Source organism: Prosopis cineraria, unplaced genomic scaffold (genome assembly GCF_029017545.1).
Source record: "Prosopis cineraria cultivar Desert tree isolate PC_DT_omini unplaced genomic scaffold, ASM2901754v1 PC2, whole genome shotgun sequence".
Lineage (NCBI taxonomy): Eukaryota > Viridiplantae > Streptophyta > Magnoliopsida > Fabales > Fabaceae > Prosopis > Prosopis cineraria.
Window position 1 is genome coordinate 46926957 of NW_026555333.1, and position 137745 is coordinate 47064701.

The following is a 137745-nucleotide window of genomic DNA, read 5'->3' on the forward strand; positions in this document are numbered from 1 at the left end:
TAGAAAAGAAATGAGCACTACATTAAGCCTATTTAGTCAATTTTCTAACAAACAACAGACTACAAGAAAGGTAAGGGACATGAAGAACAAAATCCAAATGCAGAAATTGAGAAATAATAATACCACCCTTTCTAGCAGTAAGAGATGAGGTAATATTGGCCATATCAATTTTCTCACAACCACTACATGAAAAATATAAGGTAAATACTGTAAAGTCTATAATCATATGATCTAAGGATTTGAAATCAACAATCCACTGAACTACCAGGAGGAAAGCCGACTAGGTTGCCGTGAGGTGGCACGGCCAGTCCACCACTCGCAGCAGTGGGCTCGGGGGGGTGTGACTGTTACACATGTATGTACAATATGATATTCACAAATTTTCAACACAATATTTATGAAAACACAACACATCTGGTAGACGTAGTTTGACTTAAAGTGAAATGTACAAGTAAGCAAAGGATAAACAATATAATATTCATAAATGCACAATAAAATGTCCATCAATTCTCAACATAGTTAACATATGTAAACCTAGAACGTTTATACAACATAAAATTCATAATGAATAGAATACTTTCATTGAAATAACAAACTTTAAATTAATATCTACGAAATGTGTTGTGCATTCATTAACATTATATTGAGGATTCACGGACATCGTGATGTGCATATACATGAACATTCTATTGAGATAAGAGTAAATGCATCTTTTTGCCCACAACAAAATTTGCAAGAAAGGCCATCAAGCTTGCAATGTATTTTCAAATTCTATTAGGCTTAAGTGCTAATTTTTGTGTCATGGAGCCCTAGGTGAGATTCTCCCAAATATTAATGCGAAAAATTACTCCCTCCATTAGGAAGGATAAAGGGAGCATGCAAGATTCTTTCCCATGTGACGAACTAGATTTTTTCTAGAGTCAGGAAACAAGTGAGCTACAAACTCATATGAGCCTCGCCCTTATGGGCTCGATTCTTATGATTTCAAGCCCACAACCTGATTACATCAAAATTGATCATCTTCTAGAACCTGACCCTTATTTATAGGACTCATGGTTGAGCCTAAAACCTCAATTTTATTACTATTTTTTTGAATTTTTAAAAATTAAAATTTTTTAATTATAATATTTCATAGTTTTTGGAATATAAATTATATTATTTAAAAGTTTAAAATAAATAATATAAATTCTAATTTTTAAAGTATAAATATATATTCTAAAATTTAAATTCAATTTAAAAATTAAAAATATTCTATTTTAGGACAAAATAAAAATGAGCCTAAATTGGCCGTTTGAGCTCAAGCTCATTTTTCAGGACCTACTTTGCTTGCTTGCAATAGAGTGATAATAGAAGCTCATTACATATAACATCCTAAAAATTTAACCCTAATTAACTAAGTTAAGTTAGGGTAATTTAGTAAAGTATTATAGTGTGTGGACAGAGGGGTCTAACAAATATTTTGGATTGTGATTTTAGCTTTAGATTTAGGTCCAAAGAGAAGCTTAGTCACTCAAACCTCAAAAAGGGAGAAAATTAGAAGAGCACGAGACTATGCCATATACCGCAACATGTAACACATTTGCCATAGTGCATAACTGGTAGTTTATGAAGGAGAAGCCTCTCTGTGCCATGCACTGTAGTACATGGTCACAATTCTGCAGTAATAAAAGCTATATTAGATGAAAAAAATAAAAGAGAAATAAAGAGAAAATAAGGTAGAACATTAAGCTCTACCAGGGCATGAGGATTTCGAAGGTTGAAGAGAATTTTAAAGCTTATGATCATTAAATGTAAGTATCCTAAACCCCATACTTCTATCCTCTTCCATTTTCTTAAGATTTTGAGCTAGGATTTGTATTGAAATGATGATTTTCTGTCCATAACAACTATGGGTCCGGACTCTAAACCCATTAACTTAAATAGAGTTAATAGAAGTTTTTTAGATTATTTAAACTTAGCATTTATGCTTTACTTATTTTTGGTGTGTGGATGCCATTAATATCTAAAAATAAGCACTTGATGAGATAGTTGAGGTTGGTAAATGCCATTAATGGTAGTATAGAAGCTTAATAAAGTTATTGTGAGTTAAATGTAGCTAATTTATCCAATGGGTATGTTTAAAAGTGAGAGATTGTGATTTTTGTGGGTTGGAAGTGTTGAGCAAGAGTGATGGGATTGATCTTAATGAGGATATTAATTATTGTTGATGTAATTAATTGTAGATTAATTACAATTTAGTACCATCCAAGCTTTGAAGAAGCTTTTTCAAAGCTTTAGAAGTGTGTTATTAAGGAATAAACCTTTGATCTCTTAAAGATTTGAGGTAACTTGAGAAAATTTAGTTTATACATTTGCTTGTTGATTGGTTATTGTAACATCTCAAAAAATTTAACTTCTGACAATCAAGTAATTAAGCGTCATTAATAGCATTTATGTGGTGTGTGGTCAAAGGAAGCTAATAAGTATTTTTAGTTGAAATTTTATGTATAATTTGGATCCAAAGTGAAATTAGGGTCACTTAAGGATCAAAAAGTGGAGAAAAACAAGTAAAAAAGCCTTTGTACCACATGCCATGGTATGTGTGTGGTGCGTCGTGGCACACAAAACTAAAAGGCGAGAGACTATCTTCTTTATATCATATGCCACAGTGTGTAGGGATAAGCGCCATGGCACACAATACAAATTCTGCAAGGATAAGTCATGAATTGATGCAAAAAATAGAAGGGAAAGAAAAAAAATGAAGGAACTCATCTTTGCTCTACTAAAGCATGATCCAGGGGGGATTTGAGAAGGTTTGAAGCTTCAAATCACCTAAGGTAAAATTCCTAAACTTTTCTTCTCACTTGCTCAAAGATTTAAGTCAAGGTTTGAATGAGGATGATGATTTTCGATCCATATAGGTTATAAGTCCAAACCTATTGACTCAAATAAAGTTAATAGGAGTTGTTTAGAATATTTAAACCTAGTATTGATGATTTTATTGGTTGTTAGATGGTGAGTTCCATGAATGTCCAAAAATGAACATTAAATCTATAGTTATGATGGTTGTTGAGGTATTAATGGCAATGTGGGTATCTAATGAAACTATATAATGCTAAAGATAGTTAATAAATCTAATAGTTAGGCCCAAAATTATACAAAGTGGGCATTAGGTAATCTAAAAGTGGATGATGAGAGTTGATATGTGTGTGATTGGAAATGTTGATGAGTTAAAAAATTAATAATTGTAGATTGAGCTCTTGGATACGAAGTTGACTTGAGAATTCAAGCTTGGAAGCTATAATATTGAGGGGTAAACTTTTGACTCTCAAAGGTTTAAGTTAACCAGGGTAATCCTACTTTAGGTAAGAATATGTTAATTGTTATATGATTAAATTATGTGTTTAGTTTGTGAATTATGACTTATGATGAGTATAACATACAATGAAATCTTGTGTTTACATGATTGCTTGATGTGTATTAAGTATGCAAAATTGATTGCAAAATGAGTTTTACAATGGCCAATGTGATGTTCGAAATAAAATTCACTTTATAATGTGTTTAGAAGGAGTAGCTAGTGATGAATATGATAAAGATAAGTATAAGAGGTTATGAATTATGTGTTTATGTGATATGAGTGGAAATTAGACTTGATGCTCACCTAGGTAGCGCATAGTCATGAGCCCAATACATTTATTTATGATAATGAATAAATGAGAATATGAAAATGAGTGAGCATCGCACATGGCATGATTAGTAGGTGAGAGTTTGCCTAGAGATTGGGAGTAGTTAAAATCTATATGGTATTTAGGCTTCCTTCTAGTGCATGAGGGTATAGCCTTATCCCATAATTTATTGAGGGATTATCCTATAATTTGTCAAGGAACTAAAACCTAGCTATCTCTATCAGTTTATCAAGAAAAATTAGCCTAGAGAATATGACACCCTAGAGATTCGAGAGTGGGGGAAGCTAGGGTTTGAAAGTGAGTCATGTGATCTTTAGTCAGATAACACCTCACAATTGGTGATCTTAGGTAGTCTAATCATACAAACAGAGCCTTATTTAGTGTTATAGCCCACAATTTCAGTCGGAGGAAATAAAGAGGGTATAAAGTTGCTTGATCATTGCCTATGTAAGTACATGATGTGTCACATGTTTGAGTTGTGGCAAGTCATATTGATATATTAGGTCATGGTCACATGTATGAGTGTCTTGTGATAATATATTTTGCAAAAGATGAAAATAAGCTAAATGTGTAATGATAAGTTATGATTTGTATGCAAGCATGTTTTAAGAACTTGGTTTCATATACATGTGCTTTATTATAATTGATATATAACTACATATGGTAAGTTTTACCTTGGTTATTAAGTGGCTAGACTTACCCTTCTTTCTTAATATTTTATAGGCTCTAGTTCTGGTATAAAAAGGGAGAAAGCTTAAGAGGCATAGGAATTAGTTTATTCCTATTGTATGCCTCTAGTTTATACTGATTTTGTATAATAGAATATTGTTGCCAATTCTAGGTTGCATTTCTAGTTACGCTTGCATTATATGGTTATTTCAATATCAGGAAGGTACTTTAGGCCCTGACAAATTGTGTGTGATAAGTTATATATATTGATAGGGCCAAAATACTAGTGCAAGTATAGAAATAATATTTTATTATGATTGGCTTTGATGCAATGTAAGGCAAATTACCTCCCCCTTTTATTTTTTATGAAAAAGGGGTTAATGAGTGATTTTGTTTTATATTGGTATTTGAGTGTGTATGATGTGTTATTTTGATCATCTTAGGTCTAATAGACATGGTCCAGGTGTTGAGAAAGGCTTTTGGCACTTGTTTTGGGTTTTGGACACTCATTATTGTGAAAAGTTATGAAAAGTGATAAAAATGAGTTTGACTATCCAACTCCTTGGTGTGACTTGTTTTGAGGGTAAAACTCGTGTCATTAACTAGTTTATGAAAATAACTTTTTATAGACACTTAAATCATGTCATTCGAATGTCAGATAGAGAATTGGGACATGTCGAAAGTTTCCCAATTCTATTGTCAAACGATAACAAAATCTGCTATCATTAATGTGCAACACGCCATGGCGCATTGGTGCTTAAGCCGTGGTGCGTGGCACAGAGAGCAACACACTTTTTCATAGTGTGCACAACCTAGGACGCATTGCACTGTTTTGCAGCAAGTGAATTGTTTTTCAACTATTTTTAATTTCTTTCAATTCTATGAGGTATCCCATAGTTCCACAACTTGTTTTTACTCTAAATGATGAGTCAATGAATGATTTGAACATATTTAACTTAAGAATACTTGGGATCTCTTATTTTAAAATGATAACTTGGTAATCTCCTACATGAGTTAATCCTTTCATTATAATGAGTTTGAGTGGTTAATTGTGATTAGTAGTGAAGGTTATTTTATTTATAGACATGTGTAAATTGATTTGAAGATGTTTATATGTTTTTGAACATATTAAAGGATGAAATTATGGCATGGAATAAATGTTCAAGTGTTTATTGTAAGAAAAATGATTTTGATGGTGTGAGATTATGTTTGATACTTTGTTAGAATATGATGGGGAGTGTATAAGTATAAATATGCTATGTATATGTCTTGAATTGATTTGATGAGCTCGATTGTTCATGCTATGAATTTAATACTTGATAAATACATTGTAAAGAACTCCAAGTAATAGGGAAGCTTTTGACCGATTTTTCCATTATGGTGTTAACTAAATTACCCAACACATCGTGATCCATTACTTTTATTTATTTTTACTTTTTATTTTTTTAATAGTCATCATTTTCTACTATCAAATGCTATCAAGCTGAGTTGAGCTCTATACATGGCTCTTAAGACATCTTTGACAATAATGAATAGTGAAGGCTATAATGAATAGTAATGGCTGCCTTTAGCTTATGACACTCTTTAAAATTTCAATTGCCTCTCTTTTTCAAAATCAAGTGCAACTACTCTTCTCTTCAGTGCTTCTTCTAGATTTTGATGCTCTTTAAAATTTCCCTTCCCTCTCATTTTCAAGATCAAGCACAATTGCTCTTCTCTTCAGTGCTTCATCTAGCTTTTTATGCTCTTCAAAATTTTTGTTCCCTTTTATTCTCAAGATCAACTGTAACTGCTCTTTTCTTCATAGCATTCTTATCATAAAGTTCTCCAAGTTAGATAATTTTTATTTTTTTCTTATTGCACAATCCCTCGTGGGCCTTGGTAACAGTTAATTCTTTTCTTCCTTTTATCACTTCACTATCACTTCATTTTGTGCTCTTCATTAACCTTGCTCATTGCCTTTCTTTCATTTAGTTTATTGGTAGAATTAATATTTGACATAATATAACCATGTTCATTGCCTTTCTCTCATTTAATGGTTTTACCTAATTTAACATAATATGCTTTTTACCTTATTAAATGTTATTCATTATCATTCCACTCTGCTCTTATAAATTCATTTATCCTCTTCATATACATTTGTTTGTTAGCTGCTTCATTTCATTGCTGTCTCTCAATATAGGTGTCCTTTTTGCAAGTAGACTTAGCAAACTGCATCTATTGGATGAATGCTGGGAGATGCATGTGCAAGTTGATCATGTCTTTACTGTAATAAAGCTTAACATATGCAGAAAAAACAAGGAGTACTCGAAAAAGATTCTATCTTTAGACTTCATCAGGCTTGATCGATGTATAACTTTAGTTCTTTTTGTTTTCTAACTTATTACTATGGTTCTTCTTGATGATGAAACACTTGAACTTATGCTTTTCCTTCTTGCTCTGTTGTGCTTGGATTTTGTAGGGGGAATGAATGCTTGCTTCTGTCCAAAACTATGACTTACTGAAGCATTTCTTTTAACATATTCACGAGGGAACTTGCTATTTAATTAGAGGTTTCAAAGTTCGTCTTAAGGGTCATGGAATACATGATCACTGTAGGATCATGTTTAGACCTCAAACTATTGCAAAGGAATAGGGTGTAGCCATGACTGCCAGTGGATTTCATTTCATTGACACCAACTCCCTCAAACAGTCTGCTATCTTTCATTAAATTGTGATAGGTTTATTAGTTCTCATGAATTGGTTTCTTGTTTAGTGGTTTTTTGTTCATAAGGACTGTTATTTGTTTTATCATAAATGTTTATGGTATTTTGAAAAGTATTGAGTGGCTAAGTTTGATAAAAGTTCTTGATATGGATATTGTCTAGCTTTTTCTTGTGGTTGAGGATGACAGGTCCATAAATTCTTCAAAAAAAATTTTCATTATTAAGTTGTGCCGCACATCTTTACTGTTATTTAGAATTGTAGTATGCATGTCTTCATGACATTATCCTATCTTAGCAAAAAAATCTATTTGTTGTGTCCTTGGAGGTGATTGTGCCAAGAAGACATGGAATTCATACAAGAAAAATTGCAAGCAAAACCCTATCACGCTAATCATTTAATATGGTTAGCTTAATATAACTGAAGGTTTTCAATGCCAAAAATATTTCGTTCATATTTTTTTGTTCATTTTCTCCATCATCATCTACAATGATAATAAGTTTGACACCAAAGTGCAATACATGCAAAAAGCTTTCTAGTATAACTGAGGTTCTTCAAGCATAAAGATCTCAATTAATGTCTCTATCATGTAAGCATGATGGCTATTAGGAATTATTCCCTAGCAACTCAGGTGTTTTAGAATCCTACCATGCCTCACGTCCAATAGATTGCTCTTTCTCTAGTCTCACCTTCAAATTAATCTTGTCCTTGTCATGCTCTTACTGCTTCTTAGGTTTATCTATGGTGGTTTTGGCCTGAGCCAATGGTCTTTTATTTTCTTTTTTTGTTTTTTGGACATCCTTCTTCACAACAATGTTTTGGGTTAGTAAAAAAAATCTATAGATTGAGGCCATGCTTGTCTGTCAATAGATGTTTCCCCTTTAACAAATATCTTTAGACAAATATCTTTATAATATGTGTAATAAAGCAAACAAGTATGTATATTAGTTTATGCAATGAAGCAAATTAGTATGCATGATGAAGCAAATTCTCTAACTTCCTGGATATAGTGCTAACTTATTTCACACTTCCATGTTGCTACCAGCACCAGTAAAACATGCTAAAATGAATGGTAGCTATTGTTAACCAACAACATCAAACAAAATGATATATTGATATAAAAGATGGCCATTAATAATCTATTATTGCCTAACACATAAATCAAAAAAATATAATGCAATGTGAAATACAAAGAATGACTTTTCCCATGTTATTATTAATTAATAATGTACATGAGGTTTAAACTATTTTATGTCAAAATCAAGCATTTAACATAAGTTTAAATTACTTTTTTGAGCTGCTTTTTTGATACTATATTAAATTTTTTTATTGCATTTTTGTTGAACACAAATTTATATTGCCAAAAACATAAAACCAAAAAAATTAACTATGCAATGTGAGCAAACACAGAGAATGACTCTTGCTATGGTATTAATTAATAAAATAAATGAGATTTAAATTATTTTGTGTTACACTTTTTATGTCAAAATTAAGTATTTAACATAAGAATTTTAAATTACTTTTTTGAACTTGTTTTTTGATGGCATATTAAGTTTTTATCTTTTTTATTCAATAAAAACACTTTTTCTAACATAATATTAAATTTTGTTATTGCACTTTTACTGAACACAAGTTTATATTTCCTCAAGCATTATTTTAACTGTCATTAATTAATCACATAAATGAGGTTTAAACTATTTTATATTACACTTTCTATGTCAAATTGAAGTGTTTAACATAAGAGGTTTAAATTACTTTTTTGAATTGGTTTTTTGACAGTATATTAAGATTTTATCTTTTTCATTCAATTAAAACACTTTCTTTAACAGCATATTAAATTTCTTATTGCACTTTTACTAAACACAAGTTCATATTTCCTCAAGTATTATTTTAACCACTCAACACAACATCAAAAGCATCTTGAGTTGGCTACCACAATTGACTGCTTTTTTACTCTTATTGTTAAAGAGAATAGTGCTTGCATTAATGATACATATAGTGAACAACCAAAATAGGTAATAAATAACACTTAGTGTAGGTTACAAGAGTCTAAGATAGTGTAGGTTATTGGATTAGCACAATTCACTGATTCTTTACTCTTATTGTTGTAGATAAAGGTGCTTCCATTAATGATACATATAGTGAAGAACCAAAATAGGTAATAAGTAACATTTAGTATAGGTAATAGGAATCTAAGATAGTATAGGTTATTGAATTAGCACAATTGACTAATTCTTTACTCTTATTAAGATATAAATAAAGGTGCTTCCATTAATGATACATATAGTAAAGCACCAAAATAGGTAATAAGTAACACTTAGTGTAAGTAATGAGAGTCTAACACTATTAGCCTCTTACAGTGATGTCCTTGTATAACCAAGTTAAGAGGGAAACCACCATTTAATATCTTTCTCATCAATTTATTATCTCATGTATAGTGTCATCATTGCTGTAGAGAACCACCATTTTTAATCAAATTAATATATTCCCCTAGTATTAGATGCTACTGCTCCTATCAATGTACTTTTTTTTTTCTATTTCCAACAAATACATCATATGCCTTATTGTGTTTCTTCTTGATACAAATTTTTCCTCATTTCCAAAATTCTTGTACAATACATAAACTTATTATATTACATTACAGACGAATGAGTACTTTCAAATCTATAGGGTGCATGGTCAAAACATTTTTCTAGTTTAAATTCATAATTAATTAACATTAATAGTTAAACCTTTTTAAGCTACTATGGTTTCTATGCTCCTCTTCCCATCAAAATGATTACATTACCATTTGCTTTCTCTTTTGTCTTCTCCTTCATTATTTACATGTCCTACTCCCATTCTTGCATGGTTAATCTAGGTTTTCTTTCCTTAACAATATTACTCCAGGCATCTATGGACAAACAATTTGTATGTTATTCGACTATTTGTTCACACATATCCTCATCCACTTTATCTTTGGCATTGGTTCTTTAACAGACTCTAATTACTAGACTTCATTCTCATTGACCACCAAGTGTATGCTCTTTATCAACAACTTTACATTTACATGCTTATAGGCCACTATTAAACTATTTATTAATCATGATCATAATTTAAGGGACACGCATGCAAGCAGTTGTTACACAAGAGTGACTGATTCTACATCTATTGCTTAAATTTAAAAAAGGAAAATGCTATATTATTACCAACTTTAGTGTTGCATGTTAGGAAGACGAGGTCTATTGTCAATATCAAATTCATGTGACACCAACTACTATAGCACAAGAATGTCTGTCTGTTCTGCATCAATTCTCCTTCAAGTTGATTAACATAGAATATCTTAATAAGAGCTTTACACTTGAGAGGTAGAACTTTGGTTTGCTCATGGTACCTTCCTAAATTGCTTTTTACATATTCAACACTTCATTATTTCATTTTTTTTCTCTTACTCACTCTTGAATATTGTTATCCTTTAGTAGATATTTATAAACGACTAATTGCACTTAATTCCTTAGACTTGATGTAGAGAGCATTAAAGTTCACTTACTAGCTCATTCTCACTATTCAAGATTCACATTAATCGTTATTATACTTTTGATATCATGCACGTACATTCCTTCATTTGAATCTTAATCTCACATTTCTTGCAAATTTCAAAAAATCAATTGTTATCTCTATGGTCAGAGTGCGCTTGCTGCAGCATATGAATTTAAGTATCATGTCATAAAGAATCCTCTAATGTTAGTAGTGATCTATGCTATAGAGTTACTTTGTGGAGGTTATATCTCTAAAGATCCTTTAATAGTTTTTCTTTTCTTCCATGTCCATTTGACTGTTTTTATTGCTTATGATAGTTGAAGTAGTTGCAATTAGCTTTTCTACTATAACAAAAGTCATATTTGATGCTCAAATACTGATGTTGAATTGCTACACAATAGATTGAATCAAAGCTACAATAGCCATAGAATAAAGATAGTGCTTACAAGACCATGTCAAATAATATTTTATTTCTTTTTAGTAAAGATAGTTTAATTCTACATATAACTTTTTAGCACTTTGATAGTTAACTAGATATAGTAGTCTATTTGTAAAAGTGTCCATTATAAATTAATCTTATGTTTTCTTGTTGAGTATTTTGAATTGCCAAATATCCATGAATTTTGCCTTTACAAATATCTGGCATTAATTAATTGTAATATATCTATAAATTGTGCCTCTACAAATATCTCACATTATCTTGTCATGATTTCAAGTTCTAAATAGACATATTTTCATTTCAAATTACTGTACTTCTTCCACTAACTATCATAAATCACTTGTGGTAGTAAATTGCAATCATTATCTTCTCCTAAACAATTCATTAAATTTTTCAATCCAACCAATTTACATTTAACAATGAAACCATCCAATAGTTTAAGTTACTCTTTCGCATGCCAAATGAAAACATAATTTCCAAAATGCCCCCACTAACTTGACATAATTGCTTATGAAATTTAGACATTCTATTCAATTCATTACAAATGAATCTTCCAAGTTTAGTTAACTTATAGCTCTTTCACTTTTATTTGCCTTGGCAGCAAAATAGTTTTGTCTCTCGTCGATAGGAAAAAACTTTTCTTTAATATAACAAATTCAACCATTTTTATCAGTTAAACTTACATCAGTAGATTTCAAGGCAACTCTTCATGCCAATATGGTGTCATTCCACTTCACACAGTTCATAAACCTTAAACCAAGTCAGTCATTTCCAATATCTACATTCATTTTCTTTCAAGCTAATTATTTTTGAAATCCAAAACTTCTATTGAATTTGATTTTCACAACAAAAAAGCTAAATATCTCATTTACATAAAAACATAAATCTAAATATCTCTTAGAATATTTCCTTACATATAACTCTTTCAAAATACATCACCTAACTACTATAGGAGATTTCCTCAATTACTACTTGTTTAATCAACTTGCAATCTTTCAACCACAGTGCACAGCCGAAATTATCAATCTTGGCTTGTTGTTCTTTATGTACAATGCTCTTGTACTCTAACCAAGAACTCTATCTTTAACACATATCTCACTCCAACTTGATTTTATATTATACTTGCGAACTTCATTCTCTAAATTTTCAATGAAATTAATTTCTACCACCAAAATCTTCCTCTTTCATTTCTAAAATTCTAGTTTCATGCCATAACTTCTAGTCTAACAATTCAATCTTTTATGTTTTTCTCATTCAACAATTCAATCTCTTTCTCTCTATATCTAATGTATCATCATTAATTATCAATATATACACTTCCTTTTAACATCATGCATTCGTTAAGGCTATTTGAAGTTATCTTCAACACATATACTCTATTGATCAATTTTTTCCCACCAAACTTACATCTCTTGAATTCAATCATTATCTTAAAAATATTTAGCTTCATTACTAACTTTGCCATTTATACAGGATAGCTGATAAGGAGTAAGAATTGCTAAGGAATATTAATGATACAAAAGAAGCTTCATCAATCATTGTCACGGTGATTAGAAAATTTCTCCAATTACATAAATATCTTCCCCATCATCTTGCTTCTATAATCTTCTCACTCACTTACTATATGTTTAACTCAAATTCTCACCAAATTTAAGGTTAACTCAAAGTAATTAATGAGTTTGTTAAATCCACAATTGGGTTTATAAAGATGGGATCCTAAGTTTTTAAGATTCAAATCATCTCAAAAGGTCATACAAATGACAAATCAGAGCTTTATAACTATGCAGAAGTATGGGATCATTAAAAAGCTCTATGCATTTTCTTAATATCAAGGAACAGTTAAATTCTATAGAATTAGAGGCATGCATTGCTGCTTGTGAGCCTTTATGTCGTGTGCCGCAATTCATTGAACAATGCATTAAAGAAAATTGCATGTTTCGTGATAGCAATGTTCTGCTGTCAAATTGATAGCTTTTAGGGCAACTTTTGACATGTCCCATTTCTCTGTTCATTGTTTGATTGACATGATCTAGGTGTCTGCAAAAAGCTTTTTGCAAGCTCTAGATAATGGCTTTAGTTTCACACTCAAATTATTTCCCATTCAAGAATTGGACGCTCATTTTAAAACTAACACTTTTTCATCAATTTTCATAAAACTAAGTGTCCAAACCACATGCCAAAAGCCAAAAGCCATAGACATCACCTAGACCACATACAATAGATTAAAATAGACCTATGCAACGCACTACCACATTCATAATGCTAATAAATCACTTTGTTAATGCTCAACCTTTAATCTCAAAAATAAATAAGGGAGCTCAATGCTCACAATTCATTACATACTCTATAAAATCACATGTTATACTCAACTCTTACTTATATTAATATTTTCGCCCTACTCTAAATATCAAAAATCACATGCATACACACTAGGGCTGAAAATACACTTTATAATTCACAAGATACATAATACAAGTAAGTTTCAAAAGGATTAGTCTTAATTGGCAATATCATTCATCATATACATATAAATACTCAAAATAAAGAAGGCCTACTAATAGAATGATAATCCTATGGCTTTAGCTATTTTCCTCTGCCTTGTCCTCTTAAGTTATTTTATGTAATATTGAAGATAGTGGGGGTGAGTACAACCACTCAGTAATCAAAGTCCAACTAACTTATACTAATGTATGTCAATTAATTTAAATGCAAGTGACAAAGGTAATCAAAATTAAATTATAAAACATGTTAGGGAACTTAATTTCACAGTCCCATTCATAATGATACATACCCATGAGATATTAATCATATTAATGTCATTTTATAAAAAAATGACCATCACATGTTTTATTTCATTAGGGTCACAATACAAATAACCATGTGTCCTTTTCATTATATGTATGATCTCACCTTCCTTATATCCTCCTTATTCCTCTTACACAAAATTGTGATCTATATACACATTAGGTTTGTCTATACACTGAGACTACCCTAGCCAAAATACTTGTGAGAGCTTACCTAACCAAGGCTTCCCATCTCACTTATGGGTCACAACTTCCCCCCTCACTATGAGGTGTCATCCTCCCTAGACTAGCTTCCTTGTTGAATAAGTGGATAGCTAGTTATGTTCGAGTATTGAACCAGTGGGACAGTCTCTCATTGAACAAGTAGGACAATGTATAAAATGAATCCAAGCTAACCATCAAGATCAAATGGGAGCCTTACCACGTGGATTTAAATATATACTCCTCTTCTTAGGCGAACTCCCGCCTCTCACGATCATACAAAGCATATTAATGTAATAACTCACAGCATACAAGTTTTCACACTCAACATGCTCAATCATTTCATTATATTCTCACTACACATATTCTCAATTATTCATATAACTCCACATTAACACAATCATTGAACTTTCTAAACACACAATTATAGAACTCCATTTATATATAATCATTGAACTTCATATATCACAAACTCATTGAACTTTATTATCAAACTACATCATTGAACTCTAAAGGAAACATGTTAATGAACTCATCTATTAAATATTCACATTATTATACTCTATAACATAAACATTCATAAATCATAGAACTTTTCACTTTTCAAATCATTGAACTTCATTTATTAACCACCTCATAGTGGGTTTTCAAGCAAATCATGCCACACTTACATTTCATCCAAGTTCACACATTTAAATTTATTAAATACTAATCAATAAACTAATTAACACACAAAAGTACAAAGTAGAATTCCCTTGGTTACCTCAAACTTTAAGAAGTTAAAAGTTTCACCCCTCAAATACTCACTTCCAAAGCTTCCAAGAAGCTTGAATAATGTTAAAAGATTACTCTACAAATATCAATAATATAATTCATCAATATCCATTTTTGGGCTAATTTTCACTATTAACTTAAACACTTTTTTGCTTCTAAGATTCATTCTCTAGTCATATAAAAATACTCGTAGGGTTTCTGAGCTTCCCTTAACTCACATTAACTTTACTGAACTCTTAGAAAGCCATTAATAGAGCCACATTGCCCCAACCATTGTATTTATGGTGGAATTTTATATATTAAATGCTCCCCAACCACCAACCATCATAAAACTATAAATACTAGGTTTCATTAGCTTAATATACTCTCATTAACTCTATTTAAATCAATGGATTCAAACTTATAGCCTATACGAATCAAAAATCATCATTTGCAACCAAACCTTAACTTCTAATATCAAGAAAATATAAGAAGGTAGGAATATTTAGACTTAAAAACCTTACTTCAAATGTTTTCTAGCTCCAATATACTCTCAATGTTCGAATTCCTCAAGCCCTAACATTGTTCTTTTCATTTCTTTCATCTCTCCTCTGTTTCTCTCTTCTGCTATATCAATTTTCACGTTCTTATTTCTGCAAAAAAGTGGCCACACGTCATGGCTCATGGCACAGAGAAGTCTTCCCCAAGCATATCAGCATACATGCACTGTGGTAGCTCATCCTCAAGCCATAGCCCGTGGCACAAAACCTTGCCCTTCTGATTTTCTTTCTCTTTTCATTCTTGGGTGACCCAAATTTCTTTAAACCTGCATTTAAGTCTGAAATTACAATCAAACACACCTATTAGACTTATTTGGCCACACACCTCACTAATTCTCTTAATTACTCTCATTCAGGCTTAATTAATCAAGTTTAAAATTTGAGGATGTTTCAGCTTCCATTACCTTTGTTCTTATAGATGAAGAGGTTACAATCACAACTAATACTTTTACTTGGTCATTCTTCTATCTTTCTTGCTTTTTGTCCAATTTGTTTATTTATTTATTTATTTTCCTCTTGAATATTTCTTTGTCATAGGGCACCAAGATCCATGCTGAAGTTCCAAAAAAATAGTTGCATGACCAATATAAATGAGAGCTATCAAATGGAGATATCATGTTCATTGAGAATTTCACAATCCTTCTAAACAAATGGCCTTTCAGACCAACATTCCATCCTTGGAGACTTCAATTCCATACTAATGCAAACATAAGACCTTATAGTGCTGACCTTCTAGACAACACTTTCAATTTCGTTACATTTTCCAAGCTACAAGAGGATTTTCAAAATAAAAAACTCAAAATTGATGTTGTTGTTGGTTTGCATATTTCAATTAATAGTTTCCATACTTTCTTACATTAAATTTCACTTGACACAATTTTTCTAATGTAATTTTTCTAGATGTCATTGGATTTCTAAAATCATTTGGCGAACTCACTAAATGTAACACTAATAATGGACCACAAAGTCAATTGACCTATACTTTGGCAGATGAATAATATGTTGTTTCTTTTCCCTAGAGGAATAATTTATTAAAAATCATTACATTAATAGCTTCTTTCAATTACTTTATTCCATCTTTGTTTAAGGATGTTTCGCTTAATTTCCTTCTATGGGGAGAAACTGCTGCATAAACATGTTGGGCAAAGCAAGATGATATTAATCCCCTAATAATTATGTTGATGCAATTTGCAAGGGTCAATATTAAAAAAAAGTTTTATGTAGATTAATTATGCCATTGGTACATCGATTAAATCTCTATTTTGTCTCTGTATTAATACAATTATTTAAACCATGGTAACTCCATGTCTACAAAACCAATAGAATACTCTTTCTTTATCATACTTACTTAGAAATAATGACCTTACCAAGAAACCTCCAGATATCTAATTCATACACAGCAACCAAGATAACATTTAATCTAGATACCCTAGAAGCAAAAGAATTACTTCAAAGGTATTTCATTTCTTGATCTTAATCTTGTCTACTTAATATGCAAAATATAGAATACTAACTCTAACTTCAATTTTCCCATAATGAATAGCTTGTAATAGTCATCAAGTGCAATGTCACATACTTTCACTTAGACAATTCAATAAGAACCAGTCAATCTTCTACTCCTCTATTCTTAATGTAAAAGACAAATTTCCAATTTCACATATTACAATTCTCAAGAAGGTGAAATGACTGAAATGTTTGATTTATGATAAAAACAACTAATTTTCATTCAAACATATCGAAAAAAAATTAATATCTTCTAAGAAATCGAGTTCCTTATCAAGTACACTATAAAGAAGCTTGAAACAGCAAATGGATGGACATATGATGGTTGTGACAAATGCACAAGAAAACCATAAGATAAGAATGACAAGAAATATTATACTCTATGTAAGGATTACATAACAAATATTGTTCCAAAAGAAAGTTATTACTTCTATCCATTGTGTCTATACATTCATTCTCATAGCACAACGTTACCATCTCCATATTGCCTAATCCGTATTTCTTATTCTAGATTTCAAGTCCACTATTTAGCTTGTGATAGCACGGGAAGCGTCTCTGTTATATTTTTTGACAAGCATGCAATTGAGTTGTCCAAAACAACAACAACAGTAGAAAAGGAAAAACTTAAAGAGGTGAAAAATATGTACTTACATTATTTACTTCTCTCACCTATCACTGAATCTTAGCACCTTAATTCATTATTTACTTCTATTCTATGTATGAAGGATAAAAGACTCCATTCATTTCCAAGACAACTTAACAAAATCATTAAGAGGGATGTGTTGCTAAAAGTAAGGCTAACAAAATACAACATCGACCATCCTAGCACAAGCCTAAGTGTCTCACAATATACAGATGATGAGGACTTACTATCCAAGTTCTCATGGATAGTGGAACCAGTTTTTCACCATTCATTATATATATATATATATATATTATATAATATTTATACTCACCATTCAACTATTGAACATTCACTTAACTTTATTGTTAAATGCAGGATTTTGCCATGGACAACATTCCAAAACAAGAGGTGCAATTAAATAAATGCCTAAGAAAATTATGCTCCTACTTTCTTCCTTTTTATCTACTTGAAAACTAGTTGTGCATATAAACTTCAAAATCTTTTACTCTTTCTTCATGACAAAATCAATGACAAATACCAATAGGTTACTTTCTTACAGGTTTCAAAGAATGAACCACTATAGCTAACACCAGTTGGATCTATAGCTTTTGATAATATTCCTCTAGCACAAGAGACAGAAGATAATGATAACATGCCCATTGCAACATTATTCACTATACCAACAACAAAAGAAAAAAAAGACATGTCTACAGAAAGGAAATCCAAGAATCTAATGATCCAGGAATTGGAGACATGGCAACACTATCTTTCTCTATTACAAAGCCTAGGAAAATGATCAAAAAAACATAATAAATCAGGTTTTCATAATGCACTAACTACAGATTGTCTATTCCAAATGCTTTAACAATTTCCATATTAAGTTCACTTTTTCATTTATGTGTTTTATACAATGATCTCAATCATCAATTCACTGTTAAAAATCTGACTTTTATGTAATCAACTATTCAGGTTTGCATTTTGTGAATTAGAATTCTATAATTTCTACTGTAATCAATTCTCTACATCAATTTATAGCTCTTTCCTCTTGATCCTTTAAATTTCAATCTTCAAACCTCTTTTGTTCTATTTCAATATTTATGTCCATCCTTTACAATATTTGACAATATATCAACCTTGATAGCAAAAGGTAAACATTAAGACTATAAAGACAATAAACAGAAACCATAAGTACATTACATGTATAGCAACAATAAACTATATACTTATAAAAAACATAAAGAATACTCAAACATTCAATATATCTAACTCATGTCTTTTACATAAAAAAACACAAAGAAAACTCAATTGTCACTAATAAATGAATAATAGTACATTACTATTATTCTTGTACCTTATTTTTTATTGCACATCTACCAACATATAACACTTCTTTTTAACAACTTCATGAAATCATTTGTCAACAATTCAAAAAAAAAATATTTAGTCTCTTGTATTAAAGCTATTGTCCTGTAGTAAAAAAAAAATTCACCTCAGCTTCTATTACAAGTTTCTACCACTAAAATATATAACTTTACTTCATTTTTTTCCATTAAAAATCACAATACAAAACTTGATAAACATAGAGCTCACAATAACATTTTTACTTCAGTGTCTCCACTATGCTCCAGTATTTAGCTCACTCTTTGTAATCAATAATGCTCATCTTATAGCTTCCACCATCATACAAATTCCACTGCATCAAATCTTCTACTCTGATGTATTTATCTCTACCTACTGTTACCATCAAGAAATATTTAACAATTACCCTCTGGATTTATTTAGCTTAATTTTATTACTTCTTTTTTTTAACTCTCTTTTCTTCCCACAACTATTGCCACAACTAATTTATATATCTTTGTGACATACTACACAACAAGCATCTTCTGTTGTCAAACTTCTCAAGTCTTACACCACTCAAAATACATTGTCCAGGTAATCTGCTAAGTAAACTTGACAATTATCTACATTTAACAAACATTTTTATTATGTAATATTTCATACTAAGAAAAACAATAAACATATCCTTTGTTATTCATTCACAGTAAACTCATCTAATGGTTACAAGAGTTAATAGCAAAAGGTTTTACATGCTGGAAAATGGTTGCCACCAATAAATTATTGGATCAACTCCTAGCTCACAACCTCTGTAAGATATCACCAATATTCAAGGTATAATAGCCTTATGTAAGACTTTCTATGCATATCATACTAATTTCACATTAACAATTTTCGATACAAAGGAAGAGATCAAGCATTGAAAAATCTATGCCCAAGACTCAAAAGTGCTTGATTCCTTAATCTAAAGCAATAAGGAACAAGGCAGAATAAAGTATAAGGTTGAATCATAAATATTTATCTACCTTCACAACCACTGCACTAATCATTTTAACAATTATAATCAGTATTACTCTTGGAAATCATTACCATTTGGTCTTCCATAATTGCAGAACTAAAGAAATAAGAGCAACAGAATAGTTCAACTCTTCAAGCTACAACAACCAAGAAATGAACTCAACTTCAAAATCAAGTATCTCATGTATTTAACAAACAAAACAACATTAAGTATGATCAACATTTCAATTCAAGTTCTACACAAGGTAACAATCAAATGTCATTCAAAACTGAGCATGACATCTTAAGAAATATTTTATTACTCTTTCACTACACATCCAATAAATATCTTTGTTTCTCACATAGATTTAATTTATCTTGTGAATTCTGCACACATCCATCATCAATTAAGTCAAGATAAACAAATGCCTATTGAAACCAATAACTTTAATGAATAATTACAAGCTACTACAATGATAGGTTCTTTATCAACTTGGCATATTTGCATTTTTACATGTCTCTGGCTATGTTCCAATTAAATTACTACACGTATACATTTATAAAATAGCCAAACATTTCAACTACTTCACCATGTCAGCATCAACAAACTAACAAATATTTTCACTTACTGATCATAACATATATATCTTCTTTAGGATACATTGACCATGGAGATCTAGCATACAAATGCATCAACTGTGGATCTTTTTTATGGCTCACTAAATGTTTGGCATAAATTGGAACATCTTTAAAGCCTATCTTCTTAATTTGTTGTTGCCATGGGAAAATTAAGATGCCATAATTAAAGCCTCCACCACAAATTCTTTCCACCCTTTTCTTCAATAGAAAAATAGAGCATTCTTCAAACTTCCTCTCCAACATTAAAGCATATATATGTTCTCATTCACATTAATGAGAGGAAAAATACATCATGCTATTAACTTAGGCAAAGGACCATATGCATTTGTCTTGTATAGACAAAACTACTATAGAATAGGCACTTTGCTCCCTTTGGAAGGCTCAAAACCTGTTTACTCTCAACTCTATATATATAACATAGAGAGTAAGATTACCAACCGCATCACAACCCGTGAGGTAAATTATTGAAAGCATTAGTTTCTTCATTCTATAATACATATGTACTCATATATTGTAATTGTGAAACCTTATCATCATTGCAGCAAACATGAGAAAGGATATACACTAAGTCTTGAACTAGTTCAACTAATCAAAAGCTGCCTTGATGAACATAACCCTTATATACAAGAGTACAAGCTAGCATCTGAACTATTAAGGATAGAACAACACACCAAACAAAGGCTATGATTGATCAATAATAAATCCAATGATCATCAAACATATAACATGCCTTCAACTTCAGAAGTAGTAGTACTAATTCTTGGTGATTTTGATAACTCTTACAACAAAAGGGACATCATTATTAGAAAATCATGTGGTACACTTTAAAGAATAGATAAGCTCTACTACTCATATTTACCTCTCCAATATCTTCTTCTATTCCCATTTGGCTTTAGTGATATAACTCAAATATGAACCACTAGACCTCCAACAACAAGAACAATGACAAAAGAAAACAGTGACAATTAAAGAATATCTAGCCTATAGATTAATGACAAGAATAAGTGAAATTTTCACAATCCTTTATGCCAAGCGTCTTTTCCAATAATTTGTAGTTGATGGATTTATTATGATGGAATCCTAAAAAATTGACAACATAAGAACACACCAAGAAGAACTGTGAGTAGATTTATATCAAGGTTTATTAAATGCATTATTCAGAGGAGAAACAAATGCATCATCAACTGGAAAGTGAGTTATTCTACCTTCATCATTCACTGGTGGTGCTAGATATATGATTCAAAACTATCAAGTTGCAATGACTATTTACTGAAAGGTAGGGTATCCTGACCTTTTCATTACTTTCACTTATAATCTAGCATGGCCAGAAATTTAAAGGTTCTATTTTGAGTAATCTTTACATCCATCAAATTGACTTGACATTTTTGCATGAATTTTCAAAATCAAACTTAAAGCTCTACTAAAAGTTATCAAGGAAGAGAAAATTTTTGGCACAATAAAGGCTGATAAAACTTCAAACACTCAATTTTGTTTTCTTGCCTTAGCATTCTTTTACCATTCATCACAAACTATTTACATCTCTATTATATAACATTACAAAGATATACATAATTGAATTCCAAAAAAGAGGTTTGCTACATGCACACATTGTTTGTTCTTAGACCAGTATGATAAAATTCAAATAGAAGATCAACTTGATAAACTCATCTCTGCTGAAATCCTAGATAAAGATCAATAACCTTTTCTATATGACTTGGTGTCTTCCTTTATGATACATGGTATATGCGGCCATAGCAAACCCAAATCACTATGTATGAAGGAAAGTAAGTGTATTAAATTCTTCCCTAAAAATATTCAAAGAAGAGTATTATTAATGATAATGGATTTCCTACCTATTGAAGAAGAAATGATAGTAGAACTATTGAAAAGAAAGGAATTCCACTTAATTATCGTTATGTCATCCCACACAATACAAGATTACTTCAACTCTTCTAAGCACAAATTAATACTGAAAAGACTAATCAGTCCACATCAATCAAGTACCTATTCAAGTACATAAGTAAAGACACTAATCGAGTGATTGTAGGAATATACAATAATAACCAATCTGCAAATCCTGGAGCAACCTTTGATCAAATAAAGCATTATTATGACTTCAGATACATTTCTTCATGTGAAGCAACTTGGTAAATATTTGGATTTGAGATTCATCACCGATATTCATCTATTGAAAGGCTAAATTTCTAGCTACCTAATCAATAAACAGTGCTTTACAAAGGGAATCAAAAAGCTAAGATAGTTCTCAACGAGCCTTGCATCAAAGAATCACAATTCTTGGCATGGATTAAGTTGAACAAGATAGATCTAAATGCACAAACCTTGACATATCTTGAATTCCCACATCACTATGTCTTTGACAAAAATAAGGAATTGATGGAAAGAAAGTGGGGCCTTACTATTAATAGAATGACTCATGTAGCTCCTTCCTCAGGAGAAACCTATGAGTCCTTCTAACTAAAGTTAAAGGTCCAACTTCATTCAAGACTATTAGAACGATTGAAAATATTCAATATCCTACCTTCAAAGTTACTTGCTATTTAATGGCCTTACTCGATGATGACACAGAATATATTGATGCCATTAAAGAGGCTACATAATGGGCATCAGGAATATACCTCAAGAAATTTTCTATCAGTGTGCTCTTATGTCATTATCTATTAGATCCTAACCAAGTGTGGCAAAAAATGCTCATCTCTTATCTGAAGATATGTACCATATCTCCCACAACAATCAAGAAGTCACAGGTTAGACCAATATCAATTCATACTTTTCAACTAATACATTCTTATTCATTGTCATTTTCTTTTGCAATCTACTTTTCAATAAAATCATTCCACCTTATTGTAGCACTACAAAACATATTGCTCAATCTATTATTTAATGTAGATCTTTTCTTCAGTGATAAAGAAAAATATAAAGCTATACTCAATGAGATTCATCAAATCTTACAAGCAAATTACAAGACTTTAGCTGACTATCCATCACTTCCATAATGTGCAACCTATAGACAAATTGACATAAAAAACCAATACATATTACAAGACCTAAATGTTAATAGAGAGACCTTACATACTCAAAGTTAATAATTGGTTCTTTCATTGACGGTAGAGAAAAAGATTATCTTCAAAAGCATCCTTTCTTCTATGTCAAATTTATTAGGTGGAGTATTCTTTGTTTACTGGTATAGAGGAACAGGGAAAACATTCTTATGGCATGCACTTGCCTCAACACTTCGTTCCTAAGATAGTATTATACTTGTTGTAACATCAAGTGCCATTGTAGCAACTTTTTTGCCTAATGATTGAATTGCATATTCACGTTTTACAACCCCTATCGACATAACTGAGGATTCAACTTGCAACATAAAGCAAAGTTCTCCACTAGCAAACCCACTCAAAGATAGAAGTTTGATTATATAGGATGAAGCATCTATGATCAAGTGACATTGCATTGAAGCCTTTAACAAACTTTAAGAGACATTATGCACATTGATCATCCATTCAGTAAAAAATGTATTGTCTTTGGGGAGACTTTAAACAAATCTTACTAGTAATACCTAAAGGTGGTCGAGTAGACATTGTTAACGCATCTATCAACTCATCATACTTAAGGGATCATTACATTATCTTTTGCCTGACAAAAAGCATGCTATTGTCCTCACAAACTAACTTTTCCAATCAATTAGAAATAAAGACATTTGTAATTTGGCTTCTTGATGTAGGTGATAGATAGTTATGACTTTCAAATTATGGTATTGCAGAAATTAATATACTAGAAGATCTTTAATTACAAATTATACAAACCCGATGCAAGTAATTATAGACTGCACTTACCCTTAATTTATTCAACCTCCATCACTCAACATACTTTGATGACAGAGAAATTCTCACTTCAATAATGGACTTTGTGAATGAGGTAAACAACTACATGTGTTCTTCATTACCAGGAGAAGTAGTGAGTTATTTTAGCGCTGATACTATCTCGAAGTCTGCACAAAGCACTGACTCAATAAATGACTTGTATACAATTGAGTTCTTGAACACCATCAATAGTTCTAGCCTACCTCCCTACAAATTGACTTCAAAAGTTCGAACCCATGTCATGTTGGTCAGAAACATAAACCAACCATCAGGCTTATGTAATGGAATAAGACTTAGAATTATATTCCTCGGCAAGCATGTGCTTAAAGCAATCACACTTAATGGATCAAATAAAAGCCAAGAAATTTTATTACATCACACTAACATGAACCTTTTAAGACAACATTACCTTTCATCATGTAAAGACAACAATTCCCAATCATATTATCCTTTACAATGACAATTAACAAAAGTCAAGGACAATCTTTGCTTAATGTTGGTCTTTTACCTACCTAAACTTGTTTTCTTTCATGGCTAGCTCTATGTTGCATTGTCAAAAGTCAAAGCAAGAAGTGGACTGCGCATCTTAATTCATGATTCCAATCAACAAGCAAAGACTACTACAACAAATGTCATCTATAAGGAAATATTCCAAAACTTGAGTTCTACTCTTTCTACCTGAAAGCAACCATTTGACAAGTTGTATGCAAAATTATTTGTCATCAATCATAGACAAAAAATTGTAAGAATACTCTCTATCGCTCAACTACTTGCACATTATATAGTAACTTAGAGTTCTGTTCTTGTCATTACAATGCATTAGTTTTTAGCATTTAAACTTATGCCACTCAAACTTATATTAAATAAGAAACAGAGAAAAAATAACTATAAAAAATTTTTTTAATATTAACTAAATATTAATGACCTTTCATATATAACATTTTAAATCTCAACTAAATTAAATTAAACATGAAATTTATACTAATATATATTACAAAATATTTATGATTGTTTCCTTAGTGATCTATCTTATATCATTGAGCAATCAAAGCATTTTACAGTTCCGTTAACCACAGTATGTTTATTTCTTTGATATATCTGCTTAAAAAGAAAAGGGTTAATGAGCAAATAGGACCCTGAATTATTACTCGAAAATTGTCCTAGACCTAAAACACTTAAAATATGTAAAATAAACCTTAAACTTTTAAATTCATAGCAAAATAAACCTAACTGTTAACTTTTTAACACCGTTACTGTCAATACAGGTACTTTTCAAGGTTTATTTTCTACAAATTTAACCTTGATTGTTATAGTACTTGCATGGACAGTCATGGTGTTAAAAAATTAACGATTAGAGTTTATTTTGCTATGAATTTAAAAGTTTAGAGTTTATTTTTCATATTTTAAGAGTTCAGGGTCCAAGACGATTTTCAAACAAGAATTCAGGGTCCTATTTGCTTATTAACCCAAAAGAAAAACAAAGATTTTCCCTAACATATAGTTGCTCAAACCATTATTTACAAATATTTTCTCATATCAAGAATTTACTTATACACTAACGGATTGTTTAGTTGTTATTCTCTTTAATTTATCTTCTCAAAAACAGAATTTGCAATGTTGGTTATGTTACACTTAAAGTTGCATGGGTTTTAATTACCACATTTCACTAATTTCAAATTACTTTCTTCCTTACTTGAATTTTTATCTTGGTACATTTTGTTGTAAACCTTAATTTCTTCTCCAAAAACGATTTCATTAAAAACAGTAACAATGTATACCCAAATGATCTAAAAAAAACAAAAAGCTAATCTCTTTTAAAATTTAATTTTAAAAATACTTATTAAAATAAATTAAACATAACATTTATAAAAATATAAAACTAATAATGTGTTCAAATACTCAAATTTTTCTTCAATATTCCAAAATAATAATAATCTCACTTTCATTTTTTATTAACTACATTTTATCTATTTCATTTTCTATAGTATACAAAGTCTTGCAGATAATGTTTTTTAAACACTCATGCAAATAGTCTTTTTTAATTATTCTTTCTTGACTGTATAACTAATTTCTTTTCCAACATTTCAATTAAATATATTATACTGGAACTACGAAAAACTCTCTCACTCTACCTCCCATGCTACATTCCTATCCTTTGTTTTTGTTATCACTTAACAACTCTACTCTTCATTAATTAACTAACATACCTCAATATTAATAACAATAGCATCACCTTCTATTAAATAACCTCACCAACTCAACTGCCCATCCTCTCCTTATTAATAATGCTTCCTCTGGTCGATCAAAATACTTCCTTTCTTACTCTTGTAGTTTTGTATCAACTGCTCTTGCCTCCACCCATAAACAACAACATCACCTGTCGTTTGAGTGACCTTCATCCTTTAGACACCCCATGGAACATTTGCATCAAAGTAGATAGATCTGAAGTTCCTGTCTATCAAGCTAACAATGGCTGGTCGAGAAACATGATTTCCATCGACCTTATTGTCTTCGATAGTCATGTGCCAAGCAATACATTCTTCTGCATGTTAATAAAAAACTTTTACCATGAAACTAAACAAGCGTCTATATAGGGAGATCATATGCTTTAACAATTCTTGGACATCAAATAATGCACAGGTTCTTCTACCAACTTGAAGAAGGTAGAACTTACTACATACAAGGAGTCTCCATACGCAATAATGGTGAAGGCATTCATCCCAACTATCACATCCTATTTCATCCAACAACAATGATCATGATTGATCCCATCGCCATGAATGAGCATCCATTCCACTTCAAGGGCATAAAAAACCTGATGCAAACTTGGGTCTATGACTAGATTGCAATAGTTACACAATATGCAATGTCCTTTGAACTACACTATTGTCTTCTTAAAATTTTAGCAAACCCAATATCTTATTGCCTTCACAAATGTCAGCGGCATTTTGATGAGCATCGCAAGGCCCTCTTTGACAAAAGTTCTCGAGCTAGATATCATTCAGCTAGAGTTTACCATGAAAGATGAACAGTGGAGATTTCTTCGACTTTTTACACCTACAATATAAAGTCTCTAATAATATTTTATCTCACTCAAGTTTATTCTGCCATTAAACCAATATATTATGCTTTTTAAGACACCGTCCACTGCATTACTTGCTTCAAGGAGAAAATGCAAAAATTGCTTGGGAAGACTACAAAACAACAAACAAAATACCTCCATTTCAGTGTGTCATTCAGTATGCTTGGCTACAAATGCCTTAGGGTAATAAATCTCTCATGCATTCTACTTTCTTAAATACAGAGCACCAATTGACACTAACGACCATGTTCTTCTCAAGAAATTAAGATCCTGACAAACTTCTCCCCAGCCACTCGTGTATTTTGGGACACTCAAGACATAGCTGAAGTCCACCCAATCATCACTGATCTCCTTGCTTCTTGACAAATCAATTCCATTTGTAGCACATAAAACTTCCATTTTAATCTACAGTTCCTTTTTGTAGTGCAAGGTCACTATTTCAAAACTTATGCTCAATATATTTTATGTAGACTGTCTAATCTGTAGCATTTATGACCTTGCCAACTATCAGTAAAAATTGCCTACTTATGCTCTCTGTCTTTTCCTTGGAGTCTTATCTTTGTTGTTCCTCACATGCAGAAAGTATTTCACGTCCTCTCAAATTTGCTGTCTCGCCACCAATGCATGGCATATTTTAAAATACCCACGTCGACAGTTTTAAATTAAATAACATACTTAAGACTTGTAAATACAACCTAAGAGTGCCTGCTTAGACTTTGCTCTCCAACTCTATATCACCTTCAGTCCAACTCTAATAAGTGTTACGGTCTCTACAAGATAAATTAATAAAGTGGTTGCCTCTCTAAACAAAATAAATAACATAGATGCAGTCGTACATCTTGACAATTATAACTTGCAAATATTATATCAACTGTCTGAAATAAGAAAAAAAATTGGGGCTCCCAATTATAACTCTCCAATCGTAAAAAATTTGACAATACTTTGTCATTGTCAGTTTGCCTATGTATGTATAAATTGCATAATTTAATCTCACATTTTTAATTCACAACCCAAAGAAATAAAATGACAAGCGAAATAAGTGTACAACAAAGAAAAAGAGAGGTCTCCTTAATTAACCATGACTAAGTTACTTCAAGAAATTAATATTTCTTCCATATACTTCTCAAAATTGATTAAACATTGTCCTCCAAATTTTTTTATCATACCACTCTAAAATCAAATGTTCAAAATACACAAAAATATACTGTTCCAATAAATAAACCTCCGCTCATAACAAATACCGCAATACTTTGTGTTTGTCTGTTTGCCTATACACGTTGGGAAAATTAATCATCATAAATAAAATTAGGAGAAAATTAATCGTTGGGAAAAAAGATGATTGGGTTCAATTAATTAAACAACATTAAGTTACTACACAAAATTATCTCATTACACATATAACATATTTAATAATAACACAAAGTTTCAAAAAACCAACGCATCACAACGCTTGAAGTATAATTACTACTTCTACATATTACTCAATATTCAAATCAATCAACAAATCACTACTTCAACAAATCTTGATTCACTTGCAATTCAATTTTCACTATGCTACACGTTACGCAAAACTGAAGAAAAAAACCTAAAAAAAAAAAAAACTACAACAAAAAACTATTTTCGTAGCCTTTTATAGAACACATTTACAAAAAATTAAAACCAAAAATTAAACAAATTATGCTTCAAACTCCAAATCCTTCCAAACAGACGTCTTCATTTTATCCAATCTTGACATCTTCCTGTTCAAGCTCTACAATCAACTGCACACCTAATGAACTTCAAAAATTAAACAAACTATGCTTAAAATTCTAAATACTTCGAAACAGACGTCTTCGTTTTTTCTAACCTTCACATCTTCCTGTTCGAACTCGACAATCAACTGCACGGATAATTAGCTTCTAAATCATACACACACACATAATATCAAACAAACTAACCTTAATTGGTCATCTCACGAAATATAAATTAAATAACATCAACAACCTTTTCCTTCCAAAACCAATCACTTAATCATTCACACCAACTCTTCATTCTCCCAATCCATAACAGTTATATCATTCAACCATTATCAAATTAAAATCAAACTTTGACATAAAACCATACGTCAAAATAACTTCCCGTGCGTTTGGGCATATGTTCTAGTTCTTCCTTGTCACGTGCAGACAGCTTTCCTTTTTATTTTATTTTTTCCAAAGCTTTAAATCTCTATCTTGCTTCCACGTGTAGCCTTAGGATATAAAAAAATAGCCAAGTACTCATCTTTAATAGAATGACCAGTGTCCAAAACTGTACACATCATCATCAATTACTCCCATATTTTCTCCCTTTCCCATGTGATGTGTGTGTGTGTGTATACATATACCTATAAACCAGAGAACTAGGAATTACAAAAATATGAACTAAATACCTGCTATCTAGGTGTTAAGTTATTTATTTTTATATTATCACTACTATCTATTATGCATTATATATATATTTATATAATTTTTATTTTTTATAATTTTATTTTTTATATATTATTTCTATAGAATAAAAATGTGATTATTTTTGGAAAGTGTTACAATAGCCATAGGGACATTTTGATCAATTGAACACATTATTTTATAAATAAAATATTAGATTTTCTCTTTAAATTTGACTTAATTCTCGAGTATAAGTTCTTTTCTAACGAGATTTTTCAGCAATTGTCCCGAAAATATATCCATACAAGGATGCAACAAAACCACAGGCCCACAAACATTTAAAGCATCTGATTAAGATTGCTGTGGATGAACAGTAATCACCGCTGGTGTTTACAAAGGATTAAGAATAAGAACTAGGGATAAAAATTAAGAAATATTAGTTTTCATTTGTAAACTATGCAAAGATTAATTTTGGCTCCCACTTTCTTGTAATGTTTCATTTTGGCCCCGTGTGACAATTTATAGATTTGTTGTACAGCCTCTATCTCATATTATAAAGTAAATTTAAACTATTTTCTTAATATTAAAAAAGAATTGAAGTGATGGGACTGAAATGTGCAAGTGAATAAATTTAAAGTTATAATAAATGAATAGTATTTTTTAAATTTTTATTTTTATTTTAAAAATAAATTTATAAAGCATTATTATTGAATGTTATTAATATATGTCATTTTATTTTAAATTATTTTATAATTTGAAATTGATGAAGTGTTTTGTTATCATATTATAAACTGTGGATAATTCTAAATTTCTAACAAATGTGGAAAAATGACATCTCATGGTCTAATCAGAAATGGATATATTGGTCAACCAAAGGAATAAATCTTCCAGTTTTCGAGGATGACTTCCCATTCTCCACTCTGCACCACGCAAATGAAACATCTTCAACGCTAAGATCAGACATTTTCTGCATATTAACAGTCCATTTTCTTCTCTCCTAGACACCTTGCGCTCTCCCATAAACCCCACCCATCTCAGGGGAAAAAATAACCACCACCACCAACAACAACAACAAACATTCAATTCAAATAGCTGAAAAAAAACCTTGGAGATCGAAGTGAAATTTGAACAATGCACCATGGCTTGCAAGCTAAGGAAGGCCATAGGGGCAATGAAGGACCAAACCAGTATTGGCTTAGCCAAGGTAAGCAGTGCCGCAAATCTTGAGGTTAACATTCTTAAAGCCACCAGGCATGATGAAATTCCGATGGGAAATCGGCATGTGAATGAAATTGTTCTTCTCGTATCTTCCAACAAAGTTTTTGCTGCAGCTTGTGCCCAGTCCATTGGCAAACGAATCGGCAGAACTCGCAATTGGGTTGTTGCCCTAAAATCCCTCATGCTTGTTCTTAGAATCTTTCAAGACGGTGATCCGTATTTCCCCAGAGAAATTTTCCACGCCATGAAACGAGGTGCTAAAATTCTTAATCTCTCTAATTTCAAGGATGATTCCACTCCAAATTCTTGGGACTACACTTCCTTTATTAGAACGTTTGCTCTGTACCTTGATGAACGCTTAGATTGCTTTCTCACAGGAAAGCTTCAGCGTCGATTCACGTATTATCGTGAAGCAATCCAAAAGAAGAGCTTGAAACATAGTAATCTGTCTAATGAATCGGGGATTAAAGGCATGAAACCCACACTAGTGCTTGATAGAATTACTCATTGGCAGAAATTGTTGGATAGAGCAATTGGGTCACGTCCAACCGGGGCAGCAAAGAATAACAGTTTGATTAAGATTTCTTTATATGCTATTCTGCAAGAGAGTTTTGATCTGTACAGGGACATTTCTGATGGGCTTTCTGTGATCTTTGATAACTTCTTTCAGCTACCATATGAGGCATGTGCTATTGCCTACAAAGCTTGTGTCAAATCCTCTAAACAATTTGATGAGCTATCTGGATTCTATGCTTTGTGTGCGAGCCTTGGAATTGGGAAGACATCTGAGTACCCAAGTGTGCAAAAGGTGTCTAATGAGCTTATGGAGACATTGCAAGAGTTCATGAAAGATAGGGCTTCATTTTCTGCAAATAATGGTCAACCACTATCCCCAATTTGTGATTCCAAACGCAATCTTCTTCCAACTCTGCCAAAGGATACTAGTTCAGTTTCAGGCCAAGATGAATCTAATGAGCAATTTGAGGCACCTTTAAAGTTTTCGGAACGTGGATCTGAATATGGCTCTCAATGTGCATCATTGGAGGACCTCGTGATTTTTACTACTGATGCTGACTTGAGCCTGGGCAAGTCATTGCCAATTGATCAAACAAGTTCATGTTTTGACTTGGTGATTTTTGATGATTTCCAACAAGTAGAGAAATGTGATAGTCAAGCAAATGATCAGGATCAACAAAATAGAACTTTGAGTTCAAACCACGGTTCCATAGATTGTTGGGATTTGGTGCTGGCTGAGATAACATCTACACCCAAGCAAGTAGAGCAATATGATAGTCAAACAAGATATCAGGAACAGAAAATCACAACCTTGAGTCCAAACAATAATGGTTCCACAGATTGTTGTGATTTAGTGCTAGCTGAGATAGCATCTACACCCAAGCAAGTAGAGAAGCATGATAGTCAAACAACAGACCAGGAACAGAAAAATACAACTTTGAAGTCAATCAATGGTTCCATAGATTGTTGGGGTTTAGTTCTAGCTGAGATAGCATCTACACCCAAGCAAGTAAAGCAGCACGATAGTCAAACAAGAGATCAGGAACAACAAAACCTTGATTTGAATAATAGCTCCAAAGATTGCTGGGATTTAGTGTTTGCTAAGATAGGAACTACACCAGAACACACATCAACTAATAAATTGTCAAATGGCATAGGCTCACTAATCCTTGATTCATTATTTGATCAGCCTTCCTCAGTACCTCAAGCCCAATACAACCCATTCCTAGAAAATACAAGCATTGTTCCTTCCAGCCCTGAAAATTATAAAGTTGGTTTTGCTAATTTTTTTGATCTGGCACCAACATTTCGGGGAAATGTAACAATGGTTAGTGCTCACAATCCTCTTGAGGTAGCAATAGCACCCACCTCCACTGGTCAGAGCTATAATTCCCAGACTAGTTTGGCTCAGACTGTTGGTGACCTCAATGGGATGACACCACCGCCAACCTCTACTCCTCAAGTTACTTTTGGGACCAAGATGGTTGCAGAACCAACCTTTCATGCTCAAAGTTTGAATACAGTCACTGAAGCCTTAAGCACACAAAATGTTGATATGGCACTGACAGAACCAACCCTTGCTCCTCAGAATGCCAACAAGAACATGGTCTCTTCAACCTTTTGGGCTCTGGATCTTGATGATACACAGTCAGAAGCACCAGTGTGTTGTTTAAAGAACTCTAGTGAGACAACGAACACAAAAATCAGTACCAGAGACGAACCCTTTGAGGCGTGGATTGATGCAATTACTAATAATTAGCGAACCTCTAGTGAGTTAAAACAAGAGCAAAGTTTGTTGAAGCAGGAAAATAAAATTATCGTTTCTCTTGTAAGTTGAAATTTCAACATTTAGTTTTCATGGCAAAAAAGGCTAATTATTTCTAAGAGCCAATAATGAGAGTTTTCAAGAGAAATAATTGATGCACTGTTTCCCTTTTTTTTTAACCACTAACATTCTGCTTGTTAAATAATGTCTTTCTAGTATAATGAAAAGAATTAATCCCCAATAACTTAGTAAATTAATATCCAAATTTTTATTTAAAAAAATGCTCATATTTAGTATTTGATTGTACTTTGAATAAAATTTCTGCTTGTATACAAACACACACAAACATAAAATACCTTCCATAAAAAGATACATGTGCACAAACAAACAAAAAATGTTTAAATTATTTATATTCCATGCATATTATTAGAAAAATTAACCATTTGGTTTCTTAACTCAATTAAAATTCATTCTATGAACTTTGACTTATTGCAATTAAATTTTGTAATTTTAATTCAATTAAAACTCAATTATTAAATTTTCACTGAGTGCAACTCAATCTCTATAATTTTAATCTTTTAATATGTTAGTCCTACATTTTTTTTTAAAAAAATATAAGGATTAAAATTATTTATTGAACCATAACTAACGTTTTAAATGGTTAAATGATTTGCATTAAGTTAAATTTAGAACTTGAGTTTTTTTTTTTTGGTACAAAAGGGGCTAAATTGAGTCTTGGTCAAAACTATAAAAACTCAATTACACCAAGTCAAAATTTAAGAGTAGAATTTTATTTCAATTAAAATTATAAATGCCAAAGGATTAATTTTTCCTATATCATATATTATTATATAATAATATAAATTAAAAATAAATTACGTTTTTTATTGAAAGACAATAATAAAAGTACACAAGATCACACAGGCTAGAACTAATAAGATAAGATTCCGAAAAATAAATTACGTTATTCATGAATAATTGACCCGAAAAATGGTATTTATGGGTCGAGGATGAAGGAGAAATAAGCATGGATAGGAATATTGGAATATGGACCTCCATTGTCCACCCAAAACCAAAAAATGAACAGTTGGTTGGTCCGACAGTCCTAAACCCCCCAAAACCCTGTTTCGATCTCCGCCTCAGTTCAGAACCATAGCTGCTGAGTGCCTCAACCGAATCGCAAGATGGTGCATAAACCTTGGAAGATCATACCAAGACCCCTGCTTGAAACCATTTTAAACAACCACGTTCAACACCCTCGCGTCCCTCAGCCTCTCATTCTTCACGGACCCAGAGGCGTTGGGAAAACCACTCTAATACTCGAACGTACATTCCCATCAGCCTTCTCTCGTGGTTCAGTTCTCAATTCACTTTCTCTTACAGTTTTTAGTTTCCAGGTTTGCTTGGCGATTGGAACAAAGGCCCCCACCTCACTGGGTATGTAGATTTTGCTGAAACCATCAAAGATCACCACCCGCAATACAATCAGTCATTTCCATGGACTTCTTGGTCGAATTGCCCTCCACCCACTTTGTCAGATTGCCGGCAGAAGCTTGAACACGTCCTGGAATCCATGGCAGAAAAAGGGATCATGCTTGGAACCATCACCTCCCGGCAAATATTCACCACTCTAAACAAATGGCATGGTTTAAATACAGCACTCAAGCGTATATTGCAGAGCAGTATTGCTTCAAAATCTGCTGTTTCAAACAAGGTTTCGCTCTCCAGATTGTGGGATCACGCAGTTTTTGCGGTATCTGCTGGATATAATGCCAATGAGATTGATCGGATTTTGGGGTTGGGTGAGAAGGGGCGTAGCCTGTCTGTTGAGGAGGCTTCGTATTTCAAGGAGGCAATTGTGGCACTGAAACTGGCAAAGGAGGTTATTAAGGTTCAACAAGGTTGGAGAGCTAATGCCATTGCTCATCTGAACAGGACAGGTGGGTTTTCAAGGTCTTTGGCACATTGTTGTACTGACTGGCCCTGTTTATTGTTGGAGTTGTTGTCACAAGCTGCTGAAATTGATCATTTTCAGGTAGTTATGTTATGTCCGCGCGCGCGCGTGTGTGTGTGTCTAGATGCATATATATGTTACTTGTAATAACTGAATAAACATATATATATATACATATCATGCTAGTATCATGCCACCTGTGGTTTAGTTTTTGGCTTTGAAATGATTCCAAAGCAATGTTTGTGGGAATGCATTCTCCTCTATGGTGTGTAGAATAAATTTGAGTAAGTTTTTAGAAGTGAATTGGATGTTCAAATTGCTGATGCTTTCAAATTACTTGCAGCCAAAGTTGGTTATTAACAATGTTGAAGTTTTGAAACATGCAACTCTAAATGGTGAGTTGTCAGTTAGCGGATCACTGTATCATGATAGTTTGATATGGAGAATAATTGCTTTGGGTGTAAACGTACGTAGTTTACCTGTGATCTTGGTGACATCTGATAGGTATGTTCCATTAGCTTCACTTTTACTCACCCTTTACCTTTAATGATATTTACGATCTGAAACTCTTATTTAAATTTGACAGGAATAAGCACCAAAGTTTTATTTTTTTTTTAATGCATATTTGTTGTACGTGAAATGGTTCCAAATTTAAGAGCATCTGTTTTTCTTACATGGTTTTACGTTTTCCTTTTCTGGGCCAGTAAGGACTTATGACTTGGGTTTGTTTATGTGGATTTTTGAACACTCATTTCCCTTATATATATATATATATATATAAACTCATTTTCCCTATTCCACGCCCAAGACTTAGAAGTTGGGATTCTTGTTCATTTTCTGGATGCTCACTTATTTTAGGAGCATAATTTGAGTACTGGCGTGCTGCATTTTTTTTTTTTTTTTTTTTGAGTAATGATCATGTGATATGGATAAATTAGAAGCATCAGACGAGTGAACTACCAGATGGCTGACAATACAGATAACATGAAAAGATAGAATCTTTGTCCCAAAAAAAAAAAACATGATAAGATAGAATCATTAAGAGCATTTTATAGTTAAAAATTCATTATTTGTATACCAAATATGTGTTCTATGTTGATAATAACCGGTCATTTGTGTTTCCTTTTGCGCTGTAGTATATTAAAAATTAATTTGTAGGCTTAAGAGTTGAATTTTTTGCATTGATATCTGTCAATTTCCAAGCAATTAACTTTCAACATCGTTGGCCTGTGGTCTTTGTATACCCACTCTTTCCCTGATTTTTTTTTGGTTTCTTGTCAACTTCTCAACCATCTTTATAACAGAGGTTCGTGCCTATGTTTAGTTGATTTTTCTCATGTCTTTTCTCCCTTGTGCAAAATGTTTTTATTATAATGTAGCATTTTAACTTGTTGGAATATTTTATACGCGTATGGTCATTCCAGTCTGTTCAAGAATTCTAATACCTTCTTGTTTGATTCAGCTACTATTCATACAAAGCTTTCTTGGATTTTGGATTTATTGACATATTCATCTCCCGTGAGGTACTTCAATCAAAATCATTTACTTTTTTTTCTCTTTCACACATCACATACTAACAGTTCTATGTGGACGTGGGGTTGCAGATGCAAGAATGTAATGTACTTGAACTCAAAAAAAGCCAAAGTAATCAATTTGTATTTTTCTGTCTCCCTTCTTGGAGTCAATAAATGAGACTGAATAATTCAATGCTTCAAGCTTCCCAATTTTAAGAAAACTCAAATTACATCTTAATGTGTTTACATCTTGGAAAACAAAATCATTGTTGTGAGAAATGCTATTGTTTGTATGTGTATCTATGGAGGTGCATTCAGCCATTCACTTTCTTCAGCTAAGTTCTAATTAATTTCCTAAGGTTGCTTCTGCAATATAGTTATGAAGTGAGTATATTTTTTATGCTCATTTTAATGAGATATGAAGAATTGTCTATAACAGTTTAAGATTTCATTTGATCACAGACCCTGTCCATTTGGTTTGTGCATTACTTTATGTCACTCATTCAATTAACTGGCAGACCTTTGGATGGACTCCACAAGAAGCTAAAATGCACATGGTTGCTGATTATTTCAGTCACTCTGAAGTAAGGAGGCCGTGCTATCTTGCTGTAACTTTTCAGTTTCTTTGCCTTTTATTTTAGTTCCAGGAATATATTTGTATGAATTAACCAGTATTTTTTTAATTGCAGTGGACCATTATCATTGAGTTACTTGGTCCAAGCCCTCGACACCTATTTGAACTTTATGTTCTCAAACAAAGCAATTATTACCAGAAGTAAGAATTATTTGATCCTACTCCCAACTAGTGTCATCTTAGCAATCTTACATAACATGTCTAATTGCTTTCCACCAGTTTTTATGCAGTGTGATCTTTTTACGTGATTGGTACTATATCTTTGTTTAGGATTTTGCTCATACTTTTCTTTTCTTTTTTTCTTTTTTTTCAAATGTAGGATTGCTGGAGACAAGAGTGCCTTTGAGGACATTTTAGATGCTTATTTAGCATATTTGCAAGTAAGTTTCAGCTTCCAACATATGCTTGAAATCACATGTCCCTTTTTTAGTAAGAGTAAATTACTCATCATCCCTTGAGAGAAATTCAAATTGCACAACTGTCCTTACTATTTTGAAAATAAACACTTGCCCTCGAAATCCATATATTACCAAAATGCCTTTAAGAATATAAACTGCATTCTTTTATTAAAAATATTGTTAAACTTATGTTCCATTGTTATTTATTTTTTCCTTAGCATTGTAAATTTATAGTAATTAGGTCCAAGTCCCATGCATTGCAAGGAACCTAAAAATGGAGTCATACTATTCACGACTTATGAGCAGTGCTTCTTATTAGAGTTTTTATATTTTATATTGATACTTGTGTTTATTAATACACATTTTGATCTTGATATTAAATTTCGTCTAAAATTAGTTAAATTTGAAAAGTTAGGTATTTTATATTTCTTCATTTATAAATTTAATATCTTTTATAGCTATGTTGTGGTTAAAATAAGTGTAAATTCACCTGTTTTATCTGTAGCAGTTGTTTCAGGTGAGGTAAAGCTACAGAATTTTTGGTTTTCTGATTAAAATTCCATTACATTAGTAGTTAAATTTTTGGTTTTATGATTAAAATTCAATTATTTAAATATTTGTATATCTAATTATCCCTGGTCTACTTTCTACTGTTAAACCCAAATAGTTTCATAATATTCTTCTGTAATTTTTATTAATGTGTCCTCATGTTTCCTTATGAAAACTTCATTTAGATTACTGTTGTAAATCCTGCCATGGATAGAGCATTGGAGATCTTGCAAAAGTTTGCATTTGATGTGCGTGCTGGAAAGGTTTCAAAAGATAAATTACGTTTTGGAGCACCTTGGAGACATCCCCCGCAGACTGATGACCCTACATCAAACATGAAATGGGCAAAGCTTCAACTAATGGATTTTATTCAGTCTCTAGTCAACACAGAATTTGGGGTAAGTTTGCTTATCCCTTGTATTTCTCTCTAGTCCTTTTGCGGGAAGATTCCTTGTTGCAAAAATGGAAGCGAATAAGACGTATATTCAGTAGGAAAATGTGAAATTATAACATGTTGCATGTATCTGTATATTGTCTGATGAGAAAGCTTTCTTTCTCTGTTACTCCACTACTTTTAAATTCCGTGCAGAAAGTATTAAAAAAAGGAGGGGAGGTTCAAATATGCCTTCAAATAATCTGATGACTTCGTGCTTGCACTTCTCGTGTATGGATAAGGAACCTTGTTGATTCAATGGAAGAATTTTTGTATATCCTATGCCATGTGAATTTTGAGGAAGTGACATAATTGGATGAAAAAGATGAGATCTCAAATAGTAATCTTCAAGATATATGAAATGATTCATTTGATTACCTGATAGTTTTTGCTCAGTGATATTTTTCTGATAATATTTGATCTTCAGGATAAAAGGATGTTGTTTTACTGCGTAATGCTCTTCTGCAATTTTGATCTTTGAACTCTTTAATTGTGAAGTCTCTGCAAGTGAAATTTTTATTGCCAAGGTTGGATTGACAATTTCAGAAAGGCAATAAGTCTTCGTCTATATAATTCAGTAGCCAAGATTGCATGTTAAAGAATTACGGACAAAATTTATTTGGAATCCTCGAATGATTGTTTCATTTACCCTTATTACCAGTCCATGATTCCACTCTCTGTATAATTGTGCATTCTTTGAAATTTTTTGGTAGATGAAGGTACTCTTAGTTTGAACTCTAGCATGGTAGAGGTATTCTGTAATCCATGGCATAACGCTGCTCACTTTATCACTGCAGTTTAATTATCTAGCGGATTGCAGCCTAGAAATATTTGATGATCCTTCTGCTGTTGCACTATTGGAGGTACATCTCTTTGATTAAACCATAGACCAACTCTTGGATTTTCACTGCAGGAAATTAAGAAACTGGCTGTTGATATTATCTTAATTTTTAGACTAACAGAAGTAGGAAGACCTTAGATTTAATTTAATTAATCATCGAAATTTTCAGTATTATATCTTTTTTCTTGGAAATGTTGATCTGCTAAATCCTGGCCTTTTTTTCCTGTAGGTAGGATTGCTTTATGCACAAAGAGACCCATCTTTCATGCGCCCTGTCTCTCGGGGAATACAGAGGTGCCTTGTAAGATGGTTAGTAATTTTCTCAAAATTCAGTACACTTAGAATGATCGGGAACTTGTACAAATATTTAAGCTGGCCTTTGGTTGTAGGCTTGTCCAGCAGCGGATGGAACTGGGTTTCTGCAACTCTATTTATTTCCTGTGGCATAGGATATTACGTGGACGAAGTTATCGCCATTTGATGTTGGAAATTGGCTATAAATAGAGAATGGAAGTATGTAAGGCATTTATTTAATCATTTTCAGTTTTTGTTTTTTTGTTTTTTGTTCATTTTTCCTCCCCTTAATTGATGCTTGCTTGATGAGCCAATATGTGGAAAATGCATGAAATGGCCAATATATAAGGCATTTTTTCTGGTATCATGATCAAGTTAGAAAATGAGGAAACTAGCGGAAAGCAGTTATGTGGAAGCTAGAAGCAAACAGATGTTGTTAATGACTTCTTCCCAATCGAATGGCCTCCTCTACCTTCCTTGTCTATAGTCATGCTATTTTCCTTGATCCTCCCACCATTATCTCATTATTATTATTATTATTATTTTGTGTGTGTGTGTGTGTGTGTTTTTTTTTTTAGGGGAGAGGGGGGGTTTTAATTTGAGTGTAGTTTTATTTTCATTTGTCTTAGACTTGGTTTAACTCCCAGGTTTCCTTCGGAATTGACAAAGTGAGGAAGTCTTCTATGAAATTCATGGAAAGATGTAAGTGATTTTGATTAAGGCCAACTTTCTAATTCCCTAAATGGAAATAATTGAAAATGGCCACGACAGTGCTTTTTGCTTACTAAATCGTATCACAATTGATGCCATATTCTAGTCTGGTTTTCTCACACAGGTTACTGAAACAAACCTTTCTTCCATGCAGTTTACACCAAGCAGGTGCTTACACCCGTGCCAACGCTTTATTTTTAAGAATGGTCAAGTTGTGAGATTTTCCTCCTTAATCCTAATTTTTTATACTATTTAATAATTCATTATTCAATAATTTCATGATTAACAAATAACAAGTGATGACGAAATATGTTTTGCTCATCCAATTCATGCATCTGATCTGGATTGTTCTACTAGACACGTCTCTCCATATACTTGTATGTACCGAGTCTGAAAAATATGCTGTACTGTTAGTAGTTTGTGAATATTGCCGCTTGTAAGACACACACACACACAAACACACACACACACCTGGCAACTGCTGGCTAGTGCTACGCTGGGATGCCTAATTGTTATGATTTAATCAAATGCATTGTTTTGTCTCTTGTATTTGTAAATCCATCTCTTGCGGGTGCTGTGTTTGATGTTGCAATAAAGATCAAAAGATTTCTCAACTAGAAGTCTTTATGTTCTTCTCTCACTGTACTGTGTCTTCAACTTCTCTACACAGTGACGCTGTCTTCTTATTTGAGCAGGTTGTTCTGCATTTAGTGCCTAGTTTCCATAAAAAAGGCTCAAGCCTGACTGACTTCAACAAGGATCTCTTCAGGCACGCATGACTTTGGTATTTATGACAAGGTCATTCTCAGTTCAATCATCCTTTATGGTGGGGCAAGAAACCACTTGGATTAATAGATATCTCTCTACTTGTTTGCACATTCAAGTGTCAAAGACGAATTGTATAAAATGAATAATACGCATGCAAGTTTTTAAGTGTGCTTGGCATGCATATACCCATTTTTTTCCAGTAAAATAATTCTGTTTCTATGGGGGTTTCAAGTGACATATATATTGGTTTGTGTGTTGTAAAATCAGTTGACTAGCATTTTCAGACTTGGGGAGGAGGGATACATGGATGTGTGAGAGAGGGGGGTGGAGATTTTTGTGTGCTGTATATGCATACTGAACTCAAGGGACTTCAATGGGAGTTCAAGATAATCCATATTGAATTAGGATGTGATCCTTTGGATAGAAACAATAACACCAACGATGTTGCATTCTTAGAGCTCAAACTCAACTTTTAGCTAAACATGTACAATTTCTTGCCAGTTGAACCAAGCATCCAGTTAAAGAGAGAGAGAGAGCTTGCAATTACATGATTAACATGCTAGTGTCCTTATCTGCAATTGCAACAAATATCACCTACTTTTGTGGAAGCATATTGAGATTTCATCATTCTTTAGCAGACATAAATATGGTGAATTTTGACCTACCCCTTAAAGTTATAACTTTTTTTTCTTCTTTTTTAATGGATTTGCACCAACCTAGAGTTTGGCTTTCATATGCAGATATGTTTGAAAATATTAATGCTATTCTGGAAGCAAGTGTATGGTGGTCCTGTAATAATAAGCAGCAGATAGTATGACTCGGACAAGAAAATTGAAAGAAAATTTTAAAGGCGTTTCAAGCTTATCTTTATAATAATGACTATTGCATTTGGGGAAGGTTCATGTACCAGTCCTTTTTAAATGGATATCTATGGCTCTAAAATAGAACAGAAAGTAATTTCTTCAAGATATCTGGAAAATTACTTTCAAAAACTAATAATTTATACTTATGACGATTGAGGATTTAAAAATTATGTCTCACTGACAATAGAAAAAAGTTACTTATCATTGATGTTTGATAAGATTACAACTTGATATTACCAAGTGTTTTACTTTTATTCAAATATAATAACAAATTTAAAACATCATCATTACATTCGGGAAACGACGTAGTAAATTTTGAAAAACATGATTAACTTCTAGGAGTGCTATCAGTTATTATTTGTATAATCGAAAAGAAATGACTTTTAACATTCTTGACCGTTATTAATACAAGCTATGGATTCATAAGTTTAAGTGTTATTTTTCTAGTTCTTTTATTTATTTATTTTTTTAATGATCCATGAGTCACTAAAAAAAGAAAACTTGGATTGTTTTTGTAAATGGGTGTTTGAATGAAATTTAAGAACAGGCGTTTTACCAAAAGAGACACAGAGAAACTTGTGTGTCAAAGGAATAATTAATCAACTCAATTTCATATTTGTGTTGTTTTGTTGAACTAGACACGTTATGCCTATGTAACTTACGCAAAATTGAAAAATAATTTATACTATTTATAATTTATGAATAATATATAAAATCATTTCCTTCCTTGTTTACATATGCTTGCCTGCATTGTATGGAGTCCGACAATTATTCATAGTTTGCAAATAATATAACTTGTAGGGATTTTATATTTTATTTAGCATGATTAATACAAGAAATTATTTACAAATTTTAAATTATAAAATTAATTAAAATTTATCACTATCCTCAATATCATATCGATTAATAAAATACATATAAAATCTATGACAAGCCATATTTTCAATGAACAAGGACAGAGGATGACGCTTGACTTCTTTTTGATATAATGGCAAAGTTCTCCCCAACAAGCATTTAATACTACTATATATCTAAGATTTAAACTCAAAATCACCGATTAAGTTAGCATAACTCTTTATTAATTGGTGTTTGACTTTTTCACGGTCATCCAAAACCAGATGTAATGGGCATTATAGTCATTAGATAGCATATGTTATTTGCAACCAAGAACTTGGGGATCTCAACCTCGGGCTCGTGGCCATTTCAGTATTTGGTGGGACTTTCTGGTAATTAGAATAGTTCAGAGGGACTTAAATAATTCTCCCAGGACGATACTCTGCCATAAAAGGTGGGAGATCAGTGGCGAACCATTGGCATGGGAAGTGAACGAATGGGACAAGCCACATGACCTCTTTGTGGATTGGGATAAGTCCACAAAAAGTTGTAATTTTTTTTTAATTAACAAAAAAGAACATTCAAATATTCACGCGTGTATCTGATTGCTGCCTCAAACTTTCCCATCTTCCTCTGTCCATTCATTCTTTGATTCTTCCAGGTCCCCACTCATTTCCAATTTACATTCACTGTATTTGTGTATCTCTGTAAAAACTTTAACAGAATTATCAATACCACAATTTATTTATTTATTTATTTGAATATCTAACTGAATCAGATTTGAGTATTGTCTCATTTAAATGGAGATAATTCTTTCAAAAACAACTTCTGCATTTGTTTTGATTCTATAAATATACACATTAGATACTCCAGTTAAATGAACTTAATTTTAAGTATCTTGAGTCTAAATTTTATCGATGAAAAAAATTATAATTTTTATCATTCTACGACTTGATGCAGCTTAAATTCTTATCAATAGTATTAAATATAACATATTTTTCATAAAAAAATAATGAATTTATATATTTAATTAAAACATTTTTTACCTTTTTCCATTTTTAACTTAAAATTAATAGTTAAAAAAACAATATTCTTACATTTACTTTATCCAACATGCAGAATAATAAAGTTATAATTATTCAAAGTCAAATAATTCAAATTAGAAATACACAGAAAATCCAAAGCCTCGTGACACCAAACCCACCAAACAAGCACCGCTTTAGTTTTTGGTGTATGTTCCCATTCTTTCTTCTAATTTTTATGTCCTCACAAAACACAATCCAATATATCAACTTCATGATTCCCTCTCTCTCTGTCTCTGTGTGTGTGTGTGTGTGTGTTATACACTAAAAATCACATCACATAACTTATTAAGCGTGTGGCTTTTTAATTTGTACAAGAGGGCAAATGTTTAAGTATAAAGGTCAAACTAAGACTGATTATGTTATTTGGCTCACGCATATTTGTCCATATATGAATTTTCCCTTCATTGTTCAATTTAAGCTATTCTGTTTTGAGCTTAATTTGGACTGCGACACTGCATGTGCGTTTGTATCGCATCTTTTAAAAAAAAGAGAAATAAAATAAAGTAGCGGTTCTCATTGCTTTGGAGACTATTGAGCCCAGCAACATGCACGCATTTGCTGCTGCATTTTAGTAGTCTTATCGTTATCACGAAGCATTTTAAAAGCTATCAATACTATGCTTGAATAGTTCTAATAATAATAATAATAATAATAATAATAATAATAATAAGAATAATATACACACATATAAATAAAATATATCAGCTGATAATTTTTTTAACTAAAGATTTAGATTTCATGATTTTAAAATAATTAAAACATTAAGTGTATCATTTCCATAAATTTGCTTTTTAATTGATAATATTTTTGAAGGTACAAAATATGTAAAATTAAATGAATGATTTATTTTGAGAAAGAAAATGAATATTTAATTCCTCGCTGCTCGGAAGTTGGATCCTTAGTTGGAAGTGTGTCCACCCATTTAGTTGAAATAACATTGGACAGCTTCAACTATATAGATTATTTTTAAATTTGTCCCGAAAAGGATTTTCCCCAACTATATATATATATATATTTCAGAAATATCCAAAGTTGTATATATACACAATACTTTTTAAAAGAAGAGAGTGGTGCTGCATACTTTAATTTAATTATTTTGAAGCATCTATAATTTATTCATATATTTTTTATTTTATAATATTTTAAGAGTTAACTTCTTTGCCTTCGTCATGCTAACCCACAGGCGTGCCTATAAATGGCAACAAGCCAGACTCTATTCTGCACAATAATTGATCAGACACAGAGAGAGATCGATGGAGAACTTCCCAGTTATCAGCTTGGAGAAGCTCAATGGTGACGAGAGAGAAGCAACAATGGTGAAAATCAGAGATGCCTGCGAGAACTGGGGATTCTTCGAGGTACACTACACAGACACACGCAGTTTTAATCAATCAGATTCGTTGTTCTTTTTCATGAAGAAATATATATCATCCTATTGATATGATACGTGCATGAATGTGTTTTGCTTTTTTTCATCCAGGTGGTGAATCATGGGATACCCCACGAGTTAATGGACACAGTGGAGAGACTCACCAAAGAGCATTACAAGCAATGCATGGAACGGAGGTTCAAGGAGTTCGTCACTGGCAAAACCCAAGCGAACGTCGACGACGACTCAGTTCAAATAAGCGATGAGATGAAAGACATGGACTGGGAAAGCACCTTCTCCTTGCGTCATCTTCCAGAGTCCAACATTTCCGACTTGGCCGATCTCTCCGACGAGTACAGGAAGGTGATGAAGGAGTTTGCTTCCAAGCTAGAGATAGTAGCAGAGAAGCTTCTGGGTCTGTTGTGTGAGAATCTTGGGTTAGAGAAAGGCTACTTGAAGAAGGTATTCGATGGGTCATCTAGAGGACCAAATTTTGGGACCAAGGTGGCCAACTATCCGCCATGTCCCAACCCAGAGAAGGTGATGTCGAAAGATATATTGTCTAAGTTATTTGATTTATACAAATCCCAGACTTTATGTATTAATTACTAGATGTGAGGCTTTTTTTCTTTAATAGGTGAAGGGGCTTCGTGAGCATACAGACGCGGGTGGGATCATCCTTCTTTTCCAAGATGATAAGGTCAGTGGCCTACAGATTCTTAAAGATGGTCACTGGGTTGATGTGCCTCCATTGCCCCACGCTTTAGTTATCAACATCGGTGACCAGCTTGAGGTACGTACTTACTTTTAATTACTGTAGTCTTCTTTTCTTTTTATATGATGTTTCAGCATGATTGATCAGTTCAACGGAGTTACTAATTAAAAACCAAACCTATCATTGACCCCATCGAAATACTGGTTTAGGATTAATATTTAAAACTGGAGTTAAATAGTAATGAGACCACCAATAGCATTTTATTGAACCGGTTAAGGCATTGGTTCAACCGACTGGATTGACTCAATTTTCAATCCTATAGTTCAACCACAATACAATCATTGAACCGTTAACTTGTATCTTAGCCATAGTTGATGAATAACCAGTCCAATTTTCTTAACATTACATGATCGCGGAGGAAACAGGTCATAACGAATGGGAAGTACAAGAGCGTGGAGCACCGAGTGATTGCGCAAAAGAATGGGACGAGAATGTCAGTAGCATCATTCTACAATCCAGCAAGTGACGCTTTGATCTACCCAGCCCCACAACTAGTTGCAGCAGAGAAGCACAAGAACCGCCAGCTTTACCCTCAATTTGTGTTTCAAGACTACATGCAGCTCTATGCCAAGCTCAAGTTCGAAGCTAAAGAACCCAGATTTGAAGCTTTCAAAGCATCTTCTCTCAATCAGCTGGGTCCAATCCCAACTGCTTGATTATAATTAAATTAATCTGTGTTTTATAATCTCAGGCTTGTCAATAAAAATCAATAAGCTTGTAGAATGGGTGTGAGTGTGAATAATTTGGTCTAAAGGAAGTGGGTGATCATCATGAGGATATGAGACGTGGTATTGTATCAATAATCAGTACACAGCCAATTAATAATAATTGATGTGAGTCAGATCATACTAAGGATGTGTTGCTTAATTGAATGATGAATTTGATAGCATTAATGTCCTTTCTCTGTCCCAACTTGGAAGGCCTATTAATGGGACCACCATTGATGATGGTGACAAATAATTTGACCGGCCAATGTATCTATTTCTCTATGCCATGCCAGATGCCAACTATGGCAACACAAATGGGAGAAAAATAATTCAACTTATTTGTCAGTATTCCAAAAATTATCGCCCTGAAAACAAGCAAGCAGCTTCGTTTTGGCTTTTCTGTTCAAAAGATTGGAGCACACATATATGCTAGCTAGGCGTTCAGATATTAGAACATTAATTAATAATTTAATTAATTAGGTTATTTTGGTTGTTTTTCTTTATTTTGTCGAACCTTCCTGACTGATCCTATTGTATATATTTAGCTAAAAATAATTTAATGTTGAAATATCTATTTATTTATTATTTTTGCAATGGAACAGTTAAAAATAATACTCCCCCCACTTTGAATATAATCAATAATTTTAGTAATTATTTTTTAAATTGAAAATTTTGGACTAAAATGTCCTTGTCATTAATCCTTGATTTTTCTCCTAATTTAAAAATAATATCATTTAATGAATGACATTCTAAAAAAAATAAATCCTTAAAATTGTTATTAAACAAGCAAGCAACAACATATAAAAGTTTTGGTTATATTAAACAAGTAATATTTCTTCTACTAAAAAAATATAAGATATTTTTTAAAGAGTTGGATATTAAAAAATGTAATATATTTTTAATATTTTAAGGTATAGTCATTGCTAAAATTATTTTTAATGAATAAATTATTTTATATTTATTTTAAAATAAAATATTATATTAAATAGAGATAAATATAAAAATATTTTGCTAATTTAAAAATAAGTAACTACTCCCTCAATTTCAAATTATAGGGTACTTTTGAAAGAGTATTCAAAATATAAAACACTTCAGATAGATTAAAATTTTATTAAATGCATCAATTTTAATAAATTTAATTTCGCTCTCTATAATTAATTTTCATATTTTCTCTTTTCAATGTATTAAATAATTGATATTTTTAAAAATTTATATTTTTATTTTGAAAAGATTAGGTTGTTAAATGTATTTAATGAGATTTATTGATAGATAAAATTTTATTTAAAAATATCTTATAATTTGAGATAAAGGAAATATTTTATAAAAAAATAAAATTTAATTAAAAATATTTTATATTTTTTGTCAAGAGGAAATAACTAAAAGGTGAGAAATTTAAGAATGTGTCGTACGAGATAAAGCAATAATTATTGGCGAGCAGTCTCTGTCCTTACTTCATTCCGTACTGGTCACGAAAAATAACAGATGAGTTCTGAATAAGCAAGGTGGAGTGGTGGACACTCGTGCATCATACAGTCATGTGCTACGTCAACGTGTATTCGAAATATCTATAACAATCGCGAGATTACCTTTACTAGTATTTTATGAATACTGTTCTTCATTACAAATTCTAGATTGTTTTTTAATTTTATGAATATTGAAGTTAATTGATATTAATTTTTCTTTATACTGATAGACGATATTAACTAAAGTGAGCTTCCATTTTTTAAAAATGGGTAAGACTTAAATACTTTAATTATATGTATTTAATATATTTTTATCCAATCAAATCAAGACAAATAAATTTTAATTTGTTAATAATACTAATATTAAGAGTTTATTGTAGAATAAATAATATTATTAAGGACACACATATTTTAGTTTAATTATAAACAAGTACATTAAATATATAAAATTAAAAATACAAATTTAGCTTCAAGGAAATCAAAACAAGCCATGAGATGCTTGAGGATCATGTTGGAACCCACCAAGTTTTCAGGGACACATAGAAAGCTTTATATGAAGTTGGTTGAATTTCTCACGAGTCTGAAGGGAAAAAAATCAACACATATCTACACTGTTTCTCATGAATTGGCTGGCTTGAAAACATCAATGAAAAGAAAAGAAAAGGAAAAAAAAAAGGGGGGGGGGTTGAGGGCATTGTAACATTCAGACCGGAAATCCTAAAACTACTAGGATTTTTTCCCCTTATTCTAAAATGCTGCCAGAAGACTATTCCTTTGCCGCTGTAATGCTTTGAAGGAACTCATGATTTTGTGCTAATTTATTGCAGAGGAGGACCTGGGTTTTGCTGTCACAGAAAAATGAAGACAAAACCCCTATATTCAAGTTTAATTTCTGGGTTCATATCACCTCTGTGAAAATGAAAACGACATGGGCAAATGCGCCAACAAGCTGGAAGTATCGAAGGATTCCACGAATCTCATATCTGAAACTCTTGCCTTGGCAGCTGCAAAGCGCAGGTACTCATCAAACACTGATGACAGGCACCATTTTTGTAACTTTCTGAAGCAGCCAACCACACAACCCGTTCGGTGCTGTAAAATGGAAGCAATTTTACATGATTCTCACGAATCATTAAATTATGAGCGATTCTTAGTGCCCAAATTCCCACTTAGTTGGCATATATGAAAGCATTGATTGACCTTTCACAATGTTGAGTAGTTTAACCTTTTTTGTTAGTCTAAAAATCAAGGCATTCAATCTCATGAAATGTCCAAGTTTTCATAGAATTAACTTACTAGATAAATTTGGATGTCTCATCTATGCCAACTAGGCAGGCACCAGTACATTATGGGTCCCATAGACTATTCCATAAAATTAAAAATGATGGGTGGAATAAATAGAGTTAATTCTAACCTTGCCCCGTTTACAGTGAATTAAAACTGGGTGGTTCTTCTCATCTGCATTATAGATGACGAAGTTTATAGATAATGAAACTGCAGCTAAAGCGAAAGATGAAGTGTGAAAGAAATGGGCCGAGTTATGATATATTACCGAGGACAACTCTTAGTGCTTGACATATTGTGTCCTCTGGGATGGTTACAAAAGGCTCCTGGATGCACAATTCTCAGTGTCAGTTTATATGGACCATTATTTCATAATAAATTAAGTTGTTATCTCAACTTAAAACATAAGTGTCATTCCTCATCTGTAAACAAGAAAAACAGTATATGGTCATTTCACCAAGCAATACACACAGAAATTCTGTTAGGCACAAAGAAAATATTAAATCTGCTTAATAATTAACTTTTAAAGCAAGTCAAACGGGCTTCTTCAAACAGCTCTAACATGCTTTTTTTTTTTTTTTAATGCTCGCAAGTATCTTCCAATTAAAAACAATTTTGTTCAAGACACAGTCAAATATTAGATGTGAGTATCTCTCTAGATAAGGATTCAAACCTTAGTTGGCTACATTATGAGGGACTAGCCTCTTCCACTAAACCCAACCCCTTGGTGACATGCTTATATATTTTATTCATGATAATCTGGTCCACTAATTTTCCATAGACCCAATATAACAGAGAATGGATTATAGAAAGAGTGACCACGCTGGCATTAGACCCAAATGCAGAAGACTTGTCTTGTATCATTTATTCATAGTTCTATTAAAAAGACGAACACCAAACATTGTAATTATGAGTAAACAGAAAATAAAAAATATTAAAATAATAAACAAACAAGTCCTGAGTCTTCAACCAAAGTAAAAACACATTGGTAGGTGATATACAAGATGAGCTAAAGAGGAAAAAAGCTCAGATGAAAAACATAGAAGACAGACTATTATTATTATTATTATCATCATCATCATTATCATTATTGTTATTGTTATTATTATAAATGAAAAAATTGCCAGAGATAGTGGGGGGAACATTATTCTTCTCAAATCTAATCAACACCGAAAGAGAAGATAAGCAATTAATATATCATTTGACGTTCATTGAGGGGGCCAAAAAAAAAAGCAGATAGTTGCCTGTTCTGGTTTTCTTATGCATATGTTAGGTTTCATGATTTATTGTCCAAATACAAGTTCATGAAATAGGGACCTGGAAGTTCTATAATTCATAAGTAGTCAAGTACTCTCTATAGCCTATAATATGCTATCAGCCAATCACCAATCCAATCCAACAAAAATCTCCACAAGCGTGGCTCAAATCCACTTATCTATAATGTCTAAGAACAGAAACAAAATGAACAAGTGGAAACTAAACCTTTGTGGGCCTCAAGGCCGGGTGCATTGGATCTTGGAACTTGCAGGACAAATATTTTTTAAGAATGTTTAATTCCAAACACGGTTTCTTCACCATTAATATAACCACATGAAAAAACATCTATGGATGTTAAGCGTTCTCTCATATTAGTACTTGGGTCCATAACCACGACACATTTCAGATAAAGTATGTTGAAATTTAATAAATAGCTAAATACACACGTGTGATAGAGGGATGTGATGAGTAAAAGATTTGATCTCAGTCTTATCAAGCAAAGGAATGCAATGCACTAACAAAATATATTTTTTTAGCCAGCAAGTGTTGCTAGTGAGAACTAAATATGAATATAATAATGATGAAAGTGAACGCATGCAATCCAACACACAATTTGCGGAACATCTTCAGGATAATTTTTTTTTTAAATAAAAATGAAATGCTCTGCAATAGGCAGGCTAAGTCATGTCCAAAACTTCAATAGTCAGCCAGTAGTATACTGGATCAGGGAATTAATGATTTTATACGATGACGGCTGTTATATTACGATTTCTCAAACCCCCCCCCCCCCCCGTATTTATAAGTACTTTTCTCTTCTCCATCACCTCCTTGTCTTGCATATGGTTATATTTGCATTATAAAGGGGAAAGTTTATGATGCTCGAAGAGAAAAACTTGCCGACAAACCCATCAATAGACCCATTGTGCAGACAACAAAATTATAATCTATAATCTCTAAGTCATTTATTATTCCATTGACAAGCGAATGTCAAAGCCTTTTATCCCCAAGGAAAAGGCTTCACCTGCCAAATTGGGTTCCTTCTACATTGATTTCATTGTCGAAAACTGATCTACAGAATTGAAGTGCAGATAAGGAGAGAACCATGTTCGACTACCTGTGCTCAAATTATGATAGAACCAAATCTAATCATTAATAAAAATCATGTAATAATATAACAGAACATGGCGACCCGTAAATATATGATAGTGTACATCCAATAATTCTCGGTAGCCAGTTTATATCCATGGCCACTTCCAGAAAAAATCGCACGAAATAAAAGATGAGAGTGACAGGTCAATTGTGTTAGATATTCATTAATCTTTGTGCAAGTTATCCAAAACAATCAGATATATGACAATCAGAATCAAAAGAGACCATCCAAAAAGAAAATTCAGAAGGACAAATTTACTGCCATAGCATAACACAAACTTCAAGAGCTACATACCTTTCGACCGTCAATCCCAAATTGATGAAGCTTGATCCCATTTGACTTCAAGAAGTCCAAGCTTTCCTCCGGATACGGCTCGGGACAGAGATATCTGAAACATTCAAACAAATTCAGCACAGAAAGGCTCAGTGGCACCAGAGACAGGACGAAGGATTCGAAATTTTTTTCCGTAAAGAAGGAAGAGAAACAACAAAGAATCCATTCACAGGGTCCAGTGGATACACGATGGAGCGGAGACCGAGGGATTTGAGGAAGGAGAAGTTGGCAGGGCGAGGGAAGCCGGACCGGAAAATGCCGTTATCTACCATCGCGAAATTGATGGGCTGGACGAAACAATCTTCGGCTTCGCCGTCATTGACCTCCTCAAAACAGCCACTATCGTCGGCAGAGAAGATAGGCGACGAGAGTTCGGCAACACCCAATTGGGTCTTCTCTTTACTCCGCCGCTGCTGGTGGTGGAGGTGATGATTGAATTCGAATTGGAGTTCTTCCACTTTCATATTTCTATTATTAAAATCCAAAAAAAAAAAAGAAGAAAATAGTAAAGAAAACAGTCAGAGAGTATTTTATAATAATAAAGAGAGAGAGAGATTGGGATCGCAGAGGATATTCCAAAGTACCTTGACAGTCGAAAAAGTTGCAGAGAGAGAGAGAGAGAGAGAATGAGAATGGTGTGAAGCAGTTAAAGCGATGGGAATGCAGAAGTAGATGGTGGAGACAATCGGAGTGAAAGAGAGGGGCTGTATATATAGAATTCAAGAGGGACGCGGGACGCCCAAGAGAAGACGGAAAGAAAGCGGCGTGACGACGAGGGAGGGAAGAAAGAGAACTTGTTCGTAGTCTCGTTTTGGATTCGATCATCAAAAAGTTAAATTTTATTTTAAAAAAAAAAAAATAACAGCTATCAATCTTGAGTTTATTATAGACATTTTCCATAGTATCGTTTTTATTAGTTTTTAATTAAGTTTTTTAATATTATTCTTATTTAAAATTATTAATTATAAAAAATTTATTTAAATATGAATAAAATAAAAAATTTATTAGATTTTTAGATAAAATTAATGATATAAGTATTTAGGTCCGTTTTTTGTTCAAAAAAAAATTATTTAGGTCGGTTTGTTTAAGATTGAAAATAAATTATTTTTAGATAGTTTGAAAATTTTATAAAAAAATTTTTGTTGGGATTTTATAAAAAGAAAAATTATTTTATATTTATTATAATAATAAAAAAATTATTAATTAATTATTTTTAAATTTTATGATTTTTCTTGATTTTTCATTTATAAAAGTAATTTATTATTATATTATTTTAAAATTTTATGCTCTTTATATATCTTGCCTTTTTAAAATTCTCTTTCTCATCAATCACGTTAGATTATTTTTAAAATCTATTCAAAGTAGCTTCTTAAAATAATACAAAAAAAATTTATTCTCACAATTTCAAAAATAATTTTTTTTAAAAATAAGTGATTGCTATCATGAAATAAGTTAAATAAATGGACCCTTAATCACTTTTCCATAATGCTAGTGGAGTGATTAAGGCGAATGAGAGTATCTTATATCTCTTTTGAAGTAAAGTATAAGTTATTATTAATTAATTTATACTTTTAAAAAATTAATTAAAATTATAATTTTTAAAAACATTTATATCTGTCCAATCATATTTCTAAATGAAATAAATATAATATTTAATTTATTTAAGATATTTTCATTAATTACTTGAATAAAATATAATAAAATAAAAGTATAATTAACAAAAAATATAGAATATATTTAATATCATATATTTTAAACTAAGCGATACTTTTATAACATATCTTATAGTATTATCATTCAAATGTAAACATGAAAAAACAAAGTGTTTCCCCCCTTTTACTGGGAAGAAAGAGGAATGAAGAGGGAGGAGATGCGGCCTCGGAACCCAGCTGGTATTTTTTATTATTTATTTATTTATATTATTTATATTATTATTATTATTATTATTTAAAACCCAGCTGGTATTGTTTGGGTATTGCGGCGCGAGGAAACAGGATATAAAGTGAAAAGTGAAAACAGTTTCCTCATATATAAAATTTGAACTTTGAATAAATTTTCTTTAAAAAAAATTTTAATAAATTCACCCGATCTCTTCTCTCTATTCTTTACTGGCATTCAATATCTTCACCTGCATTCCCACCAAAATATGGTGAAGAGGAGAATACACCTTATTTATTCATTTTAAATTTAGATTTAGTTGTCATTAATATCATATTAAAAAAGTTATTTGTGTATGTGTTTATTTTATGAATAAGATATAAGTACATATTCATATTATTATTTAGTTATTATGTTAATACTTTTAACCTACTATCAACCAATATTTGATCTAATGAAAAGAGTTAATTCATCACAATATGATAAATCAATATTCAAATCTTTATCTAAAGAAGTGTTCACATTTAATAGTTGATCGTACATCAAACAAAATTGTCTTTAATAAAAGGATACCTATAAACAATAAAAAAGTAATTTTAATCCACTATTATTGATTGGATAAAATTTTTAATTAAAAAGTTTATATAACATGATATTATATAACATGCTGAAATTTTTAATTAAAAAGTTATCTAACATGATATATCTACTAAATGTTATCATTTTTATAGGAACTCAGGGCTTTTAGATAATGGTAGAATTTAGTAGATATGATTTGCATTATTGGATGACATGTTTTTTGTTTATTCGCATTAACTGTTAAAAAATTTCTATTCGATTGATTTATTGATAATGATAACCGTAATTCATCACATTAATGATTCCCATACTTATTAGATTATGCAAGCAAATGATCTAAGATACATCCATACAATGCACGAGGTAACACTCTAATTTAGATTAATTTTAGTATGTAATCAAATGGATAGCTAGAATAATGATTTCATTCCAATCTTTACTTCAACATTATCAAGTTATATACTTGGATTCATGAACAAGATTTAAATATAAGAAACATTTATATCGATACGGGTATTAGATATGATATAACATGATAAATTGAACATAATAATTCATCAAATTTTATGATTTATGGTATGGATTTGAAAACATATATGTTATATATTTCAAATTTTAGAAGATAGCTACAGGATATTTAGTTTTAAGCAAGTAATAAAATAATTTTATGTTAATTAACCAAAATATTAATTTTTAAAAAGTTTTTATGTGATAAAAGCATTTCGACAAGAAAATAAAGTAATTAATACAAATGATAGAACATATGATACATATCATGACGTACATGACATCAAAACATATCAGATAAATGTATGTTTATTTTTTAAAAAAATACGCAAATAAATTAATTAAAGTCATCAACTACCCCCCCCCCCCAAAACACCCTGTAAAATGGGTTACGGGTAAAGCTTGTCAATTTCTTGTCGATATTTGAAGAACATGTTAACATTCAAGGCTCAATCCAACGGACTGCAAGGTGATTAATTAAAGGCTTCACAATTAACGTTTTAAAGAAGCTTTTCCTTTTCATTTAATTCAAAACCTAATTATGAATAAAAAGTAATATTATTACCTTCAATTGGGTTGAATCCAATAGAAGTGACTGATTTGTCACAAAAACAATAAATTTAAATTTAAATTTTCTTTAAAAAAAGAAATTCATATTTAACAATCCATTGTACGTATTTTAAATATAATTGTTTTTTATATATAAAAAGACACAATTGTTTTTAGATAAAAAATAATATTGGTAAAGCTAAATCTTGTTTAATATAACATATTATGACTCCTTGAATAAAATTAAATTGATGACAACAGTAACAGTGAGAATGAATTTTAAATTAAGAGGGAAATTAGAGGCCGTTAATACTTAATAGTGAGAATAAAAAACATTGTTGACATCCAACCAACACGTTCAACGGTTAGAAATATACAAGGCTTTAAAATGGAGGGCCCTACTGAAACGAGCTGATAATTATCAACCACCATCTTATAATATTCCCTTTCATGTGCCTTCCCTTAAAATAATAATACCTTTTCATATCCACCGCTTTTTAACCAAGCCACATTATTTCTATGGCCGATGCTCTCTGATTATTTACTAATTCCTCGCATAATATTAATTATAAGACAAAAATTTATTTCAGTAGTGCTACTATTTGGTTAAAAAAAAAAACTAATATTATCATTTGAACAGTGTGATTTTTTTTTTTGGGCCAGACGCCAGACCATTCATTGTGTATGGGTCTTTTTGTTCTTCTCATTCTATGTCTAAAAGTATATGGATTTGTACTTTGTTTTTTTTTTTTCCTGAATTTTGATGATCAAGTTGAATCAAGTTGAATGTGGGTTAGTCTAATTTCTTTTTAGGCCACAAAAAGCGGTGGGTTAGTCTAAGTTGAATAGATTAATCTGACCAACTTAGTTAATATCTATTAATAGGGTCATTGCCAAATAATTATGATGCATGGACATGGCTTTAGTTCCGATCTCATAATCATTAAGATCACTTGCAACATTAAATATAAGGATTTTTTTTAGGATTAAATAGTAGTAATTAAATAGCAATACTAACAAATAACCATAATTATGATCGCCATTACCCCCTTGACATGTTGAATACTTTAAAAGGTTGAATGTTCTAACAACCTAGTAATAAGTAATAACAAGAGTAATCGCAAACTTCAAATCCTCCTCGTCCTCGTCCTCGTCGTTATGTGTCTTTAATTTGTTGAAACGGAGCATTCAGCATTTAGCAATATTAAAACGACGACGTTTTGATAATTGTTCGATAAAATAAGCACTAAATGCATTCTTTATACTTTATAGCTGCTAATACTATTAATGGAAAGTGGAAGATATTGAGTAACGAATATACAAGTGGCATGCAGGTCGCACAATGGAGGGAGAAAGGTAGAGTGAAATACAGAGTGACCAAGATATTTAAGAATTAAATTATTAAATAAATATTAATATTAATAATCAAATAAAATAACAAAAAGATGGAGAAAGGTACGAAGGAGGCTAAAAAGAAGGAAGAATATGGAAGGAATATGCGGAGCATCGCAGCTGCAGTGTGTGGGTATATTCTATTCGAAGTGAGTGGGAAATCATGACAGTGCTCAGGACTGCGATCTCCCTCCGCCACATAACTGACTACATAAACACAGAGCAACTCCTTCCTATCAAGTGCTCATCAAATGTGGTCAAATTTTGGTTTTTCATGTTATTCTTAAATCATATCTATTATTTAGTTTAAATTAATTTTTAAATATTACATTTATTAATATAAAAATTATAAAAATTTCTGATATTAAATCTAAATTGTCTTCTGTACTCATCCATGAATTAGCATCATGATACTCATTATCTTTGAAATAATTTATAAAAGATATTAAAAAATTTAATCAACTTGTTTCTTATCAATCTCACTAGTACAAATTTAATTTAAAATATCTAATTAATATTAAAAATTTTTATAATTTTTATTATTTAATTATCTAAATGTATTCTGAATAGTTTAAATATAATTTTGATGACTCAATTTAATATTAAATTTTTTTATAATTTTTACATATAATCTAGATATACTCTAAATAATTTAGATTTAATATCAAATTTAAAAATTAATTAAAATTGAACAGTAAAAATCATTTCAAAGTGAAATGAAAGGTCGAAATGTATTGACACCATCCTTCAATTACCTCATTTATTTCTGCATTCCTGAATTCTTCAATATAAGAATCGTCATAGTACTACAATATATAAATGATCCACCATAAATTAATTTTAATACATTAAATTTTTCTGTAATTTAAAAGTCTAAACTCAGAATTATGCTTTCATTATGGATAATGATGTCTTCATGAACACTATGACGCAAAAGCCACAATCCAAGCTTTTTTTTTTGTCTTGGATACTAAAAATTAAAGAATCGATGAATATGTATTAATGCATTACATTTCAATTTACTAAATGACTCCAATTACCTTAATTATATTTCAAGTGTAGGCCACATGAAAATTTATAAAGGACCTTAAAATTGATTATTTTGTGTTAGTACGGTATAACACAATTGCCCTAATAAAACAGTAAAAAAGATGTTAGTATGGAATCTAAATAAATAAATAAATATGTGAAAACTCTAACAAAATTTGTCTATTCCCTAGTTGTCCTCCAAGAGAATTGAGATAATATATTTTTAAAGTGTTGCCAAATGGTTCGGCGACAATCAACATCCAATGGTCCATAATAGTATTAACAAATGTTATAAAATTATAATTAATCAATTAAATTAAAAATAAAAAATATTAAGATAAGTGAGAAGTATGTTACTCTTGACAATATGGTATTATGAATAATATTTCCTTTCAAGCCCTTGTTTTGAAATCTTCGCTTAATACCTTTGCGTGTTCTAAAATTTTATCGCTTTTAACTAAGGCATATGCATTCACTTCATGAGAACTAATGAAAACGAACTTAATTTGTAGATTAGAAGAGACAATTCATACAAGCATCTATTAAAAATATAACAAATGGATTAGTTTATATTTAAAATATTAACTATTTACATATGGAAAAAAATTACGTATGTAGAAGCTAGAAACAGTGAAACTGATTATATCATGTTGAAGCACTTCATTAATACTATCAAGCGAAAGCATATCATATCGGTCTTTGCCATATATACCAGCCTCGAATAGGATTTGTAAGATCGGAGGATTGGACCTATGAATCGTTGCATATACCTGGAGTAAATTTTGTGTTGGCTTGGCAATTGAAGCTCTTATTTAGGCACAACTTTATAGGAGACTGTGTTTTTAGAAGAGAGCCTAGATCAAGGTATCATCTTTTTTTAGACTGCACACCTTTACTAGTTTTTTTTTAGACTTATCATCCTAACTTGACCAGCTTGCCATCCAACAAAACCACCCATCGCCTTTCCAAAGTCAAGGTGCCCTTTTCATATGTTCTAATCTCATTAAATGTGTGCCTTATTCACAAATAGGACATCTGAATTTTCCTTTGATATTTTACCTTGACAAATTACTATATGAAAAATCATTGATTGTGCCAAATAATAATGCTCTTAAATTAAACCGTTCTTCTCTATATCTATCATATACCTCAACACCGTGCTCCACAATAATTTCAAATCTTCAATTAAAGGAGCTAAATATATGTCTATATCATTTCTTGGCTATTTTGGCCCCAAAATTAGAATGGATAGCATCATATATTTTCACTTCACACATAATCATGGAGGTAAGTTATAAATTACCAAAATAACTGGCCGTGTACTGTGAATGCTACTTTGAAGCTCGTGTGAATTCATTCTATCAGTAGACAATACGAGGTGAGGGTTTTTATCTTGTGCTCCAAAGTTAGAGTAATCGAGATTAATTTTTTTCCATTGAGAAGAGTCAACTGGATGTCGAAGCTTCCTATCTTTCATCCATTCATCTGCATGCCATGTAAAATTTTTTACATCCTCTGCACTACTGTACAACTACTTAAATCTAGGTACAATGAAAAAGTATCATAATGCCTTCTCTGGACTCTTCCCATTTTCTTTATAGTGCAAGGCATTACATTTTGGACACTTCATTAATGATATATATCATTTCTAAATAATATGCAATTATTAGGACAGGTGTGTATTTTCTCATAACTCATGCCAATTGAGTGTAGCATTTATTCTACCTCATACGTAATCCTTGAAAGCTCGTTGTTCATAGGTAGAAGTTGTTTGATAAGTGTAAAATTTTTTGTAAAGCTCTTATCACTCTATTCATTGCTCACTTTCAAGTTATACAATTTCAACACCGTCAACAACTTTGTAAATTCGATGCAACTAGTATACAAGGGCTTCTTTGTGTCGCTTTTTAGCATCTCTAACATTTCAGGACAATCCTCAAGTTCCCTTTTAATTGCATTTGCCATCTCTTCAAGACAATCACCCTTATAAGTATCTATGTCATAATCATTTGATTCAAAACTTCCTTTATACTCTCAATTACTAGTACACTTATCGTCTCTAGTCTCTCCATACTTATGCCAACACTTTAATTTTCTTCAATTTATAGCACACTAAATGATCTTCCAACTCAAATGCACTAATTTACTTTAAATGACTACATTTTACATAAGGACACACTATTCTTCTAGGGTCTTTTACATGCTCGAGAGCAAACTTCATAAACTCTTTCACATCATTCAAATACTCTTTATTTAGTTGATTGGCAAACATCTATTCTTTATCTATAACTTTAATCTAAAAAACAATTGATTCAAACAAATGTGGTTAATGACTCAGGAATATGGAGAGGAAAGGAATGATAGAAATATTATCAATAAAAAAATTGACTACTCTACATATAATATAGAGTAATTAATGAATCATGAGTCATAATGCATGAGCATTCACATATTCTTTCAATCGTCGAAAAAAATTCAACAGCATAATAGCATAGAGAAAGTATTTCCCGAGCTCAAACCTCTTTTTAGTCCTAATATCTCACTCAACAAACTAATTTCAACCATATACAATCACAACAACAATAAAATTTTTACAAAATTGCATTTTCAAAGTAACTCAAATTATTATAAAATTATATTTAAAATTCGTTCAAAAATCATAGAAAAAAGAAAAACACCATAAACATTATTTTTAATCAATGTTTTCTATCTCATTGATCATTCTAAGGTTACACATATCCTATATTAGCAATCCCAAGCAAGAAAAAATAATTCTTTAGCATATGTAAAAATCTCAATTAAATAGAAATGATTTTTAGAGAAATCATGCGTTAGTTTCAGTTACTTAAATTAACTCCAATGGTAATAAAAATTTGCACACTGGTACGTTTTAATATATAGTTTTGAACGATAAAACTACTCTGATTAAACAAGGCACGAAATTTAAATTAAAATTATTGAAATAAATCGATCAAAATTTGTAGAAAAATACAATCATCATATATATTCCATTTTAATCACTAATTTTTATCTTAACAATTATCCTAAGGCTAAATATATCATCTATTACCATTCTCAAGTCAATAACACATCAAACATTAACAATTTTTGACACCCAACAGTACTAAATGGGTAATAAATGAGCAAAAATTTAAACAAAAAAATCAACTAATAAAATAATCCATAACATTAAATAAATCAATCTCATAACCTAAAAATCTAAGGATATTAAAAGAAAATAAAGAAAAACTATAAAAATCACACGCCCACATACTTTGGAGAAGAGAGGATTGAAACATAAAGAGGACAAAAATAAGACGGCAACTAACGGTGTAGGTGGTGGTGCTTTCATGTCGGATAGGACAAAGATGGTTGACGGCAACAATGGAGAAAGATTGAGAGATTTCTATTGATTTCGTGTGCAAGTGGAGAAGAGAGGATATATGAGAAGACAAACGTGTGAGAATGAAAAATGAACTTGCAAAACTGATTGAAAAAGGGAATAATGACGGGTATTTTAATGCCTATTATTTATTCCCAAATATATGACCAATGTTTTAAACACCCATAATATATTGGTATGACTTTAAATGACGAGTGTTTTAAACACCCGTCATTTAAAGTTCAAATTTTTTTATTTTTTTATTTTTAGAAAATGAAACGTTAGGCAATAATAATGACGGATGTTTAAACATGATCTTTAAATGACAGGTGTTTATGGCACCCATCATTTAAAGGTTAGTTTCTTTTTTTTATTTTTTTAAATTAAAAAATCGAAAGGTTTTTTACCTTTTCAAAGATCTGACAATAATGATAGGTGTTTAAACACCCGTCATTTATGGTCTGATTATCATCCGCCTTTCTCATATATGACGTATTTTTTTAATTGTTATTTTTTATGATATCTTATATTTAAATTTTTAGAGTAGTGTTTAGTCATCAAAGCGGATTGGAGAAGCTTTTGCCACATTCATGATTCGATTTTTGTTAAGCTTTCGCTAGATTCTTGTGCCCTTTGCTACATCTTTTGTGGATCGTGGCTTCATGCTCCACCATTCATGCTTCGACGTCAAGTTTTCGCTATCATCCTTCGTGTCGTACGATTGTATTATGGTCCATCTTCGTCTCCTCCCTCGATTTATTTTCTGATTTTGTCTGCTCTTTGCAATTAGATCAAGCCATGATTTTTGTAATATTCATCACAATTACTCCCTAATTTTGGCGTTACTTTTTGGTATTCTGTATGGTAGATTTTGCTTATAGTTGTTGGATTTTTTGATTGTTTTTTCTTAATTCTTGATTAAAGAGGATTAAAGCTTGGTCATTCAGCTTCAATGGTTATTCTTGAGTTTTTGCTGCGATTTTCTTAAATCTCCTTTATTGTTGATTATGATCAGATTTGGTTTTTCAAGTTATTGTTAGCAGCTTAGTACAATGGTTTTTTTCTTTTTTCATTCTTCACCTGTCTTCTTAATTTGATTTGTAGTGTTCTTGATTCGCTGAGTTCTTGATTTGTGTTTTTGCATTTGCTTCCTCTCTGCTTGATAGTTTTGGCGATGGGAAGGAATAAAGGAGGAGAAGAGAGTGATAATATTTGGTATACGTGGCAATAGTAAAAAATTCTATTGCATATGTGGCACCAACATGTGGGTTGCTTTTGACTACATGCGACATGCCATGTAAGTATAAATGAGTCAACTAACTATCAATACGGTCAAATTTAAATGGGATTTTGAAAAAAATTGAGGCAACATTGTGACCCTTTAAAAGATAAGAATACTAATTACATTCTCCAAAATTATTTGAGGTAAATTTATACTTTAATTTTTTTTAACATAATATTTTTTTTTAAAAAAGCCTCTTTTCCAAAGATATTTTCTGACTTTTAAAAAATATTTTTTTATTTATCACTTTTAATTTATTTTTATATAAAAATTATATTTTTAATAAACATTTATTATAAATTTTTTAAATTATCTCCCTTAAAAAAGTGCGAGTGTGGATTGTTCAGAGAACTATTTACTTTCTGCAAAAAGCAAAGAAAAAAGTGCCTCTAAAAAGATTCTGCCTTTTCTGATCACTTTTATTCTCACTCCCTGCTCATATCGTGCCCTCCTTCAATGGTCATTATTAAGGCAAGATTCCATTATTAATAATAATAATAATAATAATAATAATAATAATAATAATAATAATTTTAAAATATATTTAGAATGCCTTCAAACCAAATTAATTTTAGTTTGAATATATATCTCGTTATGACATCACACAACAGAATATAGCTCTAAACAATATCAATACATGTTCGAAAGAAAATTTCGAATCTTTAATCATGATTATATTTTGAAATTTATGTTGTTACTATTTTTATGAAATCTTAGTTCGTCATCAATTAGATATCGCATCATATTATCGAGTGAATAGGTCAAACCAACTTCAAAAGTTCCATTACAAACTGATGATTTATAATTAGCTTATGTAGGGCAAAGATTCATAAATAAATATAACCTGTATTTCTTCAATGACTAATAAAATATTTACAATAAATTATAAATTATCCATCAACAAATTAAATGCCAATGTTTTTGTGGCATCTTTGGCACTAGATCATAACTGATTTGATCCTGCCTACTAGTACCACTTGTACTTTAAATCAATTTTTTTTAAAAAAAAAAAAACAAGCTAACGTATTGAATTCTTAGTTCTTACAAATTGATCAAACTTTGATTGAAGGTACGTTAATATTTAGTTACCAATTAAAGAGGATTGTACTCATTGATTTTCAAGAGGAGATATTTGGGGATCAAGGGGCATCTTCTTTAGTATTGTGGTTGGGTCAAAAATAAAAGGCTTTATTGTCTCACTTCCAATTCAAAATTTGATTCCCTTCTAAAATTTAAATTGTGGCTATATCGTATGGAATCAATTCGAACTTTGATGACTTTGAAAGCACTCAAATTTCGTTGACTTGACTCTCTAGCTTTTTTTCCTTTCCTTTCATTTTCTTCCTTCCTTTTGTTTTTTTTATATTTGGTTGTTTGAAATGAAGTTATAAATGTATTGTAAGGGGGGAAAAGGTTCCATTCCACAGTTGTTGATTTAAATGTTTCATGTTTCGATTATCCAATCTGATTTTTATTTTGAAGTTGCCAGACAAAATATTATCTTTGTTTTCTGTTATGTTTCCATCAAATTAAAAATAGAAATGATAAAAGCTAACATAGTTAATATAGTTAATAAGGATTTGATTCATAACTTTTAAAATCATGTGATTAAATTTCGCTACCTATGTGAGAATATTGTTTGTAAGTAATCTTTAAGTACTGAAATTTGAGTTGACATATACTATTCATAATTTATAAATATTAAGTATAGTATTTTAAAAAGATAATTAGGATAAAAAGTGCATTTTTGCCTCAAAGTATTCTTCGAGATCAAGCCATGGGCACCCTAAAGAAAATTGTGCAACAATATTGCTCATAATATTTTAAAAAACGGTGTAATATTATCCCCAGAAAAAGTATTTTGAGCTCACATTAACAGTGACTTAATGCAGACAGCGTTACGTTTAGTTTTGAAAGACTATATACTAAATTGCTCCACAATTTTTAGGTCTGAAAATATTTTTCAGGGTAAAAAGACACTTTAACCTTAACTTTTTTTTTTTTCAGTTATACATACACATATAAATTAGAGACGAAGAATATAATATCTGACTTTAATTGTCAAGTCCTCTCGCCTTTACAGAATCGATCACTATCTCATATATTCTGCAAGTTGGATGGCCTGATTATTGGGATTTGTCTTTGCAGAAGATAATTATCAGAATTTTATCAAACAATTCCATAAAAAAAATTACTCAAATAAAATAGCCGGTAAATAGACGGTCAAATAAATGTATGAGATTAGGTTCTAAAAGAATAATAAATAAAGTTTCATTTCAATTTTCAAAGTTTGGATGTTTTGCGCGTATGCATGGTTTCATGATACTCTAGCTTTCTAATTTAATCCAAAGGCTTGAAGATTCAATGGCAATCACCAATAACTAATTTAATTAACAAATGATTTGTTGAAAAAAATGCAGATTCTCAATTATGTGATCTATTTTCAAAGGAAGATGCGTGCAAACTACGTAGAGGCAAAAATAAAACTTAGTCAACCTTTTTGAAAAAGAGATCCCCAGTGATCGTACACTTCATACATATTTGTGTGTTCAAAAACCTACCAAGTAAAGAATAATATTAACCAGCTGGTAGCTAAATTAATTAATTAATTGGTAATGATTCACGTATAAGAAGCTAAGTTATTAATATTTTGACGCATATAGTTTTAATTGATGATTCATCTCGTTGGTGGTGAATAAAGGAAAGAACAGATACTTACGTACGTACGTACGTAGTCCCTTTTTCCACAGGCTACGCAAATTGTTTGGCTAATAAACAAAGGACGGTTACCCAACTCATCATGCTCACTGATCATTCGCTACCCCATTTAACTTCAACAACTTTCTTCCACAATTCATACATCATTATTTTCCACGTCTCCACAAATTTTTATGCATATACTTATTTTTTAAGTGATCTATTTTTTTAATGCATATACTTATTCCCATCTTTAATATATATCTTCCCCTTTTTAATTATAGGAGAAACTATTATATATTTTATTATTTTTTATGAGAAAAATTACAACATTCAAAAAATATTTATTACATTTTTTAAATTATCGCTCATATAAAATCAAAGTTTATGTTTACGAGACACTTATTTCATTAATTGCAAGGGTAATTTAGTCTAATCCTTCTAATTTCAAACATTATTACTACATTGAATTAATTTTTTTAAACTATGTGAATTTGTTAAAATTTACTTACATTTTGATACAGAGTAAGTTATATTTAACTATCTCACCAAAATCAAAATGAAATGTGATATTGTAGACATTGTTCAAAAAAAGTCAACAAAGAGGGATGTGAAGTACAACATGCCTTGGCACAACACGGCACATGGCTTGTGTCACGGAGCATGGCATAAAGAGAGTAGCTATGACACATGTGCATATGTGTAATGCATCACCTTGTTCTTCACCTCTCAATATATTTCAACTTATTTTGAATCTTTTCATTCTTGTGAAGCATCCTATACTTTCAAAATAAAATTTTACTTTGATTTAGGATTTGTTAAACGATGTTTAGGTAATTTAAATTATAAAAATTTGAGATCTTATTTCTACAAATAACATATTTGGTAATCTAGTTGGATTAGTACAATAAATGATTTCGAAGTTAAGGGTGTATTTATAAGGATAATCTTACTTGTTATAATTAGATATTTCACACGTACGTGCATTTGTGTGTGTGTGTGTCTCTGTACCTTAAAAAAATATTTTATATTTTTAAATGGAGAGAGTATTAAAAAGTAATCTACAAGTAAATATAGTATATATTTGAAACTTAGCACAAATCATGCATTAAACCCAAACAAGCAAGGCAAGGACAGGTGAGAATTTGCATTTGGTAAGTAATTAGTTAGTTGACCAGAAATTAATTAGTGAACTTAAACTTTCTTTTTTTTTTCCTTTTTTTTTGTTGCCAACAAGTTAAACTTTTATTGCTTAGGCATCTCGAAATCAACAATTACACACACACACACCGACACACGTGTGTTAAACCACCATGAACAGGTTTTGTTTGATTAAGTAAAGATTCTTTACCTATTGTTTTGTATATTAAAATCATGAAAGTACTCCTACCAAAAAAAATCATGAAAGTACTACGAATAATAGTTAAATATTTTCCATTAGATAAGGATAACTTGATGTGATTAAGATCAACATGTATACCTAGAATGTTTCTAATTAAAAAAAAAAATTACCAGCATTTCTAATTAAAAAACAAAAAGTAGCATTTACATTGTTTCCCATTTAGAACTACGTCCCCGGTACAAACCCACATGTATTTGTTTCGCTTTTTTGTTTAACAAAGAAAACAAAAGGTCACAAGCACACATTAACTTACCAAATAAATTAATGGGAATATAACATTAAAAATAATTGTGTACGCGTGTGTGGATGTGAATCGGCACGACAATTATGTGTTCTCAATTAATCAGTCACTATCTTGGTGAAGTAGACTTCCATTTATTGGACCCAAAGTGTTAATTTGTTTGAATCCAACAAGGAAAAAAAAATTGATGACATTTGCATGGTCTTGAAACTTTGCTAATTAAAAAAGCAAGGGTAGGAGCATCACCTAATTTAAAAACAAAAAAAAAATCCTAGATTTGTGAGATGCATTTTATATTTTGCATCAAAATCTAAGTGAACATGCATATATATATATATATATATAGTCAAAAATCAAATTTATTTCATTTTTATTTATATTTTAATATATTTTAGATAAATTGTTCTTCTAATGAAGTTAGGAAGTATTGTATTTATTCTAATTAAGTCTACTTCCATGAGCGGAAAAATAATATTAAAACAAAATGTGTGTGTGTGTGTGTGTAAAGAGTAGTGCACGGATAAGTTATCCAAAGGGTCAATAATAGAGAAAAGGACGCAAATGTGAGCATCATTATTAGTGGGATTTGGCTGATACTTTTTAATATTTTCAATATTTCTGACAAAAAGGTTAAATTCAGACCCAAGCCTAGCATTTAAAGTCTCCCCTTTTTTCTTCATTTCTCAAATTTTCACCGTTTATTATTATTTTATTAAATATTTTTTTAAATTATAAAATAAATGAAAAATAAAGATCAAAAAAATAAAAAAAAAAAGAAGAAAAAGAAAAGGAGAGACTCCTCTTCCAATGTTTGTTTGTTCTTAACCCCTTCCTTGTGCTTTGGTTTTCCCGACACCAAACGTGACATCAAGGCCAACGTAAATGATTTATGTGGGTTTCGTGAAAAATATGAATATGTCATTCACTCTCTGTCTCTTTCACCTTGTTTATTCAAACATCCACGGTCCGATTAATAGTAGTGCACACGTTTTGAGATCTTCTTGCGCAATTAATTGGCTCACACATCACGTATTCCGATATGAATTCATTCTAATTTCTTTTCTCTTTACTAGCAGTATTATGAATTAGTCTCCCTGTTATCCGTCCACATATTCTTTTAATTTTATATATAAATTATTTTAAATATATTTTATTAAAATTAAAAACAATCTTAAAATTTATTAACTTTATCTTAAAATTTAATAAATTCTTAATTTTACTCTTATTAAATAGACATACTTTAATAACATATTTTTTCTCTCTAACATCTAATAGACAGTAAAAAAAAATTTATTAGACAGTAAAAAAGAAAAATTTATGTTAAAAATTTAATAAAATAACTTATAAATAAAATAAAACAAAAAAAATTTTCTCTTTCCTATAAATAAGACAAGTGAAAGTATATACACACACACACTCCATTCTAAAATACATGCTTTTTTTAGCTAATCTTGGTCTAAAATAGGTTGCACAAAGGATTGAATGAGACTGAATTTTGATCAAATTAAAGTTTAGTCTTTTTCATGAAAAGGATTGGGTTAGACAACCTATATCCTGATCTAATCTAATGATAAATCAAAGATTAACAATACTTGACTTGATATATAGGACTAAAAGATTGATCCTATTAGTCTAATATTCATTTAACTTTTTTTATTTTTCTCTATAAGAAGTAATAATAAATTTCAACCTAATAAATTCAATTAAAATAACAAAAACACTTATAATCATAATAAATTCATAATAATTTTCAACAACAAGAAAAAAATATTTTAGTTATAATCCAAGTGGTCTAGATTATTAAATTATTAGTCTAAGCATGTGACTATGTCAGGAACCAGATTTATTAAATTATTAATATTCTTAACTTATTATTATAAATAATTAGTAAATTAATTATAATCATATTAAATAAATCTAATGGGACCAAACTGAATCAAGTGGTTCATATGTCCAGTCTCCTGTTCAGTCCAATTCGAAGAAATAGTCTAATTTTTTTAGTCTTAAAAGACTAGTTTTTAATCAGACCGGACAAGATCAGACCTTCTTGGATCAAATTGGATCGAACAAGATTGGAGGACTTCTACACAACTCTAGTCTAAAATGCAAGCAACTTAGTAGTTGAAAAAAAAATCTCATTGTACTTATTAGGAAAAACATAATCATTGGTCTCTATAATTTTATTGATTTTTCTTTTACTCTATGTAATTTGCTTTCAGTATTTTCAATTCTTACAATCACTATAATTTAACATTGTTAGGGCCATGAGAAACAAACAAAACCCAATCTAGCTAAAATTATGGGGACTAAAAACACTAAAAAAACTACAAGAACGAAAAGCAAAACCTAATGAAACTATAAGAACCAATAATTATGTTTTTCCTATTTATTAACATGTATTCTTGCGTGAATTTATGACATTTTTTTCACTCATTATTGGTAATTGGGAGTAAGAGTGAAAAGAAAAAAAAATATATACTTTTTCTATTAAAAATATAAGTCATTTTTAACCAGATCTCACTCTAATAAAATAATTAATTATTTTTAAATTAATAACATCTTTTCATATTTTACTCTTATTTAATAAAGTATTTCACTTTAAAGTAAATATAAAATTAATAATTTATCTATTATGAACAATTTGAAACAATAAAAATACTTTACATTTTTTAAAAGAGGGAGTATATTTTTTATGATAATAAAATTTTATTTATATGCAAAAATGCTGATTATATTTTGGATAGGAAGGAGTTTATATATATATATATATATATGGTTTACCCCCCTTAAATTCTAATTCTAATTATAGAAAAAAATTAAAACTTTATAAATAAAAAAAAATTTTAAAACTTTATTGTTTGATCCTAAATGGTAGAGACGTGGAAATTGCATTTCCCTCCAATCTTGTACTTTCTTCATTGCAACAAGCTTTTGGCATGTCTGTAATTTCTAGACAATACTTTATTGCGATGATTTATTTTTATAAAGGGTGAAATTAAAAAAATCATATACTTTTCGGCAAGTTTACAAATATTAATTATTGCAACCTTAAGAATCATGAAATTAGTTAATTTTAATTTCTTTCACTATTTAAAACCATATAATTGTTAGTTAATAATAGCTATATATTATTATTAATTTTTATCTAAAAACACACACACATATATGGCATTTTATGTTTCAAAATTAATTTTTATACTACTTTTCATATGTGTGTGTATATGTCAGTGATTTTTCCATTGATATTTTATCTTTTTTCAAAACATACTATATATACTTCCTCTGAGTTTATTTACAAATCACTCTCAACATATTTCACTAGAATTCAGAAAAATTTTAAACCTTATTAATTTTATCTTCAAAATTTAATAAATTCCCATCTATATCCCTCAATAAAGATGAAAAAACTATTTTAGTAATTTTTGCTAGCATTTAATAAGAGCATAAAAGTAAAGATAAGCATATTACAAGAAATAGTGAAGGGTCTTATAAATAAAATTAAAATTTACCTTCTTTCTACCGTATAAATAGAAACAGGGGAGCATCTCATAATATATTTGGGGAGAATTACATATAAATCTCATACAAAAAAAATTAATGACTACAAAATTTATTAACAATTGAACTAATGCCATTGTCAAGTTTAATTATTAATAAATCTTATAGTAATTAATTTTTTTGTGTAAAAGTTTAATGTAACTCCCATATATTTACAAATAAAGGAACAATCATTGTTGTATACTAAAAACGAGGTTAAATTAATATAACTTTGAACAATTATTGAAATCACTTGTTGACATTCTGATTGATCACGATCAGTTTGATAGATCCAATGTTTGTTTTGTTATATGAAGTGAAGAGGACTTGAAGGATTATAATTTAATTGCGTCCATGTGTGAATATTTGATGATATGATGAATCCCAAAATTAGTACCAGTAGCTTTTAAAAGCTTCGTGATGATCATCAGATTCACGAGGCCACGTAGTACCTGGCAAAAGCAGTAATATAAATGTTCAATTCATGTGTCTCGAAAACTCAAGTTGATTGAATTTTTAAATCTACAAATAAAAAATCATAGAACATCAAAACACAATAATGCTGATTTGATCAAACTGACATGTTAATTATTATACGTATGTGACGAAACAAAAAGTGGATTACTGACTTTGATGTTTGGATCATATGTTATTTCAAAGCATGATGACATCTCTAAGCACGCACCTTTGGGGTCGAGTCACTATCTCCACCATTAGAGCTTGACCTCTTCCAAATGACTTCCAATTTATTTATTTTCTGTCTCTGAATTAATTAACATGTACAATATATTAGTTCTAATACGAAAGAATACGAATTAGAAAATTCCTCATATTATTCTTGTTTATTAGATTCTTAATCATCATAATCTCAAGAATGCGTGCCAACTTGTTACTCCTTCTGTTAAAAAATGTAAAGCATTTTTAATCAAATCTTATCCCCCAATAAAATAGTTATCTACTTTTAAAATAACTCTATCTTTTTATATTTACCCTTATTAAATACCTTATAATGAATATGAAGTCACTATTAATAGGGATATTTTGAAAAAAAAAAAGACAATGATTACACCTCAATCGAAAAACTAAAAATGCCTTACATTTTTTAATATCAAACTCCTCAAAAAATACCTGACATTTTTTGCGGAGGGAGTATACTTCAGAAATAACTAAACCACAACATAATTACATGCAAGAATATACTTAATCATTTAAAAGACAAATATTTTAATCACCTGCTGTTTATAACAGCGCAAGTATCACATTATCTGGTCCTGTATAGTTGCTAGAAATTTTCTAGTGGACCTCAAATAATTAATAACAACATGTATAAGCTAGTGAAAATTCAAGTGTTGATAAATTATAAAGAGTCATAAATACAGTGCATTTAGCTGGGCTTCAGAGTTTAATGCAAGGCATCCAATATATGTCACATTTTGAAAAATAATCAATCATCAATATCAATATAAAAAAATACAGGAAATAAGTACCATTGTTCAGGAGCTATTGTGATGAATATTATAGTTTGTCTAATCAAGATTAATATTGTCAGGATATGTTAAATCAGAATGAACTTGATTTGAGGTGAGAAATTTCACATAGAACAGAATTAAACCTTATAAAAGAGATGTATATATATATATATATATATGAAAATCGAATAATAACTTGTAAACTTAAATATTGATATTTTTAGTTAAGATGGGATATGGATATATCCCACAAATATACATGTTTCCGTTATAATAATAATAATAATAAAAAAGTCTTGGGCTATACGTAAAGAGTGAGTTGGATGGTGTACGGAAACCAATAGGTGAAGTTGCTTGGGTACTTGCTAAAACAAGAGCATTTGACCACGAAAAGTCCAAATTGAAAAAAGCAAGCTTTTTAATTGATTACAATTTTTGCTTGTGGAGAAGATATTGTTTCAATGAAGACTAAAAGTGAATAAAATAAAAAGGAGGCGTTATTCAATAATAGAGAGAAAGGCAGTGTCTGAATTATTGAGCGTGTCAGGGTGTGTATGGAAACGCCGCTTAGTTTGACCCAAAACGAAGAGAACGGAAGGCACGCCATTGCAAATCGCATGCATGCCTTTCTTATTGGTTTATTTGGTCCCCTCTCACCAAACATCCCCTACCCGTATCTTTTCCTTCTTTCACTACTTCATTCTATTTTCCCTTCTCTGACTTTATATAAATTTTTAGTTTTATTATTTAATTTTATAAAATATCTTTTCAATCATATAATACTTTTATTAGTTTTATTAATAGAAAATGATATTGTAATTCCAAATATTAACATGTTAAGTTAATCAATTTTTAAATATAAAAATAATTAGATTAAACGATCATCATTTAAAAATTCTCTGTCAGTATTTAAAATTGCAGTTTCAACATATTTTATTAAAGAAACTATCGGTATTGGGATTAAAAAACTCAAAAGACATTTCATAAAATTAAAATACTAGATTAAATTCTTTTTTTTGGATATAAATTCAATTAAAATTTTGTATAAAGTTAAATTCTAAAAGTACACTTTCGCCTTTGATTAATGACACCAAAGCGAAGTGGATTGGACAATAATTTGCCACTTAAGTGGGCCAACTCAAATTTGGGTCCGATGAGGCCCATTTTATCGATGAAGCCACGTGGAGCAGCAGGAGACCACCTCCACCGCCATTTTTCAAAATGAACCCAACCCTCGAAGGTTACATATGAATACATACTTGAAGTCTCGGATAGAGTCATCTTTCATGAAAATTTTTGGTTCAAAATGTTCGTGAACATCCAAAATGTTAATCTCATCACAAACAAATATAAATACATTTCTACATGCCAATATTAGGGGAAAAAAACACCAAAATAAAGATCAGTTAGTAATAAAAATAGGAAATGCCGATCCTTTCATTTGTGTGTCGTCTAGGAATTCATAAAAATGTCAATAATGGCGATGACATTTTGGTTTAGTTTGATATATGATATATTGTAATTTATAAATTAGATCCATCCCCATTTCCCAATTAAGCATTAAGCCCTCTTTAATGGACCTTCTTGTTTGTTTAGTTTAAGCTTGGTTCCACGTTTCTAAAACCAAAAATCGAAAATGACAAATAGCCTAAGGCCCAAATAATGTCGACTCAAGCCCATTAATTTCAGTCCAGCACATGATTTGAAATTCTTGGGCTTTATTTTGGGCTAACTAAATTTTTGGGCCCTCACAGGAGAACTAGATATCTGTGTGGAATAAATAATAAATTAAAATTTTTGAGAGTATTTTATATTTTTGAATATTGAACTCTATGAAACATATGTACAAAAGTTTGAAGAAATACAAGCTTGACAAAATATAGGGAAAAGAATGAAAGAACAAAAGATTTGCATGAAGTGTATGAGTGTTATTCATGAATTATAAATAGAGTTAGTGTGTTTGGAATTAGGTTCTACGGTGTCAAATTTTCAAAACAAAAGGATGGCTTCTCAAAATGTCGTTTTGGCAAGCCCAACGTGATCCCGAACATGGTATCATTTGCATAAAGTCACATTTTGGGAAAATAGGTCATGTTTGATTTTAAGTTTAAAAACAAAAAAATAAAAAAAACTTTGTCTAGGTGAATGTTTCCACAACTGTTCCTTTTTTCAAAAAACAAAAATGAAAACATGTTGGGAAAAAATTGTCACAAAAGTCTTCCCCATCAAATTAATTGGTAAAAAGAGTTGGAAGAGATTTAGTATTGAGGTTTTTTTGCTGGCAATAATTGCTAAGGGCTAAATGACAAAAATGCATTATTGATTAAACAAAAAACAAAATTGAGTAAGATTCTTCACTGTCAATATTTCACACAAAGTCCTTTGCTGTCAATATATTATAAGGTGCTTTGCAGTCATTAATTTCTTGTTATCACTTAATACAAGATGTTTTAGTGTTAATATGTCAATTTGGAATACTAGAAATATGAGTCTTTAGTCATATGTATAAATTCTTCCATTATGTGCATTTAAATTTTAATTATATGCAAAAAAATTTCATTTATTCAAATGACAACTTTTGATATTTTAAAAATTATAAACTTAAAAGCATTTTAAAATACTAGAAATAGGGATCTTCAATCATATGCAATGATTCTTCCTTTATATATATTTGAATTTTAATTATATGTAAGAAAACTTCAATTTATTTGAATAACAATTTTTGATATTTTAAAAAATTTTAACTTAGAAGCCTTTTGGAATACTAGAAGTAGGAGTCTTAAATCATATGCAGTGATTCTTTCCCTATATGCATTTGAACTTGAATTATGGGTAAGAAAACTTCCATTTATTTGAATAACAGCATTTAATATTTTAAAAATTCTTACTTCTCTAGTCCTATTTATAAGGTAGAGAGAGAAAATATATTTGGTCCTATTTATAGGGCACCTCAATAATTATTATATCTACTTTTAATTTTTTGCCCCTATTCAATGGTAGAAAGATTATTAAACGTTAGAGTATTTTATTTTAAGAGTAGGTGTATTTAATAGGAGTAAAATTAAAAATTTGTTAAATTTTATGACAAAACTAATGAGGTTTAATGTTTTCTTCAGTTCTAGTAAAAATATTAGAAATGACTTATAAATAGGATTAGAGAGAGTAATGTAAAAGCATTTTGGAATACTAAAAGCAAGAGTTTTTAGTCATATGCAACGATTCTTTCCTTATATATGCATTTGAACTTGAATTATATGCAAGAAAACTTTTATTTATTCAAATAACAATTTTGAATATTTTAAAAATTTTTAACGTAGAAGCATTTTGAAATACTTGAAGCAAGAATTTTCAGTCATATACAACGATTCTTCCCTATATGCATTTAAACTTCAATTATATTCCAGATAATTTTCATTCATTTGAATAACAACTTTTAATATTATTGAAAATTATTAACTTAAAAACATTTTGAAGTGCCAGAAGTAGGAGTTTTAGTTGTATGAAGCGATTATTTCCTTATAAGCATTTGAACTTCAATTATATATAAGAAAATTTCTATTCATTTGAATAGCAATTTTGATATTTTAAAATTTTTTAACTTAAAGGCATTTTAGAATATTAGAAGGAGGGGTCTTCAGTCATATGTAGCGATTCTTCCCTTATATGCATTTAAATTTTAATTATATGTAAGAAAATTTTTATTTATTCAAATAACAACTTTTGATATTGTGAAAATTCTTTATTTAGAAGCATCCTGGAATATTAAAAGTAGGGGTATAGACTACAGTCTTCAATTATATGTAGTAATTCTTTCATTATATTTATTTAAATTTCAATTATATGTAATAAAATTTTTATTTATTGGAATAATATTTTTTGATATTTTGAAAATTTTTAGCTTAGATGGATACCACTTGTTGTGATTATAATATCACAAATGCATATTCTATTTTTTTTTATGAAAACATTAAAGGATATTTTGAAAACACAAATGATTATTTTGAATATTTACTTATTTTTTCATAAAAATACCTCTAGTTATTCAGAAAACACAATTGATATTCTGATTTTTTTTTTATTTTTTATGAAAATAATAAAAAATATTCTGAAAATGCAATGCCTTGGCTAAATTATGCTATATCATTGTCACAGCTCGAAAAAATTGATCCATGAAATCATTAGATAGAGTCAAGTCAAATCAATCAACAACATGGTGGTGCTTCAGAACAAAAGTTTCAATAGAATGATAATCTATTTACCTGGCTTAATTAACCATACGATCGAACGGGGTTTTTAGAGTCTCCACTCCGTTTTCTTCTCACAAGTTCCAGAATCTCAATAACCTGCAAACACAATGGACAGAGCACAAACCAAGGATATGGATATTTAATGAGAAATGGGTGTCAAAAATAAAAACTCTAAACCAGCAATCTCGTGTCAGTTAAATGACACAAAAAAATGTTGGAGATGTCAACTTTCCCAAATTGTCCTTTGTTTTCAATTCATCTCAATTTCGTAGTGCTCTTACTCATCGTCATCAACTTGGACTCTGAAGATGGATAATTAATGAGATATGGGTTTGCTCAAAATCAAAATCTAAAAATGCAGAGACTAGGTGCGATCAATCAACAAATTGCATAGCTATATCAAAATCCAAGGGCTAATCTCCATCAACTCAAAGCCAATTGATAACAGCCAAAGATAAGGCTAACATAAGCATATTCTAAAATGATCCAATCCTTTCAAAGATAAAATGAAACAAAATTCAACACTTAACTAGCTACAACCTATCCAATTCAAAACTTAAAAAAGAAAAGAACTAGATTAATTTAGTACCAACACCAAGATCAAGATGAAGAAATTTCATGAAAAATCAAGTTTCATCACATTTTTGAGAAAAAAATGCTAAATCATTCATTCAATAGCAATAGAAAAACTATTAATAGACCCCTACAAGATAAAGGATGATGCTTGGAGAGGAAAGACCGACCATGGTGAATATAGTGGGAAGTGACAATATGATACACAAATTTTAGGGTTTGGAATTCGAAGTTGATGGTGTACGATTGAGATAAGAGTTGAAGAGGAAGGGTGGGTGAGAGCCGCCAATCATCACCAACCTTACTATACTCTCGATTGTCTCCATCATCGGCAAAATCACAATGGGTGGAACGATATGCTATAAGAAATCTCACCGGACGGGAGCTAGAGAGGAGAGCGAGAGAGAGAATTCTGTGAGGGTGCTTTAGTCATTTACCTCTTCAAACATTTTAATCAAGAGCAATATGGTCATTTGAAGCTTCGAATTAATGCCAACGAAGAACCTTAAACTAGAATATCTCTTAAGTCATTGTAAGCAAATCAATTTGTGGTGGAGTCTTTTTGAGTAATTTTCCCACATGTTGTCTCCGCTTTTTTTAAAAAGCATAATACATTTAACTATTATAAACTATTTTTAGCTATGTCAACAGTTAGTTTTTTTAATAGCAACATTACCTCCCTTATTTGAAATTGAAAGAGGTCTTAAGTTCAATTTCAATGTTAACATAATTGCACGCACGTGTGTGCATATCTTCCTTTTCTATTAGGAAGGACTAGGTTAGGGTAAAATTTTTCAAATTAAAAAAAATCTTTAATTATGACTAACCACTATTGTAGGCTATTACTGTTAACCATGGACAACCACTATTATCAACCATTTTTTTTAACTCAAATTATTTTTGAATTAATATAATTAAACATATTTTCATTTTATTTTGTTTTAAAAAAGTTTAAAAAAATTAATTTACAAAATAGATTTGAAGAACAAAATCAGACAAGCCTTATAATTTTTTTCCCTAAATTTGTTTCAATTGTTTATTTAATCCCTTTTTAACTTAAAACAACTCAATTTTACGATTGCATGACTCGATCCAATTTAGTTCATATGAATATTGAACTATGGTACCTTTGTAGTTGTTTAAAGTTGAAGAACTCAGAAAAATTAAGTTCAAAGATTAAAACTTAAAAGTTATATTACATTTATATTTTATTTTGACAGGGATACTATTTACAATGAACAAGCAGAATAGAATAGTGGTAATACAAAACCATTGAATAACAGCAAAACCATTAGAACAGAATAGTAATAGGATTGGGAAGAAAATGAAAATATAGGACCCACCAAGATTTGGGGTTTGACGAAGGTAAAGGGAGAAGATGAGAAATTTCATGTTAGGTGGTTGTGGAGTAAAAAATATGAAAGTGAAAGGAATAATTACAAATTACAAACAGTAACATCATAACACAACAGAGCTGCAGGTTTCAGCGTCTCAGACATTTTCATCATTACTGTACATTCCCATAAATGCTCACCGTGTCAGGCCAGCCATGCCATTAATACCCTTCTTCAAACATTAGCTTCATGCATCTTATAATCACAATCTGACTCATGACTTCTAATGTATAATCTACTGGCCTACTGTTCAAACATGTTGGATTAACATGTGCCAATGAAGCAATATGAATAAATCTAAGTGAGAACACCATGCATGCAGGTGAGGTTGACCTAACGATGCTGAAGAAGAAGAAAAAGGGGCATTATTACTTGTTGCAGAGAGGCACAGTGCAGGCAACAATATGCTGTTGTCAAGGTCACATGCATGTGTCTTTCTTCTACGTTATTTCCCTTTCACACTTTCAGACTTCAGAGTAAGGCTGGCCGACCACCAAACACGCTGTTACTTGCCTTACACAAACACAACACATATTTCTTATCTCTCTCCGATTTCTCCTTGCAAGGACTTGATGCTCCAACTTGCCACACACAACAACCAAACCCAAACCACGCATGGTACGTATCATCTGATGACAATTAATGGTTGTTCTTCTAACTTAATGATACAGGGAACTGATCATCGCCTGAAAGGGTCTCTCGATTCACAACCTGGAATAATTATGAAGTACTGTAGTCTAGAAGGGCGCAAGCAAAACCCATATATTGGAATGGTCAAAGCTTGGGTGCATTGATCATCTCATTAGGTTCTGTATCAATGGTGGTCCTTTTCTCTCTGGGCTTTTGAAAGAAGCAATGATGAAAATGGGTAAAAGGGCGAGACAAAAAGGGCAAGTAGGAGAATGAAGAAGGATATGGGTTTCTGCAACGCTGAAAAGCATTAATGAATGGTTGAGAGAAAGTGACGGTTCAGCGCCATTTTCTACGTCACGCAGGTATGCCCTCAGCTCATCATCATCTTCTGTCTTGTCCCACAGACTTAACATTATTCACATTTCGCCAAATTCAGAAGAAGCCACATCAGGTCTAATTATGTCACAAAAAGCACAAAAGTCTTCCAATGAATAACTCGCTTGAAGAACCTTGGTCCCTTGTCCCAAATAATTTGACCTCTAGGTCCTTTTTACAGGCAGTTATTTCTCATTTGCGATCAACGCTTCTCTCTCATCAAAGTGAAAAGCCTGGTTTCAAACAAGTCATTATACAAGATAACTAGATGCTTTGGCTTGGTCTTGAGGAAGATCAAAACTTAATTTAGCTAGTAAACTCAAATGATGGTTGGATTTTGTATCATTAAGCTATTTTTACTTTTTTTTATTTTTGGGGCTAAGTCTCGATTCACAAACTTTACGTTTGTGTTTTTTTAAAATGTATTAAATCATGTTATAGTCACTTAATTACTTTTACCAAAACTAAATCAAAAATCAGTTTGGTAAAAAAAAATGTTTGGAAAGTAACCCATATCAACTTTTATTATTAAAAATTAATTAAACGTTGTTCAAAAACTGTTTAGAAAGTAACTCAGTTTTTGACAAATGAACAGAAAAGTTGCATCCGGAGAAGTAAAAATTGGAAAAATTACCCGTACAGCTTTTCGCTTCTGAAAGTTACCTAACAAAACATATCTTAAAGTTTGCGAACTGGTTTGTTGGGGAAAAAAATTTAACCATCCAAGCACACAATATATTTTATATATTATTTATAGAAATATAATATGTGTTATATTTTAACTTAAAATATCAAAAATTAAATTTATAAGAGAGAATTTTAGTTAAAACCATTATCCTCAGATAAGTCCAAATTTTTTTTTAAAATTTTAGTTCAATTCAAAAAAGAAAAGTCAAAAAAATTTTGATTGTGAAAAAGTTAAAATACTCTTCACTTGTTATATAAAATCGCCAATTATTAACAAATTACATAAATTAATATGTCAATAATTATATAAGATTTGACATTAATTTTTTAATTATAAGCAACAGCATCGGTTGTAAAATTACTAACTTTACTTGTTGATTTATTAATATTAGTTATAAATTACTAATAGGTCTTATAATTTATAACATTAATTATAAATTACTGACAGATCTTTTAATTTACAACTGATGTTAGTAAATTAATAAGTAAAATTAATAAATTAATAATTAATGTTACTGATTATCTGTCAAACGGATATGATTTACAAGTGATATTAGTAAATTAATACGTGTAATAAAAAATTAACAATTAATGATATTGCATAACAAGTAAATGATATTTTAATTTTTTCAGTGTTGAAATTCTTTTAACTTTTTTTTCTTGAACTGAATTAAAATTTTAAAATTTTTTTATTCACTTGAAATTAATTTCTACCATGGTCCTTAATTAAAATTCTCCCTATTTATAAATTTCTATATCTTATTATATGTAAGTTATTATACTCAATTTTATTTAATAACTTCTCATGTCAACTTAAGTCTCCTCATACTCAAATATCATATAATACATATACTCTTTGTTAAAAAATTTAAAACATTTTTAACCGAATCTTAATCTTCAATAAATTTACTATTTGTTAACTATTTAATTAAACTAACATTATCTTTTTATATTTACTTTTATTTAATAGAATATTTTATTTAAAAATAAATATAAAATAATTCATTTATTAATAACATTTTTTGGAATAAACACATTAATTATACCTCAAACACTAAATATAGTTGCATATTTTAATATTAACCTTTTATTTATTACATTTTCAAATAGAGAGAATATTTTATATTTTTTAATATTTAATTTTTAAAAAATATTAAATATTTTTTTAATAGAGAGGATGTGTACAGTGAGGAAGGGGGCGCTTGCGCCCCACAATTCCAATGCTCCTCCAATTTTTTTTTTATTTTAAAAATTTTCTTTGTAAAAAATGTGACAATTGTTTTTTCACCCCAAATATTTTTTATGGTTTTAGATTTTGCCTCCCATGTTGGCAAGTCTGGATTCGTCACTGGGTGTGTGTAAATTAAAAGATGTATTTACTAAATTAATTTCATGGGGGAATTAATACCCAATTCTTATTTATATATATAGCCGTGGAACTGTTCATAAATCAACGTGTATTGAATATGTAAAACCCCCGGCTTCCTTCTTCACAGGTCACCCTCATCGCTTCTTCTATTCTCTCCGCCTCTTATTCTCTGCAACTGCAAGTCATGCTCTTCTTCTTCTTCTTCTTCATGGCTCCTCAACGTCGCAAAAATGCCATTCCAAACCCAATGGGAATCTTGTGGTGAAGCCTTTGGCGATATCTCTCCTGAGCTTACTCTTCTTCTTTCTTTCTTTTATTTTGTTAAACTTCATACAAAATGTTGGAGTTTTCTTGACCTTGCAAGTCCAATAAATTCTTGGACTAAAGTCAAGTTATTAGCATATGTTTTCAGTGAAGCTCAACACTAAGATGTAAATATATTTTTGATTTGTTTGTTGAATGTCTTATTATAGATTTCTTTTGAGCTTCATGGTTCTTTTTCCCTTTCCATCTGTTTATCTCTTAAACAATGAATATATTTATTATTCCAGTCTCATGATTGTATGATTTTATTATGATTATTAGTACTATAATGTTTCTGTGCAGTTAGCAGAAATTCGAGGTGGCTATAAGTGTCATGCATGCTTATTATGCTTACGAAGATGGAGCAGTATTGTGAATCCTTTGATTCTTTTACTGTCTCTCATCTATTTTTAATTTTTATTTTTTATTATGAAAGAAAGAAAGAAAATACAGGATGATACAAAATTTTTTGAACTTTTATGGCACTAGTTTTGGTTCGGAGAATGAAAGTTAGGAAAAATTATCTGCCGTATAATTTTCTTCTTTCATTAAAAAAGACCAGAAACTTGCCATTGATTAAATAACTTTGACAATCTATATCAATATTAATATCATTGTCAATATATCAATATAAGCTAGACTCGTAAACATGAAATTATGAAGGCAATGCTAAGGAAAATATAGCTTTTGGTCATATCAATGTTACTAATTTATATCAATGATCCCAGCCAGCCAAAATAAAATGATAATTACAGGCAGACATCAGAAGAATCTAATGGATAGATCTCACCAACAAAGAAAATTATGGATATATCAACGGATACATTAGTTGCTGTTACGATTAATGAACGTAATCGATCGCAATTTATATGTACTGTTGATGTTAATCTTGTATGCAAATCCAAGGGCAGTAGATACCTCCGCTCCCTTTTTGTTGTTGTTGATGTTGAAGATGTTGTTTGATACTTATATTTTATAGTCACCAGACTGGCCAAATTCTATTAAACATGGTTGCACATGCTTAACCAACGATATATCAATGTCTAGGAGATTAGCTTAATGCCTTAATCTATATGGATTGTGTTAATTTATTTATTTTATCATGACGTCACATAACATGACATGAGCCAAGCAGAAGAATGTATCTTCTTTCAGGCATAAAATGACATTTTTAATTTTTTAAGATATAATTATTATTATTTTTTAAATATCCTTATTAAATAAATCATTTTATATTTATTTTGAGATAAAATACCTTATTAAATAAGAATAAATATGAAAAGATATGATTAGTTTGAAGACAAATAATTATTTTATTAGGGGAATAAAATTTAATTAAAAATACCTTTTATTTTTCAAAAGTAATAGTTATTTTAATCTACTATTTACCCCAAACATTCAAAGATTATATAATAGGTCAAGATATATAGTCTATCGAATTAATTTTATTTTTAAATGAGTAAATTACAACAACTTTCTAAGAAATTTGTTAAAATTATCTGGGTCATTTACAATTCACACAAGCTCTCTCTAACGTAAAACTTCAAAAGTTTTGCCAACCTTCTTTTTTGATATTTCACTAATAAGAGATAGCCTGTGTGTATATATATATATATTTGCCAAAAAAGATAGTCTGTATTAATTCAAACAAATAACAAAAAATGTTCAATCTAATCCTTTGACTATTATTAAGAAAGAGCTCAATGCAACTGCTCTGTTAGGATGTGACTCTTCAGTCTCGTATTTTATTTCCTCTGCATGCGGCACTCAAGTGAATGCAATCTAAAAGAAATAACACCAACACCAATGAATTCACACTGTCATAAATCAGAAAATCACAGACAGAGGACTTGTATTGAACTCAGATACTCAATTAGAGGCCAATGAATATTAGATAAAATGTATATTTTGATCCAATAGCTTGTGATTCTTTTGTCAAAACTATTGTATATAAATTGCTTTCAATATACATTAATCATGATTTCTACCACCTACCATATTCACTTAAATGCTATCTACAAACAGCATGTGGGACAAAACAAAGCAGAGAAAAAGATAATACCAAGTGGGCTTTTTCTTGGATATTTTCTTGTTGCATGTTCAAGCTGCAAGAACCAGAACTTTAATGGTCCCCTGACTATTTGCAGTTAGTATGGTGGGACTATCGCTCTTCCAGCATACGGCGCTGATGAAGTAAGACCCTGCCTCATCTTCGGCATCATCAATATCAAGTGAACCGAATCTATGCCAAGTCACAGGCTTGGAAATTTCCTGCAAAGACATCGAGCTTCAGATTTGTTAAAGGAAAATCAATGAAAAATTATCCACATAATCGGATTTAACAAACCTTGTGGTATACAAACACTTCATTCGTTTCGCTGCCACAAGCTATGTAGTCGCTGTTGACTGTGAGACCAACAAAGTTTTTCTCGTTTGTGTGGCCTCTGAAAGTACGAACCTGCACACACAATTTGAACTCTACAATTATTATGGCGATTCATATTTTTTAAAAATACTATGAAATTAAAGAATTTTATTGAAATGGATAAGTTAGCCTCACAGGCATGAAACTTTTAGCATGCGGACAGGCTATAGACACAGTAGCAAAGAAAGCATAACAGAGAAAAATTAAAGGTGCCCGCAACAATAACAACAAGTTTTATCTCATTAAGTAGATTTGGCTACATAGAGTGTACATCACCAATGTGCTCTATCAACAACTCAATCTCGGAAATATTGCTAACCACAAGATCTCTCTCAATAATTATTAATGCAAAATGGGAACTATTTTATTACTCACCGGTATATTCTCCTTTACATCCCATAATCGCAGTGTACTATCCGTTGATGCAGATGCAAGTTCATTATTAGACAAAAATTTCACATATGAAACGGCCTTTCTGTGGCCATTGAAGACATGGAGTGGACGGCTGATATTTCTCAGATCATAATAATGGATGTGATGATCTGCTGAACCAACCTGTAAAACATGTTAAAAGTGTTTAGCCTCAGAAGGATCAGCTTGAGTTGAAAACTGTTGACTACAACAAACAACAACAAACCTTCTCCCATTAGCTTGAGTTGAAAACTTTTGACTACGACCAAAAAAGGAGGGGCGGCGGGAAGAGGCATATGTAATTTTCAATAAGATCATTGCATACAATTACAGATACTTCAACTAATGCAATTTCAAGAATTTATCTTACATCCAATAGATGCATGCTCTATAGACATGGAGCTAAAGAAACTTTGTAAGACAGAAAAAAAAAAAACACTGATTACATGATGAAAGGAACACATGTTTCATGGGAAAAAAGACAACATAATTGCTTAGAAAATTGGGTGACCATCATGGGAAAAGGAAGGGAACAAAAATATAATATTGAAAGACTCAATGACAGCATGTATATAAGTCTAATTCTTCAACCTCCATGTATACCAATACTATGACCACACAAAGATACTTATTCTTTTTACTTGGAGTGAACTACGAGTTACTTTTTCTCAACCCCCAGGACTTTTCCAATCTTTAACACCTCTTGACTATAGTTATTGCCATGAAATACCATGTGAAACCGCATGTTGACTGTCGAATGAAGAAATTACAAGATGCTTCAAGTTTGAGATCAATTCAAGATGCATTAACAACAGAAACAGTCTTCTAGGGCAGCAAAAAGTACATACTGCAATGTAATTTCCAGATCCTGGATTATACTTGACGCAACATATGTTTGCTTTCATGTCTATGTTGATGGCACTAGTCTCCTGATTCGTACGCCAAACTTTAACCTGCTCATTGGAAACGCATACATTATAGTTGGCTTATCCAACCTTGAATGTACAATTCAAAATGAAAGATGATTTAATGAAATCAAAAATTTGATCATTTCAAAAATCTATTATTTCTGGATACAGGAAATATATTATATCTGTATTATGAAAGTAAAAGAATACACATCATCATGCTATTCCTCAAAATAACCCAAACCTTAAGAAATAAGTAACCATGACACGATCACAATAGCTTAGCTAGGATTAACACCTCACTCCACCTCCAGGCTCCAGTTTACAAATAGCACTTGCACTGGACCTCCATACTATCAAACAACTGAAGTCATTCAAGGCTTTTTTTTTTTTTGGGCCCCCCCCCCCCCAATTTCCATCAACAGAAGAGACAACATTGGGCAAGGACAGAAAGGTAGTAAACATCTTGTGAGGGTTTCTTGTCAAGTGCCCCAACAATCCAGGTCATAAGCATTTAATAAAACAATAGTGACAAAAATACACAAGCTGCTAAGAAGGCGCATAAATGGAAAACAAATTCAGAATTTGACAAAGAGTAATGCATAGAGAATAGTTAACTCATACATACATTTTATATAGTTATGGAAACATTTGACCACTAATAGCCCAGAAAGATGATTGTGTATGATTTTCCCTGTCTTGTATCAACTAAATTAGAATGTCACATAAAATTACACAAACATGCCAGGGCGATGTTCATAAGCTTAAGTTGAGTGTTCTGGGTCACCTTACAGTCATCACTGCCAGAGACAAGCATAAAGGGATCTGTTCTTGAAAAATCAACACTCCATGCGCGCTTTTCATGCTCTTCATATTCCATTAAACTCTGCCAAAAGAAAAAAAAAAAAAATACATGAGTGACAAAAATAAAACATTATGCCCATCCTTTCACAATTAAAATTGCATTCGTCATATCAAACTGATTATAATGATTTCATAAGTTACCTGTCGAGTATTTACATCCCAAACAGTAACAATTCCTTCATAATCACTACTAGCTATGTGGTTCTTTGCATATTTGTTCCAACTCAAGCAACTAAGTTTTGAGCGTGTAGGCATCTCCACAACAGGACAGTGTGCACCTGAAGGTTCATTAACAACCTGGAAAGCAATAGCGTTCAAAATCATTATCCTTGCATTCATGTAATTTGCTGACGTGACAACAAGACCATAGAAAAGAAGCTATAACCATTACTTTTAATAACTAATTCCCCAATAGTCTTATGAATAGTTGAGGCAAACAAACACATCATGCTCCATGATGTCTGTATTGCTAGATATATTTAAATGGGCATCCAATAATCACTTAAACCCAGATTTTTTACGTTGGATATAAAGGTAACTATGTTATGATGGAAACAAATTTAACAACGTCGAGGATCAGGAAATTTCAAGGAAATGGCTATCAAAAGAGTTAAATAACTCATGTCCAATTCACCGTCACCATGTATAGTGATACAGTTCTACCATGTGATCAATGGTTATACCCAAACTCACCAAAGGATAAACATAAATCTGAATAACAGAAAGTCAAAACTAATAACAAATTAAGAGGATGCTGATCTTACATTAGAGAAGTCAAAAACTTTTATGCGTCGGGAAACTCCAGCAGTAGCAAACAACTCATCATCACGGTCAAACTCAATGCTGTAATAAGCATGGCAAATTCAATAACTAGGTAAGTGTGGTACTCAATTTTTCCACATTTTTGAAACACATAAATTCATCTTACCAGGTAAGTATGGTACTCAATTTCATTTCATGGGTGTAGTTTAATTCATCTTACTCATTACATTAGGATAATAATGGGAACATGGAAAGTACATTGACGACAAATAAAAAGTATTGTCTTGTCATAACAACTAATATTCTCATTTCTGCATTGACTTCTGCGCAAAGAATTTGGGTACCAGCAAGGCCATGTAACACTGCCAACAATGGCATCACATATAATATGCAGATATTTTTTTCCTTTTGCACAAGGCTGGGTGGCACACAAGACTTAAATAGTTCCCTTCCCCACAAAAAGTTAAAACCAATAATAATAAAAATAACAACCAGGTATGCCAACCTAGCTTGGCAGTGAGCTAGTGACAATACAAAGCATTGAGTTTTGAGTTAGCCCTCACTACAATTCCACATCCGCATCCTGTTGCATCAAATCTTAAACAAGATTCAAAGAACAAACGAAAACTTTATCAAGATAATCAGCATCAAAATGGTCATATCTCTGATAATGCATATCATATCGAGGACAAGTTATACTTCAAATAAGAAAGCAGCCATCATTGACCCATGACATGACTTTGAAGGTAACCCAACCACAACCCATTAAATGACAATAGCTTGGCCCAAAAAAATTAATTCTAACATAACAATGACAAAGAGACAGTACAGCAGAGATATACCCCAAATAGTCAATTTCATGGAAGCAACTTACCTTGACACTATGTTGGCTGAATGAAATAGATCCTCATGCCTAACTTCCGCAATGACCCTCAGTCGACTATATCAAATGAAAAATAAAGGAATTCAGTTTTTTTTTTTTTTTTTATGCTCAGGAATATAGTAATTGACATCACCTAATCAATGACTACAAATAAAAGCAAAGACAGACGAGAATACCTGTATTGTGTGAAAGTTGTCAAGACTGATTGAAACTCCGAAAGACCAGGAGCATAACCCTCTCGGTTTATGACATATTTATCTTCTTCTTGTTGGCTATGAGGCTTCTCTGCTGAATGACGTCGTTTTTGTAGGTAACATTCTTGTAGATCATTGAACTGTTCCAATAAGTAAACAAAAACAAATCCAATAACAAGAAGCTGCAAGACACAAAGATTCCAAATCCAGAGATACCTAATAAGTTACCTAACAAGTTTTTTACCAGCATTAAATTTGAAAAATCAGTTCATACAGAGGTAGTAACTAGGAATTAACTATTGGTGCGAACAGAAAATAGTGAAACATAAGAAATCAAAATATCTGGATAGATAACAGAAAATAAGATCTTCATTACCTGTGCATGCACCCTCTTTTTTTTAATTAAAGCAATACTGGATTGATTTAAATATTGGGAATCTGATCCGCTAATAGCTTCTTTTCTCTGGATTCCATGTGAGCTTACTTGGCCCTTCCCATCAAGTTTCATTGGAAGACTCCCAGAAGACAATGCTCCTCGCACATTTAGAGGGCTAGACATATGGCCACTGCTGTTTTTATCCACCGATGAATGCCATGACTTCCTTGATCCAGACTCATCAAGCATCCTCAATTTCACAGAGTACCTGTCTCTTGCACGATACAAATCCATTCTATGTTTATCCACAGCACTTATGTCCTCTTTTATGAACTGGAGATCAGTTTGCACCTAAAATCAAACACCATTTTATTGCAATAATTAGCGATAAACAAAACTGATTATATCTAGATTGGAATAACATGGATTCAGTAATGCACACTCAAAGAAAAGAAATATAAGCCAGAAATACTCTAGTCAGAAATATGGTCATAAAAGTTGCTGGCATCAAACCTCCTTCAGCTCTTCAACTTTTTGCTTCCTTAAGCAATGCAAAAAGTCTAGCAATATCTGCATGTTTCTCTCAGCCTCTTCTTGTTCCATTTTTCTTTTCTTCTCAGCAAGGAGGAACAAAAGGGTGTCTACCTCCTTAATTGTCACATCACAACCCTGTTCCAGGATTTAGAGATGAATAAATTGTCAAAAAAGGTCCCATAGACTCTAAACAAAATAAATAGTCTACCACTCTGCATCCTTAGAAGTCCACTTTTTGTTTGTCTTATTAGAGATTATAATCTACCAAGTAAATGTGCCAATTGCTTGTTTAATAGAAAGAGTGGAATAAAGTAAAAAAATTGAATGGAAAAAGTAACTGATAATGGAAAATGACTTTGTGATCCTACTTTAAAAAGTAACAAAAAAGATAAAAACTAATAGGTATTGATCACAAGGGCATAATACGCATTGCAAAAATTAGAATACATGAAATCTCTTACCTTCATTATCCAAATTTGCTTTCATCTACATCCACCTCATAATCATGACATACCAGTTACCATTGTGTTCTATTAATGACCAACCTTTTGAAAATACCATTGACCAAAAGGTCTCGTTCAATGACGTACTAATTACCAAAGGAAAAAAGCCTTGACACTTAAATTTATATACTTAAGTTACTATTTTCCAATCAAATTGGGATGAATGGATTTTTCTTTACACATTACATACCTTGTCATTAACACTTTCAACTTATTTTAAAATTTAAAACTCACTTGTTCTAATTTAATTAGAAAAAAAGGTACCACAAGTGTATAAGCTTGAATACCTAAATTTCTCATTATCAACAAGGTGGCATGTATCCACAGTGGCACAAATAATTTAAAAATCTTTCTTAAGAGCACAAGTAGTAAAAGTGAATTATTAATCAGATCAAAAGTCACGAATAAAAATAACCAATACGTATATTTATAGGTCACATCACGATATAACTTCTCTCAAATAAATTTCTAACAACAAAAGTGAAGTAAAACTAAAACCAACCTTTTGCAATGACAACCGAAAATGTTCCACAGGGGAGGCTGTTTTTGATATTTGACAAGCGGAGGTCTTCTTTAGTAGCTACAAATGTGGTACAGAAACCGTATAACAATAAGCTGCATTTCGAAGTGGACTATTTCAAGATACTAATTACGTACAAATTAGATAGCCAAACTTTCACGCTTCCGATTCCACACATAATGATGGTGTTAAACTGGGGAACATTACAAGCAGTGAATTAGAATGAAAAGACGGCTCAAGATAAGAATGAATATAAACCCAAGAAACCCCCTCCCTTTTCCTCGACTCACTTCATAACCAGTCAGTCCCAAATCACTAAGCCCAAAGACAATTAGGCACAGTCCAACACGAACTGTATAAGAATATTAGCTACTTATTCTCTTAAGTGCAATCATAGAAACGTTTATCTACCAAGGAATACAACTCCAGCTAGAAGGATTTTAGGATCCAATTCAGGTAAGCGTGTTCAGTTTGGTCAAATATACAGGCATCAGAAATTAAAGCCCTAGGTGAATCATTGGGAGCTGGGGCAGACCTTATCAAGCAAGAAATTAGGGAACAACTGGTTGCTAGTGAGGTAGTGACCGCAGCAAGGGCAATCACTCTTGTTGCGGAGGTGAGTAATGATGCACATATAGCAGAAGCTGTGGCCGCAAGAAGTGAGGAAAGCGTCCTTGATGATTTGCATGCAAATCGGGCACAAGAAATCCTTGTCGGGCTCAGACATGAAACGCTCGGCGGCGGGAGTATCGCAGGCGGCGGGGAGCTTGGGGAGGTCGGATTTGACGGCGGGGACGAGAGGCCCCGCGGAGAGCTGGTCCATGGGAGGGGGATGATTATCTTTGGAGGAGTGGTGGTGGTGGACTGGGGAGTGGGAAGAGGGAAAGAAGCGTTTGGACTGAGAGAGAGATCACAGGCAGAAGAATTGGGGGGAGAGATTTGAGGGAGAGAGTGGGGCCAACGACCGCGGGAGCGTCATTCTGAGGGCGGGAGCGGTCCACGTGATAACTTCTCTTCCAGCTTCCTAACTGAAGCCACGTCATCCATCACCGTTTTAAAAATAAAATCATTTTATTATTCAAAATAAATATTTTTATTTATAAAATTCTTATTTTTACTTTTATTTATTAATAAATGACGGGCTATAGTCTTTTTTTTTTTCCTTTTGATTATGTGCATGTTTCTTTCTAAAATAAAATTTTGTTTTCTTCACATGCAGAATTTAATTTGATCCTGACTTGTATGAAACCGTGTATTTTTGTTGATATTTATGATTCTTACTAAAAATTCAAAAATAAAAAAATATAACATAAACTTAATATTATTTATTTAGACATCATATAGTCCTTTACAATGTATATGCAAGACACCTTCTAAAAATTTTACATAATTCAAAATATAAAGTATTAAATAATTTTTATATTTTTTTTAATTACATCTTTATTTCGCTAGTAAAAAAAATACATCCTTATTTTATTTATTATTTTTTTAAAAAAAATTATACATTAAAATCTTAATTACTGTTATCAAAGCTCTTACATAAATATTTAATAAAAGTACAAATGAAAAGATATAAATATTTTAAAAAAATTTAAGATTTAAACTAAAATTATTTATAAATCATGAATTAATTAACTATAACTTAAGTCATGATTTAGAGAGAGTATATACTTTAAGATAATTAATTGAAGGCAAAAAATGCCAAATATTCTTTAATAAATGAAAGATGATTAAAATTTTAAGATAATTAAAAGTTCAATAATATCAATATATGATGGTAAAGTAGAAGTATTATACTTTCTTAAATTATTAGGCTAGAACTGTTTCGTAATACCCTGCAATGTAATGCATGGGTTTTCTCAGTTTAACAGAAGAAAGTCGATATTATCTTTTGGGTAAATAGATATATAAATATAAAAAAAGTTAAAGAGAACACCCACTGCTATGGTTTGACACTTTAACAGGGGAATTCAATTCAATTTGATTTTTTTTTTTGGTAGCAGTTTTGTTTTCTTTTTTTTGGTAAGAATTTTAATTTTAATTTTTCTTAGAATAATGGAGTGAAAATATGTATTGGGCCAATCGGACTTTTGGCGATTTGTCCTGCCTTTTTTTGGGCCAATGGTTTGTACTATTGTCAGTGGTTATTCTCTTCATTAAAAAATATATAATATTTTTAATTAAAATTTATTTTTAATAAAATAATTATTTATTTTTAAAATAATCATATCTTTTTAAATTTATTTCTATTTAATAGGGTTCTTTACATAAAATAAATATAAAATAATTTATTTAATAAGGATACTTTTTTTAAAAAATAATGATTATATTTTAAAATATTAAAAATATTTTATATTTTTAAATATCACAGAGGGAGTATGTTTTTTATGTTGGTTAATGAATTAGTAAATGTCATGTTTATTGCTTATTGAATAAATCACAAGCATTATTGTTAATATTTTTGTTTATTTTGATTGGGCTATAATTACATCATATAGATTTCATAAAGTTTATGTTATTAAAGGTATTACATATAAGGAAATGTTCCTGTGCTACACAATAGGAAGTGAACGTTAGTTGAATTCAGGAGTAAGTGTTGAATCAAAGGTTTTTTCCGGAAAAAAGTTAAATCATAAGGTTGAGATCTGCTTGGTATCGTAAGATCTTTTCAAGCTCATAAAAAATGATATATCCCAGTATATTATTTATTACGTTTTTCTTACTACTCCCTCTATTACTCAATATAATTATAAATTTCTTTTAACTAACTTATACATATCATTAAAATAAGTGATGTCTGAAAAACATTTTTCTCCTTCAAAATACACCTTGATAAATATGTTTAACCCTTATAATGTAATAATCCACCATAAAGTATCATTATCAATGATATTTTTGGAAATAAATTATAATCCTATAAATTAAAAAAAAACTTATTTTATGAAGCAAAAAATCTTCTAAGAATATGACAATGACTATCTCTTTTAATTATTTTATTGAAAAAAGTAATCATTTGATTCCTATATTTTTGACTTAATTGTAATTCAATCATTAAATTTTCATTCATTGTAACTCAATCGTTATATTTTTAATTTAGTTATAATTTAATTCTTGAACTTTAACTTGCTACAACCAAATCTCTATAGTTTTAATTATTTAAAATATTAGTCATTATATTTTGAAAATGAAATTCTAAAAATTAAAATTATGTTGACATTTATCAATTAATTTTAAATTGCTAAAACTTTTAATTTGATAAATATTATAAAGATTTAATATTTGTAATTTTATTTTCTAAAATATAAGAACTAATATTTTAAATGGTTAAAAATAAAGAGATTAAATTGCACCAAGTCATAGTTTAAGGATCAAATTTTATTCAAATCAAAACTTTAAAAATTGATTTACAACAAGTGAAAGTTTTGGAATTAGGTTATAACAACTGAGTTACAATTAAGTTAAAACTATAAAAATCAAATAATTAATTTTACCTACTTTATTTTATATAAAGGCATAAGTATCCTTTTTAAAATTATATTTTCCCTTCTACCACTAAAATTAAATTATGCATGCTGGAGATGATGATGTAAATTACTCGGCTCAAGATAATTCACAAGGTGGGAAGCATACAGAAGACGCTGGACAGATTGGTAACAGATGAAAGTTAAAAAAGATGATATCATGTTATTTTCCAGGTCCAGTCCAACTCAATCTGTGCAGTGTTAAGTTGAAAGTTGTCCAAGCTTCTTCTATTCATCATACATATATACAAGTAGTTAGCCCAGAATATGTACAGGAATATGAATGAACCACCTTCTCAAGCTTAACATGGCTCACACAGAAGGACTGGATCTGAGAACCTTCTCAAGCTTCTCTGCTTTAGTGTAATCCTTCTCAGTGAGAGATCCAGAAGGGAAAGGAGTGATTTCCACAATCAGGTGTGGAGTTGGAAGTTCATCAAAAAGAGCTCTCACATTGTTACAACACACACTCTCTCCATGAGCACTTTCCCTCCTAATTTGACAACCCTGCATTGGCCTCCCAAGATGTTAAGTCAAGCATATGTTTAAGTTCAATTAATAAGGAAAACATGCAAATGCTTCTCTGATTTTGACCTGTTTCCAAACATCTCCCTCATTTTTTAAAACAGAAAATTTAAACCTTGTATCCATTGCGCCTCAATAGAGATGTGGCTTCAAATGACAGATCCTGAAGTGGCATCTCCAGTAATGGAATAAACGGAAGAGTGGACAGAAAAGTTTTGAATCATTAAGAGTCATGGTTGAGGAAATATTTGCTATTTTTTAAAATTGAGGGAGGTTTTTGCTGAGTCAGAGAAAAATAGGAGGGGAAATATAATACCTTGTGAGAGGTGGCATCAGTGAAGTGATCATCATCAGACAATAGAGAAGCAACAGCTTTAAGAAGACGCCGTCCCTCGGACTTGGATGGGACTCTATAGTTTCTTCGAAGTGTGCCCTTTGTTGTAGCATGCCATTTGCTTACCAGCTTCCTTCCAGTAGCTTCTTGCTTTGCTGCTCAAAGGGAGAGACGAAATATAACAACATCGTGAAAAAAAAGGGGGGGGGGGGTTTTAATTCAGACAAAATGCAAACTAAAAACAAGTCCAGTATAATCAGTTTTAAATAAAAAAGACTTGACCATGAAAAGAGATTTGTTATGCACGTACAACACAACAGTTACCCAGATAGAGCCACAAGTATATTGAATGTGTTACGAAAGGGAAGCCAGTCAAGGATCCATGAATACCAAGCATTAATTATCTACTATTTATTTTCCAGAGTCATTGTGCAGCCAGGTAGTAAAAATATGGAGAAAATTTCAAGGAGACTTTTCAGTGTTTTACATTATACTCTAGTTATAAGCAACCCCCAGCATGAAGCACCATGACAGTTTACAATGTTCCTAATGCCACCCAAAAGTCAAAAAGACCTTGTGTAAATGGCAACAAATTGACATCTCAGGCCCTCTCAGAACTCCAGAATGGTCCACATATATTTTGTCGATTTCTAAAATCACTACAAGGTGAGGCATTCGCCCAAAACAACATCATTTCAGAAGACTGCAAACCCCAAGCAACATCAATCCCAACGGCAAGTCAACATGCTTGTGAGTTCCTCCATTATTGGCATTTACACGCTATTAGCAAAACAGTACAAGACAGATGATCACTATCCATTATGAGAGATCACCATGCAGGCTAACAACATGACATCAGAGGATAGATTATTTTAGTTAGAACAGTAAAGATGTTACAAGTACAAAAGTAAAAGACAGATAAAAGATCAACATGCATTATGTGCATATCATAATTCATTATTATTATTATTCGGATTACAAAAATATGTGCCTGAAAAATGAATTGGCCACCAGGACTTAGTGTCTGGCGCATAAGCCACTTTTCCATTGACCTCAGACCTGGACCTCAAGGAGCCAGGTAAATTTTCTGGCATTCCAGGAAGCTACACTGCGAGTATCAAGCGTGGACAAAGCTGCTGGGCAGAGAACAAATATTTTGGATATGAATTACATCCTAACTTACCTTTACTTATGTTATTTATATGGATCAGTGGGTTGTTGCAATCAAATAGCTATCCTAACCAACTAACTACAGTAACTGATAGTAACAGTTAACAGCTAACTGATAATCCTCAGTAACATTAACAGAGAATCCTTGGTAGGAAATGCATTGAATGAGTATTAATATACATGAAACATTACATTAATAGGTCAAAAGTACATGACCAAAGATTTCAAAAAAAAAAAAAACACCTCCAAAGCAAATCATAAGATCAGAAAAGAAGGACGCTTAGCACACCTGGTTTACCCAGTATACTCTGAGTCCATTTAGAGAACCCCAAATCACCAGATTCATCGCTGTCATCAATTTCCAAATCTGCAGGAGATAATCAACTTACAAATAAGGACACATTAAAATTTCTCTCCCAATAAAATCCAAATCCAAATGTGCAAATTCAAAACTTGAAAACAAAATCAGACAACACAGAGCAAGGTATAAACATAAACCTGAAACAAGCGGGTTTTCTCGAGATCCAGCCAATCCAGCCTTGAGGAGGGCATAAAAGATGCAAAGCCTACCTGCCCATAAAACTGGAGTCTCAAGCAAAGAAGCATGGGCAGTACCAGTTTTAGGTGTTCTTCGATGCAGTGTTGGTTTAGTGGAAAAGATCCATCGTTTCAGGGCCTTTGATTCTGGTTGAAAAGTAGGGAAGAGGGATTTAGGCAAGATAGAAGGACTCAGATGATGAAAGGTGGAATGTAGAGGAGAAGTAGAGGTTATTTGCAAAAGCGAGAGAGGCATTTCTGAGCCTTTTACAGTTTCCACTGACAATGGCGACGACCCGCCGTTGAAAGAGACGATTATGTCTATCTCTGCACCATACTGGTGCCGGGAAATGACGATATTTTCATGTTCCACCCTCTAGAAACGACACCGTCTTGATCCATCGTGGCTTACGGATTGGGATGGATGGTCAGGTGGGGCATAGCATTGCATTTGAGTTTTGTCTTGTGGTAAGAAAAAAGGAAAATAACATTAAGGACCTTGAAAAAAAAAATTATTATAAAAAAATAAATTTGATATTGCTCTGCAGGCCTTGAGATTTTTATTGTCAACTTTCTTAAAACCAAAAGTATGATTTTGCTTTTTATTTGATTTGAATTCAGAACCTGCATGAACCCTCGAAACAACGAAATAGACTATGCACGGCACAACATCCACCATGCACAAGTAAGCAAACAATACACAATACAATATCCATTATGCACAACATAAGATTTATATATTCTTAACTAAAAGTCCATACGATTCTATTTTATCAGTGGGTTAGACTTAACAAAATTAACAAATAGGCAAACAATGTATAGTATAATATCTACTATACACAATACAATATTCATATATTCTCAACTAAAAGTCCATACAATTTTAATTTATCAAAAAATAGGTTGGGCTTAATAAAATGCACAAGTAGGCAAACAATCTATAACACAATATCTACTATGCACAACATAAGATTCATATATTCTCAACTAAAAGTCCATATGATTCTAGTTTATCAATAGGCTAGAATTAACAAAATGCTCAAGTTAGGCAAATAATGTACAACATAAAATTCACTATGCGCAACACAAGGTTCATATACTTTCAATTAAAAGTCCATGCGATTTCAGGTTATCAGTAGGTTAGGCTTAACAAAATACTCAATTTAGGCAAATAATGTACAACACAATATCTACTATGCATAATACAAGGTTTATATATTCTCAACTGAAAGTCCATGCGATTTTAATTTATCATTAGGCCAGGCTTGACAAAAAGCTCAACTTAAACAAACAATGTACAACACAATATCCACTATGTACAACACAAGATTCATATATTCTCAATTGAAAGTCATATTATTTTGAACTATCACAGGTTTTGGGTTTTAGATTTAAAACAAGAAGCACATTAGAGCTTTGTGACTAAGTGCTAAATAGTCCTATTTTTTCAAAACAAATGCACAAAACCTACAACAATATTATGTTTAGCTAAATTGTCGTAGCAAGCATGAAAAAAATGATATGGACAATAAACAAGGCTTGTAAGATTTTTAAACAAGAGCATCCAAAATATCTTTCTTTAGCCAAAACTACCTTCAAATTAAAGCTTGCGGAGCTATATGGTTTCACGTTCATTGTGCATAAATAAAACACATTTGGATATACTGTTTCACTAAAACTAAAGAATACAATCTCATCAATAAAGCATGCCAAATTTCAAAAACTAGAATGATGTAAACTACTACAGGCTGATACAAAGCAAAGATTTATTGTCTATTAGCACAAAGCATAAGTTGAAAGAGGGAAAACTGAGTGTTAGCATTCTTTTTCGGTGATATGTGAAGTAAGGGAAAATGAGGGAGAAAACCGATAAGAATGCACCATAGGGGAGGAACAAGGAAAAAGAATGAATGGAGAGAAAGATCTCGACTAGCACAGTCCTCCTCCAACGATAGTAAGGGGTTAGGTTCCAGGGGTCATAGTGATCAACAACAATCAATAGTGACTTGATGCAAGGAAAGAGATGAAAAATCATGATCTGTGGTTGAAGTATTAACAGCCAAGACTTCTACACTCGTCCACATCGACGATGGTCAATAATGGCAGAGCGACAACTGAAGAAATGAGAAAGAAGAGATAAAATCCATTGCTTTAAGTTTTTTATGCAGGTTTTCTAAATTCAAATCAAACAAAGGACAAAATCATACTTTTGATCCCAAAAAAATTGGCAATAAAGGCCGCAAAGCCTGCAGAGTAATATCAAATTCATTTAAGTCCAAATTATAATAAAATTTTTTTGTTTTTAAGGCCTTTAATGGCATTCTCCCTAAGAAAAATTAAAAAATTAAAATCCTCATAATTTATATTCCATCCATCTTACTATCTATTTTGTGTACTATCCTTTTTCACACAAAATTCTAAGGCTTCCCTTTGTTTTCATAAATGAAATATGAATCTATGTGCATGTGTTTGTGCACAATCTTGCATATTGGATAGATGCCTTGCCTTGGTCGGTGATTAGAGTAATAGAAATCTAAACATTTTCTCTCCTAACAAGTTTTCATTTGGACGATCTAAATATTTTTGGTTGAACTCGTTGATCTTTGTTCGATTAGTGCCTTTACATCTCTAATAAAATGCATTACACAAAGCCTAATGAGTTCAGACTTAACCTGGTATGTTTCCACTTAACTTGGAAAGGTAAAGCTTTGAAGCAACAATGAGATAGCTGTAAACTCTAGTAGTCATTTTTTTAGGTGTTTTTATGCTTACTATTTACAAGGATTTATTGGTTGTGAACCCCTTCTCTATTAACTTGGTGACCAATTTGAGAGGAATTGGTTAGTGTTTAGAATTGAAAGTTTGGGACTTCCATTTTAGTTTTCTTGAGTAGATCTCTAGTGGTTGTTAAATCAATATGGGCTTTCAAACTTGTAAATCGATCTATGATGGAAATTGACCCAAATGTGAATGAAGCATAGGCTTGTTTCTTCTCTTGACTTGCCCATTGAAATAGAACTATAAAAGGCAAAATGACATTTTAAAAAAAAGGAAAAAAGTAATGAGGGAAACCTAAACAAAAGCAAACAAAGGAAGCCTACCTTCAAAAACCAATTTGTAAAAGAGAAGAACCATGCCACTTGAATATCATAAAAATTACTTGTAGCTATTTGATGTAGGATTTCAACATAACATTGAAAAGTTGATGTTCTTGACAACTGCATCGTAGAAGTGTTCACTCTAACTACTTAGGTACATCCTTTTCAGGTGGCTCTTTTTGCAGAGGTCAATTAGCCTTTAATATCAACACTTTGATACAATTAATAGAGACCTAAGCAATTATTGAAATCTATCCTTAAGAGATGGCTTTTAAAGGAAGAACCATGTCATTTTAGTATCAAAATAGTTACTTGTGACTACTTGATAGAGACTTTCCAATTCCCTTCCATGATAAAATTATGTTCATTTTTTTAGACTAATAAAAGAAAACATTCTACAATAGATGAAATAAAGTTTTTTAGGGATCTGGAGGAATAATAGCATGATCCTTTGTGCTTCAAGTTGTTGGCCTCATGTTTAACATTTCTTATTTAGGTTCATATTCTAAGCTTGTGCAGTTACAAGTCTTATGAGTGTTATCATCTGCATGTAAGCTTAGATTTGAAGAAGTTGTTTGATGTTTGTAGTGCCTTTAATATTCTTCAAGGGTTTCCTTCAATGAGTAAAGATACTTAGATGGACCAGATCATTAGAATAAACTGTATTTTATTTTAAGTCAGATAGCACTATAGCACAAAAACCCCATAACAGACATAGATAAAAACCTAATTGTAATATTCAATCCATTTGAGTATTAGTTATATATTGCCTATATTTACTTTATGGCTCTATACATATGTACTTATTGTAACAACTCTAAGGTTTTGTGCTTAGTATATAATAAATAGTAAACACTCGACCTTATTGAGCCACCATTAACATATTCATTTGTTTATTTTCTTGTCTTGTTATCAAAGCCCTAATAGGCTAACAGCCATGGCCAGTTATCCTTTTACCCCTCTCGACTTTAACAACACTATTGAGACAGCAAGCTCTCTTGCTACCAACCTTAACAAAAATCTAGTTGCTACTAATACTCTCACTCAGATCTGTGCTGTAAAGTTGGATAGGACTAACTATGTGTTATGGAGAACACATATTTTACCTATTATCAAAAGCTACAAGTTGGAAAGATTCATCAATGGTACCAAACCATGTCCTTTGTCATTCATTGTTGAAAATAATATTGCTAAACTTAACCTTGCTTTTGAGGAATATAAGTTTGCTGACTAACTCTTGTTTGGTCAGCTCCTTAACACTATGTCTTTAGTGGTTTCTTCTTAAATGACAAGAGTTTTAACATTTGCTGGTCTTTGAAATGCCATCAAACAGCTTGTTGGTGTGCACACTATAACATCCTCAATTTTAAATCAAGATTAATTAAGCTTAAATAAACTAACTAAGTATATTAGTGAGGTGCATGGCTAGAAAGGCCTAACAGTCGTGTTTGGTCTCGATTCCAGTTCTAAACATAGGTCCGAAGGAGAATCGGGTCACCTGGGAATGAAAGCAGAAGAATTTTTAAAGAATGTGATTCTGTGCCACGCGCTGCGACTTGTGGATGGGCTGCTGTAGCGCATGCATGATAACACACCTGTAAAAGGCTTTCTGTGCCATGCGTCGCGGCGCATTGTGATAACATACCTGCAAGAGGCTCTCTGTGGGGTGCATGGTCATTTTTTTGCTGAAATAAGTCACAAATTTGATATATCAAAGAAGAAAAGAAATGAAGAAATGAAAGAGCAGTGAGAGAGCAGTGCTAGGGATTGGGAAAATTGAGTATTGGGAGTATTTTAGAGCTCTTAAATATCAAAGGTAAGCTTTCCTACTTAAATCTTCCTCTCTTCTTCTATTTTCTTAATGGTAGAGGTTAGGGTTTAATTGATAATGGTGATTTTTAGTCTATAAAAGCTATGGGTCCAAACCTATTAACTTAAATAGAGTTAATAGGAGTAGATTGAGCTAAGTAAACTTGGTATTTATAGTTTTATGATAATAGATAGTTGGAGGACATTAAATGTTTAAAAATTCTCATAAATATGGTGGTTGGGAACAATATAGTTTTATTAATGACCATTTAAGAGCTTAATGTTATTAATGAGGGTTAAAGAAAGCTAAGAAGCCTTATGGGTACTTTTATATGAGTCAAGAATAAATCTTGAGCATTAAGAAATGATGAAGTGCTAGTGAAAAATAGCTCAAATATGGATATTAATATTTTTTCATGGTAAATGCTTGTAGAGTAACTATCATTGACACTATTCAAGCTTCTTAGAAGCTTTAAAAGTGAATAATTGAAGGGTAAAACTTTTGACCTCTCAAAGGTTTGAGGTAATTGAAAAAATTATATCTTATGTTTTTGTGTGTTTATTAGTTTATGGATTTATGATTGATCTTTGAAATGTGTAGATTAAAAAGAAATGCAAGTGTGGCTTGATTTGTTATAAAATCCACTAGATTGATTTTTGTGAGCTTTATGCCTTGTGATGTGAAATTTCTTGAGAACAATATTGATGGATTCTTATTTTATGAAATGGGAGTTTAATGATTTTGTGATTGAGAAGCAACTTGAATTTTGTTTATGAGAAGTTTAATGATATTTAAAATAATGGAATTTAATGATTTTGTGGGTGTGAGGTATAATTATTATGAAATTGAAATTTAATGACTTAGTTGGTTTGAAGTTTCATGAAAATGTGTTTAAGAAGTCCAATGATTTGTGAAATAATGAAGTTCAATGAAATCAATTATGTGAAGTTCTATGAATTGTATAACGTGTGAATTATTGCATACATATGTATTGCATGATCTTGAGAGGCGGGAGTTCACCTAGGAAGAGGAGTAAATGATAAAATCTACATGTAAGCCCTATTCATGTGATGGTTTGCCCGGATGGATTATATCTATATTGTCCCACTTGTTTAACGAGGGACTCGAACCTAGCTAGCTATCCACTGATTCAATGAGGAGGCTAGTCTAGGGTGTATGGCACCCCATAACATGAGAAATGGGGAAAACCATGTTTTATAAGTGAGCCTTAGCCGAGTAATCACCTCACAAGTGTTTAGGCTAAGGAAGTCCTGAAATATAGACTATCCCATTGTGTTATAGCCCACAATTTCATGTTAGAAGAATAAAGAGGATATAAGGAAGGTGTGATCATGTATATAATAAATAAGGGCACATGACTGTCTGTATTGTGACCTTAATGAGAATATTCATGAATTGAATGGTAATTACTTATAATTATGTGTGATTGTATTTTGTGACAAACTTTTTGGGATGTGAAGATTGTTGAAAAGTTTTATTCCTAAATATGTACTATTATGTTTAGAAATGTGAACATAGATTCTCAAATATATTACATGATTTAAAGTATTGATATTATTTGCTACTTGTATTTTAAACTGATTGACATGTATCAGTATGGGTTAGTCAAGCCTTGATTACTAAGTGGTTATACTCATCCCACTATCTTTAATATTACAGGGAATAGCTCAGGAGGTGTGGATAGAGAAAAACACCCAGAGGCTTAGGACCGTGATTCTTTTATAGTAGGCCTTTTTATTTTGAGTAATTATATGTGTATGATAATTTCAATTGTCAATTAGGATTCTCATTTGCTCCAAACTTACATTATGTGAATTGTCAATTGTAAGTATATAGGCCCTACGGAGTGAGTTGATGAATGTGTTATTGTGATAGGGCTAAAATACTAATATAAGTAAGAGTAGAGCATATTATGAGATGATTTGGAGAACTTGATGAAAATTGTGATAAACTCTCCCTTTTTATGTTTTTAAATTTAAGGGGTTGAGTAGTGAAAATTTGATCTGAAAGTATTTCATGTGATATGGTATATTGCACAAGTTAGTCTTAATGATTTGCATGTGGTGAAATTGTTGTTGATGGCTATTGGCCCTTGGCATTTGGTTTGGATACTTGATTTTGTGAAAATTGTTGTAAAAGTGTAAGTTTTAAAAAGTGTGTCCAATTTTTGTTTTAGAAAGAATTTGAGTATGAGACTAATGCCATTAGTTAGAGCTCAGAAAGAGCTTTCTATAGACACCTAATTTGTATCATTTAGACATCGGATGGAGATTTAAGGTGCGTCAAAAGTTGGCCATAATGCGGTCAAATTGACAGCAGAATTTACTGTCAAAATTTGTGCAATTGCGCCATGGCGCATGGTGCCACAAGCCATAACGCATGTCACAGAGGCAAATACACCGTGGCGCATGTTCAATGAGCTGTGGCGTATGCCTCAAAATTTTTTAAAAATTCTCTTATTTTAAAGTCTTAAACAAATGCACTCACTTATGTAATGATCTCATGTTTCTGCATATTTGTGAACTCTAATTTGACTAGTTGAAAGACTTTGAAAATGATTTTAGTTTTTTAAACTTGGGGTTCTTATTTTACTAACCATTGAAAACTTAGTATTTTGTTAATTACTATAATCTCATTCCCTAATTACTTGGGACTTGGTTTTAATTATAGGATTAGAAGGAGAATGATATTACAAGGCACATGTTCATATGCTTAGGGCTAAACTCCAAAGCACCAAGAAGGTTGGGTCTTATATGGAGGAGTATCTTGCCAAAATGATGAACATATTTAAGTAACTTTCAATTACTAGATATCCTATTTTGCTGTCTTATCTTGTTATTCAAACCCTTGCTAGTTTAAATGGTGATTATAATGCCATCATAGTTCAGCTTTCCACACTTATAGACTCCATCACTTGGATTAAGCTCCAAAGTCACTTGCTGACTTAACATTTTAAAACACAAGCCAATAAAACTTTTTATTTGCAAGTTCTATATAGAATGCTTACAAATTTCTGATATACTAGAACTATTGTGTAACAAGTGCAACTTATAGTGGTGACGATGTGGCTAGAGGCACAACCAAATTAAGAAGGTTGTCACTAGGAAATCCTAAAGGACAGGTGGCAGACACTCAAGGACTCAAGAATAAGATGGAAAAGGTTATTAGGCACAGCTCTCATGAGCATAAGAAATCATGAAAGGTCCTAGAAAATAAGGATATATGATGCCAGAGGAACGTGAATGGAGGGTGTGGAAGATTTGATTGAACTTTATCTCTGTATGGTTTTCTTTTCTATTTATGAACCTTCTTTCTAGTTTGTGATTTGTTATGCCAATTCTTGCTCTTACTTTCACTATTAATTTCAGTTGTATTCAGCGCTTTTCCTTATACTGAAACTTATATTATTTCACTAAAAGATATTAATAATATTGCTCTGAATTTATTCTATCTCTTGTACTTTGTGTTCTTTTCTTAAGTATATCAGGGACCGTGACATATCTTCAGACATAAACAAAGCTCCTTTCGAAAACATTTTATTGCTATTTTGGTCATGCATGTTAATGGTTGATTATAATTTTTTAATTTTGTTAATCCTCCGTATTATTTGAATTGAACTTTTAAAATATAAGATTTCATGTTAGAACATAGTATTATTTGTATAATTATATTATTATTGTAATTATGTATTTTGTATAGAATATTCCTTAAGGGCTATATGTCCTGCTTGTATTTATTTTGCTAAAACTGTTTCTAGTATAAATACAATAATGATTGTGTAGCCAGAGAATTATTAGCTCTTGGCATTATTCTCATATTCCTTTTATTTTTTGTATTAGTATTAGAGCTTCATAACTATAGTGTTGTAATTTACACCAACTCCATTGAGGGTATGAATAATAAGATCTTCATTCGATACCAGTGAACCTAGAAAAGCGAGTTGGTTAGCGATTGTCTTCATTTTAGAAAGATATTCCTCCATTTTTAATCCAATGTTATGAGAATGATGTAGCTCTGAACTTGTAAATCATAACATGAGCTTTAGTAAAAGTACCCAAAAGAGAACGAGTACCCTTAAAAGCTCCAAGGCAGTTCAACAGTAGAGGAGCTGAGCATTAACAACAATTGTTATCACATTACAAAGCCAGCCAACCAACAATCAATCAACAGTATACCATTTCTCAAACTCTAGATTAGCTTTTGATGCTCCACCATCAGCAATAAGATAAAGAGGAACCTAACCTAACCCATTAATATGAAACTCTAATTTGTTGCCCTCTATAAAGAGGTAGGACAAGAAACTCCCAAAGTAAGAAATCACCATGATCTAACTTGATCAAGGTAGTTGAGTGGGAGGAGCTGAATAGAGAATAGGTCTTCGAAGCAGCTTGAATAATAATAAAAGATGATGCAGTAGTGGAGAAGATGAGAGCAATAATGAAGGAGGCTATATCAACTGTCTTCTTCTTGCTAAAGACCTAAAACCCCTTGAGCAAGTCGTTGAACTAGCCACAGCTCGTGAAGTACTTCAGTCACCTCTATGGCTACGAGTGACAGCAGAGGAGTTTAATGCACTATAATAGAATCAAACTTGGAAACTTACTTTCATTTATTAGCAGTCAGAAGTTGGTTGATTGCAAGTGGGTTTTCAAAACCAAGTTTAATAATGATGGCTTGCTTTAGAGAAGAAAGGCTTGGCTCATCGCAAAAAGGTTTTCAATAAGCTCCTAGTGTAGATTATAATGAAATGTTTAGTTCCATTGTCAAAGCTGCCACTATTCAGATAGTACTCACAATCAAGATTTTAAAACATAGACTGATGATTAAATCGGCCAAAGTACTAATTTAAGGGTCAATGGTTGATCCATAGTCGAACCAGATGTGATTAATTTACTATATTTTTAATTTTATATGTTGAATATTACATTAAAAGTGACAATTTATAAAATTTTATTTCACAAGATTAAATTTATAAAGTGAAATTAATCATTTGTCTTCAAAATGACTCTAAATTTGTTTAATATTCAAGAACATGTATTTGTTTATAAGGAAAGTGACATCTTATTAATTATTTTTAGAAGATTAATCAAAACTAAATTAAAAAGATAAAGTTTAAAACAAAAACAAAGATAAATAACTAGAAGTATAGAGATAATATATTTATGTTTACATTAAAAAAAGATGTTAAGATTTTTAAAAAATGAATAATCAAACATCAAATAAAAAAGATAAAAAAAAGGAAGAAAGAAAACTGGAGAAAAGGTGCAATTTTAAGGTCCCATATCATGTAAGTGGGAGGAGTTGATAGGCATAGCTTTTGTATAAAAAGGGTGGGGGAGCGTCTTCTCATTTCCTAGTGGCAATTAAGGCTAAGTTATGATTTGTTCAAATGACAACTCTTAGCCTAAAGCCACAAAGTTGCAAATTTTGTCTAGTTTTTCTTTTCATTTTTTTATTTGATCTAGTTTAGGCATAAAACTAGTTTGCTTTTACCAATTTATCTGGTTTTTGACCAATTTGTCTGATATTTGACCAATCTATATTTGTCTGATTTTGGTTATATACCAAACTAGATCGAGGAGTGGTTCCTTGTCCAACTAGTTAAACTAGCTAATTTGGTTTAGTTTTTAAAACATTGCTCACAATAACTGTCACCTTTAATTAGGAAATTTGCCAATTCAACATAAACAATGTGTTTCCTAATGGGTACCTACAGGAAGATGTTTACATGTACCAACCAGAGGGGTTCATCGATCTTAAATGGCTAACACACATTTGTAAGTTAATCAAAGCTCTCTATGGCTTGAAACAAGCTTCTAGAGCTTGGTTTGATCAGTTCAGACTTACTTTATTGGAGTAGGGATTTTAAAATTCTAAAAGTGATATTTCTCTAATTTTCCTTAGAACTCAAAGATTGACGGTTTTTGTATTGGTCTATATGGATGATATTTTGGTCATTAGGAACAATTCCACTTATCTAAAGAATTTCATTAAAAAATTAGATTGTCATTTTTCCTTGAAGGATTGTAGACCTCTTCATTATTTTCTGGGTATTGAAGTATTTAGAGATAATTTTGGTTTATTTTTAAATAAGAGTAAATATACATTAGACCTATTAAAGAAGTTTAATATGCTTGAGTATGCTTCCGTACCCACTCTAATGGTTACCAGTCATCAATTGTCTTTCTCTAATGGGGAATTTTTGTCTGATCTCTGTATTTATAAAAAACCTATAAGTGCTCTCCAATACCTTACTACTGCTTGTCCAGACATAGCTTACTCAGTAAATAAGCTAAGTCAGTTTATGTTACAACTAACAAGTTGTCATTTTCAAGCAGTAAAAAGGATTCTTAGGTATCTGAAGTGTACTTATTATCCTAGTTTGCATTTAAAACTAGTAACTTCTATTAGATTATGGCTTTCATTAATGCAGATTGAGCAATTGATATTGATGACTGAAAATCTATGGCTGATTTTTGTGTATATCTTGGTAGTACACTTATTTCATGGGATCTCATAAACAAAAAAGCTATTTCTAGATCTAGCATAGAGTCAAAATATAGAGCTCTAGTAAATGGTGCAGCTAAGCCAAATTGGGTATGTTCTTTATTGTTTGAGCTTGGTTTGTCACCTTATTATTTACCTATGATATGGTGTGATAATCTTAGTGCAAGTGCATTAGCAGCCAATCCAGTACAACATGCTAGAAATAAGCATATAGATATAGATGTACATTTTGTGCGTGATCAAGTTATTACTAGAAAACTTATAGTCAAGTATGTTCCATCATCAAGTCAGATAGCAAATTGTTTGACAAAGGCCTTGACTCATCCTCAATTTTCTGTATTGAGAAGAAACTCAGGTTGTCTATTATGTGTTCTCGTTTGAGGGGGAATGTTAGAACATAGTATTATTTGTACAATTGTATTATTATTGTAATTATGTATTTTGTATAAAATATTCCTTAAAGGCTACTTGTCTTGTTTGTATTCTTTTTGCTGTAACCATTTCTAGTATAAATACAATAATGATTGTGCAACTAGAGTATTATTGGCTTTTAGCATTATTCTCATGTTCCTTTCATTTTCCATCTTTTTACCTCTTTTTACCTAGTGCAGTTATGGCTTAGGATAACTTGGTGAAAGCTAACTTCAAATAAGAGATTCAGAAAGGAGTAAATCAAAATTCTAGGATGGAATTAAACCTAGAAGATGGCCATGACATGGCAAGATAAAACTCAAAAGTTTGCATTGTCCCAAACAGATCCCAAGTGCCAAGAGTAGCAATGAAATCATTTGAAACAATTACAAAAGATGTTCACAACTGTCATATGGGTAGCGCGAGAATGGAAATCAATGAAAAAGAAGAATAAAGTGATTTTAAGGATAAAAAATAACTCTTGTGATCTCACTTTAAAAATTATTGTTGATAATAATTAAAAATCATAGTTTTGTAAGAATATATAGGAGTTAGAACTCATTCATTTTTTGGCTGAATTATTAACAGATGACTTCAATTGGAGGATAAACCTTGAATTAGAAGAAAAAAAGAAAGCAAGATTTATCATACGAATTTATTCTTGGATTTGGCTCTTTATATTCCAACATGCTTCAAGTGCCCTTCAAAACTTAGTATTATACTCATCATGGCTCGACTAAGGTTTGTGAGGTTGTTAAGTAACGTCATGAAATAGAAGCGAGAGCTGTGGTTGAAATGGAAGCATGAGTGCTGCACCGTATTCACATAATCCGTTGAAGCCTATAAATGTCCCAAGTGAATAACAATCAATAAAATCTAGTTGTAATGTGTGTAACCTTTATTTTAATTATTTTGCTTTTTTTGACTCTATGACGGTATAAGTATGGCCATACTTTTAGTGTAATGGCAACAATTTTACCATAGAATAAACGAATTCCTTCAGAAAGTTTCTTTCTTTTCTGGTTTTTGTACCATTTTTTGTATCAGAGCAAGGTTTTAGAGACAAGGAATCACCAAAAAATACCTTAAAAGCAAACTAGAGATGACATTAGTAAAAGAGTTCATTGCAACCCTTAGAAGGTGCCAGACACTTTTTTAGAATTATGACCACACCATTGTGCTCAAAAGGTCAAAAAATATGGAATAGGAATTTTGACCACACTACCAGTGAAAGCCTACGCATCATTGCCACCAATCTATGAGCTGCATGTACTTATTAAAGGTTGAAGACGCTAATGTCATCCACTACGTCACTTGTTCTAACTAGTAAACGACATGTCAGACTAATCAAATTTTGCCACGTGTCCTATCAGCCACGTCATCCTACCTGTCAACCATAATTTTTTATAATTTCATTTTGGCCTCAAATCTTTTTAAAATTACACTTTGACCTCGCAACTCTAATAAATTCCTTTTTAACCCCATATTTTTCCAAAATTACACTTAGACCCTTATACTTTTTAAAATTTCTATTTTTGCCGCCATACTTCTTGAAATCCCATTTTCCCCTCTACTTCCCAAAATCCTCATTCTGCCCCTATATCCTTTCAACATTTTCATTTTTCTCCTAAACCTTTTCAATATTTCTATTTACCCTCAAATTCACTAAAATCCCCATTTTACCCTAACTTTTTTTTTCAAAAATTTCTTATTATAGCCTTGACAACTAACAAAATGCCTTCAAGATGCAGGGATATGCATGAGGTTGAGATGGGAGAGATGAGACGTAGGATATGAGAGTTGGAAGCTATTGTAAAATGTAACGACTTTATTGGACAATAATAAAGAAAACCTAAAAGGAGATTCGAAAAGCAATAGTTCCTCATCCATTGACAGTCATTGATATCCTCAACAACAACCATTCCATTCTAATGACATCAAGGTAAACATTCCTAAATTCGAAGGAAGGCTCCATCCAGATGAGTTCATAAACTGGCTTCAAATTGTTAAACAAGTATTTGAATATAAGGTGATTCTAGGTGTGTAAAAAGCTAAGATTATTGCCCTCAAACACAAGAAACATGCCTCCATTTGGTGGGAAAATATCAGGCAAAAGTGAGAACGCAAGGAAAAGTGCAAGATTGAGCCTTGAGAAAAAAATGAGATGTCGGCTCACCAGGAAATTTCTACTAGACCATTACCATCAAGATAACTTTTCCAGCTGTAAAATCTTTGACAGAGGTCCTTATCAGTAGAAGAGTATACCAAAGAGTTTGAACAACTCACATTGAAGTGTGACATTCAGGAGAATGAGGAGCAAGCAATAACTTGATACTTATTAGCTTAAACACTAACATTAGCCGTCCAGTCTAGCTTTTACAGTATTGGACCTTGGATGATGTAATCTGTCTAGTCATTTGTGTGGAAAAGCATATGCCTAAGAGATCATCTTTCCAGCTCTCTTCCTCCAAAGGTTATTCAGATGCCTGTAAGGTAGAGCATCAGCAATCCAACCCTTCAAGCAAGTTGCAATCTAGTACTATGTACAAGCCACTATCAAATGTTGCTAAGGAATCTAGCTCTAAAGCATCCAAGTACTTTAAATTGTAAGGATTTGGCCACATTGCTACGGATTGTCCTACTCAGAGGGTTGTTACCATTAGGGAAGGGTAAGTGTATAAAGCACCTGAAGAAGATGAGGAAGGGATTAAGTCCTATGAAATTGATCTAGTATATGATAAGGAGGTTATGCCTGCAGATCAAGGTAAAGCATTGACGATTAGACGAAGTCTGCATACAGCTATAGTTAACGAAGAACCTTGGCTATGACACAACATTTTTCACACTTGTTGCATGGCTTAAAGAAAAGTTTGTAATGTCATCATTGATAATGGAAGCTATGAAAATGTAGTGTTTGACTACATGGTGGAGAAATTCAAGTTGCCAACACAAGACCATCCACATTCTTACAAGCTTTATTGGCTTAATTTGAGGAATGAGGTAAAAGTTTCTAAACAAAGCTTTGTGAATTTTTTTATTAGGAACAGGTATTGTGATGAAGTATTGTATAATGTTGTTTCCATATATGCATGCCACCTTTTTTGGAGAGACCATGGCAATATGATTAATATGTTATGCATAACAGGCATGCAAAAACCTATTCTTTCATAAAAGATAGTGTCAAGTTCACATTAGTGCCTTTACTTCCTAATGAGATTAGCTAATCTTTGAGGGAATCTAAACCATTGGTGTCTTTGATGACTAAAGAGGAGTTCAAGGTGACAAAGTTCAAAGATTAAATGATGAGCTTCATTTTGGTGCTTGAGATGTACGATAAGTCTACCAATGCGCAAGGAGTCATGCCTTTATTTTCTAAATTTTTAGATGTGATATCTAATGAGATACCACTAGGGTTGCTACCCATGTGAGACATGCATCATGCCATTGAATTTATTACAGGAGCAGTCATTCCTAACAATCCTGCTTATAGGATGAATCTCCAGGAACATGCTAAAGTCTAATAGGAAGTTGAAGAGTTGTTGAAAAAAGGGTTGGTTTGAGAGAGTGTGTATACCTATTCTTCTAGTACTTAAGAAGGGTGGGAGTTAGAGCATGTGCATTAATTTCCAAGTTGTCAACAAGGTCACTATCAAATATTAGTTTTTGATACCCTAGCTCGATGATATGTTAGAGTAATTACATGATGCCATTACCTTTTTCAAAATTGATCTTAGCAGTGAATACCACTAAATCAGAATTCGGCTAGGAAACAAGTGAAAGATTGATTTCAAGACCAAAGATGGCTTGTATGAGTGGAATGTGATGCCTTTTAGGTCAACAAATGCCCTTTAGCACATTTATGCACTTGATGAATCAGGTATAAAGACCTTTCATTAGTAAATTTATTGTTGTTTACTTTGACGATATTTTTATTTATAGCAAGAGTCAAGAAGAACATTTAGAGCACTTATGACAATTCTTGCAAGCCTTGCAAGAAAAAAAGCTTTATGCCAACCTTAAGAAATGCACCTTCTTCACCAGTGAAGTTGTGTTCTTAGGTTACATCATTACTGTAGAGGGTGTTCAAGTTGATCCAAGTAAAGTTTTAGCCATTAGTAGCTGGCCAATTCCTATATCTATTCAGGAGGTTTAAAGATTCCATCTATTAGCTTCTTTCTACAGGAGATTCATCCACAATTTTAGCTTTATTGCTATACCACTTACATATTACATTAAAGGAGGTAAATTTCAATGGATAAAGTAAGCTCAGAAAAGTTTTGAGAAGCTTAAGAAGAAGTTGATTGAAACTCTCGTCCCAGATCTTTTCAAATTTGACTGAGTATTTAAAGTTAGCTATAATGCTTCCAATACTGGTATTGGTGCTATCCTAAGTTAAGAGGGCTATCCCATCGCCTTTTTCAGTGAGAAGCTTAACGATGTTAAGCTTAGGTATTCTAGATATGATAAAGAATTCTATGTCGTTGTCTAAGCTCTCCAACATTGGAGTCCCTATCTCTTACACAAAGAGTTCATACTCTTTTCTGATCATGTAACCCTTAAGTATTTGAATTCTCAACAGAAGATTAACCACAAGCATGCCCATTAAAGCGAACCCTTACAGTCTTATCCATTCCTTATTAAGCATAAAGCTAGAACTTTGAACTTCGTAGCTAATGCTTTTAGCCATCGACATGTGTTGCTCACAATAATATAGGCTAAATTATTGGGTCTGAACTTGTCAAAGAGTTGTACTAGGATGATCCTAATTTTTAAGGAGTGTGGAAAAAAATGACAAATCAATCTTTCCACCAATTTTACGAACATATTAGGTTTTTATTCTGAGGCAAAACTCTATATATTCCATAGGGTTTCTTGAGAGAAGCCATAATTTGGGATACTCACAATGGAGGACTAGTTGCTCATTTCGGTAAAGACAAAATAGTTGATCTTGTCAAAGAGAATTTTTATTGGCTAAGGCTCAAATGAGATGTCAATCGACATATACAGAGATGTAGAATATGTCATTTGGCTAAGGCCAAAAGTCAAATCACAAGATTATACATGCCGTTGCCAATTCCAAAAGCACCTTAGGAAGATATAAGCACGAATTTTATTTTCATTTTACCATGGACTTAGAAGCCAAAAAAATTCTATCATGGTAGTAGTGGATCATGTCTAAAAAGTGGCTCATTTTATTCCATGCTAGAAGACCAATGATGTCGTTCAAGTAGCAGATTTGTACTTTAACAAGATTGTTCGTCTTCATGGAATTCCCAAGAATATCACTTTTGATCATGATGTGAAGTTTCTCAACCACTTTTGGCAAACGCTATGGAAGAAGATAGGAACTAAGCTCTAATTTAGTAGTGCTAGTAATCCCTAAACGGACAATCAGACTAAAGCTATAAATAGGGTTCTTGGTAATCTTCTTCACAGTTTCGTGGGGAGAATTTGAAGCAATATAGGACCTCAGTCTTGCTTAAGTTGAATTTTCCTACAATAACTCTATCAACCAAGCAACTTAGAAGTGTCTATTTGAAGTTGTTTATGACACTTGTTCCCTCAGTCCGCTAGACTTAACCCCTTCATTTAATAAGCAGCAATATAATTCTGATGCTGATTAAAGGGCTAAGGCAATTAAGAAGTTGTATGAACAAGTTTGTGAATAAATACAGAAGTAGAACTTGAGATACAAAACTTAAGGTGACAAGCATCAGAAACATTAGACTTTTAACGTGGGAGACTTGGTTTGGATATATATGAGAAAGGAATGTTTCCTAAACAACCACATGCCAAGATGTCCCTAAAAGCTGATGATCCATTTAAGATTGTGCAAAAGATCAACAACAATGCTTATGAGGTGGAATTGCCTGGTTCTTATGGAGTGTTTGCCACCTTCAATAATAGTGATCTATCTCCTTACATTGACGACGATGACAAATTTGACTTGGCGGTGAGTTTCATCGATCTCAAAGAGGATGAAATGGAAGCAAGAACTATGGTTGAAATGGAAGTATGAGTTTTGCACCACATTCTTGCCATCTATTGAAGCCTAGAAACGTCCCAAGTTAATAACAATCAATAAAATCTAGTTGTAATATGTGTAACCTTCTTTTTATTTCTTTGGCTTTCGTTTACCCCATGGCATTGTAAATAGGGCCATGCTTTCACTGCAATGGCAGCAATTTTATTAGAGAATAATTAAGTTCCTTCAAAAAGTTTCTTTGTTTTTTGGTTTATGTACCATGTTAAGTATTGAGATTTGAGATGGACGTGTTTCAAACCTCATTTTGATGGTGCAGCATGATTTATATTTTCATACAAGATAAATATATGCTCTTTTGCTTTGACTAGTAATTAGGAAATGTATACTAGAGAAAAAACGATTAATTTGTGGCTAATAGAAAAGGCATAAGAAAGGCATGCTCTGGGGTAATCTCACGAATAGGCTCTTTCTAGACTTCAGTTACAATGTCTCTCGAGTCTGGCACATCTTGGGGTATTTTTTGGGGTGGGCTTATTTAATACTATTTACATAGACTAAAAGTCAATATAAAAAAAAACTATTCGCTCCGTATAAAATTTTTTTGAGGAATTGAATGTTAAAAAATATAAAACATTTTTAGTTCTTTGAGGTGTAATTATTGTCTTTTTTTTTTAAGTATCCCTATTGATAATGACTTTATATTTATTATAAGGTGTTTAATAGAAATAAATATGAAAAGATAATGTTAATTAAAAAGTAAGTAACTATTTTATTAGGGTGAGATTCAGTTAAAAACGCTCCACATTTTTTAACAGGAGGATATTTTTACATAAGAAAGCATTTTAAATCATATGTGATTAGAACTGATTGACGAGCTTATGGAAGATAAGTGAATACAAACTTGCCTTCATCTCTAAACAGTAATGGTATCTGGTTTAGGTTCCTATTACTCACTGAAATGAAATGCATGGCTTTTTCTCTCGTCTTTGAGACGAAAGAGCAGCTAGCCATGACAAAAATGTTTGTCTGCAATGCACATGATTTTGGCTTACTATGGGGGCCACATTGGACTGTTCTATTCTGCCGTGATTCACCATTCACATATCAATCACCAAATTTAATATAAGAAAGAGGGTAGACCCCACAGATGGCTTGATCTTAACCACAAGCGAATCTGTTGAAAAAGAGGAAGGGTTTTAAAAGACATGTGAATGCTCTTCTCCGTCTTTATCTGGTTTTCTGTTCAGCCGTGTATAAATAATGGCATAATGAAACTTAGAGATGTACAGAAACCAGAGCATGGCCGAGTCTTCACTCTCAATAATCCTTGTCATTATTCTCTTTTCTGGGTTATCTCTTGGAAGAACAAGAAGAACAGAATTGGTACCAGCTATCATTACCTCTACATTAGGAATAGCCCCCGGTGATGGTATTTGCTCATCAATGGTGAACACGCAAGGCTATGCTTGTGAAGAACACTTGGTAATTGATATTCCTGTCTGAATCTGTTTCTCTGTTCGGATCATCATCACGAAATTAGTAAGATTTTAGAGCATCTAGTGATGAGTTTCTTGTGTGATTGATCCGTTTCAGGTGACAACAAGAGATGGTTATATTCTCAGTATGCAGAGAATTCCAGTAGGGCAGTCCGGTGGGTCGCAGAGGAATAGGCCACCGGTTCTGCTACAGCATGGGCTTTTCATGGTCACTACTTGTTTTCAAAAGCAAGTTTATGTCATGTTTTTAGTCATTGATGTTGGAAACTGATACAAAGGTCGATGCTGCAGGATGGTATAACATGGCTCTTGCTACCTCCAAGTCGATCTCTGGCATTCCTGTTAGCAGACAATGGGTTTGATGTATGGCTTTCCAACACTCGTGGAACCAAGTATAGCCGTCAACACTCATCACTAGCTACGAATGGCTCGGTTGGTTTTTGCATACTGACTGCCTATTTGGCATTTTGCTTTTCAATTCTTACTTGTTTCGGAACTTTTTGTTTAACCAGTTTACACGGCAGTATTGATGGATGAACTATGTTTGACCAAATCATCTAATGCCCTTTAATCAATGTTGTTCTTTATCTCTTGCCACCTATTTGAATCTGATGCTTGTATTAGTTCAACTATTCAGGCCTATTGGAATTGGTCATGGGATGAGTTAGTTGCTTATGATCTTCCAGCAACAATCCAGTATGTTCATCATTTAACAAGACAAAAACTACACTATATTGGACACTCACAGGTAAATTTAGCTCGCAGTTTTTCTGACCTCTGTTTACATTTCAATTAATAAGAAAAGTGACGAATTGTTTTGTAGGGGACTTTAATTGCACTGGCTGCTTTCTCTAAGTTCAAGTTGTCGAACATGTTGAGCTCAGCCGCCTTGCTTAGTCCCATTGCCTATGTCAATCAAATGACATCACCTCTGGCTAGAAATGCTGCTGAAAACTTTATTGCTGAGGTACTTGTTAACAATTATTGTTATTTATGTTAATTAAAATTCAACGGGACTAACTTGCAGGGTGGTTTTCTCATAGCAGTCTTTGTACAAATTGGGAGTATTTGAATTTAATCTGAGAGGGTAAGCAACTCTAGATATCTTTACAAGCAAGCAATTGTGTTGCTGTTATTACCTTGTACTATGGTTTTGATGGATGGTATCGTATTGCTAGCATAAAACTAGAACATTTTATCCTTGTGGGTGGAATAAGATCAAAATCCAACCTGATATCACACATTCACTGGAAACCATTCACAGATTGAACTTCCATTTCTAACTTTTCACTGGGTGGACAATTTTGTCAGACTAAGGAAGTGGGTATCACTAATTTTGTGATTTTATCAAAACACGAATTAATATTGGTCTTGAGATCGGTTTGGCCTCACTTTTTGGCCCCAATGTTTGAACAGGGATGCTGTTATAAAATTCCTTGAGGACTTGTGCAAGAAACCAGCCATTGACTGCACCAACTTGTTAACTTCTTTCACAGGTTCTAAGCGTATTATTCCTACTTAGCTAGCCATACTCAAAAGACACCTATATTGACCTCACAGTGTAATGGTTTCAGGCCCCAACTGTTGTGTAAACCCTTCAATTGTGAATATTTTCTTGGAACATGAACCTCAATCAACAGCAACAAAGAACACGGTTCATCTGTCTCAGAGTAAGTGGTCATCCTTGAATTGCTAGCTTTAATTCTTGAAATTAGTGAATGCACAAGGTTGTTCTTTTGGCATTCTTGATTCACCTGACTAATATAAAAGGAATTTGTTCTTTTCAAGAATAACTCATGCATAATGCATTTTCTACTTTTTTGGGGACTGTAACTCAATGAGTGCAATGATTTGGGGATCAAATTGTTAGGATACTCAACATTTTATTCTAATACTTCAAACAGAAAGGTAGTATAGCTTTTGAATTTGTGAATTCAGCTGGAACACATGGTTACAACAGAAGCACAAGTTGGTCTTAATTAGAGGGAAAATAAGTTTTAATCCTATGGCTAATGCAGTGATCAGACAAGGAACCATAGCAATGTATGATTATGAGAACAAAGTTGAGAATATTAAACATTATGGACAGCCCTTGCCTCCAGTGTATGACATATCAAGAATTCCAAATGACCTCCCTCTCTTCATCAGTTATGGTGGGGCTGATGCTCTTTCCGATGTCAGGGATGTACGGCGCTTGCTGGAAATCCTTGATGGTCATCATGATGATAAGCTTGTAGTGCAGTACAGGGATGATTATGCTCATGCAGATTATGTTATGGGTCAAAATGCCAAGCAAGATATATATGATCCTCTTATATCTTTCTTTAAGCTTCAATGACATCTTGAACAGGATGCTCTATACAAATACTTACTTGAGGTTCCCTCTCTGTCTCATAGAGCTGAACAAACACAGAAATACTGATATTATTTATAGGAAAAGGAGATTCCAATTTTCACTTTTGTACATGCTGCAGTTTTATGGAACTGTGCTTTTATTCCTTCAAATGCAATTATCTAATTGACTGATGTTTCTTTCACTTTCAATAGTATTGGATCATGAATGAAAAGAGATTTATTCGGAGCTAAACTAGACTGATGCAGATTAGGGAAAAGGATGAAATAGTTCAACAAAACTAAATCTAGTTTCTATTAGGTTATTTACTAGTCCTACATTTTCTGTGCTCTGTTCTACAATTCAAATGTTTAAGCTTCTGTGATCTCTAACATGGTCCTTCACAAGATAGCCCTTTTATGCTTGAAAGGTAAACAAAACACAAGTCTACCATAATTTGCAAGCAATTCAATTTTGATGAGAGATTGAAACTCAGAAGTTTAAACTGATATGATCATTATGAGCAGAAAATTCGATGAACAAGAGGGCAAAAGATAACACCTTGGTCTAATGAATTTGACACTATTAGCAGAAAAATGATAATCCCAAATCTTCTGTAAATAATTGTTAGCATTTACTGGGTGAAAAGATGTCACTTAAAAAAAATATGTATGTGCACAAAGTTAATCAGATCCTTCTTCGAAGCACTGATATTGATGTGCAAAAGCTCCATATGTAGATTATAAATTTACTTACCGAAGCTTGCTTCCTTCTTTACAGATAGCAATCATCATGGATGAGGCATTATATTATACTCCTTTTGGACCATAATATAAGTTATTATTAGTTAATTTATGCTTCTAAAAAAACATTGGTTAAAATTGTGATTTTTTAAAACTTTTTACATATTTCTAATCATACCCTTGAGTGGAAAAAATATAGTATTCAACTTATTTAAAACATCCTCATTAATTACTTTAGTGAAATATAATAACGTATTGGTATGCTAAATCTACCCAGTGTTTTATATTTTAGACTAAATGTGTTTTCTAAAAAACCATATAGTGTAGTTTGAAAAGAGTAATCCACATCTTCGGACCCATTAATTAGTTGGTAATAGATTTTTCATTCTTATTGAAATTCACTTATAAAATAAAATAGTGTTAAAATATTTTAAAATCATTATTCAAAACCCATAAAATACTGTTTGAATGGTTTTTTCAGTTACATTGAGTGGATGAACCTCTTTTAATTAGTGGCCACAAAAGGCAATAATTTATTTGTATTACCAAAAAAAAAAGAAGCAATAATATATTTCTTAATTATTTAGAACTATTTGTTCCTATTAAAAATCTTTTGTAACCATGAAAATATCACTATTGGTATACCTTCAAACAGATGTTTGTTTAAAATTAACAATTTATTATTTTTCACCTAACGTGACTTTAAAATTCATGAACCATAATTTAAAATATATATAATCACACATCCTTCATGCGATAACTCAGATCAAGTTATCCAAAAGCCTCTTTGAACTATAATTGTCATAAAAAAAATTAATGAAAACATTCAATTACCACCAAAGATAATTTAATAACAACTTAATGTTGCCGAAAAACAAAACAGAGAGAGTTGTAAGAGGACCTCTGAGCCAATTTCTCAATCGCTCAAGCACTCAAAATGTAAATCACATACATTTAAAGTAAGAACAGAGACAACTGTAATATGATCTTTAGCTGATGTTGCTTTACACAAACTTGCGTACACACACATACATCAAGAAGCTAAAGAATCAATTGAAATCCAGTGTAAAAAAAAAAAATGCACATGTATCAAGAAAAGATAAACTGTAGTTCTAAGAACGAATCGAAAAACCTTTATTTAAAGTAATTTCCCTCATTTAGATTATACAACACATTATATAAGAATAAGGATTGGGTGTGTGCGTGCCTGCGTTTGTAATCCCTTAGCTTATATCATTGCTGCGTATTCAGATAGATAGAGAGGGAGAGAAGAGCTATAAGAATCAACAGAGATGTGATCAGAGGAAACTTGTAAGAAACAAGAGGACGTGAAGAAGATTGAAATAAGCTTTAATGTCCCAATATTTGGACATTGTTATGACCAACGTAGAAATCTGCATTGTTTCGAGATTCAAAATTGACTTGATCATCTGGGGGGTTATCAAGCTCATCATCTTCCCTCTTCACAACGTTGAAATGTCCTTCAGAGGATCGCTGAAACGCATGAAGCGACTCTGCGTCGTCGTCACTGGCCTGAGCTGCTCTCATCAAGAACGTGCATGCCACGAGGGCCACCAACCCAAATACAATCACTTCTTTTGACAACGCCATTTTCTGAGCTTTCAAATTGATGTCTCGAGTTGCAGAAGAAGAAGATTATGAGAAGAGTATATATAGTGCGTGTGTTTGCTATTTTTATGAGTGATCGTACATGTTTTGTGTTTTAATTTGGCTATTTAATTTGTTTCACTTTGACCTGGTCTTGAGGCAAAACAAGACCACAAAGAACATGCTTTGAATGGAACTTGGCAAGTTGGAATTGTGCCTTGTTGAAATTTTTACTCTTGGATCATGAGAATTGGTCATTTTGGTCATTTAAATTTCTTAATCGTTGCTTGAATAATTAAAATATTGATATTAATAATGTTATCCAGTTTGCTAGCTATAACCTTTAGTTTATGCCCACAATTATCATCTAATATGAAACAAACTGGAAAAGGTAATGGTATAATTGAAGAAACTTTTGATCTTAAATATATGACTTTTGGAGATTTGTTTTAATTTTTTTGGCCAGAAAGATTTGTTTTAATTTGAAGTTTAGAACTTTTAATCTTTTTTTGTCGATCGCATTTAATATTTGTTTAATGAATTCTTACGTATACCAATAAATTCGGTCCCTTTAAAACTCTCATTGTCATTTACCTTATCCAGTTTTTCCCCCCATGTTAATTGTTAAATGATAATTAAAGGGCTTGGAATAAATGCTATAATAACAACGGTCTGTTTGGTTAAATACTTAGCAAGCACAATAAATAAAAAAAATTTCTATATTACTGATTAATAAGTGGTGTAGCAAACAAGTGTTTCAAAAATGATGATTTGGACTTCTGAAAATACATATAATTATTGAAACAATTTTTTAAAGGATCAATTAATTACAGATAAAAATAAAATTTTAATACAAATGTATTGACTCCTGACATGGTAAGTGGTAAGTGGGTTTAATGTAGCACTGTCTTTCTGAAGTTTTAAGTGGCATAACATTATTGGAGATTGGAGAAAATATTTAGTTTTTTCGTTAATTATCATAAAATAAAAAAAAACTACAGTTGAGATTTGAGAATGTTGAATTGAAAATCTTGCTGCGTTCTAAACAAATTGAAGATGGTATTGGGACAAGCCCGTTACCTGCTTGACCCAAAACTTTTTTTGGACAAAAAACAGCGAAGTCCAAAGATGTTACGGTCTACGTGTGCTCATGCAACCGGGGTCAGGCTAGTTAAGACAGCAGGGTAGAGTTTTTACTTAAAAGGATCTCAACCGAACTTGATCTGTATTAGTTGGTTTTGCATTCGGACACCAAATGGTTAGCTACAAAAAATAAAAAATAAAAAGCAAAACTGATACAAAATTTTCAAATAAGTTTATTTTAAAAAAATTAGTTTATCTTATTTTAAATTCATATTTAATTTTAAAAAAATTAGTCTATTTTTCAATTTCAAATAAGGATAACACATTTCCTCCGTTTAAAAATGTAAAGCATTTTTAATTGAATCTCACCCCCAACAAAGTAGTTACCTACTTTCAAACTAACCCACCCTACAATAAATATAAAGTCATTATCAATAGGGACACTTTTAAAAAAAAAGATGATAATTACACTTTAAAAAACTAAAAATATTTTACATTTTTTAACATTCAATTTTTTTAAAAAATGCCTTACATTTTTTAATGGAGATAATATTCATTAAGAATATGATATATCCATTTGAAATCCTAAATTAGCTAGGATTATGTAATTTAGATTTTTAAAAATCTATTTAAATAGTAACTCATTTGTATTTTAAGAGACTGGATTAGATTTATGAATTAATTTTTTTTTCAATTATGAGGCTATTTTGATTAATGTTGTTCTTCATAAAATAACGCACCATAGGATTTTGAGCTATTGTGAGTTATCATTCAGTTGCCCCAATATCATGTGGTACTTAGAGCCCTACTTGCTTTTCTTTCAAGTTATGTTCTTCTATTGTGTTCTTCCGTTGTGTTTTTCATTATTTACCATATTCATGTTTCTCATTAGTTCATCACTTATTTTATTTATCATTCATTTTCATTGTATTCTTCATTATTTATCATATTTATTTTTCTCATTCTTTCATTCTTTCTTTTACATATCATTCATTTTTATTGTGTTCTTCATTATTTATCATATTCTTCTTTCACATTTATTCATCCTTTCTTCCATACGTCATTCATCCATTTTTTTCCATATATTTATATTTTTTTCCTTCCATTCTTTAATTAAAAAAATAAAAGGAAAAACTCATTCAATTTGTTATTGATTTTTAGATTTCTTTTCCTTACATATTCAAATTGAAACAAAAGGCAATTTGCGCCAAAATAAAAGGCCATGACTGTTAAAGGAAATAAAATCGTGCAAGAAAATAGGTGCAAATTTTTTTTTAAGAAAAAATAGAGAGTTGGCAAGAAAAATTGATCTAAAAAAAGGTTAAAAAAAAAACAAAGAGAGAGCTAAGATTCAATTTGATAGAGGAAAGGGTTGATATGTTTTTTTTTTTTTATCCAATGAATCTTATCACTCTTTTCTACTATATCTTCTTTTATTTCATATCTCATTTTATTTTATCTACTTTATCTTACCTTAGCATATCTCATCTTTTACACTTCTTTTACAACTTAACGTTAATTTCACCATAATTGTTATCTCACATAGTTGTTTCTCATCTATAATTTTGCCAAATCTAATTTGAGTGAAGAGTATTTAATTACATATTAAGAGAGTGATAAACACAAGTGACATTCTATTGAGTGAAACGCATGAGCGAGTGTGTGATGCCTATTTTTTTTTTTACTTTACTACACTAACCTTTCAAGTACATCACGACTCACGAATGAGTATTCCTGCCCAAGGAAAAACTCTTCCTAGAAACCTAAAGTTGATTATGCTAAGGCTCTCTATAAGAAGCTTACTCAACTTGAAGGAGAACTTAGAGAATTGAAAGTTATAGCTTCCCAGAAACATAAATGCAGTGATTATAGTGACAAAGAAACTCAGTTCAGAAAGAGGAAATCTCAATCCAAATTTAATATTACTAACCAAAAGGTTAAATATCTACCATTTAAGGATAATCCAAATCTAGATGTCTATCTCGATTGAAAACTTAAAATGGAGCAAATCTTTCAATCCAATGAAATAAAAATCATTACCATCAATTTTCTAATTACGTACTAATATGGTGAGAAGATTTCTTGATGAAGCACCAAATCATTAGCAAAAAGCCTCCAAAGTCTTAGAAAAAAGCTTAAGAAATATATGAGAAACAAGTATATGCCTGGCTGCTACTATAGGGAGTTAAAAAGAAAGCTACAGTTATTCAACCAAGGTTCAATGACTGTGAAGGAGTTTGTACATGTTAGAAATTATGCCCTAGAACCAATCATTGTACTATGCACATTATTATTTAATGAATTTCTCTTTTATTATCATATCAATTGCATGTTCACTATGATAACTGTATCCTTGGACAAACTATAGTGATTGTTCTAAATGTCCCTGGTTGGTCATCTATGAGGGACCATAGATGAAATAAGACTAGTATGACTTTTATTAATTATAAAGATATAAATTAAAGTTATAGGCACTTAAAAGAGTACAAGGTGCTAGACCAACCTGCTATGAGAAAGCTGCGTGGTGTAAGTCATAAGCTTATCTCATATGTAACCATATCACTAAGCCTTTTGACCTGATGTCATCATGGATTACTACATGATGATCACAAACTTTGACTTAATCAAAAGTCACCTTTGACTAGGTGATCATAAAGGCTATGATTGAGTTTAATGATATTTATATAAAAGAATATGAGTGGTTAAGATGAAATTTGTCCCTCACATTAAGTAAAAGATATTACTGGGCCCCTTAATAAGTAAGACTGAGAAAATGTATAGTCATACTATAATGGAAAGGGTTTTTCTTTTGCTACAATTAATCCACTCGGAGATTAAAAAAGTAATGGTTAGGTAAAGAAAAATGACAATTTTATATCTCACACTTGATCGAAATATCACGTGACAAAAAGGATGTGATACGGTTGCATGATTGGTTACATTAGATCATCGATCCCCGTATGAATTAAATAGTTGTAATGTCTTGCTAGAGACCACTTGTGACTTGTGGGCTAATAGCGTAATTAACCTACTGCCAACTTCATATGGGCCTACAGGGTCACATGCAAGAATAGCCTAACTCGAGCTATAATGTCCAAGTTTATTGAATTTAGAATATGTCTAGATTCAATGAATATAATATAGGGTGAACAAATTATATATATATATATATATATATGTATTGGATAAATATTTATATATATTTATATGAAGTATAAAATTAAAAATATAATTTTATGTATATATATTTTGAAATATATATATATATGTATGTATGTATATGTATATGTATATGATATATAAAATTAAATATAATATATAATATATTTGAAATATATATGTATATATATTATATTATATTATATTATATTATATTGTATTAGTTTTAAATTTAATTTTATATTATAGATTAAATTTAATAACTAATATGTTATAAAAAATATCATATCAGTTTTATAGTTTGAATTTATAAGATAAATTTAAATTAAATATGATATTATAGATTTTATTTATAAGATAAATTTAATCTAAATTTCGGTTGGCTCTTCAAGAGGAAAGCAAAAACTCTAATCTATATATAATAAATATAAGGGGGCGTGCGAAGAGTGAGAGTTACAAAAGATCTAACGGCCAAATACTTTGAAAGCCACAAAACACCTTAGAGAAAGTAAAACCAATGTTTAAAGAAAAACGAATGCTAAATAGTGCTAGCATGTTGTTTGAGTTAGAGAGTTATTTGTGTAAATATTGGTAGAGGGAGCAGATCTATATTGTCAGCTTCTGAGATCCAAACTCTTAAAAAGAACATGTGTCAAGTTTGAAGAATTAAAAGATAACTTTTTTATCTACCTTGACTTAAACGAGTTCGTTCAGTTCATATCAAGATAAGGATTTGAAAATTTTAATCTTTCACTGCACCTCTCTATCTAACAATACATGAGTTTAATGAACTTAAGATGTGAATTGGAGTACATAAAGATGATGAAGCTTCCAAGACCTAAATTATTAATGGGCTTAGGCTAAAAATTAGAGACAAAATGAATATATATAGTTACACCTTTATAGATAAGGAAAAGCTCATACATAAAGCCATCAAAATTGAGAAAAGGTTTTAGGAAAAATGATTGAAACCTTTAACTTCTTATTGGAGGGACTCAAAATCAACCTCAAAACTAAAAGATTCTAATGTCTAAGAAGAAGCTAAGTCTATGCTTAAGGTTAAGGAGGAATTCAAGTCCAAATATGATGGTTGTAAGGTATCTGATTATAGAATATCTTCTTATACTAAAACATTTTATCTTAAATGCTATAAATGTCATGAAAAGTGGCATATTACTTCTCAATGTCATAATAAGTGAGCTATGACTCTCAAGGAAAATGGGGAATATTATAGCGAGCACACAAGCAATAACGATGAATATAAAGGCATGCCTCGTTTAAGTTATGCCTGTGCAAGATGCCCATGTGCCCGTAATGCCCGACCCGACCCGAGTGAAATATGCCTGACCCGAGCCCTAAATAATGTGCCCAACACTAATTAGGCATGGTCGGGCTGAGCCCGAAATTCAAGTTGGGCAGGGTTTAGGGCTAGGGTATCCAACCAATTAACCCTTCCCGACCCGAGGTATATATATATTTTTTAATAAAAATATTAATATATTATGTAATTTGTTAGATTGGTGAGGGCATGAATGGAAATGAAAATATTGTAACCCTAACTTCCCTAAGTCTCAATTCTCTCACTTGGTCACTCCCATTTTCGATCTGAATTTCATACAGATAGTGCTCGCCTGCTTGGTGCTCACAGCCTCACACACCCTGCCGCATACTCGCACAACCGCTCAACTCAGCTACACTGTCACACACCTCTCAGCCTCCTCTCTACTCTCTATCCCTCTCTCTCGATCGCATTCTGGTGCTACTCTCTGTCCCTCTCTCTCGATTGCATCTCCGGCATCACTCTCTATTTTGCTCTCTCGATCGCATTCTGGTGTCGCTCTCTGTCCCTCTCTCTCGATCGCATCTCCGGTGTCGCTCTCTGTCCCTTGATCTTTCCGAGCTTCCTCCATCTGGCATTGGCAACTTCAGAGTTCAGAGCTTCCTCTGTCTCCGGTTAGCAACTTTAGAGTTCAGAATCATTCGTCCCGTCGCGCTCGAGTTCATCAACTCGTCTCCTCGAGGCTTAAGTAAATGGTCTCTTCTATTCATACCTATTCTTCTCTTTCACTCTCTCTGTTCGAAGCTGTTCTCTTTCACTCTCTCTATTCGAAGCTCAAGTATCATTGCTACTGGATTGTTTCTTTTCTTTGTGAGATCTCTGTTTTTGTTTTGTTTTGGTTAAATTGAAAACGATTTGAATTTTTCTGCTGGTTTTTTAATGGTTCATCAATATGTTGGCCTAGTCTTGTGCTGGTTCTGTTTTTAGTTTAATGAAATTATTTGTTAGGCCATAAAATGGAAGAACAAAATTCTGCTTCTACTCCTTCTTCGCATGTAGCAGATGACAATCTTGGTTCTACTCCCACGGGTCCTAATGCTAACCTTACTCCATTCACACCTATGACTATACCCTCTCCCCAAGATGAAAGTGGGACTAATCCTAATCTGATTGCACCTCTTCCAATGCCTTCTTCTTCATTACCTCCTCTACCTTCTATTAGCACCACTGTAAAAGCCCCTCAAGAAGCAGAGTGTAAGGGTCAAAAGAGAAAAGAACCTGAAAAGAGGACACCAAAATCATCACAAGTTTGGGAATTTTTTTTTAGATTGCCATTAGAAGAGACAAATGGGGAGTATAGAGCAGCTTGTAAATATTGCCACACCACATATGCCTGTGACCCAATTAAGTATGGGAAAAATTCCTTAAAAAGGCACATACCTAAATGTCCCAAGAACCCACACAAAGCCACAACAGACAATAAGCAATCAATGCTGAATTATATGTCACAAGGAGGGGCAAGCTTGTAAGGACAAGGAAGAGGCTTGATTCCTCATATTTATAATGAGAAGAGATGTCGAAGAGCACTTGTTGAATTTATAATTACAAATGAGCACCCTTTTAGGATTATTGAGAAGGAAGGATTTAGAAAATTGATGCATGAATTAGAACTCAAATTTCCAATTCCTATAAGAACAACTGTGACAAGGGATTGTTGGCAGTTATTTTTTAGAGAAATGAAGCTGTTAAAGAAGGCTTTAAAGAAGTGTGCTCATCGTGTTTGTATCACTACTAACTGTTAGACATCCAATCAAAACTTCAACTATATGTGTGTGACTGCACATTTTATTGACCCTGAGTGGAAACTTCATAAGAGAATTCTGAGTTTTTGTATGATTGAAAATCACAAAGGTAAAACAATAGGGAAGACAATTGAGAAGTGTTTATTAGATTGGGAGATTGACAAGGTATTCACAATAACCATGGATAATGCAACAGCTAATGACACAGCTTTAGCATACTTAAAGAGGAGGATTAAGGCTTAGAAGGGGTTAGTATGTGATGGCGAGTACTTACAATTGAGGTGTTGTACTCATGTGCTGAATTTGGTGGTGAATAAAGGCTTGAAGGAGTTAAAAGAGAGCTTTAATTCTATTAGAAATGCTGTGAGGTATGTTCGTTCCTCTCCTTCTAGGTTTCTTAAATTTAAAAGTTGGGCTGATGGAGAGAAATTGAACACTAAAAGCCTTGTATGCTTAGATGTTTCTACATGATGGAATTCTACTTATTTGATGCTTGAATCTGCTTTGAATTTTGAAAAAGTATTTGAAAGAATGCATGATGAAGATGATGAATATCATGCTCACTTTAAAATTAATGAGGAGGATGATGAGCGTATCTCTAAGCGTGTCCCAATTGGCTGTTTGTGTAGACGTGAGTATCCTAAGGAAAGGGATTGGAGTAGAGCCTGTATCTTCCTCAAGTTTTTTGAAGGTTTTTTATGATATCACATTGATGTTTTCTTCCACATTGAATGTGACATCTAACACATGCTTCCATCAAATTGCACGTGTGCAAAATTTGTTGAAAAAAATTTATTGAATGCTGATCCTCTCTTTAGGGACATGAGCCTTAGCATGCAAACAAAATATGAGAAGTATTGGGGTGAAACTAATAATATGAATTGATTTTTTATTATAAGAATTTAATGATGCATTGATCTAAGTAGATAATAAATGTGTAAGCTCACAATTTGAAAATCCTCAAGCGACAAGGACAACTCTTCTTCAAAAGGAAGAGAATGATGTGATCCTAGGTGACATCCAAGATGGCATCTTACTTGGCAAAGAAATCCTAGATAGCAATGTATGTGGCAACAAAGCTCTAGGTGGCATACCATGTCACCAAGTTATCCCAAGCCAAGTCATTCTAATAGAGAAAAGTCTAAGTAAAGAGATTTATATTTAAAATGCTATAATCCATAGTGAGAGCCCAAGTCAACACATTAAAGGCCCAATAAATAAGTATATACTTGGAGGAGACAAATTGAGCCATAATCTTGCAGACCTTTTTTTTTATTGGATCCATGTGATTTGATGACAAATTCTCTTCAGGAAGGAGGGAATGATGAGAATCAAAGGACAAGTCAAAATCTAACATTTATTACTTTTAACCTGTTGTAGGGCATTAGAGGGCTAATGACTGGATCTAAAGCCAAAAAAATATAAAAATCCCTAAATTCATTCGTTATGGATGTCCCAAATGATCAAGGAGTTTTAAAAGCAAATAAAATTCTAAACAATTCAAGAAAAACTCTTAGCTTATTAGGCCCAACCCCAAAATACTTAGGCCCATGAGTCTAATTAATTTAGTTAATATTTTTTAAAATTTTAAGAAATTAGTTTATTTTATTTTAAATTCAAATTTAAGTTTAGGAAAATTAGTTTAAAATCATATTTAATTTTAGGAAAAGTAGATTATTTTTTAATTGCAAATAAGGATAAACATATTCATTAAGGATATAATATATCCATTTGGAGCCCTACATTAACTAGGATTCCATCATTTAAATTTTTAAAAATCTATCTAAATAGTAACCCATCTGTATTTTAAGAGGCTGGATTAGATTTATGAATTGAATTTTCTTTCAATTATAAGACTATTTTAATTAGTATTATTCTCTGTAAGATAATATATTGTGGGATTTTAAATTATTGTGAGCTATCATTAAGATCTCCCATATCAATAATATCATCAAAGAGGATTGGGTCAAGTGAAATGAAATGATTTCTTGTAATATAATGAACTAATGTTTTTGAATTCCTGATAAAAATTGTGCTTACATCATTGCTCGAAACAAACTCTTCTAATACCTATTTAATCGCCTTGTCTTTGCTTTTCTATACTGTGCTTTGAGTTCACCAATACCTCCCTTATCGGTATCATAAAAATTATTTAAAGATCATTTACCACGTTAAACTCAGGGAGAATCACAGTTAAATCCAAGTATATTAAATTAATAACAAAGAAGTCCTCAATAATTTTTTTTAAAAAAATAAGTTGAAAATATCTATTCAAATAATTATAAATCCAGGAATTTTAATTACAAATAAATATTTAAATACTAAATGTAATTCTTAAATTATAATAAAAATTTTTCTATGTAACTATTTGAATTAATATTTATAATTTATTTTTTTAAAAATTTATTAGGGACCTAAGTATCATTAATTCAATAGTTTGGGACCTAACTATCATTCTCCCTTAAATCTATCAAAATACAATATTCTTTATATCATAAATTTAATTGTTCTTCATGTCTTTTTGAATTTCTCTGTCATAATATTTTTTGAATTTTAAATATTACTAAGAGATATTTAAAAACAAAATTAATACTCCTTTCATTTTTAAATATAAGAAAAACTATCATATATCTTGTTAGGTTGTTCAAGTATGAGTAGAAGTAAGATAATGTGAAAAGTTAAAGTTAATCTTAATAATTAATATAAAATAAAAAGAAATGACCTATAGACTTAAGCTTTAAAACTTTGAGTTAAGATGTGGTGTCTTTATACTACTCTTGTCAATCTTTTCTTTCATTTCTATGTAGTTGCTCTCCATTCATAACATGTCTATTTGTTTTTAACTTTTTATCTATAACAATTATTTTTTTCAAATTGTTCCCCATAGATCAATATTTATTTTCATTAGACAAATTTGTTTATTTAATTATAGGGATAATTTGGTTCATTTTTTAATTTCAGACATGATTACTATACTTAACTAACTTTCTCCTGATATTTGAAAACAGACGGCATACTTCCTCTATTTAGCATTAAAAGACAGTTGTTCTAGAGTATTAAAAAAATGTATTTTCTTAGGTCTCTCAATATGTAATTAATATGATTTTTAAAAAATATCCTTAATTAGATGTATAATTATAAGATTTTATAATTGAAATGATTATTAAATAAGAATATATATATATATATATATATGAAAAGAATATATAACTATAAATGCCCTCTAGCTAGTCATTGAGGGTGTAAAAAGTGGTTAAAAGTGTGTGTTTTATGATACTAAATGGGAGAGTAATTCTAAAATTTAAAAAAGTGACTTATGACTGTTTTATTTTATTTTCATTTTTTCTTTTTAAAAATTATTTTAAAAGAAATTATTTGGTTGTGTTAATTTTAAAACAACTTTAAAGTTAAAAAATATAATAAGCCAATAATGATAGTCGCCAACAAGTAATAGTACTGACTTATGATAGTATAGTTTTCAATAATCAAATGTACTAGTAATATATTTTGAAAATAAAGAAAATATACAATGAAAAGAGTTTTAAGATATTTTTATTTTTAAAAAATAAAAAATAAAATAGTTTTAAAAATAATTAAATTTAGAACACTTATTCAAGTAAGTTTTTTAATTTTTGTTTTTTAAAAGTCAAAAATTGTTTTTGAAAATAGAAAACAAACATGTCTTTAATCAAGGAAACCCTTCAATAAGTGAACATTTATAGATCAAGAGAAGAGTATTTACTTTTACATTTATACTCACGAGCTACGACTAACATATCTTAATCCTTTTTTCGTGACAAAAATGTCTTTTACATAGAAAGAATAGTTGATTTGCTTTCATAAAGATCACAAGTAATACCAGTACCACACAATCCAGCTACCATTTCTTCGGCATCTCCTTGCTGTAGAGTCAAAAATAAAGACCATGCTTAAACGTCTTACTTAAATAAAAATTTGGATTTTAAATTTTTTTTAAAGTAATCAAGATTGAGAGCCTAATCCTGACAAGCTTTGTGAAAAAGGGCTCAGACCCGGGTAATTTTTCAAGCTCTGATAAGTCAAATTATCTTATATACACACACATACATATATATATTTGACTGATAATGACATAATTTGGTTAATATATATTGTAGGTGATGAAGAAGAAATTATAGAGATAATAAACATTAAATCTCCACTTTCATCTTTAAAAAGTGGGCCTGCATATAAGGAATCTAAAATTTTATTTTTATATGATGATAAAAAGGATTTAGATTTATATTGATAAAGATTTTAATCTTCATCTTAAATTTAAAATTTAAAATTTTTGTTGAATTTTATATGAAATTTTAATTTGTTTTATGATAAATTTTAAAATATTCTATTTAAATTAAAATGTTATTTTTTTTTTGAAAAAGAGAGTTTAAAGACCCGGTCCTAAGCCCTATAAACAAAGGCTAGGTCTTAAAATTAGATTAAATTTTGGATAATCAAGTTTTAGAGCTAGAACCCTTAAGGGTCAGGCCTATAAGGGTTAGGCTCATAGAGGCCAGGCCCACCCTAATTTTCACATTTACTCACGGCTTTGATTGAGCCAACAAACAGAATTAATTATCCTGAAAACATACAATCAACAAAATATATATATATATATATATATACAAATTTTTCTGTAAAAAAATTTTACAAATTGAACTCAAAGATGTTGACGGAGCTAGTATCCAAATTAAATGAGGCATGCGTTTTAAATATCAAATAGTTGGATGAGTTCAGTCTTTCAATGCTAATTTTCTTCGCATAATTAACTTTCGTTTACAACTACTAGCTGATAGATACCTTAGAACCCATGTGATAACGTTACGTTCGTTCAAATTTAAGCTGAAAGTAACGCATATCAACTTATAATAATGATATGTCTATACCGTGAGGGATATGTACGTATATTCTCTTAAAATGATTCATGATGCTTCCTTCAAAAATTAACCGACTTAAAAGAAGGGAGAATTTCAGTTAAAAATCAAGAAAAACACTTAATTTTAGGTGAGTTCAAAAACATTTTAAATTTTTAGTTCAATCTCGAGAAAAACAAAATCAAAAGAATTTCAATCGCGAAAAGATTAAAATAACCTTCACATGTTATACAGAATTACTAATTGTTACTTTTTTTACTGTATTTATTAATTTATCAATATTATTTATAAATTACATCTATTTGTTAAACAATTAGTAACATTAATTGTTAATTTTATAACTTTATATGTTAATTTACTAACATCGGTCGTAAATTACAAAACCTATTAGTAATTTACAATTGATGTTAGTAAATTACAAAACTTGTCAGAAATTTATAACTGATAATAAATTAATAAATAAAATTAGTAATTTAACAACTGATATTATTATTTATAATTAAAAAATTAATATCAAGTCTTATATAATTATTAACATATTAATTCATATAATTTGCAATTCATTTTTGTAAATCAACATGTGGAGTAAGAAAATTAACAAATAGTGATTTTGTATAATATGTGAAGGATATTTTGGTCTTTTCATTGTTGAAATTCTTTTCACTTTTTGTTCCCTAAATTAAACTAAAATTTCAAAATTGTTTTGAACTCACATGAAATGAAGTCTAAATAGTGGTCATTAACTAAATTCTCCCTTAAAATAATTATTTAATGGCGATATTCTCTATGCTGAATAATATCTATACGACTTTGAATCTATTTAAAAAAGATTCATGGGAATTTAATTAGTTTAAAAGAAACCATAGAAATGTTCTTCTATGGTTTCATATATCTTACCTACCATCGTGACACACATTTGGTCAATACCCACACCCATATCGTGACGCACAAGCATGTTAATTTTCTACTTGAGATTGAGAGACGACGTGCCGTTTCAAGTTTCAAAGTTTATTTGTGTAGGAATTTTTCTATATAGTAAAGAAGAAGAGAAGATGAATAAAAAAGTTGTTAACGATGTTTTGAAAGTGTGGGAAGCTGTATTTTCTTTTAGATTTACTTTAATTTGCCTCCATCTATTCTAATCTTCAAGGGTAAAGATTGGGCTAGTTATGAATTTCTTTCTAGATACAAAATGAAAATCTTTGAGTATGTTTTGCACTTGCAAGACTCAAATAAGACAACAACAGTATTTATAAAGTGATAATTTAAATTTATATTTGATGCGCTCAAAAAAATAAAATTAGTAAGTTTGGATATTTTGATGTCTTGAAGTGATATATTTTAAGGAGTAAAATTCTTTGCTTAAAAGTCATAACCTTATGTTGTTTTATGGACCATTTTAACAATTAATATTAATGAAGGATTATTTAAATTTTTTTATAAAAAATAACATCCTTTTAATATGTAAACTTTTCTTAAAATAAAATTTTCTTTTATCAATATAATAAGTACCTTTTAATTTTATAATCTTTCAAATTTTTTTTTTCAGAAATTAGAGATACTCGACCTCTATGATTAAGATTTGCAAATATAAATTCCAACTACTTATAAAGTGTGTTTGGATTAAGATTTGACAAAATTGATTTATATGATTTTTTTTAATATAATTGATTATATTTTGTGGCATAATTGATTAATAAGATTTATTGAATATGATTGAAAAGCATAATTAAAAATTAGGTAAAATCATGACTTTGTAAAAATATATCAAAACACCCATGTTACCTAACAAAATATCAATTCAAAATCATAATATTTTCCTTTATAGATGCCAAAATATATTATGAAGTCTAAACCATGATTTTTCTTTTAAAAATATTCAAACAATTCTATTACATATTAAAATTAATTATGAATTTCAAATCATGAGTTTTTTTTTTAAATCTGAACGCCCCTATACATGTTAAAATTATAATTTTAGGTTTATAATAATTAATTTTGACAATAGAAGTGTTTTAATATATTTTCACAAAATTATGGTTTTGGCTTTTAAAATTAATTTTTAATACCATCCAAACATGCACCATGTAAATTGGTTGAGCCTTTCTGAATAATCCCATTAGAAATTATAGTACACGATTGAAAGAATAGAGGAAATCATGTGATTATCGATGATGACGAGAAGAACGCATAATACACACAGACATTGTCACGTGGTTGTTGGCAAAATGAAGTTAGAATATTTTTCACCAACGGAGTAAATATAACGTTTCCACGAATACATGGCTCCATGATATATACTATTCTTATTGTTATAAAGGCATTATCAATATTCTGCACTTTTTTTAATTTTTCGAGAATTAAATCAGCTTATTCATAAAATTTTAGATTTGAGTCTTATAATATTTAGTTGCGTACATTAAAAAAATATTAAAGATATTGCTGAAATACCCGTCAAGTCACCATTATTAGTTAAAGGTGTTCAAAAATTAATCAAAATCAATGACACCAAACCAACCGAACCAAAGCGACATGAGCTGATCAAAATCAATTATAAATAAGTTTTGGTGTGGTTTTTATTTTAATAAAATGAATTGGTCTGATTTAGTTTAATTTTTTATTTTTTAAAACTTGAACCAAACCAAATCAAGCTTTATTATATTTATTTTATATATTTTTATAAATTTGTCTAATTTTTTTCTCTTTCCTAAATTTAATTATTTATAAATTGATGGTTAAAAATATATTACAATTAGTTAAATATTATCTACAATTTTTATGATATTTTTTAAAGACACTTATCTATAATTAATTAAATATTGTCTACAATTAAAAAAAATGATACTCCCTTTGTTTAAAAATATAAGGCATTTTTAATTGAATCTCACCCCCAATAAAGTAGTTACTTACTTTCCAACTAACCCTATTTTTTTATATTTATCCCTACTAAATACCCTATAATAAATATAAAGTTATTATCAATAGGGGCATTTAAAAAAAAACAATGATTACACTTCAAAAAACTAAAAAATTCTTATATTTTTTAACATTCAACTCCTCAAAAAATGTTTTATATTTTTGAACAGATGAAGTTTTATATATATATATATATATATATAACAATAAAAGGTTATTGTTGTTAGTATTTTTTTTTGCAAATTAAAGTAACTAACTTTGTTTAATATTTTTCTGCAAAAATTAATGCTCAAATGTCATCATAAATTTATAATAAACGTACTTTTATCAAGCACAAGCAAACTGAAATTATATAATTCAAAAGTTATTTGCAATTTTATTAGTTTTTAATAATTAATGATTTGAAGATGCATATGTATAATCACTTTCCTATTAGTATTTTCATGCTGTTAACAATATTTAGAGAAAAGTAAAAAAAATCCTATCAACTATCAAGTAGCTATATAAACGCACTTTACAAAGAAAAATGACACACTCATAATCAGTGTAAGTTATAAAAAAGAAAAAATAATAATAAATGTATTGAAGCTTAATCTAAATCTTAACCAACTCGAATCAAATTGAAAACCAAACCAAAATGATTTCTTGAAACACTGATTAAATTGTCATCATGAGTGAACCTATTAATTTGGTTCAGTCTAATTTTTGCTTAAAAATCAAACCAAACTAAACCTGTGAATACTCCTATTAATAGTAAAAACAGTCTTACACAATAAAAGTTTAAATTAGTTTGTGCATATGGTTGTAATACTTTTGGGTTTCTCATATATTGGGCAATGGAAATAAAACTTTGTGTTATTAATCAATGAATCAATCTTTTAGTTTTTTTTTCCCCATGGCGCATGTGATATCTTGAATACATTCCACATCAAACTAAAAGAACTTAAGAAAGCCTAGACTAATCCAAATAGATCGAGTCAAGACATGATCCTTTTAAGCAAACCAATGCTGCTACATTTTTGGAATTTGAATTAATTTAGATCTTTAATTATGCTAGTAAAATTTGCTTATGAGTTAAACTAAATGTCTGGGGTACTAATTAAATCCTTTGTTTACAAGTCACAAAGCCACAGAACCATGCTATTCATTCTTTAGATGATGGACCATATTTGAATAATAGTATTTAATTTTCCATTAAACAAAACGTGAATATAAGATAAATTCCATTTAAACGTTTTCTGGCCGATCAATTTAATTAAATGTGTGCCGGTGAGCGACAGACGCGTGGGCCGATGGATATGAACAGCTACATGATTTAATTCCATTGGATAGGAGACAAGCTTCGACACTGACAACTAACCCTACATGGCAAAAAAAGACACTAACATTATTGAAATTTCATTTAAAAAAAACAAAAACACACACATTAATACTGACCTAAAGAAATTATGGATCTTCTAGATCTTTTTCAAGTATTGATTTATTTTTCATTGATTTGATATTGTTATTGTATACATAAATGCGTATCTATGCATGTTATTTTGATTTATTAAAAATTAATATACTATATAAAAAATATAAGGATAACATTTAAAAAATTGTTGCGGTTAAACTTGTGATTTCATAAAAAAGTTAAATATATTCAAGCCCACTGCAACACAATGATGGAAGAAATGCTGATAATATTTCCAACCATTTCATGTATTAAAAAAAGTTATTTTTTTAATATTATTAAAAAAATGTATTCTCATTTTTACTTTTGGCTTCAAATCATAATACTGTTACATGAAATACCTTTACATTAATCAAGAAAGGGAAAAATTAAAAAAAAATTAGTTTAATTATTACAAGGTTTTCTTCATTTTGAACTAAAAATTACTTTTAAAAATTATCTTATAAATAAAAATGAAGCGAGCACCTTAGTGCTTGAACATATCTCAAACATGATGGGCTTTAATAGAAGGACACCTTTAAGAAGTTAAAAAAAAAAAATGGTGAAATATACATAAATGAAAGTTTAAACAAAGAGTTGAAATCAAAATAATAAGCTTGCAAACTATAGAAACATATTTTTCTATTTTAGTTTATTTGAACGTAATAAATATGTTAAAATTATTTT

At 31.2% G+C, this 137745-nt stretch overlaps 7 protein-coding genes and 1 long non-coding RNA gene across 27 annotated transcripts; 4 read left to right on the top strand and 4 right to left on the bottom strand.

The window, feature by feature from the left end:
- The first annotated feature begins 30695 nt into the window (after window positions 1-30695).
- On the top strand, window positions 30696-33423 carry LOC129303792 (clathrin coat assembly protein AP180-like). Its single transcript, XM_054943311.1, has 2 exons — window positions 30696-30980; window positions 31108-33423. The coding sequence occupies exons 1-2, from the start codon at window positions 30908-30910 to the stop codon at window positions 33267-33269; spliced, it is 2235 nt and encodes a 744-aa protein (XP_054799286.1). The 5' UTR covers window positions 30696-30907; the 3' UTR covers window positions 33270-33423.
- A 900-nt stretch (window positions 33424-34323) lies between these two features.
- LOC129300084 (uncharacterized) lies at window positions 34324-41608 on the top strand. 11 transcript variants are annotated; one of them, XM_054938633.1, is made up of 14 exons: window positions 34324-34601; window positions 34673-35310; window positions 35573-35733; window positions 36692-36752; window positions 37262-37327; window positions 37433-37518; window positions 37697-37757; window positions 38510-38722; window positions 39555-39620; window positions 39828-39907; window positions 39988-40115; window positions 40522-40594; window positions 40758-40817; window positions 41299-41608. In XM_054938633.1, the coding sequence occupies exons 1-11, from the start codon at window positions 34460-34462 to the stop codon at window positions 40100-40102; spliced, it is 1689 nt and encodes a 562-aa protein (XP_054794608.1). In that variant the 5' UTR covers window positions 34324-34459; the 3' UTR covers window positions 40103-40115; window positions 40522-40594; window positions 40758-40817; window positions 41299-41608. The 11 variants fall into 11 exon arrangements, with proteins under 11 accessions (XP_054794608.1, XP_054794631.1, XP_054794591.1 ...); XM_054938656.1 differs by having other exon boundaries at window positions 40540-40594; window positions 40728-40817; XM_054938616.1 differs by having other exon boundaries at window positions 40540-40594.
- Window positions 41609-45354: 3746 nt separating this feature from the next.
- On the top strand, window positions 45355-47149 carry LOC129302452 (1-aminocyclopropane-1-carboxylate oxidase-like). The gene is made up of 4 exons (XM_054941355.1): window positions 45355-45511; window positions 45634-46062; window positions 46160-46315; window positions 46663-47149. The coding sequence occupies exons 1-4, from the start codon at window positions 45407-45409 to the stop codon at window positions 46951-46953; spliced, it is 981 nt and encodes a 326-aa protein (XP_054797330.1). The 5' UTR covers window positions 45355-45406; the 3' UTR covers window positions 46954-47149.
- A 1753-nt stretch (window positions 47150-48902) lies between these two features.
- On the bottom strand, window positions 48903-53223 carry LOC129302453 (tyrosine-protein phosphatase DSP1-like). The gene is made up of 6 exons (XM_054941356.1): window positions 53076-53223; window positions 52678-52959; window positions 52453-52546; window positions 50020-50077; window positions 49882-49925; window positions 48903-49559 (listed from the first exon to the last, which is right to left on the bottom strand). Exons 2-6 carry the CDS (start codon window positions 52953-52955, stop codon window positions 49371-49373), a joined length of 663 nt encoding a protein of 220 aa, XP_054797331.1. The 5' UTR covers window positions 52956-52959; window positions 53076-53223; the 3' UTR covers window positions 48903-49370.
- A 17955-nt stretch (window positions 53224-71178) lies between these two features.
- LOC129300958 (uncharacterized) lies at window positions 71179-77674 on the bottom strand. Its single transcript, XR_008590878.1, has 3 exons — window positions 76695-77674; window positions 71652-71729; window positions 71179-71418 (listed from the first exon to the last, which is right to left on the bottom strand). It is a non-coding gene; the product is annotated as an uncharacterized LOC129300958 (long non-coding RNA).
- Window positions 77675-83441: 5767 nt separating this feature from the next.
- Window positions 83442-91332, bottom strand: LOC129302149 (E3 ubiquitin-protein ligase COP1). Of its 4 annotated transcripts, XM_054940823.1 has the most exons (14): window positions 90932-91332; window positions 90379-90456; window positions 89353-89508; window positions 88840-89190; window positions 88446-88645; window positions 88261-88326; window positions 87389-87467; window positions 86766-86921; window positions 86548-86646; window positions 85701-85805; window positions 84817-84996; window positions 84364-84474; window positions 84079-84287; window positions 83442-83798 (listed from the first exon to the last, which is right to left on the bottom strand). In XM_054940823.1, exons 1-13 carry the CDS (start codon window positions 91217-91219, stop codon window positions 84117-84119), a joined length of 2040 nt encoding a protein of 679 aa, XP_054796798.1. In that variant the 5' UTR covers window positions 91220-91332; the 3' UTR covers window positions 83442-83798; window positions 84079-84116. The 4 variants fall into 4 exon arrangements, with proteins under 4 accessions (XP_054796798.1, XP_054796797.1, XP_054796799.1 ...); XM_054940822.1 differs by lacking the exon at window positions 83442-83798 and having other exon boundaries at window positions 83867-84287; XM_054940824.1 differs by lacking the exon at window positions 83442-83798 and having other exon boundaries at window positions 83867-84287; window positions 88446-88603; window positions 90932-91331.
- Window positions 91333-94060: 2728 nt separating this feature from the next.
- Window positions 94061-96844, bottom strand: LOC129302150 (uncharacterized). The gene is made up of 5 exons (XM_054940826.1): window positions 96445-96844; window positions 96236-96313; window positions 94759-94931; window positions 94234-94424; window positions 94061-94145 (listed from the first exon to the last, which is right to left on the bottom strand). Exons 1-5 carry the CDS (start codon window positions 96737-96739, stop codon window positions 94076-94078), a joined length of 807 nt encoding a protein of 268 aa, XP_054796801.1. The 5' UTR covers window positions 96740-96844; the 3' UTR covers window positions 94061-94075.
- Window positions 96845-115537: 18693 nt separating this feature from the next.
- Window positions 115538-118338, top strand: LOC129303711 (triacylglycerol lipase 2-like). 7 transcript variants are annotated; one of them, XM_054943201.1, is made up of 9 exons: window positions 115538-115798; window positions 115910-116020; window positions 116104-116244; window positions 116450-116560; window positions 116636-116779; window positions 117077-117132; window positions 117229-117308; window positions 117387-117482; window positions 117994-118338. In XM_054943201.1, the coding sequence occupies exons 1-9, from the start codon at window positions 115598-115600 to the stop codon at window positions 118047-118049; spliced, it is 996 nt and encodes a 331-aa protein (XP_054799176.1). In that variant the 5' UTR covers window positions 115538-115597; the 3' UTR covers window positions 118050-118338. The 7 variants fall into 7 exon arrangements, with proteins under 7 accessions (XP_054799176.1, XP_054799173.1, XP_054799174.1 ...); XM_054943198.1 differs by lacking the exon at window positions 117077-117132 and adding an exon at window positions 116856-116899 and having other exon boundaries at window positions 115539-115798; window positions 116669-116779; window positions 117831-118338; XM_054943199.1 differs by lacking the exon at window positions 117077-117132 and adding an exon at window positions 116859-116899 and having other exon boundaries at window positions 115539-115798; window positions 116669-116779; window positions 117831-118338.
- Window positions 118339-137745: the final 19407 nt, after the last annotated feature.

Bases quoted from the DNA above. Each gene is read 5' to 3' on its own strand.
- LOC129303792 (XM_054943311.1), top strand. From the start codon at position 30,908: ATGCACCATGGCTTGCAAGCTAAGGAAGGCCATAGGGGCAATGAAGGA. The intron at 30,981-31,107 runs GTAAGCAGTGCC...TTTTTGCTGCAG, and splicing joins CCAGTATTGGCTTAGCCAAG to CTTGTGCCCAGTCCATTGGC.
- LOC129300084 (XM_054938633.1), top strand. From the start codon at position 34,460: ATGGTGCATAAACCTTGGAAGATCATACCAAGACCCCTGCTTGAAACC. The intron at 37,519-37,696 runs GTAAGAATTATT...TTTCAAATGTAG, and splicing joins CAAAGCAATTATTACCAGAA to GATTGCTGGAGACAAGAGTG. The intron at 39,908-39,987 runs GTTAGTAATTTT...CTTTGGTTGTAG, and splicing joins CAGAGGTGCCTTGTAAGATG to GCTTGTCCAGCAGCGGATGG.
- LOC129302452 (XM_054941355.1), top strand. From the start codon at position 45,407: ATGGAGAACTTCCCAGTTATCAGCTTGGAGAAGCTCAATGGTGACGAG. The intron at 45,512-45,633 runs GTACACTACACA...TTTTTCATCCAG, and splicing joins AGAACTGGGGATTCTTCGAG to GTGGTGAATCATGGGATACC. The intron at 46,063-46,159 runs GTGATGTCGAAA...TTTCTTTAATAG, and splicing joins CATGTCCCAACCCAGAGAAG to GTGAAGGGGCTTCGTGAGCA.
- LOC129302453 (XM_054941356.1), bottom strand. From the start codon at position 52,955: ATGAAAGTGGAAGAACTCCAATTCGAATTCAATCATCACCTCCACCAC. The intron at 52,547-52,677 runs GTATCCACTGGA...TGAATGTTTCAG, and splicing joins CTCGGTCTCCGCTCCATCGT to ATATCTCTGTCCCGAGCCGT. The intron at 49,560-49,881 runs GTTAGAATTAAC...TCCATTTTACAG, and splicing joins TTCACTGTAAACGGGGCAAG to CACCGAACGGGTTGTGTGGT.
- LOC129302149 (XM_054940823.1), bottom strand. From the start codon at position 91,219: ATGGACCAGCTCTCCGCGGGGCCTCTCGTCCCCGCCGTCAAATCCGAC. The intron at 86,647-86,765 runs GTAACTTATGAA...TTCTTTTGGCAG, and splicing joins GGGATGTAAATACTCGACAG to AGTTTAATGGAATATGAAGA. The intron at 84,288-84,363 runs GTTTGTTAAATC...ATGTCTTTGCAG, and splicing joins AAGTGTTTGTATACCACAAG to GAAATTTCCAAGCCTGTGAC.
- LOC129302150 (XM_054940826.1), bottom strand. From the start codon at position 96,739: ATGCCTCTCTCGCTTTTGCAAATAACCTCTACTTCTCCTCTACATTCC. The intron at 94,932-96,235 runs GTGTGCTAAGCG...CCCTTTGAGCAG, and splicing joins GAGTATACTGGGTAAACCAG to CAAAGCAAGAAGCTACTGGA. The intron at 94,146-94,233 runs GTGAGCCATGTT...TATGATGAATAG, and splicing joins CTCAGATCCAGTCCTTCTGT to AAGAAGCTTGGACAACTTTC.
- LOC129303711 (XM_054943194.1), top strand. From the start codon at position 115,598: ATGTACAGAAACCAGAGCATGGCCGAGTCTTCACTCTCAATAATCCTT. The intron at 116,021-116,103 runs GTCACTACTTGT...TCGATGCTGCAG, and splicing joins TACAGCATGGGCTTTTCATG to GATGGTATAACATGGCTCTT. The intron at 116,561-116,635 runs GTAAATTTAGCT...ATTGTTTTGTAG, and splicing joins ACTATATTGGACACTCACAG to GGGACTTTAATTGCACTGGC.